This window comes from Hemiscyllium ocellatum, chromosome 29, assembly GCF_020745735.1.
Source record: "Hemiscyllium ocellatum isolate sHemOce1 chromosome 29, sHemOce1.pat.X.cur, whole genome shotgun sequence".
Classification (NCBI taxonomy): Eukaryota; Metazoa; Chordata; class Chondrichthyes; order Orectolobiformes; family Hemiscylliidae; genus Hemiscyllium; species Hemiscyllium ocellatum.
In genome coordinates this window covers 16179272-16304057 of record NC_083429.1, presented here as the reverse complement: position 1 = coordinate 16304057, position 124786 = coordinate 16179272, and the positions used below count along the sequence as shown (strand labels likewise).

Genomic DNA, 124786 nt, shown 5'->3' with positions numbered 1-124786 from the left:
TTTGTGCAGTCAGAATGGGGAGGTTCCATCTTTTTTTGCAGCTTTTCTGGATGAATCCCATCAATAAATGATTCCTGTTTCCTTAACAAGTTTACAAAATGAATCCCACTGTCAACAACTGATTCTCATTCTAATCATCATTGCATTAAATGCAACTCACTATTCACATTTTATAAGATTAACACCGTTCCTTTAATGATCTTACCTGGATGATTCCTGCTACATAAAGAGTTAACATATGTTTCCTGTCCTTACTACATTATGACAATGGATTTCCTGCCTGTCTAAAGCCTCAAGTGTCTCCTAATTTACTCCTTCTGTTAGGTCTTGTCTGTTTGGCCTTTAGGTTGCCCCTTTGACAATTTAATTAAGGCTTCATGAGATTCCTGGCTCTGTGATCTCAGTTTAAATTACTTCTGTGACCTTTGATTTCATTTATAGCAACCATGTCTTGTGGTGCCCACTATTAATGATGACACTTGATATGAACTTCTCTTTTGGTTTTCTCAGACAGGAAAATGGCACTGTTTTTTGAGGGTTTCATTTATCCACCAGGGATTTTAACATTATGCACAGAGCCTCTGATACCTGCTTACTCTTTGGCTGAACCCTGTCTCAGGCTCACTATTATTGATCACCAGCACCTGATACAGTCTGTGACTACCTACTACTCTAGATCGAGGGAGCTCCTAACATTTTTCTGCTGTTGCATATAATTTCCCAGTGACTGAAATGCATTTGCCACTGATTGTACATTTATCCTTGTTGAAACTTGCCATAAGGTTCTTTTCTGTAGTGCGCATGAATGATCAGCTCTTTCAGCCTTTGGTTGTATGTCTGAGCAACCTGCTTAAAGGTTGGATAAATCTGAATAAATGTCAGACCTCTACCACAAACAGCACTAAATCGAACCTACACCAGTGCTACGATGTTGCATCAGCAATCCATACCACTGTTCATCACCTTGTATGAGTTCTATATATTATTGCTCTCTATAAAATAGGTTTTCTGCTGCCATTCTCATACAAGGTAGGAATCTACAAGACTTGCTTAGTCTAGTCCAGTAGAGGAAACCCACTTAAGTAGTTGAGAAATAAGAATGTTTTGTATTGTACAAGATATAATCCATTTCATGAAAACAACTAGGTACAAATTACACTGATGTGACAGACATTGTTACGGAGAGAACAAAAAAATAAAGAATTGTGGATGCTGGAAATCAGAAAGTCAGATCTGAGGAAGAGTCACTGGACTTAAAACATCAACTCTGATTTCTCTCCACAGATGCTGCCAGACCTGCTAAGCTTTTCCAGCAATTCCTGTTATTGTTACATACAACATCTCTCTTTAACCAATTTGTATCATTCTCACAACCTGCTTTTCCATGTATTTTTTGTGTCATTTGTAAATTTGGGAGGATGAGGAAGATCCGGGTGATCAGTTTTCTTCCTTCCAAATCCTAAATAACCCATCAACCTATATGATTTCATCATGGTCAGTGGCGCTTAATACAGTCCTAATCATTAACCCTTTCAGAATCTTGCATTATTATACAACATCAGCATATCTACGAATATGCTAAACAGCATTTTTTTTAAATTATGAAGAAATTGGTTTGATAGGGTAGATGTAAAGAAACCTTTGCTAGTTGTGAGTCTAAAACAAGGGTCATTAGGAGAAAATAGTCACTAATTAAATCCAATACTAAGTTCAAGAGAAATGTCTTTATTCAGGATGTGGTGAGATAGTGGAAATCATATCATAGAGAGGGGTTGAGACAATTCCATAAAAAGGAAGTTGATATATACCTGAGGAAAATAGAACTTGCTGACATGCCTAAATGTAGGAAGGTGGATCGAGCTTGGACTTGGGGTATTTTTGGAAAAATATTCAAATCAACTTTTAAGGAAATAATAGCAGAACATTTGGAAAATCATAATCAAATCAAGCAGAGTCAGCATGACTTGATGAAGGGGAAATTGTGTCTGATTAATTAATTAGAGTTTTTTTAGGAAGTCTCAACCAGAGTGGATAGAAGGGAACCAACAGATGTGTTGTATTTGGACTTCCAGAAGGCATTAGACGAGGTATCCCACAAAATCTTACGTAATGAGAGCCTAGTGTGTTAGAGGTAATATATTGGCATGGATACAGAGTTTGCTACTCAGCAGGAAATAGCAAGTGCAATTAAGGTTTTTTTTTCAGATTAGCAACCTGTGACCAGTGGGTTTCCACAGGGACAGTGCTGAGATTGCAACTGTTTACAACATATATTGATGACTTGGAGGAAGGAACCGAATGTACTGTAGCTAAATTTACAAATGACACAAAAAGACTCCATGGGCTGAATGGTCTACTCTTGTTTCTTTCTGATGGTATTATAACCTTAAAGGCTTATGTAGAGCATAAGCACTGTCATAGACCTTTTGATCTAAATGATCTGTGCCTGTGCTATATATTCTACATTATTTGCATCTCTAAAATTTCTTGGAATTGTTTAGCAATTCCCTTTATTCTGATGTAAGACAGTTTCAGGCTGTGACTACCTTTTTGCTATCTAACGCCTGCATTAGTTGCAGCTGCCAGTAGCATTTGAGTTGTGGGAGCCTGAGACATACTCACAGCTACAGCACAAACAGCCCCTAAGCGCTGATACATATTGGCAAACAGCCATTCTATCCATGTTTAGCTGCCAGACCCTTAGGTTGTTAAGTGCTTGTTCTGTCCTGTGGTTGTTTATGTATCCATTCCACATTGAGCTGGGCACCAAGACTTCGTGGAATGTTGAAATCTAGGCCCAGGTAAGTTGTTATATGTGTGTCTAGTTAAAATACAGAGTGAGCATATACATTAGGTGAAGCTAGCTGTTTAGCTGTGCTACTCTGCAGTAATTACAGAAATGGTGTTCACTACTTACGCTTAATTCACTTGTGGGACGTGGGCATCGCTGACTGACCAGCATTTATTTCCCGTCCCTGGTTGGTCCTGAGAAGATGATAATGAGCTGCCTTTTTGAAACACTGCAGTCCATGTGTTGTAGGTCAATTCACAATGTCATTTATAGTATGATTCCATAAAGCCAAAAAGACATTATTCTAATTGCACTAATGATTAATAGGATATATGATTTTCATGTATGTAGGCTGTACATCCCAAAGAATGGTTGATTATATGAAATAGCATATCCCTTCGGTTGTGTGTAACAAGTGCTGACTGTACCTAACCAGCCTATATTTGGACAGCATTTGCTGGATAATCATGAATGTAAGAAACTTATTTAGACAACTAATTTAGAAGTTTCAGTCATGTTGACAATATGGCATACTTTCATATGCTGGAATCTACATATATTAATTCATAGGCCTTGTTCTTTGCAGACAGGAAGAACATCGACAGATACTTGTCAAAATAGGAGACACTCATTTGCCAATTCAATTCTCACAGCAATGTATTGACCAATCAGAGCCAACCTGCCTAGTTTAAAATTTAAATAAAGCCTGGCAGTTAACTGTCAATCCTCATTAGTTGATGCATTTTCGATGATAATGCTTCTGCTAATCAGAGTCCGCTTGACAACCAATTGGCACTCTCCACTCATGCAGTACAAATGTTGGTTTTCCTCTTGAATTGGTATTCTGTCTTCCTTGCTGATGCTGTAGCTGCCGATGCCACCACAACCGAGCTCTTTCCAGAAGATTAGTAGAAGCAAAAACAAAAAATCAGGAAAAAAAGAGCAAAGAGAAAAGAAAAATGAAGAAAAGCATCAAGAAACTGAAATTTCCAGTTTTACTTTACACTGGTAAGAGATGACTTCCATGTTGGAAATAGAAGGATTGCCTGCAACTATCCCACTTAGCCAGTCTCAGAAGTTCACAAATGGACCACATTTCAATATTTGCTAGGTAAAATTGCAAGAGGGTAAAAAGAAAATATATTCGAAAGAGCAAGGACTGGAAGACTCTGCCTATCTCAGTGTTTCCTTCTCATTATCTTGAAATCTAGTTCTGATGACGCGGACACAGGATATGTTTTTTGTGATGAAGTAGGGACTTTGTACCAAACACTCCACCTGGATTGTCTTCACGTTTTAGGAAAGTTTCAGCTATCATAGAACATAGAACAGTATAGCATAGTACAGGGCCTTCGGCCCACAAAGTTGTGCCAAGCATTTATCTTAATCTAAGATTAACCTAACCTATAGAACTCTTGATTTACTGTTGTCCATGTGCTTGTTCAGCAGTCACTTAAAGGTCCCTAATGTCTCTGACTCTATTACCACCTATGGCAGTGCATTCCACACACCCACCACTCTCTGCATAAAGAATCTATCTCTGACATCTTCCTTAAATCTTCCTCCAATCACCTTATAATTATGACCTCTCATAACAGCCATTTTTGTCCTGGGAAAAGTCTCTGGCTATCTACTCTATGACTCTCATTACCTTCCACACCTCTACCAAGTCACCTCTCTTCCTTCTTCTCTCCACTGTGAAAAGTCCTAGCTCACTCAACTTCTCTTCATAAGACAAGCCCTCCAATCCAGGCAGCATCCAGTTAAATCTCCTCTGCACCCTCTTGAAAGCATTTATACCCTTCCTGGTGACCAGAACTGAACTCAATATTCCAAGTGTGGTTTAACCAGGGTTTTATAGAGCTGCAGCAAAACCTTGCTGCCCTTAAACTCAATCTCCCTGTTAATGAAAGCCAAAACACCATGCACCTTCTTAACAACCTGATCAACCTGGATGGCAACTTTGATGGATCTATGTGTGTGGATCCCAAGATTCTGCTGTTCCTCCACACTGCCAAGAAACCTAACGTTAACCCTGTTTTCAGCATTCAAATTCTACCTTCCAAAATGAATCACTTTGCATTTATCCAGGCTGAACTCCATCTGTCACTTCTCAGCCCAGCTCTGCCTCCTGTCAGTGTCTTGTTGTAGCCTGCAACAGCCCTCAACACTACTTACAACACCACCGAACTTTGTACCATTGGTAACTTACTAACCCACCCTTCCACTTCTTCATCCAAGTCACTTATAAAAACTACAATGAGCATGAGCCCAAGAGCAGATCCCTGTGGGACATCACTGGTAACTGACCTCCAGATGGAATATTTTCCATCCACTGCCGTTCACTGTCTTCTATGGGCCAGCCAATTCTGTATCCAGACAGCCAAATTTCCCTCCATTCCATGCCTCCTAACTTTCTGAAATCCATATACACCACATCCACAGGAATCAACAGGTATGGAAATGGTGGACATGGGCAAAGTTACAATATTTAAATGACACTTCGATAAGTACATGAGATTTGGAAGGATATGGACCAAGAGCAAGCAGGTGGGACTATAGTTAGTTTGGGATTATGGTCAGAATGGACTGATTGGACTGAAGGCTCTGTTTTTAAGCTGTATGACTCTGTCCAAACTTCTTGGAACTCATTGGAACTGTCAAAAATGTCATGGAATTTAGTTTAGCTGGGCTGTAAAATAATAACAAGTTATGTAATTAAAATAATATTAGTGCTTTCTCTTGTGGTGTATGACTGATTCTCCAACTAACCATTATATCAATAACAGCCTGTTAAGTGAACAGTTTTGAGTGACAGCTCCAAGTGGCTATTGAAATGTTTGTTTGCAATAGAGAAAGGATGATATATTTAAGTGAAATTTCCGAAGAGATTAATTGAAAAAAGTTGATATATCACTGAAGGCTAACTTGCACGTACAGGAAACTATTAAAATGGCCAATGGGATTTTAGGTTTTGTCACAAGGGGATTGAGTACAGGACCAGTGAAGTCTTGCTTCAATTAAATAGGAGTTTAGTTAGACTGCACATAGAGTGTGTAGTTTTTTTCTCCTTATCTCAAAAAAATATTATTGCCATGGAGGGAGTGCAGACTTGGGTGGGTTTAAACTAATCCAGCAGGGGGATGGGAACCAAAATTGTAGTTTGAGTATTGAAAAGGTTGAGAGTAGGGAGGTCCGAAATCAAGTTTCAGGGACGCAAGATGGCACCGGCAAGCAAGATGTTGGTTTGAAGTGTGTCTACTTCAACACCAGGAGCATCTGGAATAAGGTGGGTGAACTTGCAGCATGGATTGGTACCTGGGACTTTGATGTTGTGGCCATTTCGGAGACATGGGTAGAGCAGGGACAGGAATGGTTGTTGCAGGTTCCAGGATTTAGATGTTTCAGTAAGAACAGAGAAGATGGTAAAAGAGGGGGAGATGTGGCATTGTTGGTCACGAACATTATTACAGTTGCAGAAAGGCTGTTAGGGGACTCGTCAACTGAGGTAGTATGGGCTGAGGTTAGAAACAGGAAAGGAGAGGTCATCCTGTTGGGAGTTTTCTATAGGCCTCCGAATAGTTCCAGAGATGTAGAGGAAAGGATAGCAAAGATGATTCTCTGTAGGAGTGAGAGAGACAGGGTAGTTGTCATGGGGGACTTCAATTTTCCAAATATTGACTGGGAATACTATAGTACGAGTATAGATTTTGTCCAGTGTGTGCAGGAGGGCTTCCTGACACAGTATTTAGACAGGCTAAGTAGGTGAGCACTTTGGTGATAGCGGTCACAATTCTGTTATGTTTACTTTAGTGATAGAAAGGGATAGGTGCATACCACTGGGCAAGAGTTACAGCTGGGGGAAAGGCAATTACAATGTGATTAGGCAAGATTTAAGAAGCATAGGATGGGGAAGGAAACTGCAGGGGATGGGCACATTAGAGATGTGGAGCTTATTCAAAGAAAAGCTCCTGAGTGTCCTAGATAATTATGTACCTATTCAGGCAGGGAGGAAGCTGTAGAGCGTGGGAGCTGTGGTTTACAAAGGAAGTGAAATCTCCGGTCAAGAGGAAGAAGAAGGCTTATGTTAGGATGAGATGTGAAGGCTCAGTTAGGGCATTTGAGAGTTACAAGGTAGCCAGGAAAGACCTAAAGAGAGCTCAGAAGAGCCAGGAAGTGACATGGGAAGTTGTTGGCGGATAGGATCAGGGTAAACCCTAAGGCTTTCTATAGGTATTTAAAGAATAAAAGAATGACGAGAGTAAGATTAGGGCCAATAAAGGATAGTAGTGGGAAGTTGTGTGTGGAGTCAGAGGAGATAGAGGAAGCACTAAATGAGTATTTTTCGACAGTATTCGCTCTAGAAAATGACAATGTTGTCGACGAGAATACTGAGATACAGGCTACTAGACTAGGTGGGATTGAGGTTCACAAGGAAGAGGTATTAGTAATCCTGCAGAGTGTAAAAATAGATAAGTCTCCTGGGCCGGATGGGATTTATCCTAGGATCCTCTGGGAAGCCAGGGAGGAGATTGCCGAGCCTTTGGCATTGATCTTTAAACCGTCATTGTCTACAGGAATAGTGCCAGAAGACTGGAGGATAGCAAATGTGGTTCCCCTGTTCAAGAAGGGGAGTAGAGATAACCCTGGTAGTTATAGACCAGTGAGTCTTACATCAGTTGTTGGTAAACTGTTGGAAAAGGTTATAAGAGATAGGATTTATAATCATCTAGAAAAGAATAATTTGATTAGGGTTTGTCAGCACGGTTTTGTGAAGGGTAGGTCGTGCCTCACAAATCTTATTGAGTTCTTTGAGAAGGTGGCCAAAGAAGGTGGATGAAAGTAAACTGGTTGATGTGGTGTACATGGATTTCAGCAAGGCATTCGATAAGGTTCCCCACAGTAGGCTATTGTAGAAAATGGGGAAAAATGGGATTGTGTGAGATATAGCAGTTTGAATCAGTAATTGCCTTGCTGAAAGACAGAGGGTGGTGTTTGATGGGAAATGTTCATCCTGGAGTCCACTAGTGGTGGACTGCAAGGGTCGGTGTTGGGTCCACTGCTGTTCGTTATTTTTATAAACGACCTGGATGAGGGTATAGAAGGGTGGGTTAGTAAATTTGCAGATGACACTAAGGTTGGTGGATTTGTCGATAGTGATGAAGGATGTTGTAAGTTACAGAGAGATATAGATAAACTGCAGAGCTGGGCTGAGAGGTGGCAAATGGAGTTTAATGGAGAGAAGTGTGAGGTAATTCACTTTGATCGGAGTAACCGGAATGCAAAGTACTGGACTAATGGTAAGATTCTTGGTAGTGTAGATGAGCAGAGAGATCTTGGTGTCCAGGTATACAGATTCTTGAAAGTTGACATCCAGGTTGACAGGGTTGTTAAGAAGGCATTAAGTGTTTTAGCTTTTATTAATAGAGGGATTGAGTTCTGGAACCATGAGGTTATGCTACAGCTGTACAAAACTCTGGTGCAACCGCACTTGCAGTATTGTGTACAGTTCTGGTCACTGCATTATAAGAAGGATGTGGAAGCTTTGGAAAGGGTGCAGAGGAGATTTATTAGATGTTGCCTGGTATGGAGGGAAGGTCTTACGAGGAAAGGCTGAGGGACTTGGGGCTGTTTTCGTTGGAGAGAAGAAGGTTGAGAGGTGACTTAAGAGAGACATATAAGATAATCAGAGGGTTAGATACGGTGGACAGGGAGACCCTTTTTCCGAGAATGGTGACGGCGAGCATGAGGGGGCTTAGCTTTAAATTGAGGGGTGATAGATATAGGACAGATGTCAGAGGTAGTTTCTTTACTTGCAACGGTATTGGATTCGCCAACTTTAAGTACATTTAAGTCATCATTGGACAAGCATATGGATGTACATGGAATAGTGTAGGTTAGATTGGTATGACAGGTCAGTGCAACATCGAGGGCCGAAGGGCCTGTAGTGCTCTGTAATGTTCTATGTTCTATGTTATTCCCAGGACGGTGGGACTGTCTCTATGAAGAGAAGTTGGTCAAACTGAGTATGTGTTCTCTAGAATTTTGAGAAGAGAAGGGATCCCATTGAAAACTACAAAATACTTAAGGAGATAGACAAGGTAGATGCAGGGAAGATGCTTGGGTAGAACAGAACTAGTGCCACAATTTGAAAATAAGAGAGATGCCACTTATGACAAAGTGAGAATTCTTTTTTCACTCAGAGGGTTGTGAACATTTGGAATTCTCAACCACAAAGGACTGTAGAAGCTCACTCTGAGTACATTCAAGGTAAAAGTTGATAGATTTCTGATTACCAGGAGTGGACAGGGTAATGGAATGGGGTGAGTAAAAGATATTCAGGTGTTTAGTCAACCATGATGGGACAGGTTGTGTGGGCTGAATGGCCTACTGCTGTTCCTATGTTCCTAATTAAATATCAACTCAGGGTGGAAGTACAAAGACCAGAGGTTATGCCTATCCCAAACTTATATCCAAGCAGCTGCTTGGAACCTTTGGGCCACTCTTTCTTGGATCAGCTTTGCAGGGCCAGAACTCTGTGTTTCTGACATGGGAGTGAAAATCTGAGCCTCTGACTCTGCACTCACGCGGGATATACAGCACTAGCTTAGGCCATTCAGCCCAACCAATCTTGCTGAGTGATGTGTGCTCCACTACAGCCTTTCTCATCTTTTTTGATCTAAACTCGCCCTGGTAAGCTGTCATCAATAAGTAGAAGAGGCAGCTGCACAAATCTTTCAGAGAAAGGAGAACGGTTCACTTCCAATAATGTATGTGTGAGTTCCCCATCTCACACTGTCTAGGTAAAGAGGTGTCTCCTGAACTTACCCATTGGATGCCTTGGTAACTCTCTTGTACTGATGCCCCTAGCCTGCCTAGTCTGTCTGGATTTGTGATTGCCCACTGTCTGGGCTAGAGGACAGGAGGCTGCAAGAACAGAGGGAGGCAGGGGTGTGTGTCTATCTGCCCACTGTCTGGGATCCCCTGTCCCCGACCCTATTTCCCTGAACCCTTTTCTTTTCCCCCCACTGTGGGAACTCCTCCTCTGCCTGTGCCTGGCCCCGGGCTGTAGGAAGCAGTTGATTGACGGGCCGCCTGTTTCTCGGTGTTTGTCAAGATCCCTATCGCTGGTTTATAAGCGGCTGCGGGCGGGCTGAGTGCCTGAGAGTTGGAGCTGAGCTCACTGCGTCCCACAGCGAGCCACCATGCAGCCTCCTGCCCAGCGGAACCTCACCCTGCCCGGGAGTCGGCGCTACAAGACTTTCCTGATCGAGGAGATTCTGGCCAAGGAGTCCCACGGTTACCTGGAGCTGGCCCTGGGCTCCCGACCCGGCTTCATCGTACGTCCGCAGGCTCTGCACTCCTGTCCCGGTACGAACTCTACATCTGAATGCCAGCGCTTCCCTCTGTCAGCGTTTGCCCCTGACACTCTCCCCTGCTCTGGGCTTAGCCCACCACCCCTGGCTCTCCCTCACCCCTCTCAGAATCCTCTACCCCATCCAACGCCTCTCTCCTGTCCATTCCTTTCTCCCCTTTGACACTCCCCCTCCCCTTTCCCAATTCCCTCTCCCCTTTCCAATTCCCCTTTCAATTCCCTTTCCCCTGTCATAATCCGTCTCCCCAGTCCCATTCCCCTCTCCCCGTCCATCCCCTCTCCCCGTTCATTCCCTCTATCCTTTGCCATTCCCTGCTCCCCTCTCCATTCCCTCTTCTGTCTATTCCTTCTTCACTATTCCAATTCCCTAACTTTCTCCCATTCCATCTCCCCTTTCCCATTTTTCCCAAACCCCATTCTCCTTTTTCCTTTTCCCATTCCATTTCCCCTTTCCCTCTCTCCTTTCCCATTTTCCCACCACATTCCCATTCCCTCTCCCCTTTCCAATTACCTCTCCTTTGACCCTCTCCTCTCTGTATTCCAGTCAGAGTTCGCAAAAGTGACCACGCTTCTGTCTCAGGAAGGGGTCCCCAAAATCCCTGATCTCGGCTAAAACTTCGTTGAAGTTTTAGCAAACTTCAGGGACTTTCAGGAAGTGTTGGGGGGCGTTATCTAATGCTGTGTAGAGATCTCCCTCTTTACACGGGGAGATCCCAATAGCCCAGGATTAACACTGGAAAGATAGAGAACCGGTTTGGACAGTGATCTCATTACCCCTTTCATCCCATGTCAGGGAGCAGTGTGACTATAAGCAGGGTCCCAGCGGCCAGTGGTGAACACAGAACCTGATCTATATTCCCTACTCCACTGCTAGTGAATAGAATTCCTATCCATGAGACACAGACATTCAAGAAGGTTAGTTTTAATTTTTAAAAATCCCTTCTCACACTGAGGTTCCTTGTTTACTCAAAATAAGCCCACTCTCAGGTCTAACTTTACAAAATACACAATCTTTCAACAAACTCATCCCCACTGACTCATTGGGCCTTGACTGTTGTGAGAAATGGTCTGCTTTCCTCTCTCTGCGAACATTTTCTCAGGTGAACGTGTGGACCCTGGAGAAATTTCAGAGATGATGCAGATAATTGGATGCCTGAATTCTGCTGAAACTGCAGGGGAATTCACTTGGGATGAACTGTGAACTCACCAGGGAAGATTTTAGGGGTAGAGCAGGGGTGAGCTGGAGAGTGTCACCTGGAATGAGCTGGGGATCTCACTAGATGGTTGGGGAGGGGCATCATTGGCTCAGTGGGTCAAATGGCCTCCTTCTACTCTGCAGCATTCCTGTCATTGTGTAATTACAGCGTCCCTCTCTGGGTCAGTCACAACAGCAGGACTCACTGAGAACCCCAGTGCTACTCATTTTGTCTTGGCAAGTGTACCTGAAACAATCTGGAGCAGTGCAAACTGAGTGCAGCTAGGACAACTCGCTCAAGCTCAGCATTTGGGACAAGATACCAAAATGCCTGGGATCATGGGATCCGATACAAAAGTCCGCAAGATCTGGGGAAAGTTCTCCAATCTCCAGGACCTGGAGACAGATCCCATGATCTTCAATTCCAGCATCAGTTTCCACAAACCCTAGGGTTGTGCAGCAGTTTCCAAACAACCAGGGATCCAGGATCAAATGCCACAAATCCCCAGGAATATCACCAGATCCCTTAATCCCTACAATCTGGGATTAGATTCCACAATCCCAAGGTATTCTGGATCCACTTACAAAATCCTTGGGATCTAGGGCAGGTCCCATAATCTTCAGGATTTAGATCACATTCCACATTCCCAGGGATTCTGGGAATATGTTCCACAATACATGAAATGTGTGACCAAATTCCACAATCCCCAGGAACTCGGATCAGCTTCCATAATCCCAGGAGAATTCTAGGGTCAGATGAACAGTTGAAGAGCTGCTGGCACCTGATTGTCCCAAGCAGAACCAAAATGGTCTCTGGGATTGTGGCAGTGCCAAGCCAGCATTCCTGAGGCATTTAGCATTTTCAGCTGCTCCCCCTTCTCGATCACCGGACTGAGCTAGTACAGTTCATTAGGAAACTGTCACCAGCAGCTCAGTGGTGGGAAATAGCTGTAAACAAAAGAGCTGTGTGCAGACTGAGGGGAGGGTGTGACAAATTAATATGGGAGGGGATTGCACATACAGATTGTAGATTCTGAGCCCATTGCTGAGTGAGTGGATGACAACGTTGCCATAATGTTGATCCTGAACTTGATGTGTCTAAACTGTCAGAAGCGTGTTGTAATCTATCGAGAAAGTGCCCATTCTGTGAGTGGTTCTTGTGAACTCTGCTGTAGAGCATTAAGAGTCTTTACCCCCAGTATTTGGCAGCTACTGCCCAGCATAGTCAGTTGGCAATGATATTCCGAGGTGAAAACAGTGTTACTGAGTATTGGATACATTGAGAATGCAGGAACTAGGCATAATGGTTTCTTGAATCACTGCATGTCATTTCATATTTTTGAATACTCAAAGCTCACACATTTACATTCACGTATCCAGATCACATAAACACATTCTAACAGCTTTACTTGACAGTCACCAGTTCTGGATAGCCTGAATGAATTTCCCTTCCCAATCCAGTCAGTACTGAGAGCAAATTTGATGCCTTTAGAGTCACTACTGTAGCACAGAATGAAAAGTTGCGTGTTAGTCATTACTTAAAATGTTATTGGTTATTTTCCAACTGAAACCGCGATGTTCCAAAAGAAACTCATTCTAACAAATAAGCTGTGTGTTATTTCCAGTGCCCATGATGAGGTATGATGCCAGGGTTGCCCAAAGCCAGTCTCTGTAATGTCTCTACTACTGTTCACCTACTTGTGGTCATTTCTATTGATGCTACTGTTTGGGCAATTTTCAGCTGTTACTGTTGAGTTGTAATTGTGTGTTTTTGCCTTCATTAAGTTAGGTGCCAGCTACAAAATGACATGATAATAACATGACTCTAAGATGTTGTGACTATAGTGTAAGCTATACAGGTGCAGGAGATGATAATGTGGATAAAACTGTCTTAGTAGCACAACTGGAAATCCTGGGTTTCATGACACTGCGGTCAGCCTCTGCAGCTCTTTGCTTTGACCATCTTGATGTCTGTGCTTCCAACATCCTGAATTTGTTTGGTACCTGTCAAGTCCTTAGACAGACCGAGCAGCGGACAATGCTGTAGTACACATGGCAGAGACTGGATAACATTCTTAGCAATTGATTATTGATCCTTTTTCTTGGTCAGGATCTCACTGCTGTTATGATTTAAACAATTCTGGGAATCTCAACATGTGATGTCCCTTACACATCAATCCCAGGTGGACACAGTGCTCTGGGCTACATGAACTGTTTCTGCACTTCCAGGTTCTCCCTCCTGGTTAAACTCCAGTCATATCCAGTGGTAATTGGGATGGTGAGGTAGTGGGAAAAGGAGGGAATGGATACAGAAGAGAAAAAAATGTGAAGACAACCCCCCCAAAGAGAGTGAAAGGGGATGGGAGAGGATGGGGGTCGGATGAGAAAGTAGTCAGCACAAAAATAGGGTTTATGGGCGACCTAAAAGGTAGCCTATATGTGAAGACAAGGGTCATGCTGAGGTATTAAATGAATGCTTTACATCAGTCTTTATTAAGAAAAAAAAATTGCTGCCAAAATCATTGTAAAATAAAAAAAAGACAAAAAATTGATAGTCGAAAAGCTTTTAAGTTTTACTTTTCAAGTTCAACCTGACCCAATGGATACACTTGAGGATAGATTAAGGACAGAAATTGCAGAGGCACTCACTATAACTTTCCAAACCTACTCTAGTACAGACGTGGTGTCAGAGGAGTAAGGATTGTGAATTAAATGTTACACCCTTATTCAAAAAACGTGTGTAAGGAAATCCAGCAACAGCAGGCCAGTCAGCCTGACTGTTGGGGTGAAAATTTAATGATCATTTGGACTAGTGGAAATTAATTAAGGAAAGTTAGCAAGAAGCTGTTAAAAGCCGGAAGTTTTATGTGATAACAGTGATGATTTATGAAGGTCGTGCAGTTGATGTGATTTATATAAATTTGTAAAGGGAACCATACCAAATGGATACAAAGTTAGTTGAATGACAGGAAACAGAGAGTGGTAGTGAACTGGGAGCATGGAGAAGGTTTAATATTGAGTTTCCCAGGTGTTAGACCTAAGAACATTGCTTTTCTTTCTTTATATTAATGAGTTTGATTTGAGTGTGCAGGTCACAGTTTCAAAATTTACTGATTAAATAAAATTTTCAAAGATTGTCAGAACAGACTGGCTGGTGCAATGGGCAGACATAGATAGGACAGATTAAATTTAATGCAAAGAAGTGCAAAGTGAGTCATTTATAGAAGAATACAGGGTGACAATATAAAGTGAAGGGTAGAATTATAAAGGGGGTGCAGAAGCAAAGGAAGCTGAGTGTATATGTGGACAAATTATTAAAGATAGCGCAACATGTAGAAAGAGTGACTGAAAAGCTGACGGAATGATAGGCATTATACTTAGAAGTAGAGAGCAGCAAAACAAGGGAATTATGATAAACATTTATAAAATACAGGTTTGAACTTGATTGGAGTGTTATATCCAATTTTGAGCACAACACTTTGGAAACAGTGCAGTGGCTCTAGAAGGGGATGCAGAAATAATTCCAAGATTTTTTTCTAGCGATGAAGATAAATTGGAGAAGGTGGGATTGGTTTCCTTGGAAAAGGGAGAGCTGAAACAAGATTTGATAGAGGTACACAAAATCATGAGCAGTCTGAATGGAGTATATGAACGGAAACCAATTTGGTTGGTGAGAGGGTCAAGAACTCGACGGCACTGATTAAGGTGAATGTAAAGAGAACCAATTGTGAGATGAGGAAATGTTTTATTCAGCGAGTATTTAGAATCTGTATTGCACTGCCCAAATGTGATCTGGAAACAGACTCGAAAATGAGTTGGACCAACACCTGATGAGTAATATTTAATGGGCTACAGGGAATTGGCTGTGGTGTGGCGAGCTGAGTTGATCTAACAAAGAGCCACCACCTACACAATGGATTGAATGGCTTTCTACTGTGCTGTGACCATTCTTTGATTTTCTGATTCTACAAAAGGTGTACCCTAGAACTTTGTGGGAAGCAAGGGAAGTGAATACTGGGCCCCTTGCAGAGATATTTGTATCATCGATTGCCGCAGGTGAGATGCCAGAAGACTGGAGGTTGACTAACGTGGTGCCACTATTTAATAAAGGTGGTAAGGAAAAGTTGGGGAACTGTAGACCAGTGACCCTAACGTCAGTGGTGGGCAAGTTGTTGGAGGGGACCTGAGGGACAGGATTTACATGTATTTAGAAAGGCAAGGACTGATTTGGGATAGTCAACATGTGTGTGAGAAATTGTGTCTAACTAACTTAATTGAGTTTTTTGAAGAAGCAACAAAGAAGATTGATGAGGGCAGAGCAGTGGACGTGATCTATATGGATTTCAATAAGGCGTATGACAAGCTTCCTTATGGCAAACCAGTTGGCAAGGTTAGATCTGACAGAATACAGGGAGAACTAGCTATTTGGATACAGAATCGGCTCGAAGGTAGGAGACTCGGTGGTGGTGGAGGATTGCTTTTCAGACTGGAGGCCTTTGACCAGTGGTGTGCTACAAGAATCAGTGCTGGGTCCACTGTTTTTCATCATTTATATAAATGATTTGGATGTGAACATAGGAGGCGTGGTTAGCAAGTTTGCAGAAGACACGAAGAGTACTGGTGTAGTGAAAAGCCCAGAAGGTTACCTCAGAGTACAATGGAACTTTGAAGAGATGGGCTGGTGGTCCAAGGAATGGCAGATGGAGTTTGATTTAGTTAAATATGAGATACTGTACTTTGGAAACGCAAATCAGATCAGAACTTATCGACTTAATGGTAAGGTCCTGGGGAGTGTTGCTGAACAAAGACAGAAGTCACACAACACCAGGTTATCGTCCAATCAATTTATATGAAATCACAAGCTTTTGGAATGCTTCATCAGATGAAGTGAAGGGAAGTACACAGGCACAGAATTTACTGGCAGAGAGATCAAAAGATAGTACAAATGGTTTGAATGGAGTGATAGCCAAATTCTGTACCCATGAAAATGACCTTAACCATGATCTTAGGTTCATGTCATGCTACATGTAATCCGACCATACTGTTCCATATTCGTAAAAGTTTCCTTATTGTTCTGTGTTGACACCATCGCCTTGATAGCTTGTCATGATCTTTCTGCCTTAATTAGTTTGTACAGATTTGGATTACTTGTTACTTTGGTTAGACCCTTGGGATGCAATTCTTATACCTATCATTTTATTTCAGCCATTTGATTTGTCTCCAGCAACATCTTATTTTAGTTATCTCTCTGCCTCAATTAATCGGATTATAGGTCATCCCTTCACTTACTATTCAGCTGTTGACACTTTATTCATATCATCTGACACTTTTGATCACCTGTAGAGACTTGCTATTCAGCCTGTCGACACTCCACTCACACTATTTGTCCTATATTTTGACCTCTGCCTATACATTCTGTGCCTGTGTACTTCCTTTCACTTCACCTGAAGGAAATGTGCTCCAAAAACCTGTGATTTCAAATAAACCTGATGGAGTATAACCTAGTGTCCTGTGGCCTTTGACATTGTCCATCCAGTCTAATGACAATGCCTCCACATCATGGCTGACCAAAGGGACCTTGTGTGCAGGTTCATAGTAGGGTCACAGGTGGACAGAATAGAAAGCTGTTTGGTATACTTCGCTTTATTGGTCAATGCATTGAGTATAGGTGTTAGGAGGACATGTTGCGCTGTAAAGGACATTGGAATTCACTATAGAAAAGATGTTGTGAAACTTGAAAGGGTTCAGAAATGATTTACAAGCATGTTGCCAGGGTTGGAGGATTTGAGCTGTAGGGTGAGGCTGAATAGGTTGGACCTACTTTCCCTGGAGCATGGGAGACTGTGGGGTGACCTTACAGAAGTTTATAAAATAGTGAGGGGCACAGAAAGGGTGAATAGCCAAGGTTTATTCCCCAGGATAGTGGAGTCTAAAACTAGAGGGAATTGGTTTAAGGTGAGAGGGCAAGATTTAAAAGGGGCCTAAGGGGCAACTTTTTCACACAGAGGGTGGTGCGTGCATGGAATGAGCTGCCAGAGGAAGTGCTGGAGATGGTGCAACATTTAAAAAGCATCTGGTTGGGTGACATGAATAGGAAGGGCTTAGAGGCATATGAGCCAAATGCTGGCAAATGGGGCGAGATTAATTTAGGATATTTGGTTGGCATGGACGAGTTGGATCAAAGGGTCTGTTTCCATGCGATACGTCTCCAAGATGGACAAAAGAGGGTAGAGTTAGGGAGGAGACAGAAATCTCTGCCAACTCAGCTAGAACCTTCAGATTTGGGTAAGCATGTTGCTTTCTCTCAGAATATTTCCTCAGACGTTGTGTCACTAAATGCCTCTGTTAATTAGTTGCTTATTTGTTCTATGACCATGCCTGAGCATTACTGACGCTGTACTTTGTAAACCAACTCTGTGCCCATTTGAGCAATACCATTTACCAGATGAAATTTGTAAAACCATTTGGGTGTCAGTTTAAATTTGAGCTTCTTTTCTTGCTACTGACCATCAGTTCCAAGTTCACATTCAAAAATTCACATTGATCAATGTGTTCCCAGATAGCTGGCCCTGCAGAAATTGTCAGTATGTACGTGGACACTTGGTGAGAGGAGCTCAGCAGAATATGTGCTCCAATTTAATTTGTTAGAATGGACTTGTTTTTTCATGAAAGTACTGTAAATGGATTCTAAGAGGAGACAGCACCCCATTTCCCTTCCTTGGCTTTATTTTAAAGGCTGGACATTTTCCAAGCCATGGTTGTGATGAGGAATGGTGATCAGAGTCACACATTCAGTCAAACCAGCTGAACCACTCTCACCTGAGTATTCATGATCTCAGCATTCTGATGCAATGAGTTTTAAGATGATCATGATGATTTCATGTCCTTTACATTATCTTTCTGCACGTTGAGATATGTGTTGAAGGCTCTACTTAAATACAAGGTTGTTGTTATTAAATGCAGTATTTTAATGAAAGTTGTTGGAATCAGGTTTCACCCACTGAAAGTGCCTTGTGTGCGATAATGTGTGTCAGTGAGATATTTGACTGTGAAAAGCATCATCACTTATCCTGAATGAAAACAAAAATGGCTGCAAGTCCCTGGCAACATATGTGGAGAGCAGATTAAATGTATCATTTGATAAGGTTCCCCATGGTAGGCTATTGCACAAAATACGGAGTTATGGGATTGAGGGTGATTTAGCAGTTTAGAAATTGGCTAGTTGAAAGAAAACAGAGGGTGGTAGTTGATGGGAAATGTTCATCCTGAAGTTCAGTTACTAGTGGTGTACTGTAAGGATCTGTTTTGGGGCCACTGCTGTTTATAATTTTTATAAATGACCCTGGTGAGAGCGTAGAAAGAGGCTTAGTAAATTTGTGGACGACACTAAGGTCGGTGGAGTTGTCAATAATGCAGAAGGATGTTGCAGGTTACAGATTCTAGATTAGAGTGGTGTTGGAAACGCACAGCAGTTCAGGCAGTATCCAAGGAGCAGGAAAATCAACGTTTCGGGCAAAAGCCCTTCATCAGGAATAGAGGCAGAGTGCCTGCAGGGTGGAGAGATAAATGAGAGGAGTTGGAGGTGGGGAGAAAGTAGCATAGAGTACAATAGGTGAATGGGGGTGGGGATGGAGGTGATAGGTCGGGGGGAGGGGGGAGTGGATAGGTGGAAAAGAAGATAGGCAGGTAGCACAAGTCATGGGGAATGTGCCTGCCTCCATAACCAATTCATCCCAAACAGACTTTAGACCACCTTTAAACCAGCAGAGTTCAGATCCGAACAGGACAGACATGCTTCTTATTTTACCTTGTTGCAGGTTACAGAGGGACATAGATAAGCTGCAGAGCTGGGCTGAGAGATGGCAAGTGGAGTTTAATGCAGAAAAGTGTGAGGTGATTCACTTTGGAAGGAGTAACAGGAATGCAGTATACTGGGCTAATGTAAGAGTCTTGGTAATGTAGATGAGCTTAGAGATCTCAGTGTCCATGTACATAGATCACTGAAAGTTGCCACCCAGGATGATAGGGTTGTTAAGAAGGCATAAGGTGTATTAGCTTTCACTGGTAGAGACATTTAGTTTTGGAGCCACGAGGTCATGCTGCAGCTGTACAAAATTCTCTGCGGCCACATTTGGAGTATTGTGTACAATTCTGGTCACCACATTATAAGAAGAATGTGGAAACTTTGGAAAGGGTTCAGAGGAGATTTACTTGGATGTTGCCTAGTATGGAAAGAAGGTCTTATGAGGAAAAGCTGAGGGACTTGAGGCTGTTTTCATTAGAGAGAAGAAGGCTGAGAAGTGACTTAATTGAGATATATAAGATGATCAGAGCGTTAGTTAAGGTGGTCAGTGAGGGCCATTTTACTTGGATGGTAATGGCTAGCATGAGAGGATATAGCTATAAATTGAGCAGTGATAGATGTAGGACAGGTGTTAGAGGTAATTTCTTTACTCAGAGAATAATGGTGGGGTGGGGGCGTAGAAAGCACTGCCTGCAACAATAGTAGACTTGCCAACCTTAAGGGTTTTTAAATGGTCATTCGATAGGCCAATGGATGAAAATGGAAAAGTGTACGATAGATAGACTTCAGATTGGTTCCACAGGGCTGTGCAACATTAAGGGCTGAAGGGCCTGGACTGCGCTGTAATATTCCATTGTCTATGTATCAAAAATTGAGGACAAAGTGATATTTGACTGCAGAGATCCCACTGGTTGGACATGTGTTGACAAGAAGAGGCTAATGGTGTGTTGGGCTCCCTCCTGCCTTCCTTTCGAGTTTTAGCTAATGCAGAGCAGTGAGGTGAAGATTCAAATGAGCAAAACTTCAGTTACGAAGAGAAAAAATGAGAAGTGGGACAGTGCCCAGAGTTTCAACAAGGGTAACATTTACTGCCAGCAGCTCCCCCACCTCTGTGGGAATGACCGGGTAAACCTTCAGCTCAGTTGCACATTGACTATGGAGGTCCCAGACGCCCACTCAAACTGGTTGGATGTGCACAAGGTCCATTCATCAAACACTAAGATGGTGACAGAAAAGCTACTTACATCTTTTGCAACACCTGGAGTCCTGGAAATATTGGTCACAGATAATGGGCCATCATTTACCAGCAGGGGATTTAGTTATTACTTAAAGTTGAATGGGATTCAATATGTAATGACAGCTCCATACCACCTATCATCCAATGGGCTGGCAGAAAGAGTGGTGCAAACTTTGAAGGTTGGATTGAACAATAAACATAGTGGCTACAAGAGCAGGTCAGAGGCTAGGAGTACTGCAGCAAGTAACTCACTTCCTGACTTCTGAAAACCCGTTCACCATATAGAAGGCACATGTCAGAAATGTGATGATATACTCCCCACTTGCCTGGTTGAGTGCAGCCCCAGTAACCCTTAAGAATCTTGATATCATTCAGGACACAGCAGCCCACTCCATTTGCACTGCATTCACAAACATCCACTCCCTCCACCACTGATGCTCAGGAGCAGCATTGAGTACTCTCTACAAAATACACTGCAGAAATTCATCAAAGATCCTCAGGCACACTTTCCAAACCCATGACCATTTCCATTTAGAAGGACAAGGGCAATAGATACATGGGAACACTACCACCTTCTGATTCCCGTCCAAGCCACTCGCCATCCTGACTTAGAGGTCTGTCAGCGTTCTTTCACTGTCGGTGAATCAAAATCCTGGAATTCTCTCCCTAAGGGCATTATGGATCAACCCACAGCAGTTAAAGGTGGCAGCTCACCACCACCTTCTCAAGAGACAACTAGGGATGGGCAATAAATACTGGCTAGCCCGCAATGTTCACATTTGATAAAATGAATTTTAAAAAAGAAACAGCCTACAGACTCACTAGATATCGATCTGTCATGGGCCTTGTTTGACTATAGGACCACCCCTCATGCAACTACAGGGATAGCACCGGCAAAGTTGCTTATGGGTAGAAGACCCCAGACTAGGTCAAGTGTGATCGTTCCGGACCTGGGGGAGGAAGGTGAAACAGCTTCAGGAATGCCAGCCAGACATTAGACTCCACAAAGTGACAGAGACCGTTCGATATAAGAGATGAAGTTTGGTGTATAATTCATGGAAATTATCCCACATGGATAAGAAGCATAGTTGTCATGAGGTCAGGTCCAGTGGCATATAAAGTTCAGGTCAGTGCGATGGTCCTGAAGAAGCATGTGGACCATATGAAAGCTGCAAATTCACAAACAGTGTGTGACCAACACATACCCTGCCTCTCAAAACCTTTGGAAGTGCTCCTGGAATCTGTTGATTCACTGTCTCTGTCAAACATTGTTGAGTCCTCTCAATCAGTAGAATACGTGATGGAAGTAGCTGCCTCGATCCCTTTGCCAGAAGATAGTGAAAATGTAACAAGGTGCTCCTGGAACAAGAGGCAAACCTCTGTTATACACCACCTGTTTCAGCCGCTGAGTTGGAGGAACCTGACCCGGTGCTGAAGACTCCCCGGATGATCTCCAAGAAAAAGGACTGGCCTATGTTATTGGACTCAGGTGGGAAGGTATATGGTGATTATAAATAGGTCAGCCAGCTGGACATCATCGAATATGAGTTCCCTGATTGGAGTTGTTAATCTGGTCCAGAGAGGGAGCCCTAGCTGTCATAAAAAGGGTGAGTAATGGGGATACTGACCCTGTATGAATCATGTACTGTTCATGTATAAAGAAAAGGTGACTTGGTGATGGCATACCAGCCTCTGTGGAGTTATTTTAGTGATCCTTGCATGACTGGGATTTGCTAGTAAATTTCACTGTGGTGAGAGTGTGGTCATGATGCTTTGCTTGTTGTTAAAGTGTTGGTCATGTCACAGTGTTAGACATGTTGTCATGGTATTGCGAGGCCATTGGGCATGTTGTGATATGTTGAGTATGTCAGGTGTGTTGTGACAGTGATCTGTGTGTTATCAGGTTATTGTGTATATTGTCACATTACTGGTCATGTTGTCACAGTATAGGGCATGTTGTGTTTTCATAGTGTTGGGTATGGGTGTCACTGTGTTGGTCATGTTATGATGATGTTCGTCATGTTGTCATGGTATCAGGTGTGTGTTGTCATCGTGTTTTTTATATTATCAGGGTTTCAAGCATGTTGTTCACAGTCTCAGGCATGTTGTCATTGTGTCAAACATGTTGACTTAGTGTTCCAGGTTATTGGCCATGTTGTCATGGTGTTGGTCACCATTTTCATTAAAGCAGCTGTTCATAATATGTGGCCTCAGATAAAATCCTGGATGAATATTTGTGCGCAATCCACTCTCCTCTAGTTGTGACTCCAAGTAAAGAGAGGAGTGTCTCTGCACACATTAGCCTACTTCTCAACAGATGACTGAACAGTGCAGTCCCAGCAATCAAACTTTAAATTTTCTCATGTTATGAAATCTTGAACTGATGTTTTTCTGTTTCTAATCCACAAACTGATGTCACCTCGATTGCAGTGTGTCTGAACCCAGTTAGCATAGCACCACGGGAGATGGCATTTACTTCCTGAAGAAGGGCTCATGCCCGAAACGTCAACTCTCCTGCTCCTTGGATGCTGCCTGACCTGCTGCGCTTTTCCAGTAACACATTTTCAGCTCCCTCTGGTTTTGCCCAGTACAACTTTTTTCAAAGCCTTTACCCATTTTAAGGTCAGGGAACAGAAATATTGATCTGGACAGTTCTTCTCCAACACCGTAGTTATGTTCCTTGTGTTCCCGTGCAACACCGTGTTATAGAAAATTGTGGAAAAGAAATAACGGGGCCTATGGGTACAACAGAGTTAGAGTCGAACCATCAAAAATACCAGTAAAAATCAAAGCTAAAGTAGTAGTTAGCCCAATAACACAGTCCAAGTAAAGTTTAACCTGTTGTAACTGACCTGTTGGATGGTACTGTACAATACAATCCATCAGAATCTTCACTTGATTACTCTCGATTGACATCTATACCTGTTGGCTGAACTATACAAGATAATGAGAGGCATAGATAGACTCGATAGCCAGAGACTATTTCCCCGGGCAGAAATGGCTAACATGAGGGTCATAGTTTTAAGCTGGTTGGAGGAAAGTATAGAGGGGATGTCAGAGGCGGGTTCTTTAACAGAGAGTTGTGAGAGCATGGAATGCATTGCCAGCAGCAGTTGTGGAAGCAAGGTCATTGGGGATGTTTAAGAGACTCCTGGACATGCATATGGTCACAGAAATTTGAGGGTGCATACATGAGGATCAATGGTCAGCACAACATCGTGGGCTGTGTTGTACTGATCTATGTTCTACGTTTTAGCCAGTCTTCCAATGCCATCCAATGGTAACACTGCACAAGTCAGATCCCAGAATGAAACCTGCTTTGATAGGTCAAGGGCTGAATCTTAAATTCTTTTGCTAAGCGTCAGTTTTGTCAAGTTTTTCAGAGGGTTCACACCGTGATACTTGAGGATGTTTATCACCCTATTTTACAAAACCTGCTTGATTTAATACCTGCCCCACATCCTTTGGTGTCCCTTTCACACATTTGAACACCATCATACCATATGCTGTTTCCAAAACAACTCAGCACTTATTGGACATCCCAGAATTCACCAACATCCATGGTGTAGCACCATCTTTAAAAAGATACTTCGCACCCACACAAGAGCAGTCAATCCAGAGCATCCCTGCATGATTCCAGACATTGGCTCTGAACATGACAGACCATGGAAAATTGGTGTCTGTTTTTGTGGACAGGGACATGGAGATACTGCTGATGGGAATGGGGTGATGATGAGGCAGGATGTCCTTTTCTCCCAGACCAACAGAGGATACCATTCTATTGGAACCACACCCACCTGGACCAGGGTTACCAGGGAGTACAATAGGTGAATGGGGGTGGGAATGGAGGTGAATAGATTTGATTCCTTACAGTGTGGAAACAGGCCCTTCAGCCCAACAAGTCCATACCGACCCTCCGAAGAATAGTCCACCCAGACCCATTTCCCTCTGACTAATACACCTAACACTATAGGCAATTTAGGATAGCCAATTCACCTGACCTGCACATCTTTGGACTACACATGCAGACACGGGGAGAATGTGCAAACTCCACACAGACAGTCGCCCAAAGCTGGAATTGAATCTGAGACCCTGGTGCTATGAGGCAGCAGTGAGAACCACTGAGCCAATGTGCCACCTATTAAAAACACCAACTCTCCCAAAGAGCATCCCATCCCCAATCTACATACCTCTGGACCGTGGGAGGAAACCAGAGTACCTACACACAGACAGTCACCCAAAGCTGGGACTGAACCCAAGTCCCTGGTGCTGTGAGTCAGCAGTGCAAACCACTGAGCCACTGTACCACTAGCTCAGAGAGGAGGGTGGGGGGAAGGTAGCAAAGAGTACAATATGTGAATGGGGGTGGGGATGGAGGTGGTAGATTAGATTAGATTAAATTCTTACAGTGTGGAAACAGGCCCTTCAACCAACAAGTCCACACTGACCCTCTGAAGAGTAACCCACCCAGACCCATATCCCTCTGACTAATGCACCTAACACTATGGGCAATTTCGGATAGCCAATTCACCTGACCTGCACACCCATTATACTCCTTGCTACCTTCTCCCCCCCTCCCACCCTCCCCCTCCATTTATCTCTCCGCCCTGGAGGCTTCCTGCCTCTGTTCCTGATCAAGGTCTTTTGCCCGAAACATCGATTTTCATGCTGCCTGACCTGCTGTGCTTTTCCAGCACAACTCTGATCTAAATTCTGGTTTCCAGCATCTGCAGTCCTCACTTTTGCCAGGGTTACCATCCAAGTGCAGTGCAGTCTCAACCATCTGAAGGAATGCACAGAATGTGGGAAGAAGATCAATGACCTTCTCCACTCTGCCACTTGTTACCTCTCTGCTACTGTACCCACCATTTCATGCTTCATCTTCCCCACTCACTCTCATCCTTGCTAACATCTGACCCTGACTAACCCTGAATCTCTTCTGCACAGCCTGTTCACCCCCTCAGGAGATCTCCACACAGGCATCAAAACTAACAGGGTGCCACCCACCTTTCTCTCCTTCACCCTCCATGTGCAGAATTATCTGACTCTGAGCAGCTGACTGACCAGGTCCAAGCACTGATTCACACAAGTCTGCAGATAATCTTTAACATCTAAACATATTTTTAAAACAAAGAGAGAGAAAAGAAGTTCTTAATACAAACAACAAAGTCAAGTTTCAAACTGCTCCTCAATACTGTCCTTTTACCATTAGTCAATTCCAGTAAAATTTCATTCTTATCCCAGCTCTTCAAGTTTTTAAATTAGCAGATTGCTCCCAGCTTCCTGACCTAGGGCTGTAGAGACATTTTCATGCTGCTTTTCCAAGTCAACTAGCATAAACGTTTCACAAAGCTCATGAGAAAGCACATGAGCTGACTGATCAAGAGATGCCGATGTGGAGTCCAGTCCTCCGCGTACCGTGACACCTTGTGCCAGGGACGAGAGCGCGTAAAAGTGAATGGGAGTTTGCTTTATAAAAAAAGGTCAGCAATTCACAAATTGTATTATAGGCAAATCACATTTAATAAGCCAGCGCTATAGGAAAACTGCCTGTATGTTGACACTCTTGGAATTAAGAGCAATGTGTGACTCCACACATGAGTATTGCCAGTGCACAGTGAAATAACTCCACAGAAACCAGTTCACCATCACCAAGCCACCCTTCATTTACATATGGAGAGTCCTTGACACTGATCCAGCCCATCAGAGCCAGCTCTCAGCGTGAACAGATCCTCGGACACTCCTGTCAGCCATGACTCTCTGATTGGGTCAGATTAACAGCCCAAATCAGGGAATTCATATTCTATGAGGTCAACCTTGTTACAATCCCACCCCCTTTGAGTCAGAAAACATAGGCTTTTTTTTTGTAAATCTTCCAAAGAGTGATTTAGAATTGGGCCAGGTTCCTCCAATTCTTCCTTTGACATGGGGCCATGTAAAGCACAGTAACTCCCCTCTTGTTCCCGGAGCGTCTCGGAAGAAATCCATTCTCCTCTTCATGCAGCAAAAATGTCAAGGCGGCTACATCCACCATATCCATGTCAGGTTCTGAGATTCTTTAAAGTTTGATGGAGAGGGAAAACCCATAGGTTCCAGAACAGTGGGAAAGGCAGTTGAGGAGCTGGGCACGTGGTGCTTCTGTGCCTTTTGCGAGTTTGCAGCTTTTGTATTTCTATTTCTATATGGTCCATGTCCTTGTTCAGGACTATTTGTACCTACCCAAAGTTCATACTTCACTGGACCTGACCTCGCATTGAGCATCCCTCTTACCCATGCAGGGCCAGTCCAGTGGTTCCTAAACTAAATTTTGTCTCCTGAAGCAAACTGTCTCTATTGCTTATTGGATATTGTGTCCGACATTTGCAAACCTAATGCCATTTTACCCTCCGCCCATCACTAAGTCCAGGAAAATCAGATATAACCTAGTGTAGAATCTTCCCCCCATTGGCAACTTTGCTGGAGCTATCCCTGTAGTTGCATGAAGGGTGGACCTACAGTCAAATAGGAGCCAGGACAGTTTGTATCTTGTGAAGCCGTAGGTTGCTTCTTTAAGCCTCCCGTCAAAGTGTGGACTGCTCTTTTTTGCCAAACCAGTGGATGATGGATGGTTTGGAGCTGTCCTTATGTGACAAATATCGTTCAACTTTAGGAAATACTCAATTTCCGTGTTGGTAAATATTGGCTGTAATCTGTGACTAATGCTTCTGGGAGTCATGAAGTTTTTCTATCATTGTCTCAGTGTTTGATGAATGAACTCTTATTCACATCCAGCCATTTTGAGGGAGCATCCATAATGACTAAGGTCATTGAACCCATGATTGACATGTATCCAAATCCAGGGTTTACCCTGCTATTCCTATTAAATGTGGGGGAGCTGCTGGCAGTAATTTGTGTCATTGTTGGCATTCTGGGCACTGCCCCACCAACCCAGCTATATCTGCATCCCATTATGGCCACTAGATGTAACGCCTTGCCAACATTGTCATTTTGGAAACCCCTGGATGACCCTGGCAGAGGTCAGCTAGTATCTGATGGTGTTCTTTGCTCGGGACAATTATTCTTGCTCCCCATAATAATATGTCGTCCTCTACTGTGATCTGGTCTCTCCGGGTCCAGAAAGGTTTCCATTTTGGTTGTAATGGCCTTTTAGTTTCCCTCATCACCACCAACTGTTTTGGTTTTGCCAGGACCAGATCTTTCTGCATTCAGAGTCTGATATTGTCAGCTGTGACTGGCAGTGTCTCCAGAATATTTAAAACCATGACAGAATCTTCCAATGGTGTTACCACTGGTTCTGTATCTGCAGGCAGGAGGCATCTCAATGCATCAACATTCAGACGTGTTCCAACTTGTAATTGTACGCACTTAGTATTAAAGCTCACCATTAAATTTGGCCTGAAGCTATGGATGGCATTGCCCTGTCTACTTTAAGTAGACCTGCAGGAGTTGTGGTCCATTATTGTTACAAATTTGCATCCATAAAGGTGGAATGTCCTGACTCCAAATATGATTGGCAAACTTCTTTTTCTATCTGGGAGCATTTACGTGCTGCATTAGCCAAAGTCCTGGATGCGTATACTATTGGGCACTCTTCTCCATTAGGTCACTTGTGAGCTCATACTACCCTGATGCCAGATGGGAAGGCATTGGATGTCAATCCCAGATCTCACTTAGGATCATGGTGTGCCAACACCTTAGAGGACAATAGCTGTTTCTTCACTTCCCATCTATGGCTATGGTTTGGTTACGTGACCATTTCCAAGACTAATCCTTTTTTAAGAGTTGCTGCAAAGATGCCAGGACGGAGGCTTGGTTATGTGTGAAGCTTCAGTACTGACGTGGGAGCCAGGGTATCGTAATCACCATAAATTTGTCTTCCAACAGGAGTAACTAGGTCTTATCAACTCCATATCCTAAATAGGTCACTTGGAGTGCCTGGAACACACACTTTTCCCTCCTAATGCAACTGCCTGGGAGACACGTATAAGGAGCATGTCCAAATTCTCTAATGTAGATGTGGCAGCATTGGACTGGGGTGGACAAGATCAGAAGTCAGATGACACCAAGTTATAGATTAACAGGTTTATTTGAAATCACAAGCTTTCAGAGCATTGCCCCATTATTGGATGAAGTGAGAGAGAAGCACACAGGCACAGAATTTATCGGCAGAGAGACCAATGGGCAGAGAGATCAAAAGATCATACAAATGGTGTGAATGGAGAGTCGACAGACCAAATAAAAGGTCTCTGCATGTGATAAAGAGTATCAGGCGGTGTGAGTAAAGTGTCAGCAAGAGAAGGGATGACGTATAATCTGATTAAATGAGGCAGCAAGATAATTACAAAAACTTAAAAATAAGGTGGTGATGGAATGATTGGAAAAACGTAATAGGTATAAAAGTGGCATGCTCATGGTCTAATCGAAGCAATAAGTAATCCAAAACTGTACAAATTAATTGAAGTTGATAGATCATAACAATTTATCAAGGTGATGGTATCAAGCCAGGACAGTAAGATCTGTAAACTCAGCATGACTGGTGCTGCCCATTCCGCAAACTGGACTAGTTTGACGATTCCTTCACTTTCCAACCTTGTGATTTCTGCCTCTTCTGTTGCCTACAAGACAAATAATATTGGGTGGGCTTCCTAGTCAACATGCAAGATGTGGAAGTGCCAGTGTTGGACTGGGAGTGACAAAGTTAAAAATCACACAACACCAGTTATAGTCCAACAGGTTTATTTGCAAGTATAAGCTTTTGGAACGGTGCTCCTTTGTCAGATAGCTTGCCGCTTCTTTTTAAAGGGGATGTTGGCATTGCTGTCTGGCTTGCATTTGTTGTACCCTGGAGAAAGTGGTGTTGAGCTGCCTTCTTGAACCTCTGCAGTGCATTCAGTGTAGGTAGACCAAAAATACTATCAGAGAGAGACTTCCAGGATTTTGATCCAATAACAGTGAAGGAAAATTGATATATTTCCAAGTCGGGAGTGAGTAACTTGGAGGGGAACTTGTAGGTGGTGGTGTTCCCATGTATCTGCTGCCCTTGCCTTTTGGATATAATAGTCATGGGTTTGGAAAGTGCTGTTTAAAAATCGTTGGCAAATTTCTGCAATGCATCTTGTAGGCTGTACACAATGCTGCTACAGAGTGTTTATGGTAGAGGGTGTGGATGATTGTGGATGTGGTGCCAATCCAGTGAGCTACTTTGTCCTGGATGGTGTTGAACTTCTTGAGTTTTGAGCTGCACCCATCCAGGCAAGTGGGGAGTATTCCATCACACTCGTGCTTTTGTCTTGTTTTGGACAAGCTTTGAGGAGTGGGCAGGTGCTTACCTGCTGAAGGATTCCAAGCCTCTGACCTGCTCTTGGAGCCACTGCATTTGTGTGGTGAGTCCAGTTGAGTTTCTGGTCAATGGTAAATCAGACAGTGATGGTTATGCCATTGAATGCCAGGGGCGATGATCAAGTTCTCTCTTTTTTGGAGATGGCCATTTCCTGGCACTTGCATGGCATGTATGTTATTTGACGCTTGTCAATCTAAACATTGATATTGTTCAGGTCTTTTTGCATTTAGAGATGGATTGCTTCAGTAACCGAAGAGTTGAGTTTGGTTGTTTATTGTTCAATTATCAATGAAATTCCCACTTCTGACGTTATGATGAAGGGAAGAATTGATGAAGAAGCTGGAGATGATTTGACCTAGGACACTCCCCTGAGGAACTCTGCAGTGATACCTTGAAGCTAAGATGACTGAGCTCCAACAACATCAACCATCTTTCTATGTGCTAGCCATGACTTAAATCAGTGAAGAGCGGATCCATGATTCGCTTTTGCTTTAATTTTGCTACGCCTCTTTGATGCCACAGCTCCAAGTGAAAGGGGATTATGAGCAAAGACTAGCACTCAGCAAAAATGGGAATCCCAAAATCTATTCTAGGCACATCAGTAGTAAAAGGGTAATAAAAGAACACTGATTAGGGAACAAAGAGAAAAGTTACACATCGAAGCAACAGCCATGGCAGTCTTAAATGAATTGGAGATGCCGGTGTTGGACTGGGGTGTAGCAAGTTAAAACTCACACAACACCAGGTTATGGTGCACCAGGAAGCTTCCAAATAAACCTCTTGGACTATAACCTGGTGTTGTGTGATTTTTAACTCAGTATTAAATAAAGATTATCAAGGAGTAAAATTGCTATCTAGACCACAGTGATTGGAGGAAGCTCTGACATGAGAAGGATGCAAAATTGATGAGCAGATTATGGAAAGTTGACAAGACATTGGGACTGTAAGAGATAAAAAAGATATTGAAGGAAGTGAGTGTGGAAATTGCAGGAGTATTGGCAATAACCTCTCAATCTATCCACAAACCAGGTCTACAATTCTCCATCTCTGGCATCTTCCAGTGATTGCAAGGAAAGTTGTAGACTGTAGAAAAATAGGAACAGTAGGAACATGGATAAAACATTGGTTGAGTGATAGGAAACAGAGTAATGGGCAATGGATGTTTTTCAGGCTGGAGGAAGGTTGTGTTGGGAGTTCAACAAAGGTGGTAATACTTTTCATGATATATATTATTGATCTGGATCTTGGTGTGCATGGAATAATTTCAAATTTTGAGGATCATGTGAAACTTGAAAGCATTGTCAACTGTGAGGAGGATAGTGGGGAACTCCAAAAATTGGCAAGTTGGTGGAGTGGGCAGATGAGGTTCAGTGATGTGATGCACTTTGTTTGGAAGATCATTGAAAGATAATATAAAATGGAGGTTACAATTCTAAAGAGAATGCAAGAGCAGAGGCACCTGAGTGTATGTGTGCACAGCTTATTGAAGATGGCAGGACAGGTGGAGAGAGCAGTTAGTAAATTGCACAGAATGTTAGGCTATCTTATTAGGGACATGGAGTGCCACAGCAAGGGGTGATGATGAACTTGTCCAACACACTTGTTAGACCTTAGCTGGAGTTTGTGTACAACTGTAAGTGCCACAAAATAGGAAATATTTGAATACATTGAAGATAGTGCATTGACATGATGTTCCAGGGTGAAGAAACTTCAGCTATGAGGACAGATTAAAGAAACTATTTCCTTGGAGAGAAAAGACTGAGAGAAGATCTGAATTAAGTTTTCAAAATTGTGAGCAGCTGGGCAGACAGACAGGAGAACCTGTTCCCACTTGTAAAAACATGAAGGGTAAGAGGGAACAGATTTAAAGTGGTTTGCAAAAGTATGATCTGAGAAAAAAAGATTTTTACTCAGTGATTGGTTTGGACCTGGAATACGCTGCCTGGAAATGGGATGGAGGTCAATTCAGTTGAGGCATTTAAGAGAGGCTTTGTAAGATTATTTGTGTACAAGCAATGTACAGGATTATGGGGAAAAGACACATTTGGACTTGTTCTCTCTTCAGGAGAGGAGATGTGGATTAAGCTTTGAACCTGAATAAGTTTTAAAATTATTTTTATTCTTTCATGGGATACAAGCATTGCTGGCTGGGCCAGCATTTATTGCATATACTTGTCTCAGGCTTGCTGCAGTGCTCCAGTTCAGCTCAGCTCATTTTCCTGTTGGGAACTCTGTAGCTTTCTGGACTCAATATTGAGTTCAATAATTTTAGGGCTTGAGGTACTTCTCCCATGTCCTTACTCCAACCCCACACACCAGGCCTTGTCACCACACAGTCTGCCATTCCACCCACCCCATTGTTAGCCACTAATGATACCCATTAGTAGCTATTCATTCTCCTTGGCTAACTGTTATCCATTCCATTGTCTGTCCAACCATTCTTCTCTCTTTTTGAGTTCTACCTCCAGCTATAGTTTGCTGGGGTCCACGTACATAGATCCCTCAAAGTTGCCGCCCAAGTTATAGGGTTGTTAAGAAGGTTATGGTGTGCTGGCTATCGTTAACAGGGGGATTGTTTTTAAGAGCCGTGAGGTTATGCTGCAGCTCTATAGAACCATGGTTAGACCACATTTGGAATATTATGTTCAGTTCTGGTCACCTCATTATAGGAAAGATGTGGAAGCTTTAGAGAGGATGCAGAGGAGATTTACCAGGGTGTTGCTGGACTGGAGGGCATGTCTTATGAAGAAAGATTGAGGGAGCTAGATGTAGGGAGTGAAGAGGATGAGAGCTGACTTGATAGAGGTACAAGATGATGAGAGGCATAGATAGAATGGATAGCTGACCCTTTTTCCTATGGCGGAAATATCTATCATGAGAGACATAATTTTAAGGTGATTGGAGGAAGATTTAGGGGAGATGTCAGAGTAGGTTCTTTACACAGAGAGTGGTGGGTGCGTGGAACGCACTGCCAGCAGTGGTAGTAGAGTCAGATACATTAGAGACATTTAAGCAATTCTTAGATAGACGCATGGAAGTTAGTACAATTAAGGGTATGTAGGTTAGTTTGATCCTCGGGTAGGATAAAAAGCTGGCACAACATCGAGGGCTGAAGGGCCTGCACTGTGTTTTCCTGTTCTATGTTCTATGTTGAGAGGAGACCACATTATGAACAGTGAAGGTAGTAGGTAGATTGAGCGATGGTCAAGAAAACACAACAACGCCTCTTCTTCCTCAGACAATGTAGGAAATTCGGCATGTTCATAAGGACCTTCAACTTTTACAGCTGCACTGTAGCAAACATTCTATCCAGGTGCATAACAGCCTGGTATGACAAGTGAAAGTTGTGTAAGCAGCTTAGATCATCATGGAAACTAACCTCCCATCCATGGACTCCATTTACACTGCTCATTGTTGAGGAAAGGCTGCCAACATCATCAAGGATACCACGCACTCGAGTCATGTTCTCTTCCAACCTCTTCCATCTTGCAGAAGATACAGAAGCTTGAACACACGCACCATCTTACCTGATGTTATTAGACTGCTGCATGGACCTTTCTAACTTCAAGCAATATAGATTTTGCTACTGGCAATTTTGCTTTGTGCACATCCTTTGCAGCCGTAACCTTGTATTCCTTGCTCAGTCTAAGCACCCTATGATAAAATGTATATACTTGTTTATTATGATCTGCCTGTACTGTCAGAAAACAAAACTTTTCACTGTACTTGGGTACATGTGACTACAGAGCTGAAAAATGTGTTGCTGGAGAAGCACAGTATCCAAGGAGCAGGAGAATCGACATTTTGGGCATAAGCCCTTCTTCAGGAATTTACATGTGACTACAGTAAATCAAATCAAGCTACTTTGCCTAGAAGGTGTGTTTGGGTTTTTGTGTGCTGACGTAGGAGGAAGTAACAGGCAAATGTTACACATTTTACACTTGCATGGAAAGGTACCATGGGGCTGTGAGGGAGTGTTGGGAGTGAAGGAGGAGTGGGCAGTGTGGACAGGGTTGCTCAAAATGATGGATTTCTGATGAATTTACGGCAAACAGACAATAAATGAGGCATACTGGGAAATTGAGACAACCCTTGACCAGACTGACTGAATAAACATGCTGCAGAATCCAGACAAGCTGCAGCTACAGACAATACAATATACATTCGAATTGGAATTGAATGAAATCAACCTGAATACCATCCCCAGGACAATCAGTATCTCAGGTTGTTTGCCAGGCACAGGGACATCTCACACCCTTATTTGCAGAGGGCTACCTGACTTATGTGCACCAACAACTCCAGGAATGGGTGCCCAAGGACCACCCTGCCATTGACATGTCAATACCTGGTTGGATCTGATTGAGCAGGATGATCGGGCTTGTTCGATCTATTGGAGGAAATTAAAGACTCTGCATGTCGATGGCAGGGCTGAAACAACTCCTAAGTATAAGAATTACCACAACACCATCCTCAGGAGCAATAATCCGAGACCAATCACTGGGAAGAGAAGACACCCCTGGGACTTCTGGGAGAAGAAGACCAGACTATCTTCGCCATGTAGATACAGGCCAAGATCTATTGTGGTGGGATATGATCATCAGGAGTTAACTTAAAGCACAAAGTCATTGATTAGTTCAGAGTCGACTCACAGTGTCTTTACAAGATATAAGAGTTAAATACACATGATGCAGCACCAGGGTGCCCTGGAGGGAATGGCCCTTGCAGAATGCTGACAGGGGATGGGGGGAGGGGGATATGTATGTGATGGTGGCATCTTGATGGAGGTAGCAGAAGTGGCAGCTAATGATCCTCTGGATGTGAATGCTGGTGGGTTGCTATGTGAGGACAAGGAGGACCCTAAGCCTGTTGTGGGAGGGAAGAGAGGAATGAGGATTAAAGTTCAGGAGATGGATCGGACCTCACTGAGGTTGCTGCCAACTATGAGGAATCCTTGGATGAGGAAGAAGGTGGATATCTTGGAGGTCCCCTTGTCGAAGTTGGCTTCATTTGAATAGGTATGACAGATTCAGAGGAACTGGTAGAATGGAATAGAATGGTATAGTCAAGATAACTGTGGGGGTTGGTGGGTTTCTAATGGATATTGGTGGCCAGTCTATCCCCAGAAATGGAAACAGATGTTGAAGAAGGAAGGAAGGAGTCAGAGGTAGACCAGTTGAAGATGAGAACGGCATGAAAATTGGAAGCGAAATTAATTCTGGATGAGAGAGGGAAGCAGCTTTAATAATATCATGGATATGGGGCTGGAATTGGATTTGAACATGGAATGTTCCATGTATCCAACAAAGAGACAGGCATAACTGGGACTCAACATACCTTCCAAGTGAAGCAGTGCTTTACATGCATTTCAATGAGCCTAGTCTACTGTGTTTGCTGTTCACAATGTGACCCCTTCTACATTGGGGAAATGAACCATGGAATGGGTGATAGAGCACCTATGGTCTGGCCTGACTGCAGGATTCCTGCCTCCATTCCTGATTTCTGGCAATTTCTGCTGTCATCGAACAGAAACTCAACTGGACTCACCATATAAATATACTGGTTACAAGAGCAGGTCAGAGACTAAGAATCCTGCAGCAAGTAACTCACCTCATGACTCCCCAGTGCCTGTTGACCATCTGCAAGGCACAAGTCAGGAGTGTGATGGAGTACTCTCCACTTGCCTGGATGGGTGCAGCTCCAACACCATTCAAGATGCTTGACGTCATCCAGGACAAATCAGCCCACTTTACTAGCACCACATCCACAAGCATTCATTCTCTCCATCACCTATTCTCAGTAGCAGCAATGTGTACATTTGTGCAATGCAGAAATTCCCCAAGGCTTCTTAGTCAGTACCTTCTAAATCCACAACTACTTGTATTTAGAAGGAGGAGGGAAGCAGATACAGAGGAACCCTGCCATCTGGATGTTCCGCTCCAAAACACTCACCATTCTGACTTAGAAATATATTGCCATTCCTTCAGTGTTGCTGGGTCAGCATCCTGGAAGTCCCTCTCTCACAGCATTTTGGGTCTGCCTATAGTAAGTGGACTATAGCTGTTCAAGAAAGCAGCTCAGCAGCACCTTATCTGGGACAACTAGGGACAGGCATTAAATGTTGGCCTTGCTATTACATCTGCATCACATGAATGAATTAAAACACGCACTGAAATCTAAACTGTAGTCTTGAAGGGATGTTGTCTGTTGCTGTTAGGATGCATACCCCAGCAGTGGGAGGTTTATGTAGCTTTTTTGAAAGATGAAGCCAAATGTTATAGTTAAACCTCATCCTGTGGTTAACATCATCATCTAGATTAACCAGGTGTACAGCTCTCCCTGAATGTTCATGACTTTAGATTCCTGAGCCAGTGATTTAATGTCTTTCAGATTATCGTTTGGCACCTTGAGATATTTTAACAGTTAAACACAGTGCAAGGTGTTGTTAAAGCTGTTTCTTAAATGCAAATGTTGGCTTTACTTCCTCCTGTCCTAAAAGCTCTGCCTCTAAAGAGGAGACTGATTTCACCCATGGTAAACATGTCAATGACTGCCAATGAGATAGTTGACTGTGTCAGACATCACAGCTGATCCTTGTCTTCTCCCAGTATCCACATAGCTGGCAGGACTATACAGAATAATGTTTGGGCTTTTGACTAACATTAATCCCATGTGTTTCTGCAGGGTCATCCTTGAGCTCGTACCCATTGTTTTCAGCGACTCACCTCTCTCCAGCTCTCACAGCGAGGGTTCCACATTACCTACCTCCTGCCACATCCTCCAGTAAGCCGAATGGGCCAGCTCCTGAGAATATTTCTCCATCCAGCAGTGAGTGTGAAAGTGACCAAAGCATTCTTCGCCCCAAAAAGCCTCGCAGAAGTCGCACCATTTTCACCGAGCTGCAACTCATGGGGCTGGAGAAAAAATTCCAGAAACAGAAATACCTGTCCACGCCAGACAGGTGAGTGAATGAGAGCAGGATGAGGGGTGGTAATTGAGAGGAAATGCGTGTATGGGGAAGGGAGTTCTCCAGAATGCAGCCAAGAATAAGAACTACAAAGGGTGTGGCATCTACCCAGGATAAGAGATGTCTCACTAGGATTGAACAGGAAGTTGGAATAAAAGCTTGAAGAAACTGGTTGTTCTGGTCCATGCTGGAACAAAGGACATAGGTCAGAGCAAGAAGGAGGTAAAGGGAAAGAGGGGTTTTTTCTTACCGTGAGACCGTGGAACTATTTCTGGGGGAGGAACAAGCTGCACCGATGGGATAGTTCCCACTTTAACCAGAATGGTAACTGTGTCCTGTCAGAGACATTAACTGGGGAGAGGAGAGGATGCAAAAGCTTTCAACGAGTCAGAGTGGAACAAGGGATCAACTAAAATATAAACAGGCTCTGTGTCAACAGAACAGGACAAGAACACGAGGAAAGAAAATAATTATGGAAGACATTGAAGACAAAGCACCAAACCATTCATTGAGTTATAGGGTCAAACAGCACAGAAATAGACCCTTCGGACCAACTCATCTGCACTGACCAGACATCCCAATCTGACTTAGTCCCGCAAAACTCTTCCTGTTCACATGTTCAACAGGAGGCAACAGTAATGTTGTAATTGTACCCGCCACCATTACTTCCTCTAGCAGCTCGTTCCATGCTCGCACCATCCTCTGTGTGAAAAAGCTATCACTCAGGTCCTTTTTAAATCTTTAAACCTCTCACTTTAAACCAATGCAATCTAATTTTGGACTCCCCCGCCCAAGGAAAAAAATTGTGTCTTATCACCCTGTCCATGCCTCTCATGATTATATGAACCTCTATAAGGCCAACCCTCAGTCTGCAATGCTCCAGGGAAAAAAAGTCCACCAAATTAGCATCTCCCTATAACACAAATCCTCCAATCCCAGCAATATACTTGTAAATCTTTGCTGCACCCTCTCAAGTTTAACAATATCCTTCAAAAATGATAAACATAAATTGATATCCTATTAAAAATTATAATAATTTCTGCACAAGAATGTACACAGAGTCCATAATCAAACACGGAACTGGAGACTAAATATTACAGGTTGTGGCATATTTGGAAAGATGGAGAAGAAAAATGGGGAGATGGAGTTGCTTTACTTCATCAGTATAGCACAATGATAGTGGCAAAAATGGGCACAGATCTCAGCAAGACAAAAGGATAGACATAAAAATTTGATAAAGGATCAAAAACTAATACATGCAGTGCAGTAGAGCATCTAACAATGGAGTGGAAGTGGAGGAAGAAGTTAAATAAAATAGAATAATAAGACTTCGTTCAAATCCGCTGATCTAAGTTGGATGTGTGCAGGGGGCTGAGGGGGTGGGGGGCTGTGGGGACAAATAAATAGAGTTCCTAGGATGTGTACAGGACTCCTTTCAAACCGAACGTTTGAAAAGTGCAATAAGAGATGGCTCACTATTGGATCCGGTAATGAGAAATAAACCAGAACAGATTGAGAAGTAGAAGTAGGAAAATATCTAGACAGTGGTGTCCATAATATTAAAGCTGATAGAGAAGGACAAAATTATGATGAAAACGATTGGAGAAAGGCTGAATTTGAGGGGGCTAAGATAAACTTTGGCAAAATAAAACAGGAGCTTGTACTGGCAAACAAAGATATACACCATCAGTAGAAACTATAATAAACCTTCAAAATGTTCCAACCAACCTCCACTGCCATCTAGAAAGACAAGGACATCAGATACATGGGAATGCCATTACCATTTCTTCCAAGCCACTCATCATCCTGAGAAATATATCGCCATTTCTTCAATGTCATTCGAATGAATCTTGCAATTCTTTCCCAAATGGCATTGTGGGTCTACCAAGACCAAATGGACTGCAGAAGCTCAGGAAGATGGCTCACCAGCACTTTCTCATAGGTAACTAGGGACGGGCAATAAAGGCTGGCTCAGCCAAGATGTCCAAATTCTATGAATGAATAAAATAAACAGGTAAAATAGTGTTTTAATATATTGTGGGCAAAATAAAAGAAAGAATACAAGACAAAAAAGAAAAGAATAACAGTAGTGAGACTCCATTGATGAATAATGATATAAAGGAATGATTCAGGTTTAAAAATAAGGCAAGAAGTGAGTAGGTGATTGTGGGATGACAGTACACGAGAAAATAGAAAGATTATGGGAGAAGTAAAAATAAAAGCACAATTAAGCGGGTAAATAAAATATTTTGCAGGCATGTCAATTAAAATAATGAAAGCTGTGAAGGGAATCCCACAAATAATAATAGATAGGTGGTAGAAATATGAAATAATTACTTTGTCTGAGTAATTAACAAGGAGGTAGAACAGGTAGATATGTCAGTAATTGATGAAATTAGTAATTACATAAATTAGGGTAAAGCAGTAGATGTGGTGTATATGGATTTAGCAAGGCGTTCGATAAGGTACCCAGGTAGGTTAATGCAAAAACTACGGAGGTATGACATTGAGGGTGCATTAGAGGTTTGGATTAGGAATTGGCTGGCTGGAAGGAGACAGAGGGTAGTAGTTGATGGTATAGGTTCATCTTGGAATGCAGTTACTAGCGGTGTTCCACAAGGATCTGTTTTGGGACCATTGCTGTTTGTCATTTTTATAAATGACCTAGAGGAGGGGCTTGAAAGCTGGGTGAGCAAGTTTGCGGATGACACGAAAGTCGGTGGAGTTGTGGACAGCGAAGAAGGATGTGGCAGATTACAGCGGGATATAGATAACTTGCAGAGCTGGGCAGAAAGGTGGCAAATGGAGTTCAATGTATCTAAGTGTGAAGTCATTCACTTTGGTAGGAGTAACAAGAAGATGGATTACTGGGCTAATGGTAGGCTACTTGGTAGTGTGGATGAGCAGAGGGATCTTGGTGTCCATGTACACAGATCTCTGAAAGTTGCCACCCAGGTAAATAGTGCTGTGAAGAAGGCATATGGCGTACTGGGCTTTATTGGTAGAGGAATTGAGTTCTGGAGTCCTGAGGTCATGTTACAGTTGTATAAGACTCTGGTGCGGCCTCATCTGGAGTATTGTGTGCAGTTTTGGTCGCCATACTATAGGAAGGATGTGGAGGCATTGGAACGAGTGCAGAGGAGGTTTACCAGGATGTTGCCTGGCATGGTAGGAAGATCGTATGAGGAAAGGCTGAGGCACTTGGGGCTGTTCTCATTGGAGAAAAGAAGGTTTAGGGGAGATTTGATAGAGGTGTACAAGATGATTAGGGGTTTAGATAGAGTTGACAGTGAGAACCTTTTTCCGCTAATGGAGTCAGCTGTTACTAGGGGACACAGCTGTAAATTAAGGGGTGGTAGGTATAGGACAGATGTTAGGGGTAGATTCTTTACTCAGCGGGTTGTGAGTTCATGGAATGCCCTGCCAGTAGCAGTGGTGGACTGTCCCTCTTTATGGTCATTTAAGCGGGCATTGGATAAGCATATGGAGGTTATTGGGCTAGTGTAGGTTAGGTAGGCTTTGGTCAGCGCAACATCGAGGGTCGAAGGGCCTGTACTGTGCTGTATTTTTCTATGCTCTATGTTCTATGTTCTATGTTCTATGTTCTATAAATACATTAATACTCAAGAAGGGGATATATTGATTAAACTAAACAAACTCTGAGGATAAAGACATGAGGGATGAGATGGACTAATCAGGGTAGTTGAAGCAAATTTTCATTTATTTGTCTATGGACTGTGGGCATTTATTGTCCAACCTTAATTGCCCACACTGCCATGGTCTGGAGTCACATTTAGGTCAGAGCAGATAAGGATGGAGATGTTCTCCACTAAAGAACATTTATCGCTGAAAGCATGTTAAATTCAATTATAAAATAAAAGCAGCATGTTCAGAAAATCATAATTAAATCAAACTGGATCAGCATGGCTTCATGAAAGGGAAATCATGACAGAGTAATTTATTAGAGGTTTTTGAGGAAGTCTCAACCAGAGTGGATAAAGGGGAACCAGTAGATGCGTTGTATTTGGACTTCAAGAAGACATTCAACAAGATACCTTACAAAATGTTAAGCCATAAGGTAAGAGCTCATGGTGTGGGAGATATTGCCATGGGTAGAGAATTGTTAACAGACAAGAAAAAGAAATGGAGATAAGGGGTTCTTTTTCAGGTTGATGACCTAAAACCAGTGGTGTTTCAGTGCTGGGTCTGAAACTGTTTACGATATATATTAAAACCTTGGACAAAGGAATCAAATATACTGTAGTCAAATTTGCAGATGTTAGAAATATAGTAGGAAAGGCAAGTTGCTTGAGGGATACACAAGTCCACAGAGAGATATTGATAGGTGCGTGAGTAGGAAAAATGTTGTCAAATGGAAGATATTGTCACTCAGAGACATGATAACAATACCTTCTACAGACTCGCAATGTGCAAACTGTCCAGTTGAAGTGCTATGTTTGAGGAAATTGACTGTGGATGGGTACTGAGAACCAGACAGGAGTTGTAGCTGTGTGTTTTTGCCATTGTTGCCATAGTGATGGTTGTTTGTGTAATACACCTGACTTGACAGTTAATCCCTATCTATACAGGACAGAGAGGAACATTTTTGTGAGTTTAGCTAATGGTCTAGTGATACAATGAAACTATTCAGAGCATCCCCAGTGATTACATTTTCCACGAGCTGTGACTGATACAACTAATTCAGAAAATCCACTCCTTAAGTACTAGCGAAACCTGTGTAAATCACTATTTCAGTCTCCTTAGAAAAATATGAAACCTTTCGTTCATACTTTCCTGCTCTTGCTTGCACTGATTTACAGGAGCAGCAAAGGGTTTTGAGTTTGTCCCACTGTTAGAGGGTTCCATTTTAACTTGGTCTGGTGGCAAGATCTGAGAGTCAAAATAATTTTCATTTCGATGGCATTTTCTGAGAATTTCAGAAGGGGCCACTTTTTGATTTTCAGTGGCTCCTTTGGTACAAAAATTTAAATTAAAAATCAAGCTTTTCTTGAAACAGGGATTTGCAAACTCGCTCTAAGCCTCCAAATCATAGAATTGTTATGGTGCAGCAGGAAATCATTCAATCTATTGTGTCTGCACTGGCTCTCCAAGTGAACATCATCATTCAGTCTTGATGTGGAGGAGCTGGTGTTGGACAGAGGTGGACAAATTTAAAAATCACACAACACCAGGATGTCCCATCATATCAGGCAATGGGACCCTGTGTGAGAACCTCTCTGGCTATGTTGAAGGCATCTTGAAACCCATTGTATAAGGAACTTCCAGCTGTGTCACAACACTACAGATTTCTTACAGAAACTCAGCGCCCAGGGACCATCAAATCTCCACTTAGCTCCAAGGAAATCAGTCTCAACTTCTGAAATCTATCCTGTTAACTGAGATTTCTCATATCATCACTGTGAGTATTCTTAGAAAATTCTTCTGCACACTTGCCGCTGCCTTCATATCTTTGCTACAGGATGGTGCCCAGGACTGCTCGTATTGCTCCTGGTGAGTTCTAACCAGCAGTTTATAGAGGTTTCGCATAACCTCTTTGCAAATGCCTCTGCACATGTACACACAGGTGTCTCTAATCTTTCTATCAATTACTTTACATTGATGCCTCCTGGCTACTGACCTCTCTTCCAATCTATAACTGTACCTCACCCACCTGTATTTGTATTACCATATATTAATATCAATAGTTAGACTATTAAAACTTCCTTCAGCTTCCACTGTCTCCTATCCAATCTTTTCTTGGATGTAAAATATTCTGTTCTAGCAGCATCATCTTGAAACTCCAGTGTACCCTTTCTGATGTGGTCACATGTGTCTTATCAAGTAAGGTTGGCAGTAGCTGTAGGTTCTTCACAAATGACAGCAAGAGAGAGCAAGAAAAAAGTCAAAAAGATGAAGACTGTAAATGTAAATGTTTAGGGAATTGAAATCAGAGAATGCCCTTGAGGAATATAAAGAAAGCAGGAAAGAACTTAAACAAAGACTAGGAGAACTAAAAGGGACCATGAAATGCCTTTGGCAATAGGAAGTCATATGACACCAGGTAACACTCCAACAGGTTTATTTTAGACAATAGACAATAGACAATAGGTGCAGGAGTAGGCCATTCTGCCCTTCGAGCCTACACCGCCATTCAATATGATCATGGCTGATCATTCCTAATCAATATCCACTTCCTGCCTTATCTCCATAACCCTTGATTCCACTATCCTTGAGGGCTCTATCCAACTCTTTCTTAAATGAATCCAGAGACTGGGCCTCCACTGCTCTCTGAGGCAGAGCATTCCACACAGCCACCACTTTCTGGGTGAAGAAGTTTCTCCTCATCTCTGTCCTAAATGGTCTACCCCGTATTTTTAAGCTGTGTCCTCTGGTTCGGTTTAAATCACAAGCTTTCAGGGAGCTGCTTCTTCATCAGGTGAAGTGACACTTCTGACTTTGTCGACCCCAGTCCAACACCAGCACCTCCACATCTTAGTAAATAGAATTAAGGAGAATCCCAAGGCATATTATATGCATATTTGGGTGGCATGGTGGCTCAGTGGTTAGCACTGCTGCCTCAGAGCGCCATGGGCCCCAAGTTCGATGCCAGCCTCAGGTGACTATCTGTGTGGAGTTTGCATATTCTCCCTATGTCCATGTGGGTTTCCTCTGGGTGCTCTGGTTTCTGTTAGGTGCAATAGTTGTAGGCTGGGTTACTCTTCGGAGGGTCAGTGTGGACTTATTGGGCCAAAGGGCCTGTTTCTACACTGTAGGGAATCCAGTCTAATATTAGATTGTATAAAAGTTCCTTCATCACCCACCATACTGTTCCTTTACCATTAGAATTCAACTGTTCCTTTTGCCAATAGCTTTTATATTTTTTCACCTTTTAATATCAATACTGTTTCCTTAAGATGGGAGCCATCACAACAGCACAATGGGCATGAAGTTGAGAGTGTAATGCGTACCACCACTTCAATGAGACAAAGCAAGAGAAGGCAGAGGGAGGGAGATGCTGAGAGTATCCAGGCGTGGATTAGGGGGAGGATGTGTATAAGTGTGTACCCACATTGACATTTGCTTCTACTCATCTCCCGTGAGGTGGCATGACTGCTCACCATATGCCACTTAACATTATTTTTGTATTGCTGAAAAAGGTGGTCACAGATAGTCATTTTTTGCCCACAGATGTTGATTAATTGATTACTTATTTTTTGGTGTGAATAGGAAAGTTTGCAAAAACTGATTTCACAAATACACAGAAATGACTGTATAAAAATTGGCAAGCCATGTTGCAGCTGTATAAAACTTAACTTTGGTCATGTTTGGAGTATTGTGTGCAGTTTTGGTTGCCACAGTTTAGGAAGGGGTGAAAAGGGTGAAAAAGACGGTTATAAGGATGTTGCCTAGATTGGAGTGTATTAACTGTAAGGAGATGTTGGGCAACATGGATTGTTTTCGCTAAAGCATCAAAGATTGTTTCTATATACTGACAGACGTATAATATAAGATTATGAGAGGCATGGATAGAGTGAATTTTCTAGGGGGCATAGGATAAAGCAAGAGTGAAAAATTTAAAGGAAACGGGCAAGGAAAGTCTTTTACACAGAGGGTACATCACGATCAGCAGACACAGAAGGCCAAAGAGCCTGTTCCTGTGCTGTCATGTTCTATGTTCTAAAAGTTAAACACTTTGGAACCTAGCAATCTTAAATCAAAACAGAAAATACTGGAAATACTCAGCAGATGTGGCAGCTTCTGTGTAGAGTTAAATATCACACAACACCAGATTATAATCTGTTATGAACCAGGCCAGAACCCTCAAAAAACTCTTTTAGCAGGTAGCCCAGATCTTAACTTTGCTATTTGTTTAGCTAGGTGTATAGTGGATATTCCTGGAGTCGATTGCCAAGTTTTAAACTAATAAAATTTATTTACAAAATTACAAAATGCAACACAAAGAACTGAAAATAGAATACCCAATAAACTTATCCTATCCTAACCCAATTTAGTGATGTTATTCTGAACACACACACACACACACACACACACACACAAACCACCCCCAACACACACACATGCACATATAAGTTTGGGGTGAGTTTGTATTTGCAGAATTACATCTTATTTTGCTCAAAAGCTTCATGAATCCACGTAAGATTCTGTAAATCCCTTTTTTGGGAATAGAATCAGTCTGAACATTGGGGCACAGACAGACAGACTTAAACCACACACCTATACATTATTTGGGCTGACATGACTTGTTAAAGTTCACTTGAGAATACAACTTTCAAAAAACGTTCTGGGATTTACGTATGAAAGAACTGAAAACAACGTGGTCATTCAAAAAAATGAGAGAATTAGCAAGCAATCCAGGTCTTTTTCAATATGTCATTTCAGTTGCATCACACTGTAATCTTCTGTTGTAAATTCTGTGTCTTATAATCTTATACTCCACAACTATCTGGTGAAGCAAGTGCTTCCAAATAAACCTGTTGGTTTATAACCTCGTGTTGTGTGATTTTTAACTTTGTACACCCCAGTCCAACACCGGCACCTCAAAATCTATGCAGGTCAACTGAGTTAACGCTTCATGTCTGATGAAAAGTCACTGTTGTAAAACATTAACAACAGTAGGATTTCCAATAAGTAGTTTTGAAACAAAAGGATCCCCCGTTTCTTTTTGATCATCTGTTAATTGAAACAGGTTCACATACTTTTAAAAATTATTTAATAGGATTTGGGTATCACTAGTTTGGTCAGCATTTATTGCCTACCTCTAATTGTCCAGAGAGTAGTTAAGGGTCAAATACATTGCTGTGGGTCTGGAGTCACATGTAGCTTGGATCAGGTAAGGATGGCAGATTTCTTTCTCTAAAGGACAGAAGTGAATTAGATGAGTTCTTCCTGACAATCAACAATGGTTTCATGGTCATCATCAGGCTCTCTTTTCCAGATTATTATTGAATGCGAATTCCACCATCTGCAGTGGCCGGATTCAAACCCACATCCTCGACATGTTACCTGAATCTCTGGATAATAGTCTATTATAACCATAGGCTACAGTGCTGCAAACGATAATGCAAATGACAATCTTTAGACAGGAGTCCTGAAAAAAGTCACCCTTAAACATATCAATGATGAATGTACTATCTTTGTTCTATCTTTAGTATGCAGATACTTCAATGCGAAGTTACATTTTAGAAAAAGTATAAACAATTACACAAGTCTTCATGCAACGTGAACAGTTTTTAAATTATAGGGCTACAATAGGAAATGGGAGAAAGTGAGGACTGCAGATGCTGAAGATCAGAATTTAAAAATAGTGTAGCTGGAAAAGCATAGCAGGTCAGGCAGCATCAAAGGAATGTCAATTCTCCTGTTCCTTTGATGCTGCCTGACCTGCTGCGCTTTTCCAGCAACACATTTTTAAGCTACAATAGGAAATATCATTGAAATGGTTTTGAATTTTTCCAGACAGGTTAAAGGGTTAAAATCAGTACACTGTATACCAGTGTCTCTCTGTCACAGTAACAGATATGTGTGTCAGGATATTTCAGAATAAGTATCAATCCCAGAATGTGTCTTTTTTTCCACTATAGATTATGTCTTTTGATGTTGATATAGCTTTTTGGAGAAGTATTAGAAGGACATGAAATAATGAGAGGCATGGATAGGGTGAAAATATCAAATACAAGGTGGCACAAGTTTAAGGTGAGAGTTGAAAGTTTAAAGGAGATATGCAAGGCAAGCTTTTTACACAGAGGGTGGCAGGTGCCTGGAACACGCTGCCCAGGGGAGGTGGTAGAAGCAGAAATTATTACAACATTTTAAACGTATTTAAACTGAGATATAAACAAACAGGGAAGAGAGGGATATGGGCCATATGCAGGCAGATGGGATTGGTTTAGAATGGCATCATGGTCAGCACAGACAAGCTGGGCCGAAGGGTGTGTTCCTGTGTTATGCTGTTCTATGGTCTATATATCCCACTGGTTTCTCTATTCCCAAACCGTCTTGCTGTAATAGGATTTGCATCTACCCCTCGGACACTAGCATTAATTGCTACCTTGAAGAGTTTGATGAAACTTGATGACAAAATACAATAACATGCAGGCAAATGAATTTTAATGATGATATATTGTGAGGTAATACAATGAATCAGGAATCCAGTACTTTCAATTTGAAATGCTTTGTCCTCAGACAAAGAATGTACATTATAAATAGTGTATATTATAAACATTGAGGAACTGAAGAGTAGAATATGCAGTGTGGAGGTAATTTGAATTGTATTGCAGATTCTGTAATTCTCAAGTCAAAATATTTCATAATGTAATTTTACAAATTTTATGAATATTGTTTATGTTTGAAAATAAGTTGAATGATAAAAATGCATAAATTATTAAAGATGTATTGTTTAATAAAGTCAAAACAGAAAGGAAATAAAGTACTGGGGTTTATTTCTAAAATGATGAAGATGAAAAGCAGAAAAATTACATTAAACTTGTATGAAAGTTTGATTAAATAAATGTGGAGTATTAAATGTTCACTTCTCCACCTCCTGATGCAGCCTGCTTTGCTGTGTTCTTCCAGCCTCCTGGTTGTCCACCTTCCATAATACTTCGGCCTCCCAATTACTGAGTGGTTATGGCAGCAGCGAAGAAGGGAGAAGAAAGGTTGACAGGGAATGATACTAGAACTGAAATGTATTGAGGAAGATTAAACAAGAGGTAGATAGAATAATGAAGAAGACATTTAGTATACATACCTTTATTGGTCAGTGGACTGAGTATAGGAGTTGGGAGGTCATGTTGCAGCTGTAGAGGACATTGGTTAGGCCACATTTGGAATGCTACATGCAATTCTGTTCTCCCTCATTTAGAAATGATGTTGTGAAACTTGAAAATATTTACAAGCATGTAGCCAGGGTTGGAGAGTGTGGGCTATAGGGAGAGGCTGAATAGGCTGGGGCTGTTTTCCGTGGAGCGTCGAAGGCTGAGAGGTGACCTTATAGAGGTTTATAACATCATGACGGGCATGAATAAATAAATAAGAGTGGGGCAGTGTTAAACTAGAGGACAGAGGATTAAAGTGAGAGAGGAAAGATTTAAAAGGGACCTCAGGGATAATGTTTTCATGCAGAGGGTAATGCTTTTATGGAATGAGCTGCCAGACTAAGTGGTGAAACCTGGTACAATTACGACATTTAAAAGGCATCTGGACAGGTATATAACTAGGAAGCGTTTAGAGGGATATGGGCCAAATGCTGGTAAATGGGACTAGATTAATTTACAATATCTGGTTGGCATGGACAAGTTAGACAGAAGGGTCTGTTTCTGTGCTGTACATCTCTATAACTCTATGAGATGGGAGTGTTTTTCTCTAGATAATAAAGAGCTCAGGAGTGACTTGATACTGGCCTTAAAATGATGAAAGGATTTGAGATTGGTAAATATAGAGAAGATAATTTAACTTTTTGGATTATCTAAACTTGGGGACCATGAATATAAGATAGTCAGTCATAAATCAAATAGGAATTCAAGGGAAAAGAATGGTTAAAATGTGGACAAAAACAAAATATCTGGGCAAGTAATTTGAGAAGACATTGCGGGATAATTAAAGACTGAAGACATCTGAAATAAAAACAGAAAGTGCTGGGGGAACTCAATCTCTAACTAAACCTCAGCGTGTACACTAAATACCCCACAATCTCTAACTACCCTCAGTGTGTACTCTAATTACCCCTCAATCTCTAATTATCCCTCAGTGTGTACTCTAATTATCCCTCAGTGTGTACTCTAATTATCCCATAATCTCTAATCCTCCTTCAGTGTGTACTCTAATTGCTCCTAAATCTCTAATCAGCCCTAAATCTGTACACACTAATTTTTCTGTTTTCTCAGATTGGATTTAGCACAGTCACTGGGATTAACTCAGCTTCAAGTGAAAACTTGGTACCAGAATCGAAGGATGAAGTGGAAGAAGATGGTGAGTGGAGCTTCTATGTTTGATGGAGTGCTGTTTGCAATTGGCTATTGCTGTCATGTTGAACTCTGTGGCTACGAAGTCACGAAAATGTTTTGAAGAAAAATATAGAACTTGTGGCAGTTTTAAATTTGCCTTTTGCAAAATGTGGGCATTGTTGGCAAGGAGTGTATATATTGTTATTCCTCAATGGCCCTAGGGAAGGTGAGGGCGAGCTGTCTTCTTGAACAGTTGCCCCTTGAGGTGTAGCCTCACCCACAGTGCTGTGAGGAAGGCAAGTTCCAAGATTTTGACCCAGTGACAGTGAATGGACGGTGAAATATTTCCAAGTCAGTATGGTGAATGGTTTGACAGGAAACTTGTAGGTAGTAGTGCTTTCAACATTTCTGCTGCCTTCGTTCCTTTGAGATGGCAGAGATTGCAGATTTGGAAGATGCTGATGAATACGGCTTGGTAAGTTCCTGCAGTGCCCCTTGTAGGAGATACGCACTGCTGCCACGGTGCATGGGAGGTGAACGGAGTGAATGTTGAAGGCCATTGTGTGCCAAGAAAGAAGCTGCTTTCTCCCAAATGGCCTAGAAATTAGAATCATGCAGTGCAGAAGAAACCCAGCCACTCGTCGAGTCTGCATGACAAAATTACTCTGAATCTACATTGGTCCAATTTTCCAGTACTTGGTCCATAGCCTTAAATATTATGACATTTTCAGTGTTCATCCATCTAGTATTTTTAAAAGTTGTGAGGTTTCCCATCTCCTATGTCCTCCCAGAGAGAGTATTCCAGCTTCCCACCACCCTCTGGTTGAAAAACTTACCTCAAATTCCCTCTAAAGTATTTGTCTTTCATCTTAAAATTATGGCCCCTTGTTATTGACCCTTCAACTAAAGGAATCAGCTGCTTTCCATTCACCCTGGCCATATCCCTCACAAATCGACCAAGATTGTCCAGCCTCTCTTCATAGAGGAAAAGCTCCAATCCAGGCAACATTCTGATGAACTTTCTTTGCAGCCCTTCCAGTACAATCACATCTTTCCTATAGTGTGGTGGACCAGAATTCCAGCTGTGGCCTAATCAATTTTCAACAGAGCTCCAATGTAATCTCCCTACTGTTATAATCTATGCCCTGACGGATAAAGGCAAGCATCCCATATGGCTTCTTAATTATCCTCTTAATCTGCTCTGCCACCTTCAGGGATTTGTGAACAAACATCTCAAGATCCCTCAGTACCTCTGAGTTTCTTAGAGTCCTGCCATTCACTGAATACTCTCTTGCCTTGTTCTTTCTTCCAATGTCCATTGCCTCACTTATATCAGGGTTAAATTCCATCTGTCACCAGTCTGTCTATCTGTCCAATCTGTTTATATCCTCCTGTTACTGAAGATTTTCTTCCTCATTGTCAACCATTTGGCCAAACATTGTGTCGACTGCAAACTTTTTGATCATTTTCCCCCATCCCCACCACATTCTCATCACCAGTATATTGTTTAAATGTGTTTAATACAAACAATAAGGGACCAGTGGTATGTCACTTCTTACCAAACTACTGTCACCCAAACAGCTTCCTACTACCACCCTCTGTCTCCTGCCATTAATTTTGGATCGAACTTGTTAGGTTACCCTGCATCTCATGTGCTTTCATCTTATTTTTCAGACCTTGACAAAGGCTTTGCTGAAATCCATATAAACTACAGAAACTGCACTATCCCCATCAACATAACTGGTCACCTTCCTGAAAAGTTTAATCAAATTTGTTAGGCATGACCTTCCCCTTGACAAAGTCATGCTGACTATCCCTTATCAAACTTTGCCTCTTCAAGTGAAGATTAATGCTGTCCTTCAAAGTGTTCCCCAATAGTTTCCCTACCAATAATGTGAGACTCATTGGTCTGGAATTCCCTGGTTTACCTTGCCCACCCTTCATGAAAAATTGAACCACATTAGCTGGTTCCCATGACCAATGAGGAATTAAGAATTTTGTTCACAGCTAGTGCAATTTCCTCCTTCACCTCCCACTTCAGCCTAGGATATATCCGGTCCTTGGAATTTGTTCACTTGTAAGCCTGCAATAACCTCCAATAACTCCTCACTCCCTATGTTAATATGCTCAAGAATCTTAGAGGCCCTCTTTCTAAAATCAGTACCTGCATCCTCTTTATCTCAGATAGATGTGAAGTGCTCATTTAACACCCTACCAATATCTTCCAGCTACATGCACATATGTTTTGAACTTCTTGAATGTTATGGAGCTGCACTTATCCAGTTGATTGGGCGGTATCCCATCACTGTCCTGTTTTGTGCATTGTATATGGTGGCCAGGCTCAGGAGAGTCAGGAGGTGAGTTACTTGCTGCAGGATTCCAAGCTTCTGAACAGCTCTTGTACCCACTGTATTTATATGACTAGTCCATTTCAGTTTCTGGTAAATGGTGAGCCCAGTATGGGATAATCAGCATGGATTTGTGCATGGGAATTCATGTCTGACAACTCTTTTAGAGTTTTTAAAGAGGTAGCCAAGAATGTAGATGAGGGTAGGACAGTGGATGTTGTCTACATGGACTTTAGTAAGGCCTTTGACAAGGTCCCACATGATAGGGTATTCTTGAAGTTTAGGTCACATAGGATCCAGGGAGAGCTATTTAATTGGATTCAAAATTGGCTTGATAGTAGAAAGTGGAGGGTAATGGTTGAAGGTTGTTTCTCAGACTGGAGGCCTGTGACTAGTGGTGTGTCACAGTGCTGGGACTTTTGTTATTTGTTATTTACATAAATGATCTGGATGTGAATGGACAAGACATGATTAGTAAATTTGTGAATGATACAAAATTAGGAGATATCATTGATAGTGAGGAAGGTTATCAAAAATTACAGAGGGATCATGATCAGATGGGAAGTGGGCAAATTCAGTTCAATATAAATAAGTGTGAGAAGTTGCACTTTGGAAAGTCAAACCAAGGTAGGACTTATACAGTAAATGGTAAGGTCCTGAGGAGTGTTGTGGAACAGAGGGACCTAGGGGATACATACATAGTTCTTTGAAAGCAGTATTACAGATAAACAGGGTAGTAAAGAGGGCATTTAGCATGCTGGCCTTCAATGGTTGAAGCATTGAGTATAGGAATTGGGACGCTATGCTACACTTGTATAAATCACTGGTGAGGCCGCACTTGGAGTTTTGTGTACAGTTTTGGTCACCCTGTTATAGGAAAGGCATAGTTAAACTGGAAAAAGTGCAAAGAAAATTTACAAAGATGTTGCCGAGACCAGTAAGCCTGAGTTATCAGAAGAGGTTGGCCAAGATAGAACTTTATTCCTTTGAACATATGAGAATGAAGGGTGATCTTATTGAGGTGTATAAAATCATGAGGGGCATAGATAGGATGAATGCATATCATCTTTTTCCCAGGGATGGGGAGTTGAAAACTAGAGGGCATAGGTTTAAGGTGAGAGGGGAAAGATTTAGCAAGGACCCGAGGGGCAACTTCTTCATGCAGAGAGTGGTGCTTATATAGAATGGGCTACCAGAGAATGTGGTTGAGGTAGGTACATCGGCAACATTTAAAAATATTTGTATAGGTACATGGATGGGAAGGGTTTAGAGGAATGTGGACCAGATGCTGGCAAATGGAATTATCTGAGTGGTCAACATGGACCAGTTTGGGCTGAAAGACCTGTTTGTATGTTGTGTTACTCTATGACTCTATGTTGGCAGTGGCGAATGTCAAGGAGAAATGGTTATATCCTCTCTTGATGAAGAGAACTAAGGGTGGCACAGTGGCTGCGTGAGTTTTCTCTGGGTGCTTCATTTCCTCCCACAGTTCAAAGATTTGCAGGTTAAGTGAATTGACCATGCCAAATTGCCCATATTTTTAGGTGCTTCAGTCAGGAGTAAATATAGGTTAGGGGAATGGGTCTGGGTGGGTTGTTTCTCAGAGGTCCAGTGTGGACTTGTTGGTCTGTTTCCACACAATATGGATTCTAATCAGTTGCAACAACAACTGCTGATGGAGGAGGGAATATTGGCATTTACTGGATGAAACTTGAGGAGATTCACAGGATAGTGGAGCTAGTTTGTAAGCAGTGTTTGTGGTTTGGAGTCATAGAGGCCTAAAGCACAGAAGAAGGTTGTCTGACCCAGCACATTCTTGCTGTTCAAAAATAAACACCTAACTACTCTAATTTTCATTTTCCAATACTTGGCCCAAAGTCATGTGTGCCTTGGCATCACAAATACACATCTAAACACTTGAACATGATCAGGACTTTTGTCTCTATTACCCTAACATGCAGTAAGTTCCAGTTTCCCACCACCCTTTGACTAAAAACGTTTTTCTCACAGCTCCTTTTAATCTTCTGCTCCCTGGTCATTGATTCTTCCATCAAGGGGAAATGTTTCTTCCTGTCTGTCCTGTCTTTGCCCCTCATGATTTTATACATCTCAGCCATGTCTCCTCTCAAGCTCCTCTGCTCAAAGTAAAGCAATTGTAGCCTGTCCAATCTCCCTTTATAAGCAGAACTCTCCAGAACAGGTGACATCCTTGTAAATCTCCTCTGCCCTCTGCAGTTGCTTTCCCAGAGATCTGGTTGGTGTTGAGAGATCCCAGCTGGCACAGTGCTTTGTTTATTCCAGGTGGCGTCTTTCTCAATGTTACTAATTCACAAACAACAGTTGTAAGTACTTGATGTCCAGGCCACTTCTGACAGTAGATCACTTGAACGAAGCACAATGACACTGCAGTCAATCTCTGTAATGCCATGGATGTGAGTAATGTGGCTGTTCAGGCTAGGTTTCCCCTTCATCCTATCAGCAATTTAGCACAGGACAAATAAGACTAGAGAAATGAATGCATGGCTCAAATGAGATTGTGGTTTCAGTAGCACTGGGGCAAGTGGGGCATGTACCATTGGGGTGGTCTATACCTGAATTGTGATGGGCCAGTGTCCTTGAGAGCAGCACAGCGAGGGAAGGAGAGGGAGTTTTAAATTAAATAGTTGGGACAAGGGATCAAATTTGGAAGGAAGTGGTAAATCAAAGAGTAGAGTCAAGGCAAGCGAAGAAAGGCATCAGTATAAGAAATAACACAGAATATGACGGGAAGAGATAAAACAGTGCTTCCTAAACCTTTTCCTTGTCAAGGAATGTTTAAGGCCCAAACACTACATCACTGTAGTGGTTCCCTCCTTCCCTTCTCCTCTAACCAAAATGAAAGTGGAGGGATAGAGAGATGTGCTATTGCAAAACGTTTTGGTAGCAGAGTAAGAAGTAAGGCTTTGGCTCAAGAGATTTCAGACAGCAGCAGCTCAGCAAAAAGTACAGGTAAGCTCAGGTAAAGTCCTTTTAACTTTCCTCTTGAGTCTTACAGCAGTTAAAATGGCAGTTAGGCCAGTCACATGTTCCTCCTACAGGATGTGGGAGCTGAGGGAGATTTCCATCATCGCTGATGGCTACACATGTGAGAAGTTGACCCAGCTGCAGCTCCTGGGAGACTGTGCTGGGGAAGCTGGAGCTGGGACTGGATGCACTCAGGATCATCCGAGATGCTGAGTACTTCATGAATAAGAGTTTACTGAGTTGGCCATACCTAAGCTGCAGGCAGCGAATAGCTGGATGACCATGAGGAAAGGCAATGGGAGTAGACAAAAAGTGCAGAAATACCCTATGGTATCTCCCTTTGAAAACAATTATACCATTTTCGATACTGTTATGGAGGGCGGCAAATGATGACCATTCAGGGGAAAGCAGCAGTAGCCAGGTCAGCGGCTCTGAGGTACAACAGGAAAGGGTAAAGGTAAGCCAGGACCTTAGTGATAGGAGAGTGGACAGTTGGGGAATTTTGTGAAAGGAGATTCTGTGACAGCAAATGGGAATCCAGAATAATATATTGCCTGATAATGCCTGGGTCCAGGATGTCTTGGAGAAGCTGCAGAAGGTTCCCAATGGGGAGGGTGAGCAGCCAGAAGTCATTGTGCACATTGGCAGAAATTGGGATGAGGTCCTGCAGAGTGATTATAGAGAGCTAAGAAAAAAGTTAAAAACCAGGATCTTGTTGGTGATAATCTCCGGATTACTTCCACGTGCTAGTGGATATGACAAAGAATTGGTGCAGTGGGCATGGATTCAGATTTTTAGATCATTGGAATCTTATCTGAGGCAGAGGTAATTTGTTCAACAGGGACAGGTGGCACCTGACCTGGAGAGGGACCCATATCTCGGCAGCCAGGTTTGCTAATGCTGCAAGGGAGAGTTTAAACTAGATTGGCGGGGAGTGGGGTGGGATCCTCAACAGCAGGGAGGCAAGTGGGAGGCTGGAAGGAGATACAGTAATCAGAAATAGGAGGTTGAAGAGTGGAAATGACAGGGAGCGAGGGGTGCCTGTTGGATTAAATTGCATCTATTTCAATGCAAGAGGGCTGACAGATAAGACCAATGAACTCAGGGCATGGATAGGTATGTGGGACTGGGACATTATAGCCATTATAGAAACATGGGTAATGGAGGGACAGGACTGGCAGCTTAATGTATCAGGGTATAGTAGCTTGAGGTAAGACAGAACAGGTGGGAGGAGGGGAGGGGGAGTATCACAGCAGGAACTAGAGAAGGAATAACTGAAGAAGTGAGGCTTTGGGGGTGGAGCTAAGAGATAAAAAGGGGATGGTGACATTATTGGGGTTGTACTATCGGCCCCCAAATAGTCAATATTCCTTCAAATAGAGGAACAAATATGCAGGGAAATTGGAGAGACTTGCAGGAGCAATAGGGTAGCCATAGTAGTGGATTTTAATTTTCTTAACATAAACTGGGGCTGCTAAAGCATTAAGGGCTGAGATGGGGTGGAATTTGTTAAGTGCGTTCAAGAAAGTTTCCTCAAGCAGTATATAGAGCATCCAGTTCAGGAAGAGGCAAAACTCGACGTACTCTTGGGAAATAGGGCAGGACAGGTGACTGAGGTGACAGTGTGGGTGCACTTTGGGACCAGTGACTATAGTTCTATTAATTTTAAAATAATTATGGAGAAGGATAAAACTGGTGCACAGGTTCAAGTTCTAAATTGGAGCAAGACAAATTTTGATGGAAGTAGACAGGAGCTTGGAGGGTTTGATGGAGTGGTTTGTTTACAGGCAAAGAGACCTCAGTTGAGTGAAAAAAAAATGAGATTGCTTGAGTTCAAAGTCTATATGTTCATGTGGTGATGAAGGGCAAGGCTGGCAGGACTAGTGAACCCTGGATGACAAGAGATATTGAGGCTTTGACAAAAAAATGGAGGCATGGCTCAGGTACTGGGAGCTGGGATCAAGGCAATCCCTGGAGGTACGTAGGGGATACAGAATTTTATAGACAAAGGAAATCAGGAGGGCAAAAAGGAGGCAGGAGATAGCCTTGGCTGAGAAGATTTGGATGAATACAAAGAGGTACTTCAAGTATATTAAAGGAAAAAGAATAACTAGAGAGAAAAAAGCCCCCCACCCCCCAGGACCGTATTGGACATGTATGTGTAGAACCACAGGAGATGGGCGAGGTCCTCAATGAATATTTCTCCTCTGTGTTTACCGTGAAGAAAAACATGAAGACTTGAGAACTTGGGGAAGTTAGTGATGATATCTTCAGGACAGTCATATCACAGTAGAAGAGGTGTTGGATGTTTTAGAATGTGTGAAGGTGGATAAATCTCCTGGTCCTGACCAGATATATCCAAGAACACTGCAAGAGGCCAGAGAAGAAATTACCGGGCTCTGAGTGATATTTTTGCATCATTGTTAGCCACGGGTGAGGTCCCAGAAGACTGGAGGGTAGTGAATGTTGTCCCATTATTTATAAAGGGCTGCAAAAAAAAGCCTGGGAGCTATAGATCAGTAAGTCTCACATTTGTGCCGGGTAAGATTCTGAGGGATAAGATATGCATGCATTTGGAAAGACAGGGTATGTTTAGGAGTAGTCAGCATTGCTTTGTGAGTGGGAGGTCATACCTCCCAAAGTTGGTAGAGTTCATTGATGAAGTGACCAGGAAGATTGACGAGGGCAGGGTGGTAGATGTAGTCTATATGGCTTTCACTAAGGCCTTTGATAAGGTTCTACATAGTCGGCTACTCTGGAAATTTAGACCACATGGAATCTGAGGCGAGCTGGCAAATTGGATATACAATTGGCTTGATGGTAGAAAGCAGAGGGTAACAGTGGAAGGATGCTTGTCAGACTATAGGCCTGTTACTAATGGACTGCCTCAGGGGTCAGTGCTGGGTTCATAGAACATAGAACATAGAAAAGTACAGCACAGAACAGGCCCTTTGTCCCACAATGTTATGCCGAGGTTTAATCCTAATGTAAAAAATAATAACTTAACCTACACCCCCTCAACTCATTGCTGTCCGTGTGCCTGTCCAGCAGTTGCTTAAATGTCCCTAATGACTCAGCTGTTCATTACTGTTTGTTATCTATATCAATGATTTGAATGAGGAATATACAAGGCACGATTAGTAAGTTTGCGGATGACACTAAAAGAGGCAGTATTGTAGACAGTGAGGAAGGTTTTCAGAAATTGCAGAAGGACCTTGATCAGCTGGGGAAGTGGGCCGAGAAATGGCAAATGGAGTTTAATATAGATAAGTGTGAGGTCTTGCATTTTGGAAAGTCAAATCAAGGAAGGAGTTTCATGATGAATGATAGGGCCTTAAGGAGTGTAGTGGACCAGAGGGATATTGGAGTTGAGGTTCACAGTTCTCTGAAAGTGGAGTCACAGGTAGACAGGGTAGTGAAGAAGGCTTTTGGCACACTGGCCTTCATCAGTCAGGGCATTGAGTATGGAAGTTGAGGCTGCACTTGTGTTCAGTTTTGGCCACCTTCTTGTAAGTAGGATGTTATTAAACTGGAAAGAGTGCGAAAAAATTTACAAGAATGTTGCCTGGACTCAATGGTCTGAGTTACAGGGAGAGGCTGGACAAGCCAGGACCTTTTACTTTAGAATGTAGGAGACTGAGGGGGGACCTCATAGAGGTTTGTAAGATCATGAGAGGCATGGATAGGGTGAATGCACTCAGACCTTTTCCCAGGGTTGGGGAATCAAGGACTAGAGAGCATTAATTAAAATGTTAGAGGGTAAAGAATAAAAGGGAACCTGAAGAGCAACCTTTTACACAGACGGTGGTATGCATATGGAATGAGCAGCCAGTGGAAGTGGTTGAGGCGGGTACATTAACAACATTTAAAAGGCATTTGAACAAGTACATGGATAGGAAAGGACTAGAAGGATATAGAGTAAAAAATGAGGTCTGCAGATGCTGGAGATCACAGCTGAAAATGTGTTGCTGGTCAAAGCACAGCAGGCCAGGCAGCATCTCAGGAATAGAGAATTCGACGTTTCGAGCATAAGGCCAAGTACAAGGAAATGGGGTTAGCATGGATGGATATTTTGGTTGGCATGGACCAGTTTGGGCCAAAGGGCCTGTCTCTTTGCTGTAGGACTCTGACTCCAAGACAGTGTGACCTCATTTTGAGGCTTGAGAATTGTTTTAACAGTGAGAGCAGGGGCATTTAGATTGGGAGTTCAGTTAATATTACTCTGTTAAAACTCCAAACAGCTATTGCTGCCTCAGAACTCAAACCTCACAATTTCAGTTCACTGTTTTAGTCCCAATACTTACTTCATGAAGCACTGGGACAGACAGTATATATCTAACAGAAAATCAACAGAGAAGGTGAGAAATTAAAGTAATAAAAGAACAAAGTGAAAGGCTCTGAATTTGAATGCATGCAGAATTTAAAGAAACAGATGAACTGATAGCACAAATAAAAATAAATAAGTGCAAGATGCCATTGATTGATCCCTGAATATTAAAAGGAGCATGACATTAAGGAAGGGGGAGCTGGAAGAAAGCAAGAGGGTGGCTTTGTCAATTAATGATGATATTAGAACAATTGATATAGATGTACTAAGTCTAGGAAACTAGGTTATGGAAATGGTTTATGAAGGGATGAGAAATGATAAATACAAAAAGTAATTAATGGGAATAAATTGCAGTCCCCCCACCTAATATTAACCACATGATAGAACATGGAACATTACAACGCAGTACCGGCCCTTCAGCCGTCGATGATGCACTGCCCTGTGAAACCAGTCCGAAGCCCATCTAACCTACACTATTCCGTTCTCGTCCATATGCCTATCCAATGACCATTTAAATACCTGTAAAGTTAGTGAGTCTACAACTATTGCAGACAGGGCATTCCATGCTCCTACACTCTCTGAGTAAAGAAACTACCTCAGACATCTGTCCTATATCTATCACCCCTCAATTTAAAGCTGTGTCCCCTCATGCCAGTTATCACCATCCGAGGAAAAAGGCTCTCACTGTCCACCCTATCTAACCCTCTGATTGTCTTACATGACTCAATTAAGTTACCTCTCAACCTTCTTCTCTCTCACAAAAACAGCCTCAAGTTCCTTAATCTTTCCTCATAAGACCTTCCCTCCATACCAGGCAACATCCTAGTAAAACTCCTCTGAACCCTTTCCAAAGCTTCCACATCCTTCCTATAATGCAGTGACCAGAACTACACGCAATACTTTACGTGTGGGCACACCAGAGTTTTGTACAGCTGCAGCATGACCTCATGGCTCCAAAACTCAATCCCTCTACTAATAAAAGCTAACACACCATATGCCTTCTTAACAGCCCTATAACCTGGGTGGCAACTTTGAGCGATCTCTGTACATGGACACTGAGATCTCTCAGCTCATCTACACTACCAAGAACCTTACCATTCACCCAATACTCTGCATTCTTGTTACTCCTTCCAAAGTGAATCACTTCACACTTTTCTATATTAAACTCCATATGCTAATTCTCAGTCCAGCTCTGCAGCTTATCTATGTCCCTCTTTAACCTATAACATCCTTTGGCACCATCCACAACTGTACCGACCTTAGTATTGTCCGCACATTTACTAACCCATCCTTCTACGCCCTCATCCAGATTGTTTATAAAAATGACAAACAGCAGTGGACCCAAAACAGATCCTTGCGGTGTACCACTAGTAACTGAACTCCAGGCTGAACATTTCCCATCAACCACCAGCTAGCCAATTTCTGAACCAAACCGCTAAGTCACCCTCAACCCTATGCCTCCGTATTTTGTGTAGTAGTCCACTAGGGTAGAATGTAAACAAAGAAATAATGGAAGCTTGTCAGAAAGGTAGAACAATAACATGGGTGACTTAAAATCCACACATAAATTGGAAAAATCAAATTAGCAGGAACAGTCTGGATGAGGAGTTCATGGAATGCTTTTGAGATTAGTTCGACAACATGTTGCTGTAAGAAACTATCAGAGAGATGTTTAAGCTAGATTTAATATTGTGAAATAAGACAAGATTGATTAATGACTTCAAAGTTCAGGCACCTGTAGTTAGCACTTAGAAAAGGTCAAGACAATTGGTTTCGTGTCAGCATGGTTTTGTGGAAGGAAAGTGATCCACGTCCTGACTCCCCAGAGCCTTCCTCCACCTCCTAGAAGGCACAGGTCAGGAGTGTGATGGAATACTCTCACTTGGGTCCGTGCAACTCGAACAACACTCAAAATTCATTTGCACTACGGCTGATGCTCAGTAGCAGCAGTATGGACCATTTACTAGGTGCACTGTAAAAATTCACCAAGGCTCTTCAGACAGCAGTTTCTAAACTGATGACAATCTCAAACAACAAGGGCAGTGGATACATGGGAACTCACCATCATTCTGACTTGGAGATGTATCACCATTCCTTCACTGTCACTGGATCCAATCTTGGAACTCACTTCCTATTGGACATTGTAGCTTTATTTGCACCCAAGGGCTGTCATGGTCAAGAACACAGTTCACCACTATCTTCTTCAGGGCAATTAGGGATGGGCAAAAATGATCCAGTGATGCCCACATCCAAGAACAAATAATAAAAAAATCTGTGCTGGCTCTCTAAATCAGTAGTTCACCCAGCATCAGTTTCCCCCACAATCCCCCTCCCCCACCCTACACCCCTTCTCCCCATAATACTGCACATTCTTCCTTGTCAAATAATAATCCAATTCCTCTTAAAGGCCTTGAAGTGAATTTGCCTCCATCACAATCTCAAATAGTTCATACCAGAACTAACAGACTCTAACCATCCACTCATATAAAATGATTTCCCTCGTGCTGCTTTGGCTAAGTACTTTCTTTTTGTGCCTTCTTGTTTTCTCTTCGTCTGATTTACTCCATCTGGATACCTTGTGATTTGAACACCTCTGTTCAAATCTCTGTTCTTCTCTGAAGAAAACTGTCCCAGCATCTCCAAACTATCAATGCCTTCATCCCTGGAATCAATCTCATGAATCTTTTCTTCGCGCTCTCTGATATTTTCACATCCTTCCGAAAGTATAGCACCTAGAGCCAGATGAACTACTTCAGATGAGGCCAAACTAAGCTTTTACCCAGGTTTATAGTACCCTCTTTGATTGTTAGCTGAAGTAGCTCAGTTGGGAAAGCATTAGACTGAATATCTACAGGTCCCTGGTTCAAGCTGGGTTTCAGCAGACTAAGTATAGAGTCATAGAGATGTACAGCGTGGAAATAGACTCTTTGGTCCAACCCATTCATGCTGACCAGATGTCCCACCTGCCAGCATGCAATTCATATCCCTCCAAATGCCTTTTAAATGTTGCAATTGTACTAGCCTCCACCATTTCCTCTGGCAGCTCAGCACATTCCATACACGTACCACCATCTGCGTGTAAAAGTTGCCCCTTAGGTCCCTTTTATATCTTTCCCCTCTCACCCTAAACCTATGCCCTCTAGTTCTGGACTCCCCCACCCCAGGGAAAAGACTTTGTCTATTTACCCTATCCATGCCCCTCATAATTTTGTAAACCTCTATAAGGTCACCCCTCAGCCTCCGACGCTCCAGGGAAAACAACCCCAGCCTGTTCAGCCTCTCCCCATAGCTCAAATCCTCCGACCCTGGCAACATCCTTGTAAATCTTTTCCGAACCCTTTCAAATTTCAAAACATCTTTCCGGTAGGAAGGAGACCAGAATTGCAAACAATATTCCAACAGTGGCCTAACCAATGTATCTTTATGTTTCAGTATTTCTTTGGGCAGCATGATATTTAGCATTGCTGACTCACAGTGTTAGAAACCCAGGTTTGATTCCAGCCTTGTGTGGTTGTCTATATGGCATTTGCATGTTCTCCCTGTTTCTGCCAGGTGCTCTAGTTTCCTCCCAAAGTCCAAAGATGTGCTGGTTAGGGTGGATTAGCCATGCTAAGTGTGAGGATAGAGTGGAATGCTGTTTGGTGGTTTGGTACAGACTCAAATAGGCCAAATGGCCTCTTACTGCATTTTTGGAATTCTATGATTTTGCACTCAAAACCCCCATCAATAAGGACCCCCTTCATATTCAGCTGTTCCCTACCTTAAATTATTTGTGCATATATACAACCCTAGGAAACCCCTCCCTCTGTTCCTGCACCTACGTCAGAATTCATATTGTCTCTTCACTTTCTTCTACTGAAATGGGTCACTTCACACTTCCCACCTGATGAGGAGCTCATGCCTGAGACGTCAACTCTCCTGCTCCTCAATGCTGCCTGACCTGCTGTGTTTTTCTAATGCCACACTTTTTGACTCCACCTTTTCTTGCAGCTTATTGATGTTCTCTTGAAAATCTGCACCATCTTTGTCATAATTCACACTGTTTCCAAGTACTGAGATATCCACACATTTTGTAATTGTACCCTGCACACTAATGTCTAGGTCATTAATGTATATGAAGAAATGCAAAAGTCCTAACAATGATCCTGGAAACTCCAGGGTATATATCTCTCAAGCTGCATTGATGGTTTCGAGATGGAGCTGAATTATTATCTGAAAAAGAAGAATATGTGGGAGAATGACACAAAGGGAATTGGTCATCCAGAGAGCCAGTGTAAGCTAAGAGGGTCAATGGCCTCCTTCCCCACTGTAGCAGTTCTATGATTCTGTCACTGAGTCAATCAAATCTCCATCTTATTACTGTCCCTTATTTCATGACCTATTACTTTGCTCACATAATTTTCCCTTAACAAATCCATGCTGGATTTCTTTAATCAACCCACATTTGCATGGGCAACTGTTACTTTTTTCTTGAATTATCATTCCCAAATGTGAGTAATGAATGTGATCTTCTTTCTTTGATATCTCTGATCAACTCATAAGGTTTCTTGACCATGTACTGCGCTCAGTAAATCTTGAATAGATTCTGCAATTTCTTAAAACTGTTTTGGAATCAATTCCTGGAGGAATCCCTCCTCTTATGCACTGCATAATGTATTGCATTGGATAGGCAACTCTGGGGATATTGTACTTTCATGTGACCATTTCTTCAACAAAGACACTTGCATGGTGTCTGCACCATAATGCACTCCCCCTCCCCCCTCCCCCCCACCCCCGCCTCCCCACAAAAAACTTGCCATCATAGAGAGCTGATGGCCCTCCCCTCTGCAGTTTACAGCTAGTGAGTAGTGTGAATAGATCTGGTTGTTCCACTGCACAATTAGGAATACCAACACAATTATACCCTGCTGCTTGGGTCAATACCAACAGGATTATACCCTGCTGCTTGGGTCAATGCCAACAGGATTATACCCTGCTGCTTGGGTCAATACCAACAGGATTATACCCTGCTGCTTGGGTCAATGCCAACAGGATTATACCCTGCTGCCTGGGTCAATGCCAACAGGATTATACCCTGCTGCCTGGGTCAATACCAACAGGATTATACCCTCTGCTGGGTCAATAGCACCAGGAGTATACCCTGCTGCCTGGGTCAATACCAACAGGATTATACCCTCTGCTGGGTCAATAGTACCAGGAGTATACCCTGCTGCTGGGTCAATACCAACAGGATTATACCCTGCTGCCTGGATCAATACCAACAGGATTATACCCTCTGCTGGGTCAATAGCACCAGGAGTATACCCTGCTGCTGGGTCAATACCAACAGGATTATACCCTGCTGCCTGGATCAATACCAACAGGATTATACCCTCTGCTGGGTCAATACCAACAGGATTATACCCTGCTGCCTGGGTCAATACCAACAGGATTATACCCTCTGCTGGGTCAATACCAACAGGATTATACCCTGCTGCCTGGGTCAATACCAACAGGATTATACCCTGCTGCCTGGGTCAATACCAACAGAAGTATACCCTGCTGCTGGGTCAATACCAACAGGATTATACCCTGCTGCTGGGTCAATATCAACAGGAATACAGTATACCTTGCTGCTGGGTCAATACCAACAGGAGTATACCCTGCTGTTGGGTCAATACCAACAGGATTATACCCTGCTGTTGGGTCAATACCAACAGGAGTATACCCTGCTGTTGGGTCAATACCAACAGGAGTATACCCTGCTGCTGGATCGATACCAACAGGAGTATACTCTGCTGCTCAATGTGTACAATGTGTTCTGCCCATTTCAGAGTCTGATCGAACATCTGGACTGGCTGTGCCTAATTTAAGGTCATTTGGTTTTCCTTGCAATCGCAGCTATCCCTCGCAGATTGTGCAGATGTTGATCTCAATGTTTAAACCGTTTCTTGAATACAGGTGCTGAAAGGAGGACACGAGGCTCCTACAAAGCCCAAAGGAAGACCTAAGAAAAACTCTATCCCAACAACAGAGGAAATTGAGGCTGAAGAGAAAGAAGCCAAATCAGCACAAGAGCAGGAACCACATCCTTCCTGAGATCGTGAATGCTGAACAAAAAAAAACTCTTTTATTCTTCACTCTGCATTGGTGAGGTGGGACACGACTGCAGTTTTTAGTGGAGAACCCAGAATGCAGTGTACAGGCAGACTGCTGCCTACTCCAGCAGCTGTATGTAAATATTGACATTAACTTAATGGGATCTGGGAAATGATTGTGTGTATAAGGGGAATATGAATAAAATATTATGTATTATTTTGGTGTAGTCTCTATGTCAATGAATCAACCCTCATAACAATTCAAACTTTTTCAAAACCAATGGCTTTTTCTTTTCTGATCCATTCTCTGCTTCCTAATTATTTTTTATTCATAGGTTTTGAGTGTCACTGACAAAGGGCAATATTTGTTACCTGTTTGAAATTGCCATTGAGAAGACGAGAGTGAGCTACCTTCTTTCACCTCTGCTGTTCATGTGGTGTAGAAATACCCATAGGCTGTTAGGGAGGAAGTTCCAGGACTTTAACCCCATGACACTGAAGGAACAGTGATATATTTCCAAGTCAGGTTGGTGAGCGGCTTGGATGGGAAATTGCAGCTGGTCATCTGCTGCCCTTGTTCTTCTAGATGTAATCAATCACAGTTTGGATCATGCTATAATGGATTTTTGTTGAGTTTCTGCAATGAATCTTGTCGATCATACACACTATTGCTACTGAGCATCAGTGATGGAGGAAGTGAATATTTGTGATACTGGATCAGGTGGCAAGCAAGTGAGATGCTTTATCTTGGATGTTGTTGAACTTTATAAGTATCATTCAACTCTTTTGTCCAAGAGTTTTGCCCTGAGATCAAGAGTTGAGGAGCCCTAATGGAATCTAGGGCAGTGATTTCTTTCATATTAGTACTGCCTGATAGCACTGTCAGTGACCCTTTCCATCACTTTCCTTTGTCTAAAAAATAGCTGTATTCTTAATGGTGGGCACCACAGGGACAGCAGCACATCATCTCTGCCTCCAATTTGATTTAGTTTCCTCCCTTGATATTCCCCCTATTTGTTTTGGCTTTATTGCACTTCACATGCAGCAAGACCCAGACAACATTGTGACTTGGGCAGATAAATGGCAAGTAATGTTCACAACCCACAAGTTTAAGGCAATAACCGTCTCCAAGAGATATTCTAATCATCACCACTTGACATTGACTGAAGTTACATCAATGAATCCTCCACTATCAACATCCTGTGGGTTGCCATAATTATATTAAATTGAACCAGACCAGCCATATTAATGCTGTAACTACAAGATCAGGTTAGAGGCTAGGAATTCTACAGTGAGTAACCCTATCTTCCTTAAGCCTATTAGAAGAGTGCAAATCCAACAACACTCTAGAAGTTCAATGCCATCCAGGACAAAACAACCTGTTTGATTAACAGCCTATTCACCACCACAAGCAATCACTTTCTCCATCATTGACACTCAGTAGCAGCAATGTGTACCATCATAGAAACGTTGAACCCCTAGTGTGGAAGCAGGCCATTCAACCCAATAAGTCCATACAAACCCTCTGAAGAGCATCTTATCCAGACCCATTCCTGATATGATTGGGAAACATCCAGGAACTAAAATATAATGAAAGGTGGTCACATGGATTTGTAAAGTGAATGATACACATGACTAACGTTGAATTTGTGAAGAATTAGCGGGAAGTGTAGAATCAGATAATATGAATGTAAGATGATGAGAGAATCAAAAGGCTTTCAATAAGGCACTCCATAGCAAACAATAACCCAAAGAGTTGTGGAATTAGTGGAGAAATTACAGGAAGGATAAGATAAGCTGGTTTCAAATCAGAATGAAGTATAGGGGTTTAGGGTTGTTATTCAAACTGACAAAGTTGGAAAATATCACAACATCAGAATCAGGGTTGAGATCACTGTTAGTTATTACTAACTTAAATGATTTGGATTTAAGAGGGGGAAGTCAATTTGAATGACAGCAAATTGAAAGATATAGTTAATACTGAGGAATTTTGAGGAAAAATATGGGAATACATTAAGAAACTTGATAAACTGCCTGTAATAACTTCAACATAACAAATTACAAGGTGACATTCAGATAGAGGACATTGTGACATTCAACATGTGGTTTAATAGATCACCATCTTATTCTCTGTTTATTTGGTCAGTTACTGTGTTAGCAGTCAGGCAGGTAACAATGTATGTAACATAGCAGTAATCTGAATAAGCATATAATGTAGCCTGTATATGGTAAGTTTGAGATGCCATATTAATGTACATAGTTCGCTATTAATAAACTTCCAGAAAACTGAATTAATACAACCCTGACTCAGTAGTATATGTTGCATGGACCCCAACAACAAAAAAACTACAAGGAAAGGCAGCTTAGACCGCATGTTGTTTGAAAAATGAGTGTCTAAGTGGGTAGAGGGGAGAGCATTATCCATGATAGACATTGCATTGATGGGATTCAGAAATATGCATCACTGAAAGTAACAATAAGGCCTTAAAAAAAAACAAGCCCTCTGCTTAATTCCAGAGTGAGAGAATTGAAAAGTTGAGGCATTATGTAAAATGTATCAACAACTTTGGTTCCACAGGATGAGGGTATTACTGGCTAGGCCAGCATTTATTGCCAAAGGGCAGTCAAGAGTCAACGACATTGCTATAGATCTGGAGTCACATGTAGATCAGACCAGGTAAGGATGCCAGTTTTCATCCCTAAAGGACAATAATGAACAAGATGGCTTTTTCCCTGGCAATGGATTCATGGTCATCACTAAACTCTTTATTCCAGTGATAATGCCACTAGATCTATACACTTGAAGGGTATAGGCAACAAATACTCATTTAGCCAGCAAAGCCCACATCCTATGAAATATTTTTTAAAAATGAAGTATGTAGAAACATTGGAGAAAATGCCATAAGTATTTACCAAGATTTTGCAGGGCTGTCCTATCATGAAGGGTTGAAAGGGTCTTTTCCTGTAGAAACGATACAACTAAGGACTGACCTGACAGAGATGATAATACTCGGAAAAGGAGCTCTGAATATAAAACGTCACTAACACATCCATTTTAAAATCCAGATAATGATAGGAATGTAGAGCATTTTAAAATGTTTAAACATTATGGTAAGATCCCACCACATGAGTCTATATCATATTTGTGAAGACACAGTTAGGATGCACACTTGATAATAAAATGACATGTGGGATCCTTATGGAAATTGAATATCCCACACCTCAAAGAATCTTACATTGTAGTTACCCATCATCCCTCCCCAGTCTGCGCCAAAATAGTCACCATGCTAATATTGAGCTCATAGTCCTCTGAGGTAATGCCGAGGTTAAATCTTCCACCAAAACCTGGGCCCCACCTTTTTGCCATAATCCAACTTATTTCCCTGTTTCCCAATGCTAGGCTTGACTGGCGTGAGGCCTCACCAACAATGGGCTGACTGGGTGGCTCACATGGCTCTGTATAAGTCCATTCACAGGCTCAGGGAAGTGGGGGAGCTGGGTTTTTAGATTAGATTAGATTAGACTTACAGTGTGGAAACAGGCCCTTCGGCCCAACAAGTCCACACCGACCCGCCGAAGCGCAACCCACCCATACCCCTACATTTACCCCTTACCTAACACTATGGGCAATTTAGCATGGCCAATTCACCTGACCCGCACATCTTTGTGACTGTGGGAGGAAACCGGAGCACCCGGAGGAAACCCACGCAGACACGGGGAGAACGTGCAAACTCCACACAGTCAGTCGCCTGAGTCGGGAATTGAACCCGGGTCTACAGGCGCTGTGAGGCAGCAGTGCTAACCACTGTGCCACCGTGCCGCCCACAATCTGACTCTCAGCAGGGTAGAGAGGAACTGGTACACTCCTCTTGGCCTTAAAATTCAGCACTCCACCCACCAGATAAATATAAACAAAACCGAACAAACTGCAGATGCTGTAAATCAGAACAAAAACAGAAATTGCTGGAAAAGCTCAGCAGATCTGCCAAACCTGCTGAACGTTACCAGCAATTTCTGCTTTTGGCACTGCATAAACATATTGGGAGAGGAATATTATAATTCCTGAAAGAAAAACAGGAAGTTCTGAAGACTCAGCCAGCCTGACACCATCTGTGAAGAAAGAAAAATAGAGTTAACGTTTCAAATCTGATATGACTCTTCTTCTAACTGAAAGGAGTTGAAAAATGATTTTTTTACGCTGTTGACAGAGGGCAGGAAGGGCGAGTAGAATAGATGATGAGGATCCTCAGAGAAAAATGTAAAGAAGCACTGATGGTTATAGTGTGGTGAAAGTTCAAAATCATACAACACTAGGTTATATACCAACTGGTAGCTAGTGCTAGCTAGCTGACAAAGGAGCTGCAGTCCGAAAGCTTGTACTTCCAAATATTGTAAACCTGTTGGACTATAACTTGGTGTTGTGTGATTTTTAACTTAGTCCACCCCAGTCCAACATCACATCATAGTGTGGTGATGCAGATGCAAAATAGGTGTTAATAGTTGGTGTAAAAAATGAGGTCTGCAGATGCTGGAGATCACAGCTGCAAATGTGTTGCTGGTCAAAGCACAGCAGGCCAGGCAGCATCTCAGGAATAGAGAATTCGACGTTTCGAGCATAAGCCCTTCATCAGGAATGGTGTGAATAGACGCAAATAGATTAGATTACCTACACTGTGGAAACAGGTCCTTCTTCCCAACAAGTCCATTCTGACCCTCCAAAGAGAAACCCACCCCCTATATTTACTCCTGACTAATCTACCTGACACTACAGACAATTTAGTGTGGCCAATTCACCTGACCTGCACATCTTTGAACTGTGGGAGGAAACCCATGCAGACACAGGGAGAATATGCAAACTCCACACAGACAGGAAATGAACCCAGGTCCCTGGCACTGTGAGGCAGCGGTGCTAACCACTGAGCCACCTTGCCGCCCAAAATAGGTCACTGTTGCTGAGAAAAAATGCATGCAAACAAAAGAAGAGAAGAATCTAAATGGAGAACAATGCTTGTTCACTGAAGTTGTGGAACTTAGTGTTGAGTTCTAGAGGCTGTAAAATGCGTAAGCAGAAAATGAGATCCGGTTCCTCCTGTTTGCCTTGTGTATTCCAGTTTCTCCTCTGCAAATAGTTAACTGACTGTCAATCATGATGCTGAAATTAAACTCATTATATCCAGCAATTAAACTTCATTTAAATCGCATGGAATTGGGCAACTGCCCCATCTTGAAGAAGACAACAACAATTGGAAGATTTCATTAGCGACCATTCAAAGTGAAATGTATGATTAATATAAATAATGGTGGTTTTGTGGAATTCAGAGATTTGTTCTGACCAACCCTGTAAATAACGTGGACTGATTGGCAGAGAGTAGAGCCTAGAAACAACACTGATAGCTATAGTTAGAAACACATTTATTTATTTAGTTGTGTTATCCCAAGCAATTTCATGTTTTAAATGTTGACTGTAAACAAATTAATGATTGTTTTTAAACTAATTTTAAATGCTACAACTGCAGCACCAAGAATTTTATAATGGCATTTGCAGATGATTAATTAACAACAACATTCCGGTGAATTTGAGAGAGGATTTCCCTTTGAAAACAACAAGTTTATAATGAGAATGGGATTAGTAGCTATGGCAACAATAAAATACTCATTGAATCATCACCAACCGCAGCTGACTCTTAATAATCAGGCAATTGTTTTATGTACACTATGCATATATACATATGTCAAAAATTGTGAATTTTCTAAAAACATGAACAAGGAAATGGAAATAGAACAGCAAAACAAAATTTATTACAAAAAGGAGAATGAATAATGGTTTGAATAAAAGTGACTTTGAAATCAAGGTAGAAATGTCATCATCGTAGTTAGCAGAGGAAAAACAACAACAACTTATATTAATTTCTTACTTTAATGTGAGAAAACAATCACATAATTATAGCATGGAAGTAGGTTATTCAATCCATTGTGTCTGCACCAGCTCTCCAAATCTAATGTCATTCTCCCATCTTTTTCCCATAAGCTTGCAAATGTGTTTCTATTAAAATAATCATCAATGTCCTCTTGAATGCCTCAGTTGAATCTACCTTCACTACACTTCAATTCAGACCTGAACCACATGTGAAAATGGTTTCTCTCAGCTGGCATTTGCTCCTATTGCAAATCAAATCAAATCTATATCCTGTATTTCTTGGTTCTTCTTACAAATGAAAACTGTTTCTCCCTATACGTTATGTCCAGCTTCTTCATGATTTGGGAAAATTCTATCAGCTCTCCTCTTAGACTTCTTCCCTTGCAAGGTGGCTCACTATTACATTAAACTGTCAAATTTGACACCAAGGCAGTAAAGGAGATATGAGAGCAAATGAGCAAAAGCTTAGTCAAAGAGCCTCTTCAAGGAGGAAAGTGAGGGACGGAGGCTTAGGGAGGGAATTTCAGGGTTCAAGGTCCAGACTGCTGAAGACACTGTCAGTAATGGTGGAATGGCAATATCGCTAAAGGGCAGCATGTTGATGGGAAATAGGAGGAGGGCAGCAGATCCTTGTTGCAAGAACTGTAACAAACATTAAATTGGACAAACAGGCAGAAAACCAGTCACCAGGACTCATGAACATCAACTAGCCACAAAATGACATGACCCACTCTCACTAGTATACTTACATACAGGGACCTGGGTTCAATTCCCGCCTCAGGCGACTGACTGTGTGGAGTTTGCACATTCTCCCCGTGTCTGCGTGGGTTTCCTCCGGGTGCTCCGGTTTCCTCCCACAATCCAAAGATGTGCGGGTCAGGTGAATTGGCCATGCTAAATTGCCCATAGTGTTAGGTAAGGGGTAATGTAGGGGTATGGGTGGATTGCGCTTCGGTGGGTCGGTGTGGACTTGTTGGGCCGAAGGGCCTGTTTCCATACTGTAAGTAATCTAATCTAATAAGAAAAGACACCACTTTGACAGGGACAACAAATCCATCCTCAGACAAGACAAACAGAGACATGCACGAGAATTCCTAGAAGCATGGTATTCCAACCGGAACTCTGTCAACAAATACATTGACTTGGATCCCATTTACCACCTCCGAGAAAAAGAACAAGAAGTGACATCACCACAGGAAATGGCATCACTGGCCCAAGGAAACTCAAACACATAAATAGAAAGCAGGTTATACCACCAGTGTTTCATCTGGAGGCTCACTGAAGATATTACCTAGTATGGTGATGAAACATCTGAAAATGAACCTTCCACCTCAGCGAGCAAACCTACATCCAGTAAGGATGATATCAAGATAATAGTGTAGCAGCAGGAAGAGAAGTTATTGTATGTGCTTCTCTGGCTACATTTGATGGATATGGAATGAGTTGAGATCAGCATAACCCACTTGGAAGTCTACCCAACAGAGTGAGATGGGAGAGGGATGGTGTAGTCAACCTGGTCAGAAGCTGCAGAAAAGCCAGGACAATCCAGAAAGGACAGTTTACCTTTGTCACAGTTTCATTGGATATAATTTGCGATTTGAATAAGCTGTTTTCTCCTAAGGCAACGGTGGAAACTGGATAAGAGGATTCCGATGTAAAGTTCTGGAAAAGTCTGGGAAGTAGCATCTGCTCAAAGAGAGGAAAGGGAAGTTGAAGATAGGACAGTGAGTTTTAAGGGTGGTGGTATTAATCGTTATTGACCAGTAATCCAGACAGAACTGATGGAGAGACAAGGACTGAAGAGGGAGGACCATTCACAACATTGATTAAGTTTTGGGCTGTGGGGGTGGTGAGGTTCAGTGGGGGAGGAGAGGGGTGTGTTGAATTATCAGTAGTTAAATGGAGATAGAAGTCAAGGAGCAGGCAGGGAGTCTCATCACAAAACAATGCTGAGAGAGAATGAAGCTGGAAAGAGCATGAGAGAGTAGAAGAAAAATTAGATGAATATGCAAATTCAGAGCTGAGACAGGGCAGAAAGGGGAGTGAAGAGAGGGGAGTGTTAGAGGCAGGTGGTAGAGATGGTCCAAGAGCCCTTTATTTGTCATTGGATGTAAATATGGAAGAAACTAGGGAGGCATTTAAGACATTGCCTTGCGCTAGAGATGCAAATCCAACAACATTGTTGCAGGATGGTTCTGGAAGAGCAAGCAGCTGACATTCCTGACAGGAGGAGAGTCCGGAATGCAGTTATAGTGAAACATCATGTGAACTTGTGTAGTCGGGAAATCTCACTGACATCGGGGCAAGAGCAGGTTGGCATTAGGAGAGGAGACTGTTCTGAGTAGCTGCTGGAGGACAACAAGATCAGGCACCATTCTCACTGGCTGGGCCCTGTTTCCTCAGTGTTTACCATGGAACAATTTGTCCATATGGTTGGAATGAGCAGTTTATTTGAATAAATCCTAACATATCAAGTCTCACCTTCTGTTAGTAAAATTAACATAATCTTGAAAAAGCTGAGGAACAGAAGAAGCAAATATTGCAGCTGCTGGAAATCTGAAATGAAAGGAGAAAATGAAGGAAATTTTCAACAGGTCTGGCAGCATCTGTGATGAGAAAAATGGTAAACCTTTCATGTGGTGAGCTTTCATAAGGATGACAAGCAATTTAATTCATTTTGTTTGCATCCTACACACTGACAATACATCAACCACCATTAGCATTTCTTTATCAGGAACTACATCAACCTGATCCCTGTCTGAAGTTAATGTTTTCTTGTCTCTTGTTAAGATCATTGAAATATTACATAATGCGGTTGTCTCCCTGAGCAGGAAGATTACCACCAAGGAATTAGGGAAGGAAGTTTTGTAATACACTTTGGGCATCGCCAAATTTTGTGACAATCAAGCTGAATTTTACAACTCTGGTTGAAATAAATCGTTTAATGCTGGCTGCATAAACAAAGGTTTCTTTATAATGGGACTCCCTGTACCTCTTCACTCTCTCACATGTATGTTTCCATGTCATGTTACTGTGTTAGAGAAAGAATAAATCAAATGATTTTGCCACAGCTGAGCTCGATCTGTCCTCCCCTCAATCCTTTCCCTCTTACAATCCATCAATTATTCCTCATTGTTAATTTTGGATACACTCATTGTAGCTTCCAGTTCATGATCTGAAGAAATTGGGTTAATGTTTTTTGAAGCAAGACGTGTTGCAACTATACCTCACAGGAGGAAACTGGAAGCCAAGCAATGGCCAAGGAGTTCAGGAAATGATGTTATCGTGTCCAGAATTATTTTGCAAAAGCCTTTGCAGGTGGAGAGAGAGGTAGCAAGGAGAGACAGAGAGAGAGAGTCCCACATTCAAAGTTTGGGAGAAGATTTGTAGCTCGGGTGCTCGTTGTTGTGGTTCTGTTCGCTGAACTGGGAATTTGCAGACATTTCATCCCCTGTCTAGGTGACATCCTCAGTGCTTGGGAGCCTCCTGTGAAGCGCTTCTGTGATCTTTCCTCCGGCATTTATAGTGATTTGCATCTGCTGCTTCCGGTTGTCAGTTCCAGCTGTCCGCTGTAGTGGCCGTTATATTGGGTCCAGATCAATGTGCTTATTTATTGAATCTGTGGATGAGTGCCATGCCTCTAGGAATTCCCTGGCTGTTCTCTGTTTGACTTGTCCTATAATAGTAGTGTTGTCCCAGTCAAACTCATGTTGCTTGTTATCTGAGTGTGTGGCTACTAAGGATAGCTGGTCGTGTCATTTCGTGGCTAGTTGGTGTTCATGGATGCAGATCGTTAGCTGTTTTCCTGTAGTGTACAAAATCCCATGCAAGGACTGCACAAAACACTACATAGGACAAACAGGAAGACAGTTAACGATCCATATCTATGAACACCAACCTGCCACGAAACGACATGACCAGCTATCCCTAGTAGCCACATACACAGATGACAAGCAACATGAGTTTGACTGGGACAACACTACTATAATAGGACAAGACAAACAGAGAACAGCCAGGGAATTCCTAGAGGCATGGCACTCATCCACAGATTCAATAAATAAGCACATCAACCTGGACCCAATATACCGACCACTGCAGCGGACAGCTGGAACTGACAACCGGAAGCGGCAGATACAAATCACTATAAATGCCAGAGGAAAGATCACAGAAGTGCTTCACAGGAGGTTCCCAAGCACTGAGGATGTCACCTAGACAGGGGACGAAATGTCTGCAACACAAATTCCCACATGAAGGGGCTGGGTAATCTGAAGGTTCTGCCACCTTTACCTGATCAGTAATGGATGTGGAGCAGTCTGGGTCTGTGGCTGTAAGGCTAAAGTAGGTTGTGAAGAATGGTTGCAGTCAGGTTGGTTGAGCAAATTATGCAATAGGACTGGAATGTGTTTTAGTTATTTCTGGTCAGGAAGTTGAAGATTATCTTGTTCAAATGATTGATAACTTTATCAAGTGACTGATCGGTAGAACCTGTTTGTCTGAACATAGAACAGTACAGCACAGAACAGGTCCTTCAGCCCACAATGTTGTGCCGACTACTGATCCTCATGTATGCACCCTCAAATTTCTGTGACCATATACATGTCCAGGAGTCTCTTAAATGTCCCCAGTGACCTTGCTTCCACAACTACTACTGGCACCACATGCCATGCTCTCACAACTCTCTGTGTAAAGAACCCGCCTCTGACATCCCCTCTATACTTTTCTCCAACCAGCTTAAAACTATGACCCTCGTGTTAGCCATTTCTGCCCTGGGAAATAGTCTCTGGCTATCGACTCTATCTATGCCTCTCATTATCTTGTATACCTTAATTAGGTCCCCTCTCCTCCTCCTTTTCTCCAATGAAAAAAGTCCGAGCTCAGTCAACCTCTCTCCACAAGATAAGCCTTCCAGTCCAGGCAGCATCCCGGTAAACCTCCTCTGAACCCTCTCCAAAGCATCCACATCTTTCCTATAATAGGGCGACCAGAACTGGACGCAGTATTCCACGTGCGATCTAACCAAAGTTTTATAGAACTTTGTCTTACTGATTGTTTGCTGTATCAGGTAGATTTTGAATGTTGATGGTTTCAGAGAATCTATGCTGTGTTTGTGATAAAATGTACAGATCTGTAATTTTGGGTGGATTCTGTCTTTTTGAGTCCTTTGTGGACTGAAACTTTTTACTGGAGGGTTGAAGGGTGAACTTATCATGGTTTATAAAATCATGAGGGACACAGATAAGGCGAATAACAAATGTATTTTCCCTAGGGTGAGTGAATTCAAAACCAGTAGGATTTTTTTAAAGTGAGGAGAAGGATTTAAAAGGGACCTGAGGGTTGTGTGTATATGAATTGATCTATCAGAAGAAGTGATAGCTGCAGTTACAGTTACAAAATTTAAAGACATTCGGATAGATGCATGAATAGGGAAGGTTGATTCCTGATGAAGGGCTCTGGCCCGAAATGTTGAATTTCCCGTTCCTTGGATGCTGCCTGACCTGCTGTGCTTTAACCAGCAACACATTTTCAGCTCTGATCTCCAGCATCTGCAGACCTCACTTTTTACTTAGAGGAATATGGACCAAGTACAAGCAATTGAGGCTAGTTTAGTTTGATAAACTTGGACAGCATGGGCGAGTTGGACTGAAGGGTCTGTGTCCATATCACTAGTGTGTCTAGCATTTGCTGCCCATCCCTCAGTGCCCTTGAACTGAACAGCTTGCTTCATCATTAAAGTTAAGAGTCAACTACATTGCTATGGATCTGGAGACACATGTCAGTCAGATTAGATTAGATTAGATTAGATTAGATTAGATTAGATTAGATTACTTACAGTGTGGAAACAGGCCCTTCGGCCCAGCAAGTCCACACTGACCTGCCGAAGCGCAACCCACCCAGACCCATTCCCCTACAGACCAGGGAATGATAGCAGATATCCTTCTCCAAGGGGCACAGAATCACAATGGGGTTTTATAACAGCTGATGGTAGTTTCATGGTCACTATTATTAAGATTAACTTTCAATTAAAAAGTTTATATTTATATTTAATTTTTACCATCTGCAGGCAATTTGAACACATGTCCTAAGAGCAGTTGCCCAGAGTTGTCATCACTATGTTCCCCCATGGCACATGTTATGATAGCCTCCCTTTTTGCTTCTGTTGAAATGTCCACTCTGCATGAGAGGGGCTACCTCTTCTGTACTTCCAGTCACCAGTCTGTATACACATGGGCAGAGATATGAAGGAATGTATGACATTCTGCTATATTGGCTCCCATTGCCCAGTTAATGTATGAATAAAAATCTCTGATAATATCCACAAAGCTAGTGGTTTGTTTTTGATTCAAGAAGGTAATGAATGTTTACTTCAAATGGCCAGAATGAGGCACTGATCAGTCACAAACACATCTTCAAGTTTCAAACAACAGTGTTTATGGAGGCTTCTCCTGTTAAAAATCCTGCTGAAGGAGGAAGTGCACAGAAAACAGCAATGTGTTTGAGGCAGCATGAAAAGTGAAGCAAACCTGCTTTTCTCTTTCCTTAGTCAACAGGCCAGCCCTACAATCAGCATTTAAATTGAACAAAATTAATCAGCTGAATGTGAAGTAGTATGTTCTTTGACTATAGCCCTCAAAGAAGATCTGCCTCAGAAAGTGCTGAGTGGGAGGGGCTGGGGTGTTCATTGAATATTTTAAAGATAGAGATTGGTCAAGCAGCTATTTGCAGGGAGGTCTACATTTGGAAAATGGGAAACAAAAGCAGAAATTTCTGGAAAAGCTCAGCAGGTCTGTCAGTATCTGTGGAGAGAAATCAGAGTTAATGTTTCAGGTTTGGTGACATCAAATGCTGCCAGACCTACTGAGCTTTTCCAGCAATTTCTGTTTTTGTTTCTGATTTATGGCACCCACAGTTCTTTTTTTATTTTTATTTTTTTATGTGAAAAGTGGAAGCCTTTTGAAAGCATTCCAGTGAGAATTCAAGCCTGTGTGTTCCTCTAAGAGTGAAGGGCAAGGGCAGCAAGTTCAGTGAACCCTGGGTGCCAAGGGATATCAAGAGTTTGATAAAGAAAAGGAAGTGTGAGGTACAGCATGTTTAAATTGGGAGGCCTTCAAAGTATAAAGCATGTAGATGGTTGCTTGAAAAGAAATGACGAGGGCAACGAGGGGCCACAAAGTAACTTTGGCAGATAGGATCATTGAAAACTCCAAGCCTTTTTAGAAGTATCTTCAGTATAAGAATGTTACCAGGGAAAGACTGGGGCATGTTAGAGACCAAAAGAGCAATTTGTACATGGCACCAGAGGACATGTGTGAGGTCTTAAATGATTATTTCCCATCTGTGTTCACAGAGAAGCAAGACCACTGTAGCTGGAGATAGCTGTAGTTGGGATAGTGAGATTCTGGAACATGTCATAAAGAACATCAAATATACAGTCACGTTTAATAAGGAGGGTATATTAGATGTTTTAACAGCCATAAAGATGCATAAATTCTCAGGACCCCATGAAATGTATCACAGGCTGATAAGCATGAGTTGTTGCATTTTGGGAGGTCAAAGAATGTGAGGATGCACACAATGAATGGTCATCCCCGAGGGAGTACTCAGGAACAAAACGACCTTGGTATACAAGTCCATAGATTCCTGAAGGTAGACAGCACAAATAGTCAGGATGGTGAAGAAAGGATATGGAATGTTTGCTTTCATTAGCTAGGGCATAGAATATAGAAGCAAGGAAGTCTTGTTACAACTTTATAAAACATTAGTTAGGCCACAGATGGAATATTGTTGGAAGGGTATGATTGCATTGGAGATAGTGCAGAGGAGATTCACCAGGATGTTGTCTGGGATGAAAAGTCTTAGTTATGAAGAGAAAGTGGATAGGTTGGGTTTATTTTGTCTGGAGCAGAGGAGGCTGAGGGGGGCGGGATCTGATTGGGGTTTACACAATTATGAGAAGCACAGACAGAGTAGACCGTGAGAATCTTTTCTCCATGTCAGATGTGACTAAGACCAAAGGAGGTAAGTTTAAGGGTAGAAGTAAGTGGATTAGGCAATCGAAGAAATAAATGTAGAAATGTGGAACATGCTGCCTGAGAGGATGGTGGAAGTAGGTACTCTTGCAACATTTAGGAAGCATCCGGATGAACACCTAAAATGCCAGTGCTTAGGGGGCTATGGACCAAGCGGAGGTAAATAGAATTAGTGTAGTTTGATGTTTGTTGGTTGGTATCGACATGGTGAGCTGAAGGGACTATTTAATTCTGTGACAGCTTGAACATCCACTGCAGCCTGAATGGCTCTCTCTTCAAAAAGTGTAGCCTAGCAGGCAACTAATCCTCATCTCGGCCGAAAGGGATCCAGAAGTATATTTAGCTCTGTCATGGAGAGGAGTAGGCAGTAGAGTTTCACGTCAGGATGGCATGTAGAGGAGAACTCTTTCAGATAAGTAACTCTTTCAGGTAACATTCCTGACTTTGCCTTGGACAAGGCTTTGGAAGTCAGTAGGTGAGTTACTCACAAACAGCTCAGATACTGGCACTGAGTGTACCTTTGAGGTTAGAACAAAATCAGAATCATCATGTGGTAACCTTGTGGCATGAGTGGTTGGCATCCAGGCTAGTGGGATAGGATATCATGTGTGAAAAGGATAAGTTAACAGATAGACTCTGCTGCAGGGAATTCAGATGTGAACTGCAATGGGGTTGTCTACAGGAAAAGACTGATAGACATTAACAGGGAAATGCTAAGGGCATTGGCAGAACTTACAGCCCATCCTTTCCAATATAAGAATTCCAAGCTAGTGGGAATTTACCAACTTAATGCTTTGTGCAGTTATAAAGAACACAGGAGGACCCGCCAGTATAGCTGAGCACATATTCAGCTGTCAGTGACTGAGAGGGTGTTAATAGGTGAAAATGTGTTGCTGGTTAAAGCACAGCAGGTTAGGCAGCATCTCAGGAATAGGGAATTCGACGTTTCGAGCATAAGCCCTTCATCAGGACTCGAAACGTCGAATTCCCTAATCCTGAGATGCTGCCTAACCTGCTGTGCTTTAACCAGCAACACATTTTCAGCTGTGATCTCCAGCATCTGCAGACCCCATTTTTTACTCGAGGGTGTTAATAGGGCCTTCAATGAAGCATTCAGAGAGAGGTGGACACCATGGGGGCGGGAGTTCATTATCTCCCTTCCAAATTCCATTTTGATTTAACTCTTTTCACTTTGTATATGTTTTCTTCTCCTCTTGTTGTTGTTGTACTGCCATTGGTGGGCAGTGTTTGTTAATTGTTACTTATTTAGTTGTTTAATTAGGTGATCTGGTGATGAATTGTTTAAAATACAGTATAGGAGCTTCAATTGCCAAATGGTAGCTCAGACTCAAAAATGAGTGTTTGACACTAATGCCTTGCCCTTCCCCATACCTCCTGCAGACATGGAGCCTTTTCCAAATATAGTGATCAACATGAGCTACAACGGAGCCAGAAGTAGATATCATTTGTGATCCAGCCGTACTATTGTAGACTTGACAACAACAGCACCACAGAATCCAATGTTGCAGCAATTGTTTCTCAGGTTACGATCCCTTTGGAGAACTGTAAACCAAACGCAACTAACTGACCCAAAATGAAGAAGTTGCCAACAAGATTCCACCTACTGTAGCATATACTTTAACATGAACTTGAAACAACGCATATGAATTGACAAGCAAATGATACATAATTAGTAAATCTTACTTAAATGGTTGTAAAAACAATAATATTTTACACTGTTATGAACACCCACACAAATTACTTAGCTCCACAATTCCACAATATGCTGGTCCTTTTTCAAAAATTGTAGGCCTGGAGTTCTAACCATGGTCAACAACAGATTTCACTTTTGATGGTGATATTTATGATTATCATCAGGAGCAAGGCACAGTACCATCAGCTCTCTCTTCCTTGGGGCATGATGTGGAGGTGCCGGTGTTGGACTGGGGTGGACAAGGTTAAAAATCCAACAACACCAGGTTATAGTCCAACTGTTTATTTGGAAGCACTAGCTTTTGGAATGCTGCTTCTTCGTTAATATATCATTTAATATATCATTTCAGTTTCATGACACTATGATGTTTTGCTATAAATTCTGTGTCTTATGGTCCTGTTCTAAAACACCCTTGGGGTATGACAGTCCTGATGGAGTAGCTTTGCAGAGATCCTTTTCAACTGACCAACCAGTAACACACAGCTCATTATTTTGCTATTTCTAGTAAAGCCCCCTGCTCATCTACATTGATGAGCTTTCTGTGCAGATCTCCAGGTTTTAGACTTAATTTTAGCCACATTGCCTCTAAATGCTCTGCAATCATCCCTGCCAGAAAGAGAAACTCACGTGTATGTGTGAGTGATTTACTTTTACTTCTCACAAGAATTTGATGTATTCCTCTTTCTGCCCCTGCTTTCTCTTTTTATCTGCATCTATGAATTCACCCTCAGTTCCACTGCTTTTAGCTCACCTTCATACCTGTCAGTCACATGACTTCTAGTTTTAACTTCCTTTCACTTTGTGCTGTTATATACACATGGAGCAGATTTTATGACACAAGAAATTACAATTGATCCCTTTACAATGTTGCAAATTCCTAAAGAACCTTTTCAAACATTCTTAAGGACATCTGTAGGTTCTGCAGACCTTTTAAAGAAATTAATATTCCTTGTTGTACTGCTTCTGGATCAGAGGCCATCATGCCCACTGCTTCTATTTTGTTGGATCACTCTGGTTACTTTGATAATGGATGTATTCTTCCTGTTGGTTATTTCTCCACAGGCATATCTAAGCATACTGAATGATGGTGTTCCTGATGAAGGGCTTATGCTCGAAACGTCGAATTCTCTATTCCTGAGATGCTGCCTAACCTGCTGTGCTTTGACCAGCAACACATTTGCAGATGGTGTTCCATAGCAGAGTTTTTCTGTAGTTTTGTCTATCTGAGCTTTAGTACAGTCCCTGGAACTCCAGCACATGTCTCTCTGTATTCCCAGATGCCTATCTTGGAAGTCTACCTTACAATGCTGATCACACTGCGGAGCTGTGACCATTTTACAAATGTGATGTCAATCTGTACAGGAATACACTGTCTCCTGTGTTACTGATTGTCGTTGGCCCTGTACACATTTGGTGACAACACTGTTACTGTTTCTCAACTCTCCAATGTATTTGTATTGTTGAGGGTGCTGGTTGAGACTGTTCACAGCTCTAAAAGTATGAAGGTTTACACTGTCCTTTTGGCTATTTTGCCACTACCTGTGCTGCGTCACACTGCCCCCTTGTGCCTATAGCCATAGCTAGCTGTTGTACTCATACCATCAGAGAGATGTCCGTAAATTTCTGCCCTTGCTGTATTACACTCTCACATGACTTTTATGTAAGAATCCTTTATGTACTGCTTGCTGCTCCCAGTAATTTTGACTGTAAGACTGAATATCCACGAATAACCCTGTGACTGTTCTAGATAACCAGCTGTATTTGTGATGAGTTGCATGACCCACCGAATGCTTTTAATTTTTTGTTCGTTTGTGGAACGTTGGCATCAAATGTCTGGGTCAGCATTTATTGCCCATCACTGGCTGTCCTTGGTGAGCTGCCCTCTTAAACTGCTGCAACTGCTTATAGAATAGGCACTCCCATTTTACCTGGTTTGGTGGGAGTTCTAGAATTTTGACTCAGCAACACTGAAGGAATGTTTCCAAAGCAGGATAGAGAGTGGCTTGGTGGGGACTGTGCAGGTGGTGGTGCTCATATATACCTGCTGCCCCTGTCTTTCCAGATGGAAGTGGTTGATATTTTGCAAAGTGGTGTTGAGGGAGGCCTTTTTGGTGAGTTGTTATGGTACACACTGCTTGTGGTATTGGCTCAATGTCTCAAACATTGAAACAAAGATTGGCAATCTAAATGAAGGTTTCTTTATGAAAGAATAACAAGAGTCGGGAGAGTTCCTCTCTGCTGAATGTCATTGCCACAATGACTGCTTCACATTATTTGCAGTATTTCCTGTAACTATGTACACAAAACTATTCACATGTTCAGTAGTATCTTAATCAGTGTTAAAGCAATTTAAGAAATAGCCCAATATCTCCCCATTTTTTAAAGTGAGAAATTATATAAATTATAAACTGTATAGATAATAGAACAGGATTCTTGTGAACAATATTGAAATAGGTACAGAATCACATAGTGATTACTCAAATACCTTGGAAATGTACAGGTGTACAGGTGGTCTCCAGTGTTGGCTTGGTAACAGTGAAACTTTGCTGAGATCTGAGGTTATCAATTCATTTCTCTTGATTCATGTGTATGAACTGACAATTACCCTGTGCCTGAAGTTGTGTGTGTCTGTAAGACCATAAGAAATAGGAACAGGAGGAGGCCTTGAGCCTGCTCCACCATTCAACAGGATCATGGCTGATCTGAAATTCCTTATATCCACTTTCTTGTGTTTTCCCTATAACCCTTGATTCCCCAACTGATCAAGAATCCAGCTAAGCCCTAAATATACATAAGGATATGTGGGTCTTTGTAGCAAGGAGTTCCAGAGATATTCAAACCTCTAAGGGAAGAAATTCCACATTATCTTACTCTTAAATTGGTATCCCTTTATTCTGCGACGATGCCCCCGGTCCGAGATTTGCCCATGAGGGGAAGCATCCTCTCAGCATTTACCATGTCAAGACCATTAAGAATCTTATGTGTTTCAATGAAGTCACCTCTCATTCTTCTAAACTCCAATGAGTAGAGTACCAACCTATCTAGTTGTTGCTCATAAGACAGTCCATCCCTAATTCAACTTCACAACTTGTATGTTCCTCATACTTAGAGGTGTGGAAATTATGAAGCTTTTGGATAACTTTCCCACTGGCATCTGTTCTTCCTCAATGTCACTCCATTCTGAGCGGAAACCTTGAATGACCATGATCTTTGACACCTCCACAGGAAACTATGTTCTCTCTTGTGAGAGAATCTCACTGACCACCTTCCATATTTGGAAAGGGAGAAACTTCCCACATGAATATTAACTTTCTCCATTCTTATTAACATTTTGTCTTATACTGATAGCAATCTGATTCAGTGAAAATTCAACAGGTTTGCTCTAGCCTACAGTTTGAATAAACCCTCTGCAGGAGATGGTAACCCAGTAATGGTCCTTGTGGATGAAGTATTGGTCCTTGTATGTCTTGATTGGACTCCTTACTTTTCAAAATGAATGAATTCACTGTCTGTGAATTTTGCCAGATATTTGACCTTGTTTAGTGAGCATGCTATAACATGGCCCATAGGCCACTTTGTACATGTCTTTGAAAGGTTTACTGCTGTATTGTGGATTATTGTTCAATCGCTTGTCCCCCAAAAAAGACTAGCTCCATCCTTTCTAATCACACTCTCTTAATCATTGCAATTCTGCCCCCAGTGCCCACTGGAGACTCCCAGCTTGTCATCGTCCACTGGGGGCACATCATATCAGGAAAAGCAATCAGACAATTCCAGACATGAGCTTTTATTTACTCACAGCAAAAGTTAGAATAAGCAAAACAAACAGTGACTTGCAGTTCACCCCCCACAATGCAAAACCAAACACTGGCAACATGCCCAGTGGTGATTGTACATTCCATGGTGCTCTGCTGTACCCAGCTCTCAGAGACTGGAACTGAGTTGACAACTGGGTATGGCCCAGCCCCTGCGCTTTGTGCATTATGGATGTGACTGACGGTATTAAGACCCCTAACAGATAGTGGATACACTCCTTGACTGTATTGAGGACTATGCCCCATCCACTTTCCATCATGGCCATTTGGTGGAATACTTGTGCATAGGCAGCTGGCACATGCTGTTGGTGTTAGATTGACATCTCAGATGCTGTTCAGCAAGATGTTCAACCTCAACCGGGGACAGTTCCCTAGCAATAAGCTGCCTGTGTATGTGTCTGCACAAGAGAACACCTCAACATGGTAGCTCTTCCTCTGGCTGAAGGGCCAACATCCTAACCATCATGACACATTATGGCAAGATGTGACACATGGATGCTGTGGACCTTCAGATAGATGGTCTGTGAGCAAATGCTAAGAGAGAGAGAGAGAGAGAGAGAGCGAGCAGCCCAGTACACTCCATGAACGAGGGGCCTGACCCTGTGCACACTGTGCTTGCAGCAGCTTCTCAAGTCTAGTTGCCAGTGTGCCCCGCAATGCTTCTGAAATGGGTCAGAGAGGTGCCATGAGGATCATGAAGGGTTGGCAAATATCAGATGTCAATGTCTGTAGGTGAAGGGTGCATACAGCTGGATTGTCCAGAGCCAGCGACCAGCTGAAGTCTCCAGGTACCCCCTCTAACAAACAAATCTCACTGTACAGCTTGTTTGGTAAGAAAGAAAGCTGATATCAATGATATGAGTGTGGTGGTAACAAGATATTTAACAAGTAATAATCTCTCTTAATTAACAACTCGCTGCTGCTCAGTGAGAAACTTGCCTTGCCACTTGGCAAAAGTATAAAAAATGAAGTGATGCTCTCAATGCTGTGATGAGCTTTGCAGAACTTTCTGCATGTTCCTGTCACAAATCTCACCATAGCCCACATTGTTCAGGCCCTTATACAATTCTATCTATTGTGCTTGCTACTGATACATTTGACATATTCTTCTGCTGATGAATGATAGGAAACTTGGAGAAGTAGTTGGTGGTATTAAAATATGGAGGCATGGGTTTGAGGGTGATTTAGCGGTTTGGATCAGAAGTTGGCTAGTTGCAAGAAGACAGAGGGTGGTGGTTGATGGAAAATATTCACCGTGGAGTTCAGTTACTAGCCGTGTACGGCAAACATCTGTTTTGGGCACACTGCTTTTTTGTCATTTTTATAATTGATCTAGATGAGAGCGTAGAAGGATGGGTTAGTAAATTTGCAGATGACACTAAGATCGGTGGAGTTGTGGACAATGTTGAAGGTTATAGAGAGACATAGATAAGCTGCAGAGCTGGGCTGAGAGATGGCAAATGGGGTTTAATGCAGTAAAGTGTGAGGTGATTCACTTTGGAAGTGGCAACAGGAATAAAGAGTACTGGGCTAATGATAAGATTTTTCGTAGTGTAAATGAGCAGAGGGATCTCGGAGTCCATGTACATAGATCCCTGAAAGTTGCCACCCAGATTGATAGTGTTGTTAAGAAAGCATACGATGTGTTCACTTTTATTGGGAGAGGGATTGAGTTTCGGAGCCACGAGGTCATGCTGCAGCTGTACAAAACTCTGGTGCGACCGCACTTCGAGTATTGCGTACAGTTCTGGTCACCACATTATAGGAAGGGTGTGGAAGCTTTGGAAAGCGTTCAGAGAAGATTTACTCAGATGCTGCCTGGTATGGAGGGAAAGTCCTTTGAGGAAAGGGTGAGGGACTTAAGGATGTTTTCGTTAGAGAGAAGGTTGAGAGGTGACTTAATTGAGACATATAAGATAATCAGAGGGTTAGATAGGGTGGGCAGTGAGAGCCTTTTTCCTCAGATGGTGATGGCTAACATGAGGGGACAGAGCTTTAAATTGAGGAGTGATAGATATAGGACAGACATTAGGGATAATTTCTTTACTCAGAGTAGTAGGGCATGGAATGCACTGCCTGCAACAGTAGTAGACTCACCAACTTTAAGGAAATTTAAATGGTCATTGGATGAACATATGGATGAAAATGGAATAGTGTAGGATAGATAGGCTTCAGATTGGTTCCACAGGTCGGCGCAACATCGAGGGCTGAAGAGCCTGTACTGTGCTGTAATGTTTGATTTTCTTTGTTCTATAACCTGATGTTGTGTGATTTTTAACTTTGTCCAGCCCAAATCAACACCAGCACCTCCACATTGTGGAAGTGAGGAGTAGTAAATGGGGATGTGGAGGAGTTGCTGGATGGTGTTGTTGGGGTCAGTTCCTGATGGTGGGACTTGCTACAGGGAGTAGCTGACTGGGGTGAGGAGACATGCTGCCAGGATGAGAATTGATGGGACAGATATTGTGATGGCTGTGAATGGGGGGAGTTTGATATAGGAGAGTGCATTACCAGGAATTAGAGGCAGTTGCAACTTTTTTTAGCTCACCTCTTGCAAGACCTTCAGTTGTGGGAAAATGTCAGGGAAGCAGCATTTTCTAATCTTGTGGTCAATCTAGGGGATAAATTAGAATGCTTCCCCCTACAACCCTCCTAACACTCCACCCTGCAGTCTCACTAAAGTGTTTCGAACTCTAGAGTTTCCATTGCAGGAAAGTCAATAACAGTGAGATTCGAACCTGTAACAATTTTCCATTTGGTGAAGGCGCCGGTTTCAGGCAACCAGGTTCAAACCATCGTCCAAGACTCGAAAACCTCAAATTGAGAAATCCCAGTGGGAGTTCTGCAAACATGAGTGAGATGTGAATCCAAGCCTCTGTTCCCCTCTTGGGTCGATGTGAAAGACCACATGGAGCCACTGGAAGAGGAATGAGGACATTCTTCTATGTGACCTGGCCTATATTCATCCCTCAACCATCACTGATGGCTGTTAGTGGGAGCTCACTGTGCACAAATTGCCTGCCATACTTTCTGGAATAAAACAATTTTAAATTTATATTTAAGACAACATTCATTATTTATAATATACTTTGAGATATCTTGTGGATGTCATAAGCATTATATAAAGATGATGTATTCTTTTTCCTTATTATGTTTATTAATAGAGAGAAATTAAATAAGATAAGGAATATCCTGACAGAATTAATTACTATTGAAGATGGATTTAGTGCAAAGCTGACAAGTTATAAATCATAGAGAACACTATATGCCTTCGGCAACTCAACTAGTTTTACCAAAGTCAATAAAACATTTTTGGATCTGCTATTTGATCCAAACATGCCTGTAGCTGCAACACAGAAATAATTTCACGTCTTCATTGTCATGTCACCTGAAACCAAGTGTCATACGGTTATAGAATCATAGAATCCCTACAGTGTGGTAGCAGGCTATTCAGCCATTGAGTCCACACCAACCCTCCGAAGAGTACCCCATCTGTACCCACCCCGCTAACCCTATCCCTGTAACCCTACATTTCCCATGGCAAAACCACCGAGCCTGCATATCCCTGAAAAATATGGGCAATTTAGCATGGCCAAATCCAACTAACCTCTGCAAGTTTGGGCTGTGGGAGGAAACTGGAGCACATGGAGAAAACCCATGCAGACACAGGGAGAATGTGCAAACTCCACACAGAATGGCAACGAACCTGGGTCCCTGGCGCTGTGAAGTAGCAATGCTACTTTGGCACCCCAAAGTTCCTACAAGGTAAAGGCATTTGGTTTAATCAAGGTATTAGGCACATTTTGTGGGTGACACGGTAGCACAGTGGTTAGCACTGCTGCCTCACAGCACCAGAGAGCTGGGTTCAATTCCCACCTCAGGTGACTGTGTGGAGTTTGCACATTCTCCCTGTGTCTGCGTGGGTTTCCTCCCACAATCCAAAAATGTGCAGATTAGGTGAATTGGCCATGCTAAATTGCCCGTAGCATTAGGTGTAGGGGAATGGGTCTGGCTGGGTTGCGGGTCGGTGTGGACTTGTTGGGCCGAAGGGCCTGTTTCCACATTGTAAGTAATCTAAGTAATTTTTAAAGTGTTTATAGGAACATCTCCATTAAAGTATTACACACATTCCAATCAATACCATTTTCTGAACAATTTAATTCTTTGTTTGCTTTGACAATCAAGGAGGAATAGCCACCAGACTAAGTCAGACATATAGGTGCCATGTTTCTGAACATTGTGGTTAAGTGTCAAGCTAAACCATTAACAAGCAACACACTCCCAAACTGCACCAGGACTTCCTGCCCAATGTAAAGGGATATGATCCTCTCCTAGTTGTGATAGCAATGGGTTTACCACAGCAGTAATTCCCCTCTCCAGCAAAATAACCAGGACAAATAGCAAGAGCTGCCAATCTGACAACATTTTATTACTTAAAGGGCGGCATGGTGGCTCAGTGGTTAGCACTGCCGCCTCACAGCACAAGGGTCTCAAGTTCAATTCCAGCCTCGGGTGACTGTGTGGAGTTTGCACGTTCTCCCCGTGTCTGTGTGGGTTTCCTCCAGGTGCTCCGGTTTCCTCCCACAGTCCAAAGATGTGCAGGTCATGTGAATTGGCCATGTTAAATTGCTCATAGTGTTAGGTGCATTAGTCAGAGTGGATGTGTTGCTGTTCAGAGTGTTGGTGTGGACTTGTTGGGCTGAAGCGCCTGTTTCCACTCTGTAGGGAATCTAATCTAATCTTAATGACACAGACAGAGATATAGGGAGATGTGGATGGAGATTAGGGTAGGTGGGTGGGGATGAATGGAGATGGGTGGAAGTGTGCAGAGAAAGTGGGTGTGAGCTAAATTGGACTGGTTGAAATCCTTTATGAAATCCATAAAGGGCAGAGGTCTGGTACACATCTCTGTAAAATACACTCCTCCTCCCTTTCACCCACCACACAGCCCACTGGTCTAAGAATCGCACAATGAGAAAATATTCCACTAGGTCTTCATCAAGATTTTTGATAAGGTCCCAGTGGGAAACTGACAGCAAATATTAGAACCCATAGGATCCAAGGAAGTTTGACAAATTGGATTCACAATTGGCTGAGTGTCAGGAAGCAGAAGGTGATAGTGTGTGTGTTTTTCTGACCAGAAACCTGTATCTAGTAGGGTCCTAAAGGGATCAGTGTTGGGGCCCTTGCTGTTTATGGTTTAGAATATAGAAGACAAAACATAGAACAGTATGTTCTATGAACAAACATTGAACATCTCAGCCCAGTTCTGCATCCTGTCAATGTCCCAATGCATCCTACAACAGCCCTCCACACTATACACAACTCCGCATCATTGACAAACTTGCTAACCAACCTTTGGCTTTCGACGTCATGCCAACCTTTTATCCTACTCAAAGATAAAATTAACCTACATACCCTTCATTTTACTATCATGTGTTTATCCAAGAATTGCTTAAATGTCCCTAATGTATATGACTCTACTACCACTGATGGCAGTGCATTCCATGCACCCACCACTCTCTACCTCTGACATCTTCCATAAAACTTTCCTCCAATCACCTTAAAATTATGCCCCCTTGTGATACCTATTTCTGCCCTGGGAAAAGTCTCTGACTATCCATTCCATCTATGCCTCTCCTCATCTAGTACACCTCTATCAAGTCGCCTCTCATCCTTCTTCACTCCAATAAGAAAAACCTTAGCTCCCTCAACCTTTCTTCATAAGACATCCCCTCCAGTCCAGGCAGCATCCTGGTAAATCTCCTCTGCACTCTCCACATCTTTCCTATAATGAGGCAACCAGAACTGAATACAATTTTCCAAGTGTTGTCTAACCAAGGCTTTACTAAGCTGCAGCATAACCTCATGGCTCTTAAACTCAATCCCCTGCTAATTAAAGCCAAAACACCATACACCTTCTTAACAACCCTATTAACTTGGGTGAAAACCTTGAGGGATCTATTGACATGGACCCCAAGATCTCCCTGTTCCTCCACACTGCCAATAATCCTACCTTTAACCTGGTGTTCTGCATTCAACTTCAACCTTTCAAAATGAATCACTTCAAACATTTCCAGCTGAACTCCATCTGCCACTTCTCAGCCCAGCTCTGCATTTTGTCAATGTCTCTTTGCAACCTACAACTATCCACAACTCCACAAACCATCCATCGACAAACTTACTAACCCATGCTTCCATTTCCTCATCCAAGTAATTTATAAAAATCATGAAGAGCAGAGGTCCCAGAACAGATCCTGCAGAATACCATTGGTCATAAAGTTCCAGGCTGAATACTTTACATCTACTACCACCCTCTGTTAGAGTTCTATCAACAAACACAATGACTTGGATCCCATTTACCATCCCTGAGAAAATGAACAGGAAATGACATCAACGACCCAAGGAAACCCAAACACATAAATAGAAAATGGGCCATGCCACCAGTGCTTCATCTGGAGGCTCACTGGTGATGTTACGAAATGCCTGAAAATGAACCTTCCAGCTCAGCGAGCAAACCTACATCCAGAATTGTGTACAGTTCTGGTCATCACACTACCAGAAGGATGTGGAGGCTTTGGAGAGAGTACATAAACAGGTTACCAGGATATTACCTGGTTTGGAGGGTATTGCTAATGAGGACAGATTGGACAAGCTTGATTTGTTTTCACTTGAACATCAGAGGCTGAGGGATGACCTGATCGATGTTTACAAAATTATGTGAGGCATGGATAGAAAGGATAGTTGGAGTTCTTGGCTCAGAATGGAAATATCAATTACTCTTTAGTGTTTTTCTGACATCCCTCACAGTTTTTTTTCTTTTTCTCTCATTTCACAGTTCTTCCCAATCTCTTTGTATCCCTTCCTAGGTCAAGGGATCCATTCAGATTTTCCTTTGTATAAACCCTTTCCTTTTTATATGATCCTTTACTTCTCTTGTTGACCACAGCTGTTTCATTACAATATATAGACAATATACAATAGGTGCAGAAGTAGGCCATTCAGCCCTTCGAGCCTGCACCGCCATTCGATATGATCATGGCTGATCATTCCTAATCAGTATCCACTTCCTGCCTTATCTCCATAACCCTTGATTCCACTATCTTTGAGAGCTCTAGCCAACTCTTAATTACAGAAGTAAATCTTGTATCCTACACGTTGGATGTTAGATTAGCGATTGGGCTAGGATTCAGGTGGAGATGAAAATGGAGATTAGGTTGAGGTTTGGAGTGAAGGAAGTGAAAAAGTTAAGTGGGGTGGCAATTTTCCAGTCACTGTAGAGAATGGAACAGCCTCCTAATAGTGATGGGCTTTAAGGAAGTAAAAGATTAACTGACATAAATAACCAGTTGGGAAATTATGATGGGGATAACAAGAAAGTATTTAAATGTTTGTAATTAGCCAAACACCCCTGTCGAATCCTTAAGGGTTTGATAAATTGAACCTTACCACTGACACAAAATACTGAAGAGAAAGAAATTGTATAACGAAATGGAAAATATCAGGAACAATATATTTCCATGTTTATTCTTACATGCAGGTAAGGTTGATTAGCCATCCTAAATTGGCCTGTAGTGTCCAGAGATATATTTAGTTTGGGTGAATTAGCCATGTTAAATATGGGACAAAGTGAGTCCGAATGGGATGCTCTTCAGAGGGTCGGTGCAGATTTGTTCAGTCAAATGGCCTCCATCTCCACTGCAAGGATTCTATGATTCTATGTCTTTGAGATGTCTCAATATATTTTACAACCAATTAATTACATTGCTGTGAGTTTCCATTAATTTTGTCATCAAATATTCAATGGCACACCATAATCCCACAGAAATAAATGACATGTTAATTTATTTGGGTGATGTTAGGTGAGGTATGATCATGGCCAGAACACCCAGAGAAATCCCTGTTGCTTGAACAGAACAATGGGTGATTTTTGCACCTACAAGCTAATAGTAACCTCATCAAGATATGGAAATCCCCAAATCTAAACAGACAATCCAGGAGATCAGTCAGCCTCAGACAGAAGCAGGTTAATGCCATGACCAGTTCAGATGTACAGACTTCATTTGAAACAGTAACCTGTCTTATTGCACAGGCTGACAGGCTGGTTGCTTATTCACATTGTGTTATATTACCAGGATGACTAAGGGATGGATGACAGCTTTATGTGAGATTTAGACAAATGGAGGAAAATGAAAGTTAAGAATTAAGCTACAGGGTAAGCTATTGAATATACAATAGTGATTATTTGAAAGCTTGAGGGAACTGCAGCCAGCATTTTTCAGTGCACTGAGTGCTGTCAGGTCAGTGTCAATAACACCTCGATAACCTCATTCGGCTGCCAACATTACTGCTTATGAGTTCAGCAACTCTGTGGCTGTAATCCTGAAAGCGAAAAGAATGCTAATATATTATCTGTTCATCATTTTAATGTGTTCAGTTCAATCTTGGGAAGCAGTCAAGTTTAACACCAGTGATTCACCTTTCTTCAAAGAAATTAAGAGAGAGACAGAAATTGAGGGAAGTGTTGCAGCACAAACATATTGAATTGTCTCCTGCTGTGGTCATGGTCAAAGAGGTTCTCCAAGAGTTGAGGAGCCAACATGTTGCTTCTTTGCCTTGGAGTCCTGCGCCCATTCAAAGGCAAGATTCACTTGTTCTTCTTCCTAAAGGTGATCCGCAGCCTGAAGGAAGAGTACTCAATAGACCAGCCTGATACATGAAGGGTCAACAAATTCTTTCATGCTAGATATTATGATGCGAAACTGACAGACAGCACAGGCTCCCAGTTCTTCTCAATGAAAGAGGTCAGAGGTGATGATATGTTGGAGAGTCTGGACAGACTGAACTCTGGATGAGTGAAATAAAGGCCATCAATCCTTTGAGAGAAGTAAAACTCCTGAAATTGGCCGTTTATATTTGAGTCTCTTGTATTGGATAAGCCCAGATCTGCTGGAGCTGTATGAGAGTATGCTACTAACTGGCAAAATACCAGAATCCTTGAGGATAGGCATCAGCATCCAAGCCTGGAGGTGGACAGGGAAGATGAAGAAACTCAGAATGTAGCAGCCCGATTTAATCACTTCACATAGATTATCAAATTCTGTCCATGGTCATCAGCAACCAGGCCTGCTCTGGGGTTGGTTTCTCACCCTGACCCAACGTGTATCATACTCAGCAGGAAGCTCTCTGAGAACCTCACACTATGCAGGGAACCTCCAAACAAGACAGGAATTGGGCATCTGTCTTATCAGCTGGGCCAGGAGGAAATCACACACCAACATGGGGGACCTGATGTTCAGAATGGGGTTTGTGGAGAGGATTTGCAATTTGAGCCAATTGCTTAACAATAACATCAGTTTCAATTAATGAGTGAAAGCTTTCCAGTCAAATCTGGAGTCAGGCAGAGATATCCTCCCTCACCAGTCCTGTTTGTGTGATTTATAAAACTTTCTGTCTAGTCCGTCAGGAAGGCTGCAAACATTGGAGGGATAATGATCCAAAGTAATGGAGACCATCAGGTTAGAGTCTTCCTATACATGGACAACATCATCATCTTCTGTTCAGATCCACAGTTGGTGCACAGATGTTAGTACTATGATCATCACCTGACATGTCAGAGATGAAGTAAACTGCAGTAACAGCGAGGCCATGTGAAAAGCTGATAAGGTAATTGAAAGCTGCATTAGTGGACTCATGTTTTCCCTGTCCGCTCTGTCCATGTCCCACATTATTTTGTACACCTTGATCAAGGACAGCACAGTGGCCCAGTGGTTAGCACTGCTGCCTTGCAGCGCCTGGGATGCGGATTTGGTTCCATTCTTGGGTGACTGTCTGTGTGGAGTTTGCACACACTGTGTATGTGTGGGTTTCCTCCCAAAGTCCAAAAATGTGCAGATTAGTTGGAGTGTCCATGTAAAATTGCCTATAATATTCAGGAATGTGTAGGTTAGGTAGATTTGCAGGGTTACAGGAATAGGATAGCGGAGTGGGTCTACATGAGATGCTCTTCGGAGGGTCTATGTGCCTGCTTCCTCACTATAGGGATTCTATGAAGTGACCACTCAGCCTATTCTGTTCTAAGGAAAACAAGCCCATCAATCTTTCCTCATTGCTGCAATGTTCAAGCCCTGTCAATATTCTTGTAAATCTCCTCTGTTCTTTCTTCTAAGCTAACCAGTGTCTTATACATATCCAGCATTACGTCCTTGCTGTTGTATTTAATAACTTGCCCAATGAAGGAAAGCATTCCATACGTTTTCTTTACCACCTTATCGATCTGTCCTGCCATCTTCAGAGACCTCTATCTACCCTGTCAATACCCTCCTATTAATTACATATTCCTTTACCTTTATTTGGTCTCTCCAAATGCATAACCTTGTGCTTCTCCAGATTGAATTCCATCTGGCACTTGTCTGCTCACTCAACCAAACCATTGATGTCGTCTCGCAGTCCACAACTGTCCTCTTCATTATCAGAAACACGGACAATATTTGTGTAACCTGCAGATTTCCCATTCCTGCCTCCAATATTTAAATCTAAGTCATCAATTTATTTCACAAACAATAGTGGACACAACACTGAACTCTGAAGACCAACACTGCAATCCACTTTGTATTCACAAAAACATCCATCACCCTGGTTCCTGTTATGAAACAATTTTGGATCCAACTCATAGTGAGGAGAATTACCACAAGATCCAGATAAACCGGACTCTTGGGCAGAGAAACAGCAAATGGAATTTGATCCAGTCAAATGAGCAGTGATGCATTTTGGAAGGTCTAATGCAGGAGGGAATGGCAGAAACCTTAGAGGCATTAACAGATGGAGGTATCTCAGCGACAGGTCCGCAGTTCCCTGAAAGCAGCAACGCAAGTGGATAAGGTGGTCAAGAAGCACATGGTATGCTTGCCTTCATCAGTTTAAAAGTTGGATTATAAAAATTGGCAAGTGAAGTTGCAGTTGTGTAGAACTTTAGTTAGACCACATGTTGAATATTGCATTCAGTTCTGGTCGCCACACTACCAGAAGGATACGGAGGCTTTGGAGAGGGTACAGAAACAGTTTACCAGGATGTTGCCTGGTTTGGAGGGTATTATTTATGAGGAGAGATTGGACAAACCTGGTTTGTATTCATTTGAACATGCTGTGGGCCAACATGATTAAGTTTACAAAATTATTAGAGACATGGATGGAATAGATAGTCAGAATCATTTTTTTCTCAGATAGAAATGTCAATTACTAAGGGTCACAGGTTTAACATAAAAGAAGAAAAGTTTAAAAGAGATGTGAGAGGCAGATATTTTAGATAGAAGATGTTAAGTGCCTGGAATGTGCTGCTAGAGTAGATGATAGAAGCAAAAACAATAACAGTGTTTATGAGGCATCTTGACAGATATATGAAAAGAGGGATATGGACTGTGTGGAGCCAAAAGGTTTTCAGTTTAGAAAGACATATTTCAGTGCAGGCTTGGTGGACAAAAGGACCTGTTCCTATACTGGACTGTTCTTTGTTCTTTGGTGTCCTGAAAGCAACCCTCTTAAGATTATTCTACTAAATGAATCAATAATGCTATTGCTTGGCATCTAACCTGGAGAAAACTGTCTTTAGTGAATTCATTAAACATTGTCAAGGATTGGACTGTTGAAATTGTCTAAATAAGACAGATGATACCATGAAAAGCTTGTCGTCCTCTATTTACTTGATTCCATTTCACTTCAATGAAGTTAAGTGGGCACTGCACTGCACATTTTTTGACAACCAGGATTAGAAAGACCCCAACAGAAGCAGCAGCATCCGGTCGGAGGAATTTTCATTAACAAAAGCAATGTGATTAGAACATTAAAATCATGAGATACAGGAACAGAAGGATGCCTTTAAGCCCATCAAGTCTGCACTGCCAATAAATAAGATCTTGGCTGATTTGACAATTAACTCCACTTACCCGCCTTTCTCCTTAAAACCTGATTCCCTTACTGATTAAAGATTTGTTTATCTCATCCTTGAACATACTTAATGACCCAACCTCAACAGCCCTCTGCAGTAAAGAGTGACCCTTTTCTCTGAGATTATTCCCTCTGGTCTTAGACTTTTCCACAAAGGGAAACAACTTCTCCACATTGAGCGTATCATGTCCTCTAAGAATCTTGCATGTTTCAAATAGGCCACCTTTCATTCTTCTAAACTCTAATGAGCATAGTTGTGACCTACTTAGCATCTTCTCAAGAAGATTGCTGGACTGCCTCCAATACCAGTCCATCTTCCCTAAAATAAGAAACTCAAAACTGATCACAGTTTCTCGGTATGTTCTGATTAGTGCCTTGCATAGTTTTGGTGAGACTTTCCTATTTTTTATATCCCATTTCTTTTGAACTAAAGGCCAACATTTCATTTGCCTTCCCACTAATCTTGGGTCGGAGGTTTTGTGATTTATGGATAAGGATTCATAAATCTTGCCTTGCTGCAGTCTTCTGCAATCTCACTCCATTTAAATAATATTCAGCTCTTCTTACTGCTGAGTGGAAAATTGGTGCCAATGTAGACAGCAGCCACTCAAGAACAAGGGGCTTAGTATTTAACACCAATGCCTCACAGTAGTGACCCAGGTTCGATTCCAGCCTCGGATGACTGTCTGTTTGGAGTTTGCACATTCTCCCCGTGTCTGCTTGGGTTTCCTCTGGGTGCTCCAGTTTCCTCCTATTGACCAGAAATATGCAGATTAGGTGGCCAGACCATGCAGACCATGTAAATTGTCTGTAGTGTACAGGGATGTGTAGATTAGGTGGATTAATCATTCTAAATATGCGGATAGGGCGGGGGTGTGAGTCTGGGTGGGATGCTCTTCAGAGGGTTGGTGCAGACTCAATGAGCCAAATGGCCTCTTTTCACAATAAGGATTCTATGAACTGACTTGTGGGGCAAATAAAAGTGCAAACCAGAAAGTAACCTGTTTATTTCTAATCTTCTTTCCTGTCGAAGTATTTATTTCATGCATCTGCCATTGTTATTCTCTGTCTCTCCCTCTTATAGTCTGATATTTATTTCCACTAATTTCTTCTTACTTTCTTTCCTTTGAAACATTTACAATATGTTGGTATGTCTCTTTCTTGCTCTTCATTAATTTCCTCATCCTTTTTTGCTGAACTCCTTAATTACTGTCCTTCCCCTATGACATACACCTTGAATTTCTGGATTTATACTCCAGCCAAGTTGCACTATAAACAAATGGATCAAAGTTTTCTGCTTCTTGGGAATTGTTTGCTTATTCCAAATTCCTTCTGCATCTTGATTTTTGAGACAAAATCCTTTGAGCCAGATTTGTCAATTGTCTTTATTATCATTTTCAATGCAGCTATTTATTCTAAAACAGAAGCATTAGAAGAATGTGGCAGCCTTCCATCTTGTAAAGTGTTGGTTTGTGCTGTTGCATTTAACTCTAGGTTAAGGACTGCTTGATGTGGTTCACTCTGGGATCGCAACTCTGCAGCACTTGCTGCAAAGGAAGGTGCATGATTCATTGATGAAGGGTTTATGCCAAAAACATCGATTCTCTTGCTCTTTGGATGCTGCCTGCCTTTTCCAGCAACACACTCTTGACTCTGATCTCTAGCATCTGCAGTCCTCACTTTCTCCCAGTTGATTATAACCCGACTGTGAAGCCTCTTCCAAGGATGCCTACCTTGAGGAAGTTCTTCTCCTCTCTCTACAAAGATCTTAGTGAATCTCTCTCTCACTGTACCCACGCCCACCCTCCCCCCCCCCCCCCCCCCCCCCCCACACCCCCCAACTCCCGGTCCTCTCCTCTCCCCTGAAGCTCGTCAGCTATGTCCTGAAGCAGACTCACTACCACAGCCACTTCTCCTTCATCAGTACCTGCCTACAGAACTATCTGATTCCACATGAGCTCCGGACCACATTTACACCTACCCAGTTTGGAGCTGAACAGGATACCGAGCACACACTACAAATCCGAAACTTTCAACAACGATTCTTTATCCGAATCCTCTGCTCCAAGTAATCAGTCATGCACCACTATTTACTCTACCTGCAGTCAGTCCTGCCCCAGCTCAGAGTCTCACTTTCCCAGACCTGCAGCAGACCTCTGTATTTCTACATCCTCAGGAGAATAAATGCGCTCAACAAACGGTATTTCTCTACTGCATCAGACATAAAAATAAGTAAGCTAAACAAACTTTCATGTACTTCCCTCAATACACTGGTTTCCTCAAACCTTCCAGAATCTTCTCCTGGCCTCTGGAACCACCCAGATGCCATTAGCCACACAGCCGGTCCTTCCACAACCACCAAGGCAATCAATGAAGTCACTTCCACCCCCGATGCCCCAGCATGGCCCACAGCCAGTGATGTCTGCAGCCGAGTACTCAACAGTAACATTGCCCTCACCGCCCGTGACACCATGTCCGCCCCTGTTAACACAGCCATAATCACTATGATTCCTGATGAAGGGCTTATGCCCAAAATGTCAATTTTCCTGCTCCTCGGACGCTGCCTGACCTGCTGTTCTTTTCCAGCACCACACTCTTGACTGCATGATTCATTGGCCTCAATCTTCTTCTGGCTCTCTTCTCAGCCAGCGGCACTTTCCATTCCTACTCGATTTGTAAAATACCCTTTAGAGCACTCAGACTCCAGAAGTCACAGCCGTCAGAGTCTGTCTCACTGTTGTCAGTGTTCATGTCCACCACCTTCATATCTCACCTGCAGCAGGAAAGATTTAGTTCTTAACTTTGGTCACTTTGCAACCATGTCTTAATCATGGCTATTAATCAAATCTATTAACATTGATCTGCACTATTTGCTATATGAGCTGTAACTTTTTCAGTGCTCACGATTCTGAGCTTTGGCTGCTACAATATTTTCTGAATAAGATATAATTATTGTTTTACTGAATCATTTTGTTGCGTTTTTGGTGAAGATTATTCAACAAATTAAGTGTTACAATTGGAATGAAGGCATTGTGATGTATTGTCAGATTCTGTGAAATATTCTTGTTTTTAGAGAAGGTGAGCTGTGTGTTGAGTGTCGTGTTGCAGTTTAGTTGATGAAAGACATATTTTCCTGGCAGCTGTTCAGATATTTCAAGGTACTTAGTGAACTGAAACTGTCATTAGGAATGAAACAAAACAAGAGAGACTGAATTGAGGGATCATCATTGAACTAAATTAAGAGCCAGCCCCATAATTAGTTACTCTGCATTCCTGCTGAAGATTTGAATTGACAAACCAGACATATAATTTTGCTGGTGGCTGCTGTACCAAAATATGACTCAGCTCCAAATCTTAAATGTAGCCCCCACTCAGATCCAGACCCAGACTCCTCACTGTGACTCAAACATAGACCCGAGTCCCCCAGTTTGGCATAGGTTTCTTTGTTAACCCAAACACAGTTCCTCATGGTTTAGCTGCATGTTGTAAAGGAAGGTTTACAAATAGTTTGTAAAGATTTCCACATTAGGTTCTGGTTAGTTTTCTTGCCAAGAGTATTTGCTTGAATAGAAGGAGTTTAATTTCAAGACAGCTGGAATCATTGAACTGATCATTGAAGCAGTTTCCAATTGCAATTATTGTTGAAATAAAAGGTTTTTGCTTCACTTTCATCTCACTGACAAACATTTCTGTGCTGGGAGAGCAAGTCATATGCAGGATCTCACTGTATATAAAAAGTAAACATCAATATCATTATCTGCGAAGCAAAAATATTGAACTTGTCTTTTGTGTCAGGGTTAGTCAGACTTGTTGTAAAAGAGATACTGAGGGAAAGCGAGATACTGAGCGAATGAGATACTGAGTGAAGGAATTATGGAGTGAATGAGATACTAAGTGAGAGAGTTCCAGAGTGAAAGAGATAGTGAGCGAAAGAGATACTGTTTGAAAGAGTTACCGAGTGAAAGAGTCACTGAGCGAAAGAGATATTGAACAAAAGAAGTGCGGAGTGAAAGAGATACTGAGTGAAACAGGCACTGAGTGAAAAGTTTCGCATTCTAATGTTTAAGGCAAATTTACTGCTGTGGAGTCATTGTGTACGAAACTAGCAACCTCCCTTTGAATATCTCACTGCCAGAGGTGTAATTTGTATGACATGACAGTTTTCAATTGCAGGTAATAAACAACATATCAGTGATTAAATAGTTAATAATTTGTCATTCAGCCGTAAGGCAAATGCAATAGCTTGAAAAAAATCCTTATTTAAAATGGGCACTGTTCCAAAGACACAGTTAACATTTTTCAAATTTTCTAAGAAAATACATCAGGGGTTTGTGTTTCTGTTTCCAAACAAATTAAATATAACATCTAAAATCGGATTGTGATGTTAAAGCAAATTTATTTTTCAGTAAAGTGATCTGTAAACAGCTGTTGCAAATTCCCAGTAGTGGGACAGAGCAGTCGGAACAATAGGAGCCTTAGCTACAAGGTTGTATCAAGCTAATGACAGGGTGCATTTGAGGAGTTGAATTCAGCTTGCTCCCCACTTCCCACAAACACACATGGCTCTGCATTCCACACTCCACAGGCCTCGCTCTGTAAATAGGTGAGGCTTTGGGTAATACCTAAGGGTCTTTGGGGTGGCACAGTGGCTCAGTGGTTAGCACTGCTGCCTCACAGCACCAGGGTACCAGGTTCAATTCCAGCCTCGGGCGACTATCTGTACAGAGTTTGCACATTCTCCCTATGTCTGTGTGGTTTCCTCCAGGTGCTCTGGTTTCCTCCCACAGTCCAAAGATGTACGAGTCAAGCTAACTCGAGGGCGGCACGGTGGCACAGTGGTTAGCACTGCTGCCTCACAGCGCCAGGGACCTGGGTTCAATTCCCACCTCAGGCCACTGACTGTGTGGAGTTTGCATGTTCTCCCCGTGTCTGCATGGGTTTCCTCCGGGTGCTCCGGTTTCCTCCCACAGTCCAAAGATGTGCGGGTCAGGTGAATTGGCCATGCTAAATTGCCCGTAGTGTTAGGTAAGGGGTATGGGTGGGTTGCGCTTCAGCGGGTCGGTGTGGACTTGTTGGGCCGAAGGGCCTGTTTCCACACTGTAAATAATCTAATAGTGTTAGGTGCATTAGTCAGAGGGAAATGGGTCTGGGTGGATTACGCTTCAGAGGGTTGGTGTGGACTGGTTGGGCTGAAGAGCCTGTTTCCATACTGTAGGGAATCTAATCTTTATGAATCCAAAAGCTGAGCCTGGGATTTGAATGATTTAGAACCTGATCACAGTAGTTGAAAAGGTAGTAATCAGTCCAGTGGGGTAATTCTTGCTTTGGAACCTGGTCTGCTAGTTGAGTTCCTGCTTGTGACTCACTGTTGGAAGTGATCTGATTCACTGTGCAGGAGTGATTTGGAAGATAGGGCTTAATGTCCGTAGTATGACGCTGAACACATCTTGGAGCCCTCAAAGATAAGTACTAGCCATGGCTTCCATTGTGGAGATGGCTGCATGGGGAAGATCATGGGGTAGGGCTGATGCTCCCAGGGACAAAAGGCAGCTCTCTGAAATTTGCTGGAGGTCCTCACTGAGGCAGCTGATCTTCCTCCCTGCATCTTACCAAATAAACCGCCCTACAGGAGACCAGGTTCGGTGGGGCTGGCCGTGGAAGTGGGTAATCATAGTGCCAACTGCGGACCTGGACCCAACACAAATAGATGATCCTGGACCTGGAAAAACCGTCAATGATGGAGAATTCTGCCACCCTCTGCTGACTGTGCCAGCTGCTCTGTCTCAAAATGGATGAAACCTCTCCAGCCCTGGGCCCTGGAATAGGGACTCTGTGGGATGCCTGATGCTGTGTTTATCCAGCCTTTCACAGATTGCAGGCCCAAGGCTATTAGAGACTGGCAGGGAAAATTCACAAATGTGAGTGACAATCCTAACTCTGTGCTGCTTGCTGACTGTTTATTTAAGCACTATGTTAATGATAACGTTGAAATAACATATTCTCTTTATTGAAAGCATTAACCGAGGTATAACCAGAGGCTAATGGTACTCTTGGATATTTAGGCAGAATTTGAAACAGTTTCATATTAGAAAGAAAAACGCCATTAACTCAGCAGCTAGGAGGACACCAGAGGAATGGGAATAAGGAAAGTGGCTGGGGAAATGTGAGGGAGCAGTAACCACTGGAATCAAGAGATTTCTGCTGAAGGTAGCAGAGGTTACCAATACTAACTCTGGTTCCCTGGCACATCACTGTGTAAGTTGATCTGTCTCAAGTCTTATCCTCCAAATCCTGCCCGTACTCTCACCCCAATCCATCCTCTGCACTCATCCCCAACAACTTGCCCCCACTTCTGGTCTTGTCCTTGTAACAAACCCTGCCTCAGTCCATGTTTTCACTCAAACCCCCAAACCCAATCCTGTTCCCCCTTCTGTCCACTTCCCCATCTTCTACCCCAATTCTACTTCATCTCCTTTCCTTCTCTACCTTATATAGACCATTGTTTTAAAGCTTTCTGTGGCTCCCATACTTCCTTGCAAAGTGCACAAACATGCATTTATGTATAATATACTCGCCATTTGAAAAACTATTCTGTGAATGTATTAACTTCATTGTGTTAGTGTGCAATATTCATCTTCAACTGTTACATCAATGACATTCCCTCTGTCACTTGGTCAAATGTTCACCAATTATTGCACAATGTCCAGCACCATTCATGACTCATCCAATACTGCCCCTCCAACCATATGGGATCAATGTGGATTTCACCAGTTTCCTCATTTCCCCCCCCCCAACCTTATCCCAGATCCATACTTCCAACTCGGCCCCACTCTCTTGAACTGCCGTACCTGTCCATCTTCCTTCCCACCTATCCACTCCACCCCCCTCTCCGACCTATCGCTTTCATTCCCACCTCCATCTACCTTTTACATTCTCAGCTATCTTCCCCAACCCCATACCCCTCCCATTTATCTCTTAGTCCACTTAGCCCACAAACCTCATTCCTGATGAAGGGCTTATGCCTGAAAAGTCGATTCTCCTGCTCCTCAGATGCTACCTGCCCGGCTGTGCTTTTCCAGCACCACACTCTCCACTATGATCTCCAGCATCTGCAGTCATCACTTTCTTCTAATACTGTAGCAGTCCACATAAGACTGCAAAAAGACCAGGACAAAGGAGAGACAAAATGGATATTGAGCCACTGGAAAATGATGCTGGAGAAGTAGCAATGGGGAGCAAAGAAATGGCTGAGAAACTGAGTATGTACTTTGCGTCAGTCTTCATGAGTAATATCCTAAAAATTCAAGAGAGTTGGGATGGCAGAGATGAACTTGGTGTCCATCAAAAGGAAATGGTGCTAGTTAAACTAAAAGGTCTAAAAGTGAATAAATCACCTGGACCAGATGGACTACACCCCAGACTTCTGATAAGATAGCTGAAGAGTTAGTGGAGGCTTCAGTAGTGATCTTTTAGGAATCACTGGAGTCAGGGAGGAATCCAGAAGACTGGAAAATTGTAAATGTTTAAGAAGGGAGGGGGACAAAAGACAGTAAATCATGGGTCGATTAGCCTGACCTCAATCGTTCGTAAGTTTTTGGAGGCCATTATGAGGGATGAAGTTTCTGAATACTTGGAAGTACATGATAAAATAGAGCAAAGTCAGTATAGTTTTATCAAGGGAGGTCTTGCCTGACAAATCTACTAGAATTCTTTGAGGAGGTAATGAGCAGGTTGGACCAAGGAGGGCCAATGGATGTTATTCATTTGGACTTCCAGAAGGCCTTTGATAAGGTGCCACTCAGGAGGCTGCTGAGTAAGACAAGGGCTCATAATGTTAGAGGCAAGTTACTAGCATGCATAGAAGATTGACTGTCTGGCAGAAGGCAGAGAGAGGGGATAAAAGAGTCCTTCTCAGGTTGGATGGACCCTTTTATCTGAGCAAGGCTCAGTGTTGGGACCACAACTTTTCACTTTATACATGAATGATCTGGGTGAAGGAACTGAGGGCACTCTGACTAAGTTTGCAGATGATGCGAAGATAGATGGAGAGAGATGTAATTTTGAGGAAGTGGAGAGGCAGGAGAAAGGTTTAGACAGGTTCAGAGAGTGGGCAAAGGAGTGGCAGATCAAATACAACATGGGAAAGTCTGAGGTCATGCACTTTGGTAGGAGGAATAAAGACATGGACTATTTTCTAAATGGACAGAAAATTCAGAACTGCAAAGGGATGGAGTAGGAGAAACTTCTTCAGCCAGAGAGTAATGAATCTGTGGAGGCCATGTCATTGAGTATATTTAAAATAGAGACAGATAAGTTCTTGATTGCCATGGGGATCAAAGGTTATTGGGACAAGGTGGGAAAATGGTGTTGAAAAACCTATCAGCCATGTTGGGCCAAATAGCCTAATTTCTGCTCCTATTCTAATGGTCTTATGGACAATATGTGGGCTTGGGCTGACAAGTGGCAAATAACATTCACACCACACAAATGCCAGGCAATGACCATCTCCAAAAAATGCCCCTTGATATTCAATGGCATTACCATAAGTGAATCCTCCACTATCAACATCCTGGGGATTACTGTTGACCAGAAACTGAACCATATAAATGTAGTGCGTACAAGATTAGGTCAAAGGATAGGAATACTGCAGTGAGTAACTCACCTCCCCAAAGTCTGTCCACCATCTACAGGACGGAAGAAGGGAGTGTAATGGAATGCTCCCCACTCACCTGGATGAGTGCAGCTTCAATAGCACTCAAGAAGTTTGACCCTATCCAGGACAAAGCAGTCCATTTGAGTAGCTCACCTCAACAAACTTCACTCCCTCCACCACCAATGGTCAGCAGCAGCAGTGTGTACTGTTTACAAGATGCGTTGCAGAAATTCAAGCCTCCTTAGATAGCACCTTCCAAACCCACAAGCACTTTCATATAGAATGGCAAGGGTAGAAAATATGTGTGAACACTACGATGTGCAAGTTGCCTTCTAATATATTGTGGTTCCTTCACTCTTGCTGGGTCAATATCCTGGAAATTATCCCTTAGTGGCATCATGGGTCTACCTACAGCACATGGACTGCAGCAGTTCATGAAGACAGCTCACCACCTTCTGAAGGAGAAAGTGAGGACTGCAGATTCTGGAAATCAGTCAAAAAGTGTGGTACTGGAAAAGCACAGCAGGTCAGGCAGCATCGAAGGAGCAGGGGAGTTGACATTTCGGACATAAGCCCTTCGTCAGACCATCTTCTGAAGGGTAACTATAGATGGGCAATAAATGCTGGCCCTACCAATGACACCAACATCCTCCAAATTGATACAAATGGATTATAGGTCTAAAAGATGGTCTTTGATAAACAGTCAGAGTACTTCAAGGAAGGACTTTGGAATCATTGCCTTTTAATGGTAATGAGAGACCTGGCCAAATGAGGTGTAAAAATGACATTCAGGTAGAAGATCATGTCCGAAACGCGATTCTCCTGCTCCTTGGATGCTGCCTGACCTGCTGCACTTTTCCAGCAACACTTTTTCAGCTCTGATCTCCAGCATCTGCAGTCCTCACTTTCTCTTTGAGGGGTTGAATGGTTTACTTCTCTTATTTCCTATGTTGACATGAAAGAAAATGATAGTATTAGAAGGGATAGATTTTAATTGTTTCAGCCAATCCCCGGGTGGGATTCCCCAAATCATTATGGCTCCTGCTAGGACACCCCAAAGTATTATGGCCCAGGTGAGGAAGAGTGAACTGACCACCCATTCTTTATTGATCTGACCCTTCCAATAGTTTCAACGAGGTTAATTCATCAACACCCCTTCTGTTTTGGATGACTTTCTTCCGCACTAAATAAATTTATTTTAAAAAGAACAAATTAACCAGGCTTTCTTGAGTTAAAGAGAGAGTGAGCTTATTTATTACTAAATGTGAGAAGCAGTGATAATATGACTACATTTGCTTGGAGTAGAAAAAATAAATGAGCCTAACGAAAGATAAAAATGTATGGATCAGTCTCTAAATTGTTTGTGAACAACAGACAGTAGATTGTTGCTACCATTATATTGCGTGAATATGGGAAGTGCTGCTTTTAGCTTTGCAATTTACTGAAATTGTTTTGCCCTATTTCATTTTTGAAAATGATTGATTTGTTGAACAGGTCCTAACACTCAGTGGGAGAGACATTCTACACCTTTTACCTGTGGCGTAGGTGTGTCTAATTGTTGTCCTCAAGCTGTGAACTTCATGACACACAAGACCACAAAGGCGCATCAACCACTATCCAATGGACTTAGATTGCAGTTGGTTTTTAACCACGTTTTTGTATATTCATTTTGTATATTCATATTCATTGTATAATCATTTTGTATACACAAATTTGTATTTTGTGTAAAACACAAACATGTCTTTGACTCATGCCCACAGACTGGACTATAATCTAAGGAAGACAATTTCCTGCTGAAAGGAGATAATAAGATTGCCTTGCACCTCTGCCTTTGAGGCCTTTCTCTTTGAAGCTTTATTGGCACTCTACGTGGTGCAACATTCCAAGAGTTCACACAGGGAATTGTTCAGCAATCAATGAATTCCAATCTTAAGAGCTACATTATTAACCAGGCTTGACTTACATTTTTGTTTTTAAAAAAACACATCCTATACGAAGTTGAAGTTATGATCCACCATCATGACATAATGGAGCTTGCCTGTAATACATAGATTAATTTTGAATGGAAGTTATTTCTAAGTGAAATGATTTTAAGTTGGTGTTATTGTGTTTCAGGCAGGTTTTTGATAAAAAGTTAAAAGATGAGAAGAATTTCTTTTTAAAAAATTAGAATACAAGTTTTGATGGGAGGAAATATTGAGATGCTCCTTAATAGAGGTTTAAATGGATGAAAGTAAATAACAAGGCTCAAGTTTTGACTATTTCAGTATTTAGTTTCGACATGACCTGATGCTGAATTTCTTTGAATCTCTCTATTTTCTGCAGGTGTCACTGAAAATGTCATTCATACTAATACTTTGGGGTTCCTTATATGATTTTCGCATGGGAATTCACAAAGAAATTACCACGAGAGGGAATAGATTCATTGCAATTGAAGGTTTTGTCTCTGATTTACCAATCTGGTTCTGGAAAGACATGGTTATTTTCAAGCTGTTCATTTAAATATTGAATCTGTCCGTCAATAATGTGGAGAACATGCTGAAACAATTACTAAACAATTAACAAACTAACCGGTTAGATCACAGATAAACCATATTTGCATGGATTGATGATTATCTTGAGAGAAACAGAGTGGAAGACAAAAGGGAACACCCAGCCCTGGAGGGGCCAAGAGACAATAAACACTCTGTTCGATTTAAGACTTAAGGCTGTCAGATCCACAGCAGAGCTCCTTCCCACAAGGTGGATTCAGATTTATGAGAACCTGCCCTTGCCCTCAGGGATAGATCTGGAGGGACAACTCAGCAACATGCAGGACACTGCATAGAACTTGTTTCAGATTAAATTCTACACCCATGTATCCATTCAAACACAGTGCATTGCAATAAAAGTCTGACCATGCCCAACAACAAAATATTGCAGGGGACATGGATACTGACATATTTGAAGAGACTGTCTGGAAGAGTGAAGTACATGAGGAAGATTAGTCCACTGTTTCCAAAACCCTCAATAATCTGGAAATATCTGAGTCATGGGGCTCCATGAAGGCTGTGACTATAAACACCAAACTAAAGAAATGGGAATATCGAAATACTCCTCCAATTGATCTAGAGCTCCCTGCAGGTAGCTGAAAAATTGTTACCTGCTCCTGGAAATGCTGCAGTTCAATAAATCACTGCTACTGCATTTATCACCAATCACATGTAAGTTGACAGCAAATCATGATCTTTTTCTGTCTCTAAAACAGGCAATCATTAATTTCTGAGCATCTCAATGCTCTCAATCTTTGTACCAAATTTACAGAGAAGGATCATCTATAAAAATAACAAAGAAGAAATCAAAGTGAACTCAGATCCAAAACAGCTCTAACATTCCTGAGAATGAGTAAGGATTAGATATAATTACAGGTGACATGTTAGATCATTTTGTCCCCTCTCTGATCTACATCTAAATATTTTCATTGCTGTGCCACTGTTGGCTCAATTAGTAACTTTCTTGTTAGGGTTGCGGGTTGAAGCTCCACTGCAGAGGTTTGAACACAAATTCCTGACTGCCATTCCAGTGCAGTAGAATTGCAATGTAGGAGGTGTTAGCTCTCATCCAAGATGTCAAACTAAGGCATTGTCTTCTTTCTGAATATTACACAGCACTATTCCTAAGAAAAGTGGGGGAGTTTTACCTGGTGTCCTGATATTTTTCATTCAATCAACTTCACAAAAACAGACAAGCCGGTCAATGTCAGGTTGCTGTCTGTGAGAATTTACTGCAGACAAATATGGCTGCTGTGTTTCCACATAACTACACATCAAAAAAGTATTTAGTTGGCTGTAAGTGTTTTGCAATATCCTGATGTTGTGTACTGTATAAATGCATATGTTTATTTTGAAGGTTGATATATTTGTAGTCAGCAGCTAAAGATAATGTACAATTTTGACAATTCGAGTAGAATTGGATTACCTCAAATCATTAATGCCAAAGTGAGACAGTAATGATGAATTACTCACAATCAAAGCTAGTGGGAAGTCAACAGAATAGATTGGCAAAGATAATATCTAGCAGAAACAAAGAAACTGAAAAATTATGAAGTCTATTATTCTTTGAAGAGTGAGTCTAAATTGGATTAAGGCTAGGTTTAGAGTAAGCAAGAGAAGCACAAAAGGAAGGAGGAGACAGATTAAAAAAATATTAAAAGAAGTAACATAGGTAAACAAGATCATAAAAAATGCAACTATGGTTCATTTTTTTGCAGAACAGAATTGAAAACCTAAGGTAAATAGAACATAGAACATTACAGCACAGTAGAGGCCCTTCAGCCCTCGATGTTGCGCCAACCTGTGGAACCAATCTAAAACCCATCTAACCGACATTATTCCATTTTCATCTATACGTCTATCCAAGACCATTTAAATGCCCTTAAAGTTGGCGAGTCTACTACTGTTACAGGCAGGGCATTCCACATCCCTACTACTCTCTGAGTAAAGAAACTACCTCTGACATCTGTCCTATACCTGTCACCTCTCAATTTAAAGCTATACCCTCTTGTGCTAGCCATCACCATCCGAGGAAAAAGGCTGTCACTGTCCGCCCTATCTGTCCAGCCCTCTAATTATCTTATACAAATCAAATAAGCCACTGCTCAACCTTCTTCACTCTAACAAAAATAGCCTTAAAACCATCAGTCTTTCCTAATAAGACCTGCTCTTTATTCCTGTTGCTCCTTCCAAAGTGAATCATCTCACACTTTCCCCGCATTAAACTCCATTTGCCATCTCTCAGCCCAGTTCTGCAGCTTATCCATGTCCCTCTGTAACATCCTTCTGCACTATCAACAACTCCACCAATCTTAGGGTCATCTACAAATTTAGTAACCCAACCTTCTATGCCGTCATCCAGGTCATTTATAAAAATGACAAACAACAGTGGCCCCAAAATAGATCCTTGCAGTACGTCACTAGTAACTGAACTACAAGATGAACATGCCCCATCAACCACCCCACCGTGTCTTCTTTCAGCTCACCAATTTCTGATCCAAATCACTAATTCACCCTCAATCTCATGCCTCTGTATTTTGTACAACAGCCTGCCTTGGGGAACGTTACTAAAATGCCTTACTGAAATCCATATACACCACATCAACCGCTTTACCCTCATCCACCTGTTTGGTCACTATTTCAAAAACTCAATAAGGTTAGTGAGGCATGCCTACACTTCACAAAACCTTGCTGACTATCCCTAATCAACTTATTCCTATCGAGATGATTATAAATCTTATCACTTATAACCTTTTCCAACAATTTACCCACAACTGAAGTTAGGCTTACTGGTCTATAATTTCCAGGTTTGTCTCTACTCCCCTTCTTGAACAAGGGAACAACATTTGTTATCCTCCTGTCTGCTGGCACTATTCCTGTATACAATGACGACATAAAGATCAAAGCCAAAGGCTCTGCAATCTCCTCCCTGGCCTCCTAGAGAATCCTAGAATAAAGCCCATCTGGCATAGAGAAGTTAGCTATTTTCACACTTTCCAGAATTGTTAATACCTCTCCTTGTGAGTCTCATCTCATCTCGTCTAGTAGCCTGAATCTCGGTATTCTCCTTGACAACATTGTCTTTATCCAGTGTGAATGTCAATGAAAAATATATATTTAGCGCTTTTCCTACCTCCTCAGACTCCATTCACAACTTCCCATTACTATCCTTGACTGGCCCTAATCTTACTCTTGTCATTCTTTTATTCCTGATATACCTATAGAAAGTTTTTGGTTTTTCCTTCATCCTATCTGCCAACGACTTCTCATGTCCCCTCCTGGCTCTTCTTAGTTCTCTCTTTCCTGGCTAACACTGGGCAGCACGGTGGCACAGTGGTTAGCACTGCTGCCTCACAGCGCCAGAGACCCAGATTCAATTCCCGACTCAGGCGACTCACTATGTGGAGTTTGCACATTCTCCTCGTGTCTGCATGGGTTTCCTCCGGGTGCTCCGGTTTCCTCCCACAGTCCAAAGATGTGCAGTTCAGGTGAATTAGCCATGATAAATTGCCCGTAGTGTTAGGTAAAAAGGGGTAATGTAGGGGAATGGGTGGGTTGCGCTCGGCGGCTCGGTGTGGACTTGTTGGGCCGAAGGGCCTGTTTCCACACTGTAAGTAATCTAATCTAATCTAAAAAACCCTCAAGCGCCCAAACTGACCCTTCACGCCTTATCCTATAAGCTATAAGCTAGGGTGTTATGTAATATCTTTGTAGAGATTTGATTAGCCCAGCCTATATATAATTCCTATCTCAATGTTATCAAATAGAGATACTGGAAAAAGTGCAAAAAATGTGCAAGGACTATAAAAAACTGAAAGGGCACAACTTCAAAAAAGGTTGGAGTTCTTTTCTTAGTAAAGGGAAAAATGAGAAGGGACATTTTAGAGGGGCATTTGAAATGGTATTTCATAGTATGGAAAGAGAAAAACAATTTCTACATGTCTGTACAAATTCAAAGAGTATAAACATATACAAACAAATCAACTGGAGGAACTTCTTTATTTGGAGTGCTAAGACTCTGTAATATACTATCATATGAAACGACAAATTGTTTTGATGCAGATAACAAACACGTAAATTAGCTAAATAATGTGTTGTATGAATAGCTTGAGATGAAAGTTAGAAGAAGTTCATGAGCGGTAAGAAATGAATTGGACACATTGTTCTGCATGACCAGCTTTTGCGGCAATAATCAACTGATAAATGAATAATGAATAATTTACTACACATAAAAGACAGAGTTACTAAATTTTGGCAGATGTTTGGGACTTTTTTAAGGGAAGTGTTGGTTCTTTCTTTGTCAGTGTTGTTATCTTGGATGGTCTGATGAGACGATTGAGCTATTCCTGAAAACTGCTTGTGAGATGGCAGAGTTTGCACTTCTTGTCAGTTTTACCTGCTGCTCTCAACTGCTCATAACCTGAAACCCCCCCCCAACCAACCTTCACATCTAATCCATACTGGACATCTCATTCTTCTGGGACTTCATTTCCTGGTCTCAAAGACCCTCTGAGATAGATTTTCTTTGGATAATTTATCCCAATTAATAAAGGCAGATGAAAATGTTTTCCAGCTTTCTTTATGCAACAGTCCACCTGCCATCACTGAATCCCCCACTATCGACATCCTGAAGGTCATCATTGATCAGAAACTGAACTGGGCAAGCCATTTAAATACAATGGCTACAACAACAGGTCTGAAGGTGGGAATCCTGTCATGACTAACTGACCAGCTGACTCCACCATCAAAAAGGCATGTGTCAAAGAAACATAAGAGACATAGAAAGAGAGTGGGCCATTCAACTCCTCAAGCCTGCTCGACCATTCAATATGATCAGGCAGGTCATTGAGCTCAATACTGTAATCCTGCTTTCCCTCATATTCCATTATCACTTTAGCTGCAGCTATATCTACCTTATCCTTAATTACACTTAATGTTTTGACCTCAGCAACTTTCTGTGGTAGTGAATTCTACCACTCTTCGGGTAAAGTAATTTCTCCTCATCTAAATCCTAAAAGATTTACCCTTTATCCTTAAATTATGAACCCTGGTTCTGGATTACCTTATCATCAGGAAAGTCAGGAGTGTGATGGAATACCTGGCTAAGTGTAGCTCCAACAACATTCAAGAAGCTTCACACGATCTAAGACAAAGCAGATCAGGATTCCATCCACCATAGACATTCACTCCTTCCTGTACCAACATGGCAACAAGAATGCCAAACACAAGATACAATGCAGAAATTCATCGAGCCTCCTTCAAGATAATCTTCCATCTACTGAGAGGGATAAGGACAGCAGATATATGAGAACACCACTGTTTGCAAGCTCCCCTCCAAGCATTCATCATCCTGACTTGGAAATGTATCACCACTCCTTTACTATTACTGGGTCAAATCTGGTAACCCCTTCTCTAGTGGCATTGTAGACACACCCCACAACATGTGAACTGAGGTAGTACAAGAAAGCAGCTCATCACAGCCATCTTAAGGACAACTAAGGGTGAATAATCAAAGCTGGTTGAATGACTGATGCTCACATCCCAAGAATAAATGTTTTAAAATGTTCAGATGGTCTAAAGGCTGTCTCAGTTGCTGCACACCATTTCCTCCCATGAGTCTGAAATCTGTTCAAAGCATCTCTTCACAGGGACAAGGTGAGATTCCATATAAATCACCATTAAAATGTTCCCTCAACTCAGGTCGCATTTTGGCAGCAATTAGTAAACTCCAATACTACAAAGCAAGGGAATGGGATGCAAGTTCTTCCAATGGGTCTGCAAACAGAGCATCAAATATGCAGCATGAAGCAACAGATGTTACACAACATCAGGGAAGGGATGACCCCAGGCATCGTCTCAAAACCTGACACAACATGCGATAACAGAGAGGGGCCATGAATAATTTTATTGCACCAAGTTGCTTCATATAATAACTGGATGTCAGGGAGAAGCATGGTCTTGTTGATACATATTAAGTAATCAGACATATAAACCCTACAGTAGAAGGTTCCACCCTAACAGTTTTATGATCTTAGTCCAGACCCTTTAGCTATGACAGATCATGATTATAGGGCCTTGGCTGACAGCACTAAGTGCTAGACACTGAAGGCAAGCTAGTTTAATCAGTTAATGAATTCCTGGTTTCAGACTAAATCCACCTCTTCATCTTAGTTCTTTGTGATTGACACTTTAAACTGCTTATCCCTGAGGCCTGTACCTTTGTCTGTTTAAGTGTGCAATTATCATTAATTGCTTCAATGCAAACAGAACATGTATCACATTGTTAACATGGCTGGAAATTTCAGAATACTTCAAAATAATGAAATTATTTAATGGTAAAAGATCACCAACTTTCAGTCTGATTTAACTCTTAATGTTTCTCTTACCAATTTCTCCACAAGGACCTGAGTCTGACTTCAGTGGGGTACGTTGTTGGAAGTGATTCTGAAAGGTAGGATTTATTTATGTTGGAGAGACAAGGAATAATAAGGGGTGGCCATCATGGTTTTGCATGAGGGAAATCATGTCTCACAAATTTGATTGAGTTTTTTGAAGAATTAACCAAGAAGATTGATGAGGGCAGAGCGGAAGTCATTGTTACTTGGACTTTAGTAAAGCTTTTAACAAGATTCCATATGATAGACTAATTAGTAAAGTGAGATCACATGGGATTCAGGTTGGGCTTACTAATTGGACACAAAATAGGCATAATGACAGGAGACAGAGAGTGATGGTGGAAGGTGTTTTTTCGAACTGGAGACCTGTGACCAGCGGCGTTCAACAGGGATCGTTGCTCTATCCACTTTTGTTTGTCATTTATATAAATGACTTAGCTGAGAATATGAAGATAGTGAGGACTGCAGATGCTGGAGAGTCAGAGCGGATAAAAAGTGGAGCTAGAAAAGCTTAGCAGGTCAAGCAGCATCAGAGGAGGAGGGGAATCGATAGTTCAGTTTGGAATCTTTCCTGATGAAAGGTTCCAACCTGAAATGATGATCCCCTTCTCCTCTGATGTTGCTTGATTTGCTGTGATTTTTCCAGCTCCACTCTTTATCCACTTAAATGATAATATAGAAAGCATGATTAGTAAGCTTGCAGATGACACCAAGATTGGTGGTATCATAAAGAAGATTATATAAGGTTACAAAGAGATCTTGATCAATTGGGTCAATATGCTGAGAAGTGGCAAATAGAATTTAATTTGGATAAATGGGAGGTCAAACAAATGAAGACTTATACAATTAAAAATTTGGCCTTGGATAGTATGCAGACACGAGAGACCTCGGGTTCAGGCACTTAATTCTTTGAAGTTTGCATCCTATACAGACAAAGTGGTTAAGAAGGCATTTTGCGTGCTTGCCTTTATTGCTCAGACCTTTGAATATATGAATTGGGACATTATGTTGAGGATTTACAAGACGTTAGTCAGGCCTCTTCTGAAGTACTGTGTCCAGCTCTAGTCACTCCATTACAGGAAGGATATTATTAAAGTGGAGAGGGTTCAGAAGAGATTTACAAGGATGATGCTGGAATGGAGGATTTGAGCGAGTTTTGAGAAGATTTGTAGCTCAGGTTAAGGTTCTGGGTGTAGGTTTGCTCGCTGAGCTGGAAGATTCATTTTCAGACGCTTTGTCACCATACCAGGTAACAGCTTCAGTGAGCGTCCGGACGAAGCACTGCTTGTGTTTCCTGTTTTCTATTTATACATTTGGGTTTCCTTGGGTTGGTGATGTCATTTCCTGTGGTGATGTCACCCATGGAAGGTTTGAGTTATAAGGAGACGTTGGATAGGCTGGGAATTTCTTCACTGGAGCATAGGAGTTTATAAAATAATGAGGGGTACTTTTCAGCAAGATGGCAGCAAAGTAACACCCTCTACCTGGAACTCCTCTGCTCTACTTGTTTTTTTTCCTCTCTTCTTTTTTCTCCCCCTTCTGTGTTAGGGGGTGGCAAGCCCTGGAGGCGAATCCTGGAGCAGCGGCCAATGTGGAGGACGCAGTCCCAGAGAAGTGGCCAATGGGGGTAAGCAGTGTCAGAGCAGCCGCAGATGTGGAAATGCAGTCCCGGAGCAGCAGCTGGTACATGGAAGCTGTCCTGGAGCAGCAGCAGACACAGGGGAAGCAGTCCTGGGCTGAGGCTAGAGCAGGGGAAGCAGTCTTGGAACTTACCTTGGAGCTGCTGAGGGCCAGTCTGGAGCAGACTGGAGGCTTGGAGCTGAGGAGGGACAGTTGTTGGACTGGGGTCTGGTACGACTGTCAGATTACTTGGGGAAGCCCCTGTGCTAAGCTGCTGCAGTGTAATGTATAATTAGATTTTTTCATCAACTGTAACGTGAATTCCTTGATTGTTTTATTTCTAATTTATTCTTGAAACACAACTACTTTTCAAATGCAGCTACTTTTCTTTTTATTCCTCTTTTGTACCAAGGTACCTGTACCTAAGGTGATGCCATAACAGACGACATTGTAAAACTTTTCACTGTACTCCTGCACTTCTGTACAAGAGTACATGTGACAATAAAGGATACTATAATCTATAATTGAATGGCAGGTGTCTTTACCTAAGTATGAGGGATTTCAAGACATGGGGACATACTTTTAAGATAAGATGAGAAAGATTTTTTTAAAAATTGGAGAGGCAACTTTTTATCATAGAGGGTGGTTCATGTGTGGAATGAACTTCCAGTGGAAGGCAAACCAGAGCTGGACTTATACAGTCAATGGTAGGGCCCTGCAGAGTGTATTAGAACAATGAGACCTAGGGTACAGGATCATAGCTCCTTGAAAATGGATGTCACAAATGGACAGGGCGAACGAAAAAGCTTTTGACTTGATAGCTTTCATTGATCAGAGTATTGAGCATTGGAGATAGGATATCTTGCAGTTGTACAAGGAGCTGGTGAGGCCACATTTGGAGTAACTGCACGCCGTTCTGGTCACCCTACAACAGAAAGGATATTATTAAATTATAGAGAGTGCAGAAAAGATTCACTAGGATGCTACCTGGGCTGGAAGGTTTATGTTATAAGGAGTTTTGTAAAGGCTGGGACTTTTTTCTCTGGAGTGCAGGAGACTAAGAGGTGACTTCATGGAGGTCTGTAAAATCATGAGAGGCATAGATAAGGTGGATAGCAAACAGCTTTTCCCCATGATAGGGGAGTCTAAAACTAAATGGCATAAACTTAATGTGAGAGAGGAGAGATTCAAAAAAGTCTAGAGGGGCAATTATTTCACACAGAGAGTGGTGAGTGTCTCAAACAGGCTGCCAGGGATAAAGGTGGAAGTGAGTACAATTTTGTCATTTAAAAAATATTTAAACATATATGTGGATATGGAGTAAATATAGAGGGATGTTGACAAAACACAGGCAAATGGGACAAGTTCAGTTGTGAAAACTGGGCAGCATGGGCAGGTTGGGCTGAAGGGCCTGCTTCCATACTATAGACTTCTATGACACTATGATTCTAAGTGGTGGATGCTGGGACAATTATAAGTTTAAGAGACATTGAGATAAATGCACACATAAGAGATGTTTGGAGGGATATGGGCCAAGCACAGGCAGGTGGGACTGGTTTAGTTTGCAATTATGATCAGCATGGACTGGTTTGGACAGAAGGGTCTGTTTCCATGCTGTATGACTCTATGACTTGTGGAGCAGCAGCCTCAGAGACACACTTACCCTGGAATAATCAGTGCATTCTGGGAGAATCTCATCTCCCAGCTTTCACCACAATTTCACTGCTTGCTCACAGATTCCTGTCGGCCATGACACCTCCATCTTGCACCAGTTCTATTAAGAGGCCCATGCAGACTGATGGACTGTTACTGAGGACCAAGACATCAATACAGGATTGACATGAAACCTAAGGCCTGAGGGGATACATGGTTTGGTGAACAGCTCCTTCAGGTCTTCATCCAAAGACACCTTGGGTATTCTAACACATTGATTCAGATCCTTGTATAGACCAGGGGAAAGTTCTCTAACAAAGTCACCAAACATGTCAGAGGTCACTACAGCCTGCACTTTATCCAAAGAACAAAGTTTTTGATTGATGGAGCTGAGGCAGAACATTGGGAAGGAAGCAGAACCACCTTGACAAGGAGGAGGCAAAAATGAGAACTGCAGGTGCTGGATATCAGAGTCAAGATTAGAGTAGTGCTGGAAAAGCACAACATCCGAGGAGCAGGAAAATCGATGTTTCGGGCAAAAGCCCTTCATCAGGAAAAGCTGAAACATTGATTTTCCTGCTCCTTGGATACAGCCTGACCTGCTGTGCTTTTCCAGCACCACTCTAATCTACTTTGACAAGGAGGCAGGAGTTAGTCCCACATAAACATCTTGTTATCACATTGGTTTTCATGAATGAATCAGTTAATTATGTGACAAGAGTGTAGTTTTGTTCATGACGTTTAAGGGAGGATGTAAATACTAGTTCAGAGGATGCAATTCAGAGAAGATTCGCTCGGCTAATTTCTGAGGTGAAGGGGTAATATTTTGAGGCGAGGCTGGATAGGCTAAGAGGTAGCTTACAGAAACATATAAGCTCCCTGAGGATATTTAATGGGATGGCTGCTGAGAGGATGTTGCCTATTTGTGGGAGACACGACTTAGCGTACGCTGTTTAAAAACAACATTTCTCCATTTAAAATATGGGGAGATTTCACACGGTTGGAAATCTCCCCAGAGAGCAGGTCAGGGAGAGTTTTTTTTTAGGTTAGATTACTTACAGTGTGGAAACAGGCCCTTTGGCCCAACAAGTCCACACCAACCCTCCGAAGAGCAACTCACCCAGACCCATTCCCCTACATTTACCCCTTTACCTAACACTATGGGCAATTTAGCATGGCCAATTCACCTAACCTGCACAACTTTGGACTGTGGGAGGAAACCAGAGCACCCGGAGGAAACCCACGCAGAAACAGGGGGAATGTGCAAACTCCACACAGACAGTTGCCTGAGGCGGGAATTGAACCCCAGTCTCTGGTACTGTGAGATAGCAGTGCTAACCAGTGCACCACTGTGCCACCCAAATTATTGAATATACTTAAGAAAGGTGTTTTTGCCTAGCAACCGAGTCAAAGGGTATCAGCGGGATGGGGCACAGTAGGCAGAAAATTAGAAATGAAGGCATTATCAGGTCAACAAAAATCTTACCAAATGGGAGAGCAGCTCGGTGTGTAAAATGTTCAACTTGTGTTCCTGTTTTTTAAAAGAAACATCTCTATTCAGCTGCAGCAGAACATTTAGGCAACAATGACTATAACATCTTAAGATTCCGGTCAGCTGTGAGAAAAAACATAAAATAATCCAGAGTGAAAAAATTATTTGATGATGACCAATCACAATGGGGTAAAAACAAATAAATTAGAGTCAAAAGCTGATCAGCAAATCTAACTGAATAGTGGGCTGCTTTTAAAAAAGACACCATTCAAGAACAGTCAATGGTAGGATAAACAAATCAGACTAACACCCTGAGGATTACCACAAGACAATTTAACCACCGCCCCTTGACATTCAATAGTGTTACTGAATACTGCACTATAAACATCCTGGAGATCACCATTGACCTGTAGCACAACTGGATTAGCCATATAAATACTGTGGCTACAGCAACAGGTCAGAGGCTAGAAGTACTGCAGAAAGTAACTCATCTCCTGACTGTCCAAAGCCTGTCCACTATCTACAGGAGTGTGATGGAATATTCTCCACTTGTCTGGATGAGTGTAGCTTCAACAACACTCAAGAAGCTTGATGTAATTTACGACAAAGCAGCACCTTTGATTGACACCCCATTCACTACATTCAACATTCAACATTCAACTGATGATGCACAGAAGTGTATACCACCTACAAAATGTTATGGAGAAATAGATCAAAGCCCCTTTACAAAGAACTTCCAAACCAATGGCTAATTCCATCAAGAACAATGAGGTCAATAGATGCCGAGGAAAACCACCACCTGCAAGTTTGCCTCCAAGCCACTTGCCATTCGAACCTGGAACCATCATATTGCTTCAGTGATACTTGGTCAGAATCATAGAATTCCCTCCCTCACACATTACTGCTCAAGCCGTATGAAATGGATTGCATTGGTTTAAGAAGACAACTCACTACCACCTTATCAAGGGCAGATAGGGATGGGAAATAAATACTGGCCCAGCCAGTGATGCCTACATCCCTTAAATAAACAAAACAAACAGCAAAATAAGCAGAAGACAAGTACATATGACAGGCTCAATATAAAAGGCTCAATATGAAGAAGCAGAGAGAAATTGCAAAACAAGTAAAAAAAAGCAAATGAAGATCATGAGAAGAGACTGGCAGCTAACATAGTCCGTATAAATAGTAAAATGGTGGCAAAAATGAGGGGTGTGACTAACCATGGACAAAAATAGAATTTATGAATCGAAGTAGGGAAATAGGTGAGATATGAAATGAATGTTTTCCAGTTGAAATTACTTAGAAAGAGGCTGTTACCAAATCCGTAGTGAAAGACAAGACAGTTGAGACCTTTTCTTGGTTAAACATTAATAAGTAGAGGTATTAGATGAACTAGATGTATTCGATATTAATAAGGTATTAGGACTGGATGAGACATATCTGGTCGTACTGACAAACATGAGTGTGAAAATTGTGGAAACATTGTCCAGAATTTTACAATTTGCATTCAATACAAGTAAATGTTAGAAGACAGGACAATTGCAAATGTTCGAAAAGGTGTGCAAGGATAAGCGCAGCATCTAGAGGCCTGTCACTTAACCTTATTGGTGTGGGAGCTTGTAGGAATGATGACTTTTGAAGTCAATTGATCAAATACAGAATAATTGAGGAATGGTAACAAATGTTTTTTTTTCAGTTTTAAAATTGATGAGGTTATGTATTCTCATTTACCCAAAATTTAACATGTGACATCTCACACACTCATTCTCTCACACACACACAAAACCACACACACAGATTGGTTATAGGTTGGACATATGTACAATCATAATTAACTCAGTATCTGGTTTACATCCTTTGATGTCCATTATTGCAAGCCTATATTTTCTTAGATTGTTTGAATGCTTTGAAGATCTTGTAAAGTGAAAGATTCTCAGCAGATGTGAGATTTCCTGTAGTTGAATTTCCAGATTTGTTCTCTGATGAACTTGGAGTTGGCGCAGGTTGGGAACTGCTGGGAACTCCCATTCACAAGGTATTGTTATTTTCACTTTGGCTGTTTGAATTACCGGCAGCTATTTGGATGGCTTTCTTGAACTTTCTGCCAATCAGCTTTTGCTGAGTTTGAAAACAGAAAACACGATAGCCCAACATGTTCAAAGTGCTCTTCCAAATAACGTGGGTGGTCATGGTCATCGCATATCCTTGAGTATTTGAGACAGTGTCTTAACCTTTTAATTTGACAATACCCTTTTGAATTAATTTTAGGAAAGACCATTGATTTACATCAGTCTGGAATGTTCTTCCTGTTGACCTCTTATATCAGAGGCACAAAAGAACTTAGGAGGTATCTTTTGCGGGCTTTTGTTAGATTAGATTACTTACAGTGTGGAAACAGGCCCTTCGGCCCAACAAGTCCACACCGACCCACCGAAGCGCAACCCACCCAAACCCCTACGTTTACCCCTTACCTAACACTACGGGCAATTTAGCATGGCCAATTCACCTGACCTGCACATCTTTGGACTGTGGGAGGAAACCGGAGCACCTGGAGGAAACCCACGCAGACACGGGGAGAATGTGCAAACTCCACACGTCCAAACTCCAAACTCCACTCCACAGTCGCCTGAGTCGGGAATTGAACCCGAGTCTCAGGCGCTGTGAGGCAGCAGTGCTAACCACTGTGCCACTGTGCCACCGTGCCACCCATTAAATTGTGTCCAATTTTAAAAGATGAAAATTAATTTGAAGCTCAGAAACTTCTGGGCATGACAATTGGTTTTACTTTGACTGCAGTATTGCCTCCAGTAGTGGGCACCACACAACAGAAAAGATGGGAAGATGCGAGAGTGCACAGAAAGTCTCGCAAGGAGTTGAAAAATTTCAGTTACTTAGACATTTTGAAGAAATTGGAACTGTTTTCATTGGAGGAAGAAAGATTGAGAAGAGATTTGACAGAAGCATTCAAAATCATGAAGGAACTGTAGGTAAAGGAGAGTTGTCCCCATTGGTAGAAAGATTGAGAACCAGAGGGAACAGATTTAAGATGTGGAAAAAAACCCATTAACAATACCTTTTTAACTAGCAAGTAGAATGCCCTGTCTGAGACTGCACTGGAGGCTGGTTTATTCGAGTGGTGGGGATCCGAAATGTTCTTTCTGAGAGTTTTTTTATTCACTCATGGGATGTGGGTGTTGCTGATTGACTAGCCTTTCTTACCAGTCCCTAGTTGCCCTTGAGAAGGTGGTAATGAGCTGCCTTAGAACAAAAGAACAAAGAGCAACACTGCACAGGAGCAGGCCCTTCGGCCCTCCAATCCTGCGCCAATATATTTTGCCTTTCCATATTCAAATTGTCTTCACTTACGGGATCCATATCCCTCTATTCCCTTCTTATTCATGTATTTGTCCAGGTGTTTCTTGAATACTTGTGTCTGCTTCTACCACCTCCTCTGGCAGCATGTTCCAAGTACTCATCACCTTCTATGTGAAATACTTTCCTCACACATCTCTTTTAAACATTCGCCACCACCACTGCCCCCACACCCCCACTTTGTAATTGATGCCCCACCCTGGGAAAAATCCTCACACTTTCCACTCTATTCATGCCATTCACAAATTCATAACCGTCTATCAGGTCGACCCTCAACCTCCTGCACCCCACTGAAAACAAATCCAGTCTATTCACCCTTTCTTTACAACCAAAATCCCCTATACCAAGCAACATTCTAGTAAACTTTTTCTGTATGCTTTCCAAAGTATCCACTTCCTCCTAGTAGTATAGTGGCCAGAACTGTATGCAATATTCCAAGTGTGGCCTAACTAAAGTTCTATAAAGCTACAAAAAAACTTGTCTATCCTCATACTCAATCTCCTTCCAATGAAGGTAAGCATGCCATAGGTGTTTTTTTTACTCCCATATCTACCTGCGCTGCCACCTTCAGTGATTTGTGGACCTGCACACCTGATTGCTTTGCATACCAATACAGTGTACTGTTAAGGGTTCTGTCATTCACTGGATAATTTCTACCTGCACTTGACCTTCCAAAATGCATCACCTCACAGCTTTCTGGATGAAACTCCATCTGCCATTTTTCTGCCCAGGCCTCCAACTGATCTATAGCCTTCTGTATCCTCTGATAATCCTTCTCACCACCAACAACTCCACAATCTATGAGTCATCTTGCATCAGTCTATAGGCTGTAATTAGATCCACAATGCCGTTAGAGAGGGAATTCAGGATTCTGATCCAGTGACACTGAAGAAATAGTGATATACTCCAAGTCAGGATGGTGGTCTTCCTGGAACCTTTTACTGCTGCATTTTGTCTACAAGCTTTGCAATTTAGTCCTATGTATCCACGCCCAAGCCATTGATGTACATAAAAAAAAGCATTGCTCCTCAACGTACAAACCTGCACACCTCTGTAAAAAACTCACACATCCTATTCCTGTCTAGACCAAAAAACTCACACAAAATGAAATTGAGTTCAGAAGGAAGATACATTATTGCAAGTTGAGCTTTGTAGAGGCTGATGGAGGGCTCGATGGGGATATCTCACTATATTGACTGCTTTCTCTTATTGTTCATTTTATGTAACGTCAGTTTGATGTCTGTCATCTCTTCAAGCTGCACTGCTCACGTACCTAAGGAAGCTATTATTCTGACTGAGTTCATTTTGGTGTGAAGGTAATTCATTTCTGACAATAGTTAAATACTATTGGGGAAGCAGTATCTATTTTCCTTAATAATAAAAACTGAGGCTGATTTCCAGGATATTCTGCCCACCTTCTTTAATTGTCACCTCAGGCTGTGCGGCTGGTGGTTGCTATAAACACAAATTGATTTATGGTAGTATTTGCCAGTTAATAGTTTCAGGGAGTTGGTATCTTACACACTTGCATAGTTTCCCTTGTGCAATAACCTGTATTCCTTACTCTGCAAGTCAAGAGCTGGAGAAAGTAAGCAAGTGGATGATTAATGCTGGGACTCTGAGTGAATTTCATCATGGAATTATACAATTATACAGCAAAAAAAAAGTTCAGCCCATCAGGAGTTGACTTGCTTTCTGAAAAGGCTTTCAATTCACACATCCTACTGGTTCCTCATAAACCTGCAACAATTTCATTTGCAATTTAGCTATTACAGCTTTTAATTATTCGATAAAGGTTATTATTAAAGCTGCTTCCATCAACCTTTTAGGCAGCGCATTCCATATTAGATGAAAACTGCAAAAGGATTTTTTTTCTCAATGCATCCTACCTGAGTTTCTTTTTAAATTATTGTTTAAATAGATTTCCTTGCTTGCTGTCTCTTGTGCCAATGAAAGCAGTTTATCCTAACGTACTGTTTAAAAATATCTAATATCTAAGACAGTCTATTTAATTTCTCCTTAACAGTCTCTGTCCTAAGGAAATTTTTTCCAGCTTCTGTGGTCTACACAATCTTCATATAATAGTCCAACCAGACTCGAAACATTAATTCTCTCTCTCTCTGTGTAAATGCTGCCAGATCTGCTGTGTTTCTCCTGTATTTTCTGTTTTTATTTCAAATTTCCATCATTCTGAGCATTTTATTTTTACTTAATAAACCCCCTCATCCCTGGCATTATTTCAAAACCCTTTTCCAAGCTTTGACTTACTTCTTGAAATGGATACACAAAGGCTGAGGCCTAACAAGCATTTTATAAATGTTTTCTGTAAGTTCTTATTGTGTATGGGCTCCTTCAAATCCTTCTCAGCCTCTCCCCTGGCCTGAGACATGGTGACCTTTAGGTTAAACTCACCAACAGTTGTCTCTCTGTTGTCTAACAGAGCAGCCCTATAGTCCAGTAGGACTATCTTCAAGCTCCTTCTTTTATTAATTTTTTTTCCTCAGTTTAATCTACTTATCTTATGTGAAGTGTGAGTTTATGCAGTGTGGAGAAGATTGTCATAGAGAAGTTCGAATCAGCAAAGGGATGCCGACATAAGAACATAAAACCTAGGAGCAGGAGTTGGCCATCTGGCCCTTCGACCCTGCCCTCACATTTAATAAGAATGTGGCTTATCTTTTCATGGCGTCAGCACTACTTACCCACCCTCTCACCATAACAAAGCCCAACGTGATGGTGAGAGAGGTCCACAGTATTGATGGCAGTCACCCTGAGGCGGCCAGCAGTGAGAGCGAGAGCAAACAGCTTGAGGTGGGGGTGAGAGTAAGGACTGGCTGCAAGGCAGAGAGAGCGGGCAGCCTGGGGGAATGGTGGGGATGAAGTCAAGCTCAAAGTGAGGAAGGTTGAGCCCTTGTGAGGAGTGAGAGCTAGGCATGTTCAATACTTACAGACTGTAGTGTTGAACTGTTAGCTGTGTTTCTTTGTTCTTCTACTTTTTAGTGAGAGCACTATAATGTTTAAGTTTTTACTTTGTTTCTTTATTTTTCTGCTTTGTTTCTAAGATTCTGTATCTAGGTATCTCTGTATCTAAAATGGCACCATAAATGTTGATTTCACTGTACTCATGTGACAATAAATTTAATTGTAATTCTAAACTCAAAGTGGTCTAAATGAAGATTAGGATATTTGCATTTCTGGTGGAACTAGAAAGTTTGCTTTATTTAACAATA

At 42.1% G+C, this 124786-nt stretch overlaps 1 protein-coding gene across 1 annotated transcript; it reads left to right on the top strand.

The window, feature by feature from the left end:
* Positions 1-9968: 9968 nt before the first annotated feature.
* On the top strand, positions 9969-66724 carry barx2 (BARX homeobox 2). Its single transcript, XM_060846775.1, has 4 exons — positions 9969-10162; positions 36424-36700; positions 48610-48694; positions 64288-66724. The coding sequence occupies exons 1-4, from the start codon at positions 9997-9999 to the stop codon at positions 64423-64425; spliced, it is 666 nt and encodes a 221-aa protein (XP_060702758.1). The 5' UTR covers positions 9969-9996; the 3' UTR covers positions 64426-66724.
* Positions 66725-124786: the final 58062 nt, after the last annotated feature.

Excerpts from the sequence above, each read along its gene's own strand:
- barx2 (XM_060846775.1), top strand. The coding sequence starts at position 9,997 with ATGCAGCCTCCTGCCCAGCGGAACCTCACCCTGCCCGGGAGTCGGCGC. Across the intron at positions 10,163-36,423 it reads GGCTCTGCACTCCTGTCCCG|GGTCATCCTTGAGCTCGTAC; the intron begins GTACGAACTCTA and ends GTGTTTCTGCAG. Across the intron at positions 48,695-64,287 it reads GGATGAAGTGGAAGAAGATG|GTGCTGAAAGGAGGACACGA; the intron begins GTGAGTGGAGCT and ends TCTTGAATACAG.